The sequence below is a fragment of the Capricornis sumatraensis genome, chromosome 8, assembly GCF_032405125.1.
Source record: "Capricornis sumatraensis isolate serow.1 chromosome 8, serow.2, whole genome shotgun sequence".
Taxonomy (NCBI): domain Eukaryota; kingdom Metazoa; phylum Chordata; class Mammalia; order Artiodactyla; family Bovidae; genus Capricornis; species Capricornis sumatraensis.
The window spans coordinates 91,496,475-91,615,694 of record NC_091076.1 but is presented as its reverse complement, the minus strand read 5'-3'; the positions used below and the strand labels follow the sequence as shown (position 1 = coordinate 91,615,694).

The window sequence follows — 119,220 nt, the reverse complement described above, 5'->3', positions numbered from 1 at the left end:
AAATGGGCTTCCCTGGTGGCTCAGATGGTAAAGAATCTGCCTGCAATGTGGAGACCCAGGTTCTGTCCCTGGGAATGAAAGATCCCCTGGAGAAGAGAATGGCTACCCGCTTGCTGAGAGATAGAGATTGTTTAAAGTCTTCATAGACATTGTAGGATATTAAGGGTCAGCAAGCAAAAACAGCTCATATAATGCAAATCCTGGTACATTGTAAACTCTGGGACATTCACTACTTTCTGAGAGAGTCTGTTCCTTGTTTTAGTTAACTCAGAAGCAGATATCCATCTAGTCTTTTTTTTTGCCTTACATTATCCACGAGTTTTCAAAATTTCGACAACAAGCGTTCTAACTGAGAATGTATCTTAGTATTTGAGGAGTAATTTATCTAAGGATAGCAAACTAGAACTCATTTAGAGAAACCAAATTTTATCCAAACTGTTTATACCCACTTGGAGCTATGGATTCCTCTAATTTTCTTTCTACACTCATGTTCAAATATTATCTTGTATATATTAATATATAAGCAATATTGAGAAGTCCTCTTTTCCTAAGTTATAATCATAATTTTACTAGTGGATCTTAAATGAAAATGTATCCCTTCTTAAAATCACCTATTTGTGTGGCGAAAAACTCTTTACTGGGGAAGGGGTCTTAGTTGTTTGTTTTATATGTTAAGTACATTTATGTTTTGCTATATTCGCTACTGTTGGCAGGTAAAAGGGAAAACTGGGTTAACTTTGCTATTAATAGATCCCAATCTTAAGAAGTAGAAGATCATTTGAAATGTGTCCCTTTCTATCTTAATCATTGTTTCAAGCAAGAATCTGAATGAGGCTCAAGAGCTTGGTTTTTCATTATACCCTTATCTTAGGTAAGGAATTCTTTTGTTTAGAAGGATGGTCAATGGCTTTCTGGCCAGAGAGAGTTATGAACACAACCATCATAAAAGAGAGGTGAAGCAGTCATACTTTCCTTATCAAGTTTACACAAACCAGACTTCTGATTTATGATTTGGGCATGGAGGAAGAGTCTGGTAATGGTCCGTGTTGGTGTTGTAAATCAAGAATCTTCAAACAAGGCCTGGGAAGAGATAACACAGGATTCTACTCCTCCTATGAAGGCCTCTAACTGAGATGTTTTTGTGGTGTCAGGGGAGCCTGGGAAGTTTGTTGTGTCAATTTTGAGATTGGGCAGGATGTGTCAGGGCCCGGCTTCCATTATCAGTTGTAAATAGACATTTAAAAATATGCTCTTTAGATCTTTCCATTTATGCAAGGTAATGGAGTAGCTGGAGGAAAAAAGATGAGAGTGACCTGAATTGTGGGTTTGACTTATGAGTCTGGCAGAACTGGCAGAAGTTAAAGAGCACTGAAGCCTTGGGCAGCTCAGACAAGAGGTTGGGGATCCAAGGTACTAAATGTCCAAGAAAAGAGAGAGGAGTGAACTGATGGCACAAATACCAAATGTTCAAGGGATGTGAAGATCAAAGGCAAAAGACTTTTGTTTAAACCATGATATGCGTTATAAAACATGCCCATGTTTGCAACTGTGTCTGAGTAATAAATTGAGTCTTTTAAATGACACTTAATGTAATCCCTTCTTATAAATGAATTACTGGGTGCTCAGCTTCATGACAGAAAGAACCAAAAACCTTCTTACCTTAAGCCCCCCAATATTGCCCAGATCTAATGGAGTGTGTGGGTGGAGAGCTACTAAATAGGAATGAAAGAAGAGTTCTGATTAAAATCTGCAATTGATCAGAGACATGAACGCATAAAACCTGGCTCAGCTATTTTCTCCTATGTTGGTCTGTTCCATCCTTAGAGTTTCTCCATCTTTCAGGTTACACTCACCAGGGCACATGAACATTTTCTCTATCAGAAACATCTGTGACTGTACAATCAGAATGGCATATCTGAGCATTTCCCTACCCTTATTAGCTGTGCCCTTTATTTCTGCACTCTTTGCCAGGAAATCACATTCCTTTTCCTACTAACGTGGCAATTATCTTTCTGCTCAGTTCCAGTCAAGCAAGCAATTTTCTTGACTGATTATCAAAAAGTTTAAGATAGTCTGTCTGTAGTAAAATTACCCTCATTAACTTTACTTAGCAAGTCCTCCTCATTGTTAATATCAAGTTTGATGTGGTTTACCTGAATGTTTAGAGATTTCTGTGGTAACCTAAATGGGAAGGAAAGCCAAAGAAAGAGGGGATATATGTGTATATATATACAGCTGATTCACTTTGCTGTACAGTAGAAACTAACACTAGTAGAAATTAATCCCAAAGAAAGGCAATGACAAAGAATGTTCAGACTACTGCACAATTGCACTCGTCTCACATGCTAGCAAAGGAATGCTCAAAGTTCTCCAAGCGAGGCTTCAACAGTACATGAATTAAGAAAGTCCAGATGTTCAAGCTGGATTTAGAAAAGGCAGAGGGACCAGAGATCAAATTGCCAATTTGATAGATCATGGAAAAAGCAAGGGAATTCCAGAAAAAACATCTATTTATGCTTTATTGGCTACGCCAAAGCCTTTGACTGTGTGGATCACAACAAACTGTGGAAAACTCTTAAAGAAATAGGAATACCAGACCACCTGACCTGCCTCCTGAGAAATCTGTATGCAGGTCAAGAAGCAACAGTTAGAAACAGACATGGAACAACAGACTGGTTCCAAATTGGGAAAGGAGTACATCAAAGCTGTATGTTGTCAAGGCCGGGCTGGATGAAGCACAAGCTGGAATCAAGATTGCCAGGAGAAATATCAATAATCTCAGATATGCAGATGACACCACCCTTATGGCAGACAGAGAGGAAGGAACTAAAGAGCCTCTTGATGAAAGTGAAAGGAGAGTGAAAAAGCTGGCTTAAAACTCAACATTCAGAAAACTAAGATCATGGTGTCTGGTCCCATCACTTTATGGCAAATAGATGGGGAAACAATGAAAACAGTGAGAAACTTTATTTTCTTTCTTTCTTTCTTTTTTTTTTTTTTTTTTTACTATTTTTACTGTCATTATTTTTTATTAATTTTTTATTTTTTTTTAATTTTAAAATCTTTAATTCTTACATGTGTTCCCAAACATGAACCCCCCTCCCACCTCCCTCCCCATAACATCTCAGTGGGTCATCCCCATGCACCAACCCCAAGCATGCTGTATCCTGCGTCAGACATGGACTGGCGATTCAATTCTTACATGATAGTATATATGATAGAATGCCATTCTCCAAAATCATCCCACCCTCTCCCTCTCCCTCTGAGTCCAAAAGTCCGTTATACACAGCTGTGTCTTTTTTCCTGTCTTGCATACAGGGTCGTCATTGCCATCTTTCTAGATTCCATATATATGTGTTAGTATACTGTATTGGTGTTTTTCTTTCTGGCTTACTTCACTCTGTATAATCGGCTCCAGTTTTATCCATCTCATCAGAACTGATTCAAATGAATTCTTTTTAATGGCTGAGTAATACTCCATTGTGTATATGTACCACAGCTTTCTTATCCATTCATCTGCTGATGGACACCTAGGTTGTTTCCATGTCCTGGCTATTATAAACAGTGCTGCGATGAACATTGGGGTACATGTGTCTCTTTCAATTCTGGTTTCCTCGGTGTGTATGCCCAGCAGTGGGATTGCTTGGTCATAAGGTAGTTCTATTTGCAATTTTTTAAGGAATCTCCACACTGTTCTCCATAGTGGCTGTACTAGTTTGCATTCCCACCAACAGTGTAGGAGGGGACTCCAAAATCAGTGTGGATGGTGACTGTAGCCACTAAATTAAAAGGCACTTGCTCCTTGGAAGAAAAGCTATGACAAACCTGTTGCTGCTGTTGCTAAGTCGCTTCAGTCATGTCTGACTCTGTGCGACCCCATAGACGGCAGCCCACCAGGCTCCCCCATCCCTGGGATTCCCCAGGCAAGAACACTGGAGTGGGTTGCCATTTCCTTCTCCAATGCATGAAAGTGAAAAGTGAAAGTGAAGTCTCTCCGTCGTATCCGACTCTTAGCGACCCCATGGACTGCAGCCTACCAGGCTCCTCCGTCCATAGGATTTTCCAGGCAAGAGTACTGGAGTGGGGTGCCATTGCCTTCTCTGATGACAAACCTAGACAGTATTAAAAAGCAGAGACATTAGTTTGCCGACAAAGGTCCATCTAGCCAAAGTTATGGCTTTTCCAGTATGTATGGGTGTGAGAGTTGGACCATAAAGAAAGCTGAGTGCCAAGGAATTGATACTTTGAAATTGTGGTGTTGGAAAAGACTCTTGAGAGTCCCTTGGACTGCAAGGAAATAAAACCAATCAATCCTAAAGGAAATTAGCCCTGAATATTCATTGGAAGAACTGATGCTGAAGCTGAAGCTCCAACAATTTGGTCACCTGATGTGAAGAACTGACTCATTGGAAAAGACCCTGATGCTGGGAAAGATTGAAGGCAGGAGGAGAAGTGGGCAACAGATGATGAGATAGCTGGATGGCATCACCGACTCAAGTACATGAGTTTGAGCAAGCTCCGGGTGTTGGTGATGGACAGGGAAGCCTAGCATGCTGCAGTCCATGGGGTTGCAAAGAGTTGGACATGACTGAGCGACTGAACTGAACTGAACTGAGAAACTATCACAACGTTGTGAGACAACTATACTTCAATAAAAATTAATTAAAAAAGAGAACTTTCTACTCTGCTTTAGCCTGAGGTCTTGCATGCAATACCCAGAGATTTGGATGTCCTTTCATCACTTTTCCATTCATACGTGCCCATTTTTGATTTGCATTTTCAATGCATCATCAATAATCTGCATTTGATCAGGAGGGCTATAGAGCATGCCCACTTAATGAGAGGTCATTTATGCATTACTCCTTCTATGCTCATCCATATGTTTTCATTTGCAGAAGAAGATAGGAGAGGTGGGGCCATGGAGGTTGAAATCAGAGAGATGAGTATCTACATCATGCGTGTTCTGTTACCTACTAACTGCAGGCTTTGGAAAGAATTTCTCTATATATTCCAACCAGTCAGTGTTCACTGTTTCTGCATATAAATTGTTGGGGAACTTCTGCACCCATTAAAAAAAAATCTATCACCCTTTAATATTTTTCACATGGTAAGTTGATTTCATGGAATCAATATGAAATTTCCTTCTTTCTTTCTTCCTTCCTCCTCCCTTCTCTCACTCTTTCCCTCCATCCTTCTCTCCTTCTCCTTCCTACCCCTCTTTCTTTCTTTCCCTCTCTGTTTGGGTCAGCCATATACAATCCTGCTTACATATAGCCCTCTCAAACCACTTTTCCCATATCATTAGTGATTTATGCTCATGATTCCTACTTCTGGTGTATAAATTTTACTTCTTTGTATTCCACTAAGTACAGTGAGGATCGGGAACTTGAATTTCTTGTTTATTTCTATAGTGCCAAACACCTGGCATGGTACTTAACACACAGCTAAGTACTCACTGAAGCTTGTTGAGGACTTATGGACACAGCAGGGGAAGGAAAGAGTGGGACAAATCGAGAAAGTAGCATTGAAATACATATATTACCATATGTAAAATAGACAGCTAATGGGAAGTTGCTGTATAACACAGGGAGCTCAACCTGGTACTCTGTGACAACCTAGAGGGGAAGGATGGAGTAGGAGGTAGGAGGAGGTTCAGGAGGGAGGGGACATATGTTTATTTATGGCTGATTTATGTTGATGTATGGCAGAAACCAACAGAACATTGCAAAGCAATTATCCTCCAATTAAAAATATATGAGAAAGTAAAGCTTGGCACATGTAAGAATTAAAGATTTTAAAATTTAATAAAAAAATAAATAAAAAAAATAATAATAAAATAAATAAAAATAAAAATGAGACAACTGAAAAATAAATAAATAAATAGAGTTCCCTGCGCTATAAAAAAAAAAAACAAACACTTTCACTTCCAGATGTAACTCTTAGTTTTTATTCTCTCTTGCAAACTCATAACTACTGATAAGAAAGTGAGATGAACATGTGCGAAAGCACCAAGTAATTTGCTTTCATGTTCAAGGCTTCATAGACCCAAGTTCTCTCCCCAGCCTGCAGGGAGCAGGGAGCACAGGGCACCCAATGAGTGTGATGCAAACAGCCTAGTGCTTGAAGCCAAGTAAACTGTTGGCTAATGGCGCAACTTGAAGCAAGTCCCTTAGCCTATATCTCTCCCTCTGTAAAACGGGGAAAATAAAACCTTTTATTATGTCAAGATTATGAATTACAAACGATGAGAAAATATCAAGCTTAATACTTGTATTAACTCAGTAAATGACAGTCCCTCAGCTTACCCCTCCGCATTATGAAGAAAGCCTGGCAGTCTCTTCACAGAATCCCTGTCCCTGTGAGATCTTCTAGGATCTAACACAAGAAGATAGCTCTGGTCCGCAAAATATTCTTTTCCTCCAGAGCCAATATCAGGTCTTTTTCCTAGTAAATATCTGGAGATCTTTATTGCTCAGTTCTTCTTCAGAAAATATGTCTTGCACCTTGCAGAACTACACCACCATAGCTTTTAGGAGTGCCTGGCTTCTTTTCTTCATTGAATCCTTCCATTTTCAGCTAGCACTTTGATATGGAATCTTTTAAGCTCCATCTTTGCTTTACAAAACCTAGAAGCTGGTTGGATCGAGGGTTTTATATTCATTGCTCAATTACTCCTATCCCTAGGACTCTGGGGTTTCCCAGGTGATGCTAGTGGTCAAGAATATGCCTGCTAGTGCTGGAGATGTAAGAGACTTGAGTTCAGTCCCTCGGTTGGGAAGATCCTCTGGTGGAGGGCATGGCAACCCACTCCAGTATTCTTGCCTGGAAAATCCCATGGACAGAGGAGCCTGGCGGGCTACAGTCCATGGGGTTGCAAAGAGTCGGACATGACTGAAACAATTTAGCAAGTCTCTGGAGAGTAAACAGGACTATACCTACTGCTGTGACCATTTTTGGGGGGGGGGAGGAGGAAGGGGGAAATACAGTGTCTGACACCAGATGAATGAGACCAAGCAAGAGTTCCATTTCCATGCTATGGAGGAAAAAATACTGTAGGTGAGTTTTCTTTCCAATGCCCTCTGATAGTGTCAGGAAACACGGTGGAATGAACTACTCAGTTGCAGACCAGAGCCCTCCGGCAATGAGAGTCTCCTTTCACTTTCTTGAGTCATCAAAACCAGCTGTTATTTTTTGTAGGTATGTGGGCAATGGAGTTGGAAACTGCCATTTTAGGTAGAGAAGTGACCTGCATGTGCAAGGTATTATTATTCCCATTGGCAGACAAGCAACTCAAACTGTAAAACTTCCCCAAACTCAGTCACCAGAATTATTTTCATTTACAGTAAACTCTAAATAAAAATGTCATGGATCAGGAGTCAGACCATCTGGTTTGGGCTATCAGACTCAATTCTATCAGTTATTAACTGTTTCACATGAGGCAAGTGACTTTTTCATTTGTGGAAATGATCATCCTTGCTCTGTTCAATTTGTGGGGTTCCTATGAGACTCACTATGAGACTAGAAGAGATAAGTGAGATGCAATAAATGTGTAAGGACTTTGAAAGGAATAGCCATGCAAAACAAAATCCCAGTGTATGGTCCACTTCTCTTGTGGCTCAGCTGGCAAAGAATCTGCTGCAATGCGGGAGACCTGGGTTCAATCCCTGGGTTGGGAGGATCCCCTGGAGAAGGGAAAGGCTACCCACTCCAGTATTCTGGTCTAGAGAATTCCATGGACTGTCCATGGATTGCAAAGAGTCGGACACAGCTGAGCTAATTTCACTTTCTTCTTCTTTTGGAAGATAATTATAAGTGCTCATAAAAGCAAGGAGCAGAACATGGGCCCCATTGATATATATGGTTGATACCCTTCATTTGCAGATATACTGATCATTTGCAGATATACGGGTCATTTGCAGATCCTTAAGAGAATAAGCCTAAGAATTTGCTTTCTAAGATTCTTCTTTTAACCTGCACATATTCTCTGATATACTTTATTATTTTTTTAAAGGTATAGTTGATTTACAATATTGTGCTAGTTTCAGGTATACAGCAGAGTGATTCAGGATGTTTGCAGATTATACTCCATTGTAGATTATTATAAGATAATGACTGTAATTCCTTGTGGTATATATTCTTATTGTCTATTTTTTAAAAAAACTTTAAAAAAATTTCAGTATAACTGCTTTATAATGTTGTGTTAGTTTCTGCTGAACAATGAAGTAATTCTGCTATATGTATACATATATCCCCTCCCTCTTAAAGAGAAAGGATATGAATGTTTTTCTAAGACTGAGATCATGATTTTGTGTTGAGGACAAATGAAAGAGACCACAAGGAGCTGGCACAATGATCTACAGCAAATCAGGAAGACAAAAATCAAAGCAGGCTCCACTCTACTGAGAAGCCTCACAAATTAACAAGATAATCAGCAGAATGTTTGCTGCTGCTGCTGCTGCTAAGTCGCTTCAGTCGTGTCAGACTCTGTGTGATCCCAGAGATGGCAGCCCACCAGGCTCCCCTGTCCCTGGGATTCTCCAGGCAAGAACACTGGAGTGGTTTGCCATTTTCTACTCCGATGCATGAAAGTGAAAAGTGAAAGTGAAGTCACTTAGTCATGTCTGACTCCTAGCGACCCCGTGGACTGCAGCCCACCAGGTTCCTCCATCCATGGGATTTTCCAGGCAAGAGTACTGGAGTGGGTTGCCATTGCCTTCTCCAAGCAGAATGATTGTCAACAAAGTTGGGGAAGTGGAGTTCACTGGCAAGTTTGATTGACGGGCCTGTCATTTAGTCAGTTTGTTTCCTAAAGTGGCTGTGCAAATTCATGTACCGCCCTCCACCCAACTCCAAGATGTAAGGGATTCTGTGGATTTACATCTTCTCTAATTGTCAAACTTTTAAATGATCTTTCAGATTTCAAAATAGTTTTCCAATACAGTGGTGTAAACTACAATCTAGTTGAGGTTTTATTTTCTCAATAAACTTAGGATTTTGGGTATTTTTTCACATGCTCATTAGCTATATGTGTTTCCTCTAAGGTAGAATTCCTATCCACATCTTTTACCCAATTTTCCATTCAGTGGTTTATGCTCACTCATCTTCAGAAGTTTATATGTTCTTGAGACCAATCTTTTGCCCCTTGTATGTATTGTGAATGTCTTCTCTAAGTCAATATCATGTGGTACAAAAGAAGTGAGCTCAGTCAGCCAAAGAAATCATGAGAAATAGTAAACAGTTGTCCTTTAGTAATAAGAACTAAGTATTAAATAAGTATTATTTATTAAGTAATAACTTGTTACACAACAACAGGTAATTAAAATAATTTTTGCTATTTTAAGTCTCTGTTTAATCTATATTTTAGGTGTAATTTTTCTTTTATAATAATAATTTTGTCTTATTTCTTTTTAGCCACTCAATCTTCCCAGAGTTTTCTTCTATTTTGTTCACTTTTTTAAAAGACCAAATTTTGCCTTTGTCAAGCTTCACTATTTTTCCTTTATTTTCTGTTTTACTAATCTCCACTCTTCTGAGTATTTGTTTTCTTTTAGTTGGTTTGTGGGCAGTGGTGTTGTTTTCCCTTAATTTCTTAAGATGAGACATCTAACACCTTAATTTTGAGGTCTTCTTCTCTTCTAATATGAAGATTGAAACATATAAGTTACCCTTAAAAGATTGCTATTGTAACATCCTATGAGTTTTGATGTCACATTTTATTGTTATCCAATTTTATATATCTATGCGATTTCTCTGTAGATTGCACACTCGTGTTTTTACCATTTATCCACCTTCTCCATCCATCTTAGCTCTGTTTGACACAAGCTAGAATGGGATGCTGTGGCATTTCGTGGGTAGAGGCAGGATGCTGTTAACCTTTCTCCATGTTCACAACATTGCCGCCCACCCACCAATCCAAATATTAACAGTCCCAAGTTGCAGAACACTGATTTAGACTATCTAAATATAATTAACATATTATTACTGCACCTTATCTCCTTCCCCTATTATAAACTAAGCAGTCTTCAGAGAATCCCAGACACATCTGGATTTGATTTATGCTTCAGTTTCATGACATAAACCTCAGGATGTTTTGTAGAGACTGTGGATAGCTCTAAGGTAAAATTTCCATGGTGTGGTTAGCTCATTTCTCAGTTCTGCATACATACATAATCGTCTTGATAATATTTTAATTTGGAGAAAAAATGAACTTAGAGTTTAGAAGTAAAAGAAATATGGCTCAATGTATATGCTTCACCAGATTCCTTTTTAATATTCCATAGTATCTGTGGCCCTAGGAAACCCCAGACTTATCTAACCAGACCATCCCAGAATGACATATTCTGACATAAAAAAGCAGGTGTTTTTAGACAAGCTTCTGGCTTGAATGTGCCAGCAGAGTGCTAGGAATATAAAAGATTCTTAAACCTAGTAGTTGGCTTTTAAAACCAGCCTATTGGCCTTATGTGGGCAAATGGTCACTGAAGTTTGGGAAATAGCTGAGAGAATACATTTGTAAACAAGAAATTTATCTGCATAGGGAAAGGCTTATATTCAATGGTACACAGGCAATCCAAGGCACACATATTCCCAGTGCTCAGATCACTTTGTGCTTCTAGTAAGATCTTATTGTAAGACCCTGGAGCACAAACAAAAGAGACCCTAGCTCTCAACCAAATTCTACCTATGAATAGTCGAGTGGCTTTTATTCATCCATAAGAGGGGGGCAATCACCTTGGTTCTGCCAGTTTAGGGGTCATTGTCAGGCTCAGAAATACAGTATGAGTGAGAGGAATTAACAGAAAATGCTGAATAAAAAGTCAAATCAGAATATAGGCTAGAAGACAGCAAAGACTTTATTCAGAAGAAATCAGAGAAGCTTTCTCACAGTTGAGAATACAACCCAGGGTAATCCTAAGGAGGAGGAAGTAAGATAGGATGAGTCATTTTCTCTAATGAGTCCATTAGGGAAAAAACTTATGAAGCAGTAAACATGAAAGAAACCTAAGAAAACCAACACAGTGATTTGTGCTTTAGGTTACTTAAGAAAAGTGGTGATCATTTTTGCAAGGCTGACACAATGACTGCAAGGCAGGAGACCTAAAACTTGCAGATATCACAGAGTTTAATAGAAAAGGAAGATGGAGAAAGGCAGACTGAAGTCAACTGCATGCTACCATACCCCCTCACAGAGCCTCTTAATCAGGAATATGACTCATAGAAAGATGGTAGCTGCACGCTGGATGCTGATAAAGCCTGGCAGTGGAGCTTGCAGCAGTAACTGGAGAACTCATATGTGAGCTGTCAGAAGACTGATGTGTCTCACATGATTCTATGACAGGAGGATCAGCAGGAGGAAGGGCAGCAGGTGGACGCACAGCTGGGGCGGCAGCAGGTGGTCTGACAGCAGGTGGTCTGACAGCAGACAGGGCGGCTGCAAGGCTGGCAGCAGCTGGACCCACATTCCTGGGCTTGGCACCCAGGCAGGCAGCAGCACGTGGGGTGGTAGCAGATTCTGCGGCAGTACACGGGTGCACAGAAAGCTGGCTGACAGCAAGACTGGCCGCAGCTGGACCCACTGAAGGTTTGTCCACAGCTGCTGGACCCACAGCAGGTGGGCTGACAGCAGGTGGTCACACAAGTAGGCTTGTGGCAGGTGGTCCTACAGCAGGTGGTTTCACTAGTTTGATAGCAAGTTGGAGGGCAAGAGGGCTGGCAGCAGATGGACTCACAGCAGGTGGGCTGACAGCAGGGTTTGCTGCAACAGGTGGGCTGGCAGCAGCTGGTCACACAGGTAGGTCTGCAGCAGGTGGTCCTGCAGCAGGTGGTTGGACAGCACGTGGGGGGGCAGCAGGGCTGGCAGCAGCTGGACTCACAGCAGGTGGTCCTGCAGCAGGTGGGCTGACAGTGCGGGGAGCAGCACGAGTGGGTCATTGTGTCAGTGGTGGAGGGTGGACTCCGGCTCAGAGCTGAGTTTCTCAGATTCTGAGGGCTCCTCCTGTTCTGGGTTTTATATCCTGGACCCCCAATGTTGGGACCAATAAGCAGGACTTTCCTGGTTGTTACTTATGTTATTGTTGTAGTTTTGGATAATTGTCATGGAGGAAGTTGCTTTCTTAGTGTTTTATAGAGAGGCCTCTGTAAATCAGTGTTTGATCTTTTCCTTAATTGGGTCTCGTACTTAAGAATCTTTCCTAGAAATGAAAAGATCAGGAATCATCACCAGCAGCATTTCTGGTCATGTGACATCATCTGGTCATGGGGCAGTTCCTGCTGGCTCTGTGAAGGGCAGAACTGTTCTCCTTTCACAGCTTTGCTCCTTTGGCTCTACTTAGATTGAGACGTGCCTCGAAAGGGTCAGGCTGCTGATGCATTCTGTGATGAATGAAGCCTGCTTGAGTTCAAGCCTGATCTCTGACAAAGTCAGAAGAAAGACTTCCACATGTATCTATATATATCTATACTTGGCAACTAGTTTGAAATGTTTCCCAGTTTTATCAGGGTCATCTGAGTGCAGGATGGTTGCCACATCGTTTTTCAAATGAAAATCAGCACCAAAACTGGAACAGAGGCAAAGCTGAATCCTGTTTTCAAACAGCATCCCTTCCTTACTGCTTCATTGCTATTTTCTAGTTAGGCTAATGACCTCTGGTGAGACATCCCAACTTGCATATACTTTCTTCTATAATTTGTGACAAGCGTGTTAGATAGGAGAATAACTAAGGTATGTTTGAATCTGTAAATTTACATATTCTGACAAATGTGGAATCTCAGCCACAATTTCTTAAAGCTTTTAGGCCTCATTTTCTCTCTTTTAGATAGATATGTTAGAGTATGATTGCCATGTAATGGGAAAACATACAGTCAATAGAAATGATAAAATGATAGTGTAGAAAGGATAAAATGATAATGTAGTTCCAATGGCAGAAAGAAGGAAAACAATTAAAATGTGTATAGAACCACAAAATAGCCAATGCAATAGTGATAAAGAAGAACAAAGCTGGAAGCATCATTTCCTTGATTCCAAACAGTATTACAAAGCTATACTAAACAAACAGTATGGATTGGAAAAAACCAGCACCTAGATCAGTGGAATAGAATAAAGAGGCCAGAAATAAGTCCACAGATTGTATGGCCTACTAATTTATTACACAGGAGCCAAATATATATTAATACAATAAGGAAATTGCAATCTTTTAAATAAATTGTGGCGGGAAAAGTGGGCAGCCATGTGCAACAGAATGAAGCTGGACTCCTCAGATTCAAATGGACTCTTCCCATTTATAACCATGCGGATGGGCCTTGAGGACATTAAGCCAAATGAAATGAGTTAGAGAGAGACAAATACCATGTGATCTCACTTATACATGGAATCTTAAAAAAAGTTTTTGTAAAACTGAGCTCATAGATAGAACATATCAACGGTAGCCAGAGGTGGGAGGTGGAGTGGATGAAATAGGTAAATGGGATCACAAGGTACACTTATAAAATAAATGCATGGGGAATGTAATGTACAGTTAATGACCATAGTTAATAATACTGAAATGTTTGAAAGTTGCTAGAAAAGTAGATTTTAAAAGCTCTCATGCAAGAAAAAAGACTTTGTAACTATCAATTGTGACAGATGTTAATGTTAACTAGACTTACTACAGTGATAACTCTGCAACATCTACAAATATCAAATTATTATGTGGAACACCTACAAACAATACAAGCCATGTCAATTACAGCTCAATTTAAAACAAACAAACAAGGATAGATACATACCAGGAGAATTCAGGAGTCTCATAGCAGGAGAGTACATGACACTGCTGTAGTGAAATATTGAAACACTTATATTGTTTCTAGCACTGTGGATTATATACTATCCCTATGGCGTGGCAGTTACACTCTTACATGTGTACCTGAAAGAGAGGGCGGGAAAAACTTTAAGATATTATGGCTGACACATTTCACATTTACTGAAATATATAAATCTATCAATTTATCATCCTATCTACCTATTTGTCACAAATTATAAAAGAAAGCATGTGCAAGTTGTGATGTCTCACCAGAGGTGACTGATCCAGCTAAAAATAGTTATGGGACATTAAAGCATTGATATTGTCTGAAAACAGGGTACAGCTTTTGCCTGCATTCCAGCTTTGGTGCTGAAAAGTTAGTGAAGAACAACCTGTGAACACCTTCTACGTAAATGTACCTAATGAAGCTGGGAAACATTTTAGGTCAGTCACTACTGATTTGAAAGACATGTATATACATGTTTCAATGTATGATTCTCCCAAATCATCCCACCCTCTCTCTCCCACAGAGTCCAAAAGACTGTTCTATACATCTGTGTCTCTTTTGCTATCTTGCATACAGGGTTATCATTACCATCTTTCTAAATTCCATATATATGCATTAGCATACTGTATTGGTGTTTTTCTTTCTGGCTTAGTTCATGCTGCATAATAGGCTCCAGTTTCATCCACCTCATTAGAACTGAATCAAATGTATTCTTTTAATGGCTGCGTAATATTCCACTGTGTATTTGTACCACAGCTTTCTTATCCATTCATCTGCTGATGGACATCTAGGGTGCTTCCAAGTCCTGGCACAGAGACGACCCAGAAGGATGGTATGGGGAGGGAGGTGGGAGGGGGATTCAGGATGGGGAACACGTGTATACCTGTGGCAGATTTATGTTGAAGTATGGCAAAACCAATACAATATTGTAAGGTAATTAACCTCCAATTAAAGTAAATAAATTTATATTTCAAAAAAATTAAAAAAACAGAAAGTCATGTATATAGATACACGTGATTATCTTGAATCTCAGACTTTGTCTGAGATCAGACTTGGACTTTAGCAGGCTTCATTCATCACAGAATGCATCAGCATCCAGCAAGTCTCAACCTAAGCATAGTGAAAGGAACAAAGAAAAGGTGACTGTTCTGACCCTGGCCAAGGCAGGAAGAACTATCCCATGACCTGATGATGTCACATGCCAGAGATGCTGCTGCGATGATTCCTTATTCTTTTTCACTTCTGGAAATGGTTCTTAAGTACTAGTAATAATTAAAAAGAAGATCAAACACTAATTTAAATAGGCCTCAAAACACTGAAGAAATAATTTCCTCTTGGATAATTTCCCACTGACTACAAAAATGACATACACAAGGAAAGTCTTGCTTATTGGTCCCAACATTGGGGGTCCAGTGTATAAAAAGCCTCAGAACAGAAGTAGTCATCAGAATCTGAGAAACTCACTTCTGAACAGGAGTCCACACTCCACCACTGACAAAATGGCTCACTCCTGCTGCTCCCCGTGCTGCCAGCCCACCTGCTGTGAGTCCAGCTGCTGTCGGCCTTGCTGCCCCCCAACTTGCTATCAGACTAGTGAAAACACCTGCTGTAGGACCACCTGTTGCAAACCTACCTGTGTGACCACCTGCTGTCAGCCCGCCTGCGGTGGGTCCAGCTGCTGCCAGCCTTGCTGTCGCCCTATCAGCTGTCAGACCACCTGCTGCAGGACCACCTGCCTCAAGCCTATTTGTACCACCACCTGCTGCCAGCCCACCTGCTGTGAGTCCAGCTGCTGTCAGCCCTCCTGCCCCCAAACTTGCTGTCAAATCACTGAAACCAGCTGCTGCAAACCTACTTGTGTGACCAGCTGCTGTCAGCCCACCTGCTGTGGATCCAGCAGCTGTGGACAAACCTGCGGTGGTTCTAACTGCTGTCAGCCAGCTTCCTGTGCACCCGTGTACTGCCATAGAACCTGCTACCACCCCACATGCTGCTGCCTGCCTGGGTGCCAAGCCCAGAGCTGTGGATCCAGCTGCTGCCAGCCTTGCAGCCGCCCTGTCTGCTGTCAGACCACCTGCTGTCGGACCACCTGCTGCCGCCCTAGCTGTGTGTCCAGCTGCTGCCAGCCTTCCTGCTGCTGATCACCTTGCCAAGCATCCACTGTCCCTATACAGCACCTTCTATTAATTGACTTGCTACCTGGGGACAAAACAAAATCACTGCCTAGACTTTGCTGACAACTGACATGTTCGACCAGAATTTCAGTTACTCATCTCCTTGCTTAAGAGCTTGTGAAGTAGCTTGACGGAGTGCAGGGGGCTTCCTCCAATTGTCTTCCTCTGGTGAGGAAGGACCATGTGCCAACTTCCTGCATCTGTGATAAGGGAGTATGTCTTGGTTTTGACTCTGAAAATAGGATTGACCATCTAGTTCTTCTGAGTAACTTAAGAAAACCAGATCTCAGAATGTTCCTATAGGTTTGTACAACCTATCATAAACTTTATAATCATATTTTCTCTTTTGCTACCCTCATAGTTCTTGTATCATGCTTTCTCCTTTACAATCACTTTGGGTTTTACCTGTATGTTTCTCAATAAATGGTGCACCACAATTCTTCTGTATGTGTTTGATTTATTGCACCACATTCCTCATTTAGAAATTTCTATATGTCTTATCCAATATGAGCATCCTATTAGCCCCCTTCCTAATTATTATCTCATTATTAAAAACCCATTTCATTGTGTAGTGTGATTTACCTAATAATAAACAGACTCATCCAGGATGAAGTCTTCTGTTCCTGCTCAAGGGCACTTGCATTTACATCCCGGGGAAGGATGAATAGATGTCTGAACCTCGTGACTATGTCCTTGGCGAGCTAGAGTTGCTGTCATTGTTCATGTGGTTATCTATTGCTGGGCCTGGACACACCATGAGATACTCCAAGGAAATGATGTGCAGACTATTTCTCCCTGCCCTCTATCTTTTCACGGTAATGACCCCTCAGCAATTAGTAACTCCTCTCTCTGCCCACTGGTCTATCTAGATGAGGAGTCCAAAATGACCAGATGACAGTTTAAACAGACTTTATTCCCTAAAACATGTGACTTTCATAGTATAAGACCTTCAATCCAGGAGAGTGTAGATCCATGGGGAGGGGAAGAACAGATTCCCATGTATGTTACCCCGAGTTAAAGTGAGAGGGTTCACTGCTACTTCACTTTCTCAAACCACGTATACTACCTTTGTGGATATACATGGTACTACTGTGACGAAGGCTGAGCGCCGAAGAATTGATGGTTTGGAACTGTGGTGTTGGAGAAGACTCTTGAGAGTCCCTGGGACTGCAAGGAGATCCAACCAGTCCATTCTGAAGGAGATCAGCCCTGGGTGTTCTTTGGAAGGAATGATGCTAAAGCTGAAACTCCAGTACTTTGGCCACCTCATGCAAACAATTGACTCATTGGAAAAGACTCTGATGCTGGGAGGGATTGGGGGCAGGAGGAGAAGGGGACGACCGAGGATGAGATGGCTGGATGGCATCACGGACTCGATGGACATGAGTCTGAGTGAACTCCGGGAGTTGGTGATGGACAGGGAGGCCTGGCGTGCTGTGATTCATGGGGTCGCAAAGAGTCGGACACGACTGAGCGACTGAACTGAGCTGAACAAGACGATTCTAATTTTCCATGGGCCGGCCATCTCTGTCATGTGATGTATGGTAGAACAAGTAGATCCCAAGTTCGTTTGCCTCTTGTTGATCTTGTTCATCAAAAAGTGGGTCAGTGGGTCCAAAGTTGGACTATTCAGAATCCTATGACAATGTTACTATAAGCTGGTTGACAGTACTGCTGATAAGGACAACAAATCCATGTTTACAACATGGAATCTTGGTAAAGAAGGACTGCTGTCTTTTCCATGCCCATGTAACCTAAGAGGAAAACTAGCCTGCCTTCCAGTTCGATGGCTAGGAATCCTGAGGGATGTTATTCTCCGCTTCTGACTAACAGCATGTACAGCAGGGCCAGCCACGGTCAGAGCGAGCTTGTGCTGTTGGTCCACACACATCTTCCACGCCCGCCACCATGGATACTCCGTGTATGCTCTCTCGTGTAAGTATCGATGCACCTAAAGACAGAGATGGGATAAGAGATCCCAAACCTGTAGCTGTCCAGTGTCTCCTTCGTGGTAAACACTCTGGAGGTCATTGATATGGGACACAAAGGGGAAACACTTTCTGCCCTCACACCTCCCTCCATCTAAATAATTCTTCAGATCCCTTTACTTTCCACTCTTGCTCCTCCCTTGGCTCAATCCAAACAGACAGTCCTTTTACCACATGCAAATAGGCAAAGAACATCATTTCCTCAGGGCACATTTTCTCCAAAAAAAAAAAAAAATATATATATATATATATATATATACATATATATAATGGACATGTGTACTGACTCACTGTTCACTATGAGTATTTTCTCTTTCCACTACCCTTGCACAGCAGAAGTGTTATCTGTCATAATCAAAATTCTCCATTTGGCTTAAAAGCTTCTACTGAAGTTAACAGTTGATGAAATTTAAGATACTGAATGCTCATATATTATGATCAATTTGATTTTGTAGGAATCAAATGGAATTGGGTTGGTAATTATTTTAAATATTATTTTTAATTAGAGGATAATTACAATATTGCAATGGTTTCTACCATATATCAACATGAATCAACCATAGGTATATATATGAAGGAGGAAACAGACAGAACAGGCTCCATCTTGAAAGCAGGACTCCATCTTGGGCCGGACTGTGGACTTTGAGCTATATGCCCAGTATCTATAGAAATGACATACCAACTGGAAAACCAGAGCCCCTGGATGGAAGGGCCCCAGGGCTCGTGCCTAGACTCTCCATCACCTAAAATACCCTAATTATCTGTGTAACTGAATATGCCAGCCTTCCTGCTGCTGAAAATCTCACCAAAGAACCACCATCTCACAAATCAACCTTGCTGTTCCTCGGACAAATTCATTTCCAAACGATGCTGAAAGCCAGAAGTCTATTACCAATTTCTTTTCTTATTCACCTGCTTATATAAAAGCTCATGAATCAGCTTGATGGAATGTAGAGGACTTCACCCTGATTCTCCCCTTCCTATCCGTGTGGGTGATGCACCAGCTTCCTGCATCATTATAATGGAGCATCTTGGCTTTGACTTTGAAATCTAGATCTTCACCTCCTCTCTACATGTATTTTAGGGGAAAAATCCTCATGACTTTTTCTTTAGTTTCTGATACTTATCTTCATAATAGTCTTCATAATCATGTATCTTTTCAATATACTGATTATTTTTGTATCTAACTTTCTTCTTTTTCATAATCACTTTGAGTTGTCTCTCTAGATGCACGGAATTTTACCTGGGTTTCTAAATAAATCTTGTGCCACTATTCATCCCATACTGTGTTTTTGGTTATTATACAGCATCTGAAGAAAGAAACAGCAACTTACTCCAGTAGTCTTGCCTGGGAAATCCCATAGACAGAGGAGCCTGGAGGGTTATAGTCCAAGGAGTCGCAAAAGGGTCATACATGACTTGGCTACTAAACAACAACAGAATTTATGATGCAAGGCTGAGCTCATACAATCCCCCACAAATTATTTTTTCCATTCCTCATGTGAGAAAACCTCCAACTTGATAAACTATCTCAAAGTGAATGCATGTCACTATTATCAGGTTAAGAAATAGAACTTAACCCCCTTTCAAATGTAACTCTCAATAGTACAGAATTGGTCACTTTCCTTTTATATTACGATTGTCACACTCATCCATGTCATTTTCGGGTGGTTCATTCATTCTCCTTGCTGTATAGTCATCCAGTGATTGAATATGACACATTTTATTTATTTACTATTGATATATATGTGGATTGGTTGCAGTTTGGGGATAATAAAAGTAATGTCATGAACTGGTCCTCTGGTGCACATAGATTAACATTTCTGTTCGATAAATATCTACAAGCAGAACTGCTTGGTCAAAGTGTTTATACTGTTCTCTGTAGAGGTCTTTCCCACTTTTACCATATTTCTTCTTTTAGTTACTCGATAGTTTATGCTATTATAGAGTACAACTTAAAATTTTAATTTCTCAATATTTCTGACATATATAAAAGTAATTAATTTATGTATGTTGATATTATAACCAAACTTCCTAATTATTTCTAAATGTTTACCAATCGATGGGCTTAAAACAAATTCTTGCTTACATAGTCATAACAACTGCAGTTGACAGGATTTCCCCTCTAAAGTTGAACTTACAGACATAAATAGGACTAGAACCAATTTATACAAAGACACTTTAGAGAGAAAATGTGATATCAAGACTAGCAGAATTTCCTCAAGCTTGCAGGGGATTTGAAAATTGAATGTGTGTTTCTTCAGGGGGATGAGACAGTTGGCCATGGAAGGTCAGAGTCAGGAGAGGCACACATACAAGGTTTGGCAGTGCACAGGCACCAGGGGCCCTGCTCCTGAGTCTTCCAGCCCCTCAGGAGAGACCTCGTGTTTGACAGGAGTGCATGGGCTACTATTCAGCATTCTGCTGTCCCTAATGCTTATTTTGATTCTTCGCTCTCACAAAGTGAACTTCTAGTTGCTGTGCGACTTTCCCTTTAGATGCTCCTGCACAGAGAAATGACGGGTCTAATAGACTGTGCAAACTGTAGTCATTACAGTTATGATTGTGGCTGATGCGTGTGTGTGTGCACGTCTGCTCAGTTGTGTCCAGCTCTCTGCAGCCCCATGGACTACAGCCTTCTAGCTCCTCTGCCCATGGCATTTTCCAGGCAAGAACCCTGGAGTAGATTGCCATTTTCTTCTCCACGGGATCTTCCTGACTCAGGGACTGAACCCAGGTCTCTTGTGTCTCCTGCATTGACAAGTGGGTTTTTTACTAGTTGAGCCACCAGGGAAGCTGAATTGTGATTAATAAATTGGCATTAGTCTATGGAATGGATAAAATTATTATGCCTCAAGAGGGGTACATGATTCAGAGCAGATTTCTGAGTCTGCAAGAATCAGTTCAGAGACTTCTTTAGAGCATAATATATTTTGCAGGAAGTTACTTAATTCTTTCTACTCTGTCATCACATTCTTAGGCCAAAGAACAATTTTCTTTAGATGATATTCTTTCTCACACTGGATGCTTACAAACGTTTGATGAAAATGAATGCATTAGTGGCTGGACAACACCTAAGGCCAAAAATAAAAAAAACAAAACCCTCTCTGCATTCTAAATTGCAGCTATAAAATGCTTCTGCCCCCAAAACCATTATATATATATAGTTTGCAGTTTGAGACAATTGAAAAAGTAAAGATGTTAAACTAGTTTAACTAAAAATATTTTTGTATGTCTTTTGGTAAATATATAAATAAATATATATTTACTTCCATGATTTTTATATATTTGTATTTTTGTTGGAAAACACTAATTATAGAATTGCTTATAGAATGTTGTTGTCAAATGTTTATGCTATTGGATAACCTAAATATATTAATGTAATGCAAATATTTACAGACCTAATGAAGAAGTAGACAAGTATATGGTAATAGTTGAGGACATTAATAGTCCACTCGAGGACATTAATTTCACCACTGGACAGATAATCCAGACCAAAAAATAAATGGGAATATTGGCCTTAAATGACACCATATATAAATCCATCTTGACAGACATATATAGAATACTGCTTTCAAGAGCAACATAATACATATTCTTCTCAAACACACATTTTACATTCTTCAGGATAGATTATATGTTGGCTCACTAAACAAACTTGTAGTAAGTTAAAAAAGATTGAAAATATATAAAGTATACTTTGAAACCACCATAGTATCCAACATTAGAAAGAAAACTGGAAAATTCACAATGTGGAGATTCAATAAAATGCAACTGAACAACCAATGAATCAAAGAAGAAACCAAAAGAGAAATTTTAAAATACCTTGAGACAAATGATAATGGAATTACAGCATACCAAAACGTATGGGGTGCAGAAACAGAAGTTCTAAAAGATAAGCTCACAGCAATGAATGCTTGAGAAACAAAAAAATTTCAAATCAACTGCCTAAGCTTACACTCAAGGAACTAGATAAAGAAGAGCAAAGGAAGTCCCAAGTGAGTAGAAGCAAGGAAATAAAGATCATAGTGGAAATAAATGAAACAGAGACTAAAAAGGGGGAAAAAATAGGAGAGAAGATCAACAAAACTAAAAGCTGTTTTTATTTTGGAAAGGGAAGGAACTTAAAAACTTTAGCTAGATTCACTAAGAAAAAGAGAAGCCTCAAATTTAATATCAGAAATGAAAGAACATTGCAAATTACAGTGTAAACACCATAAACTATAATACATTGGTGAAAGAAATTGAAGAAAATACAAACAAATTTTTTGCTCAGGAATTAGAATAAGTAATATTGTTGAAATATCCTTACTACCTAAAGTAATTTACAGATTCAGTGCAATCCCTATTAAAAGTCTAATGGCATTTTTACCAAAATAAGAAAAAAAATTGTAATATGTGTATGGAAGCATAGAAAACTCAGATAACCAAAGCAATGTTTTTTTTCTTTTTAAATTTTTAATATAAATTTATTTTTAATATAAATTTATTTATTTTAATTGGAGGTTAATTACTTTACAATATTGTATTGGTTTTGCCATACATCAACATGAATCCACCACAGGTATACACGCTTTCCCAATCCTAACCCCCCCCTCCCTCTTCCCTCCCCGTACCATCCCTCTGGGTCAAACAAAGCTGGAGACATAATGCTTGCTGACAGCAAAGTGTGTTACAAAACTATAGTAAATAACACTGTATGGTTTGGCATAAAAACATACATACATCATGGAACAAGATAGAGAGCCCAGACATAAATCCATACATTCTACAGCCAATTAATCTATAGCAAAGGAGCCAGGAATATACAATGGTGAAAATACAGTCTTTTCAATACATGGTGTTGAAAAAACTGACAGCCACTTACAAAAGAATAAAACTGAACTACTCTCTTACACCATACACAAAAATTAACCCAAAATGGACTTCCCTGGTGGTCTGGTGGTTAAGAATCCACCTGCCAGTGCAGGGGACATGGGTTTGATCCCTGGTCTGGGAAGATTGCACATGCCTCAGAGCAAATATGCTCACCTGCCACATCTACTAAAGCCCCCGCACTCTCGAGTCTGTTCTCTGCAGAAAGATGCTGCCACAGCGAGAAGCCTGCACACCTCAACTAGAGAGTAGCTCCCACTTACCACAACTAGAGAAGGCCTGCACACAGCAATGAAGACAAGCACAGGCAAAAAGACAAGAAAACTCAAAATGGATTAAACCTGAATCTGAAACCATAAAATTTCTGGAGGAAACATAGACCTTAACATTGGTCTTGGTGCTTTTAAAAAAAAAAAGACACTAAAAGCAAAGGCAAAAAGTAAAGTGGGACTACATCAAACCAAAAAGCAGGAATTCCCTGGTGGTGCACTGAGTGTGACTGTGCTTTCACAGCTGGGGACCTGGGTTGAATCCCTGGTCCAGGAATTAAGATCCCACAAGCCACATGGTATGGCAAAAAGAAAAAAGCTTCCACATAGTAAAGTAAACAGTGAGCAAAATGAAAAGGCAGCCTACTGATCGGGGGAAAATACTTGCAAATCATATACATGATAAGGATTGATATTAAAATATATAAAGAACTCACTTGACCCAATAGCAAAAAACAAAACAAAAACAATCTGATTGAAAAAATGGGCAGACGTTCAGAATAGACATTTTTTTTTTTCTTATAAGACATACAGATGGCCAACAGGTACTAGACAGGTGCTCAACATTACTAAGCATCAGGGAAATGCAAATCAAAACAATGATGAGTGACCACCTCATAGTTTTGCATGACTATAATGAGAAGGATGAGCTTCATCAAGTCTTGGTGAGAATGTGGAGAATATAAGAACATTTGTGGGCTGTTTATGGGAGCATTAATTGGTGCAGTCACTATGAGAAATACTATGCCTGTTCCTCAAAAATGGAAAGAAGAACTACCATCCAATCCAGCAATTCCACTTCTGGGTATTTATCTGAAGAAAACAAAACACTAACTGGGAACAATATAAGCACCCACATGTTCATTGCAGCATTATTTACGATAGGCAAGATATGGAAACAACCAAAGAGTCCATCAATGGATGAATGAAGAAAATATGTTATGTATTATGCAATGGAATACAATTCAGCAGTAAAATATAAGCTGCTTTCCCATTTGTGACAATATAAATGGACCTGGAAAACTTTATGCTAAGTGAAACAAGTCAGACAGAAAGACAAATACTATATACTCTCACTTATATTTGGAATGCAAAAGAAACCCAAAAATCTAAACCCTGAGCTCATAGATAGAGAGAACACATTAATGGTAGCCAGAGTTGGAGTGGAGTGGTGGAGGGTGGGCAAAATGGGTAAAGGGAGTCAAAAGCACAAGCTTCCAGGTATAAATAAAGTCATGAGGAAGGTAATGCACAGCATCGTGACTATAGTTAATAATACTCTCTTACATATTTGAAAGTTGCTAAGAGAGTAAATATTAAAAGTTCTCATCACTCCAAAAAATTTATAACTGTAGTTGGTGATGGAGTCTAACTAGACTTGTTGTGATCATTGTGCAATATATACAAATATCAAATCATTATGTTTTACACTTGGAACTAATATAATGTATTATGACAATTATACCTCAATTTATAAAAACAAGAGAGACACATACCAGTAGAATTCAGAAAGCTCACAAAGACAGGAGAGCATATGACACTGCTGGTAGTGAAATGCTGAAATACTGTTTTATTCTTTTTTAATATTGTTGACTATATTCTTTCCCTCTGTGTGAAAGCAGCTTAGGCATGTCCGACTCTTTGCCAACCCATAGACTCTACAGTCCGTGGAATTCTCTAGGCCAGAATACTGGAGTGGGTAGCCTATCCCTTCTTCAGTGGATCTTCCTGGCCCAGAAATCGAACTAGGGTCTCCTGCATTGCAGGTGGATTCTTTACCAACTGAGCTATCAGGGAAGCCCATATTCTTTCCCTATGACATGACAATTACACTCCTACATTTGTAACTAGGGGAGAGAGAGGGAGAGAATTGCACAGGAAAAAAATTAAGAAATTATGTCTCACACATTCAACATCTGTTAAAATATGTAAATTGCCAAATTCAAATATACCTTGGCTATCATTGTATTTGACTCAATTTTTAAAAATCTATGTATAAGTGGGAGGTCTCACCTCAGATCACTGACCCAGCTACAAAATGCTGCTGCTAAGTCGCTTCAGTCGTGTCTGACTCTGTGCGACCCCATAGACGGCAGCCCACCAGGCTCCCCCATCCCTAGGATTCTCCAGGCAAGAACACTGGAGTGGGTTGCCATTTCCTTCTCCAATGCATGGAAGTGAAAAGTGAAAGTGAAGTTGCTCAGTCATGTCCGAATTAGCGACCCCATGGACTGCAGCCCACCAGGCTCCTCCGTCCATGGGATTTTCCAGGCAAGAGTACTGGAGTGGGGTGCCATTGCCTTCTCCAAGCTACAAAATAGGGATGCTACAAAATAGGGATGGAATATTAATTGGTTGATGGTGTCTGAAACCCAGTGTACTGCTTCTATGCCTGCTTCTAGTCTCCTGCTTTGGTGCTGATTTTCGCATAAAAAGCATTGTGCAAACTATCCTCTACCTGAATGTCTCTGATAAAACTGGGAAATGTATTGAGTAAGTTGTCCAGATATGGACTGATGTGGTGAAACCACCTGCTGCAGGACCACTTGCCACAAGCCTACTTGTGTGATGACCTGCTGTCAGCCCACCTGCTGTGGGTCCAGCAGCTGTGGACAAACCTTCAGTGGGTCCAGCTGCAGCCAGCCTTGCTGTCAGCCAGCTTCCTGTGCCCCTGTGTACTGCCACAGAATCTGCTACCACCCCACGTGCTGCTGCCTGCCTGGGTGCCAAGCCCAGGAATGTGGGTCCAGCTGCTGCCAGCCTTGCAGCTGCCCTGTCTGCTGTCAGACCACCTGCTGTAGGACCACCTCCTGCCACCCCAGCTTTGTGTCCAGCTGCTGCCAGCCTTCCTGCTGCTGATCACTTTGCTAAAGAATCACTGTCTCTCAAACCAACCTTCTCATCACCTGATTTGGCATTCCAGAACAAATTTTACTTCCAAATGTTGCTACAGCCAATGTTCTATCACCAAATTTTTGTTATTAATCTCCCTGGCTAAAAGGTTGAGAATCAGCTTGGTAGACTGTGGAGGACTTCCCCTTGATTCTCTTCCTCCTGTGTATATGAGTCATGTTCCACATTCCTGCGTCCTTGATATGGAGTGATGGTCTCCACTTTGACTCGGAAATCAGGATCTGCATCTTCTCTCTACATGTAACTATGAAGACACATACTCATGACTTTCTTCAGTTTCTGCTGCTATCTTCATAATCATGTTTCTTTTCAGTGTACTCATGATTCTTCTATCCTGCTTTCTTCTTTTTATAATCACTTCTAGTGTCTCACAGAAGCAGGGAATCTTTCCTGAATTTCTAAATAAATCTTGTGCCACTATTCATTTCATATTGTGTTTTGTGTTCTTATGCAACATTCATGATGTGAGGATTTATACACATATGCATATGCTATGAATTATTCATTCTGAGCTCATACAGTGCCCCACATTTACTATTTCTATTTTGCATGAGAAAATGACCAACTTGGTAGATTGCCTCCAAGTGAACACTCCTGTCACTCTTACCAGCTTAAGAAATAGAACTTGCTGTCTTCAAATTCTCTCACTCATTCCCAAATGTAGGCAAGTTCACAATTTTTCTAAACTTGATATAAATGAGATACTATATAATTGGCCACTTGTTCTTTATATTAGGATTGTGACACTGATCCATGTAATTATCTGAAGTTCATTTAATCTCCTTACTGTATCATCTTCCACTGAATGCATATGACACCTTTCATTTGTTTACTACTGATATATGTGTGGATTGTTTGCAGCCTGGGGCTAATAAAATCATGCTGCTTTAAAAGTTTTAGAACTTTGGTACACGTATATAAATATTTTTATTGGATAAATATCTACAAGTCGAATTGCTTGGTGAAAGTATTTATACTGATCTCTGTAGAGGTCTTCCGCATTTTTATTTCTAGGTGTTTCATAATTTATGCTATTTTAGAGTAGAACTTAAAATGCTAATTTTTCAGTGTTTCTAACATGTGTGTGCGTATGTGTGTTTTCTACATATGTGAAATGTGTGTGCATATATGTGTTTTCATATGTATGTGTAGGTGTGTTTTCTTATGTAAGGGTATGTGTGTCTCACTCTTTGTGACCCCATAGACTGTAGCCCACCAGGGTCTTCTATCCATGGAATTCTCCAGGCACAAACACTGGGGTGGATTGCCATCTTCTTCTCCAGGGGATCTTCCTGACCCAGGGATTGATCCTGGGTCTCCTGCATTGCAGGTAGATTCTTTACCATCTGGGAGACTGGGAAAGTCCTGTTTCTGACATATAAAATAGCAATTAGTTCATATATTATAACCAAACTTCCCCATTACTTCTAATAGTTTATCAATAGATGGGTTTTCTTTTTAATTTTGCATGCATAGTCATTGTCAACTACAGTTGATGGCTTGACCCTTCTAAAGTCTAACTTATAAGACACAAGTAGTACTAGAACCAATTTATACAAAAGAACTTATAGAGAAATTGTGATATCAAGACTAGCAGAATTTCCTCTTGCCTGAAAAGGATTTGAAAAATGAACGTGTGTTTTTGAAATGGGGTTGGAGTAGTCAGTCATGGGATTTCAGTCGGCAGAGGCACACAATCAAGGGTGGCAGTGCAACCAAGACTGCACAGGGGAGGGGGCACTGCACCTGAGTCTTCCAGCCCTTATGAAAGACTACATAATCGACCTGAGTGCATTAGATGGCACTCAGCATTCTGTTATTCCATATACTTCTTCTGATTGCTCACAAAATGACCTTCTGATTATTGTTTAACTTTACTTGTAGGTATTCATGCACAGAGAAATAACTGATCAAATGAACTATGAAAACTATAGTTCCTGCAATTATAATTGTGATCAATAAATGTGCATATTAATAATAGGATAGATAAATTGTTATGCCTCAGGAGAGGAGTTCAACCTTTGCATGTAAATGAGAACAGATTTCTGAGTCTACAAGAATAATTTTGGACCCTGCTTATTTGTCAAAATAACAGCAGTCGACTTGAAAACACTTGGGGAGAGAGCTACATTTTGCCCAGGTGAACAAATGGCATAGTTTCATGGCACCATGTAATATTTTAATGTTATGCCTTTGAGTGCTTGTGGATTTCAGAGAAGGATGGCAATGCCAGCAATCCATGTCAGTTACAGTGTTTGAGCAAGACAGAGAATGTAGGGACTTCGCAGAGACTCAGTAATGGAAGAAACCCTTATAGTCTCCTGCTAGAATTAACTCACAGAAGCTGCAAATCAGAGACACAATACTCCTACTGCCAACTGGTTGTTTAGTTGAGATATCTTGTCTCCATAGTAGCCCATTCCTTTTTCAGACATCTCCTCTCAACAGTGATTATGTTAACATCTATCTCCCATTCCACTCCCAGCCTGGTCTCCTGAATCTTTCGCTCATTGGGATCACTTGTTAGACAGCCAGAATGGCATTACTGAGCAGTTACTGAGCAGTACTCTCCCCGGTAGAAGATACGCACACTGAAAAATCACATTTGTTTCACACTAACCGCTGGCATGTACTTTCCCACCTCCCAGGGTGCATTTTGGACAATGCCCAGCATTTCCCTACTGACTGCAGATGTTCATTTTTCCCTGAGGGCCCAGTCACTAAACTTTCCAACTAGATCTATAATGTTAAGATTAAGTCTAAATATTTTCTCTAAATATTCTAAATGTACTGGATTATGGTTTAGTGGAATGAAATACCATTGAAATGCATGAACATATGTTATCATTCTTATGATTGTGTCTGTGCCTTTTTAAGATGTTTCTAATTTACATTATTCACTTTCTGTACTGGACTTCCCAGGTGGCACTAGTGATAAAGAACCTGCCTGCCTGCCAATGCAGGAGACATAAGAGATCCCTGGGGAGGGAAAATCCCCTTGAAAAAGGCATAAAAACCCACTCCAGTATTCCTGCCTGGAGAATCCCATGAACAGAGGCACCTGCCAGCCTACAGTACATGGGATGGCAAAGAGTCAGACACGACTGAAGCGACTTAACATGCCTGCACGCACTTTCTTTACTAAACTCACTCTTAGATTGTGCTTTGATTTACTTCTGATTTTATCTTCAACCATAAAATCTCTATAAAGGAAGGAAAGACCACAGCTCTTAGTCTTCTTGCCTGGAGAATTCCATGGACAGAGTAGCCTGACAGGCTACAGTCCATGGGGTTGCAAAGAGTCGGACACAACTGAGCAACTCTCACTCACTTAGTTACGGGAAGAGTATGGAATCATATGGAAGAGTACTCAAATTCTTGTTCAGCCACTCACTAGTTTTACTGGGAGAATGTAAGGAACATACTTTTCATATATATTATGTTATCATTTTTATTTTTAACTTATTTCTATTTAATTATAGTTGATTTACAATGTTGTGTTAATTTTCCACTACTTTCTTTCATATTATGTCCACTTGTGTATTTTTATCATTATTATTATTATTATCTTACTTTACAATATTGTATTGGTTCTGCCACACGTCAACATGGATCCGCCATGGGCATACGTGTGTTCCCCATCCTGAACCACCTATGGATTAATCTACAAATGTTTTCTTTCTCTTCCCCCTGCTTTTACGGGTCAACCAGTCTATAAGCAGATGCCTTTGAAAAAACACAATTGTTATATTTTCAAGAATATCACAGAAAAACAAATCCATTCATCACTAGAGAACTGGTTTTTCCCTTACTTGTTCCATGATAATCTAAGGTTTTGTCTCTTGTTTAACACTGTATGCCTACATGGGTGCATGCTAAGTTGCTTCAGTCATGTCCAACTCTTTGCAAACTTATGGACTAAATAGGCCAACAGGTTCCTGTGTAAATAGGATTCTCCAGACAAGAATACTGGAGAGGGTTGCCATGCCCTCCTCCAGGGGATTTTCCCAATTCAGGGATGAAACCTCTGTCTCTTAAGTCTCCTGCATTGGCAGGCAGATTCTTTACCACTAGCACCCCTGGGAAGCACCTGTATGGCTCACTATTTTTTTTTTTTTTTGCTGTAACTACTGAATTCATTTTTTAAAATATAAATTTATTTATTTTAATTGGAGGCTAATTATAATATTGTACTGGTTTTGCCTGACTTAACACAAATTAGCAATAAACTTCCAAGTTTTCAAGAGATAGGAATACCAAACCACCATATCCGTCTCCTGAGCAACCTGTATGCAGGTCAAGAGACAACAATTAGAATCGAACATGGAATAACAGACTGGTTCAAAATTGGTAAAGGAGTGCCTCAAGGCTGTATATTTTAACCATGTTTATTTAACTTATATGCAGAGTACATCATGTGAAATGCCAGGCTGGATGAAGCACAAGCTGGAATCAAGATTGTCAGGAGACATTTCAATAACCTGAGATATGTAGATGACACCACCCTTATGGCAGAAAGCGAAGAGGAACTGAAGAGCTTCTTGATGAAGGTGGAAGAGGACAGTGAAAATATGACTTAAAACTCAACATTCGAAAAACTAAGATCATTGCATCCAATTCCACCACTAATGGCATACAAATGGGGAAACAATGAAAACAGTGACCAATTTTATTTTCTTGGGCTCCAAAATCACTGCACATGGTGACTGCAGCCATAAAATTAAAAGACGCTTGCTCCTTGGAAGAAAAGCTATGACCAACCTAGACAGCATATTAAGAAGCAAATGCTGACAAAGTTCCCTATAGTCAAAGCTATGGTTTTTCCCATAGTCATGTATCAATGTGAGAGTTGGACCATAAAGAAGGCTGAGTGGCAAAGAATTGATGTTTTTGAACTGTGGTGTTGAGAATCCCTTGGACTGCAAAGAGATAAAGCCAGTCAATCCTAAAGGAAATTAACCCTGAATTTGCACTGGATGAACTGATGCTGAAGCTGAAGCTCCAAAATTTTTGCTATCTGATTCAAAGACCTGACTCACTGGAAAATACCCTGATGCTGGGAGAGATAGAAGGCAGGAGGAGGAAGGGATGACAGAGGATGAGATGGTTGGGTGGCATCACCAGCTCAATGGACATGAGCTTCAGGAAGCTCCAGGATATGGTGAAGGACAGGGAAGCCTCATGTGCTGCAGTCCATGGGGTGCAAAGAATTGGATACAGCAGAGAGACTGAAGAGCAACAAAGTCAAGGTATTGGAAGGTATGAGAACTTGTACCACATCCAAGGAGAACAGTAGAGTTTTGTGCTGCCCTCAATGACTCAAGAATACACAGGTAATAATTGCATTTGAGTCTTGCAAAATCTAATTGATCATAATATATTAACATGCAATATCTTAAGTTTCACCAGTCCTTAGCCCCACAGAAGGTTTTATACCAGGTGGAGAATTTTGAGTACTACAGATAACACTTTTGCTCTTCAAAGGCAGTGGAAAGAGAAAATATTTACAGTGAACAATCAACAGTACACATGGGCATGACATGTTTATTTTGAGGAAAAGTGACCTCACAATGATGTTCGTTGGCTGTTTACAAGTGGTGAAAGCCCTGACTGGATTGAACTTGGGAGAAGCAAGACTGGAATATAAGGAGACTTGGAGAATAATTATTATATAGAGATGGGTTGAGGACAGGAAGTATTTCCGACTTGTGTCCCACATCAATGATCTTCAGAGTGTTCATAATAGAGAAGTCACTAGACAACTACAAATTTGAAACAACTCATCCCATCTCTGTCTTCGGGCGCATCAGTATTTGCACAAGGGAGCATGAACAAAGCATCCACTGGCAGTGATAGAGGACTTGTGTGAACCCAATAGCATAGGCTCCCTCTCACCATGGCTGCCCCTGCTCTGTGTGCTGCCAGTCAGAAGCAGAGGATGTTGCTCAGCACTGACGGGCTAGCGTCATAACTCATTAACCACGCCACACAAAGGCAAGTGATCCTCTCAGACTAGTAGGAAAAGAGACAGGTTCTCCTTTCTAGGACTGCATGTTCTAAACATGGATTTCTCATCCCTATCAGCTGTACTGTTGGCTAGAGTAGTATTGTCATAGGATTCTGAATAGCATCAATTTGGACCAAGAGACCCACTTTTTGAAGAACAAGACCAACAACAGGCACACAATCATGAGAGCTACCTGTTCTACCATACCTCACATGACAGAGATGACTGGCCCCATGGACAACTGGAGTGGTCTTGCAAATGTGGGGCAAAGAACCAACTTAGAGGTGACAACACATGGTTTTGATATCGTGTCTTCTGGATGTAGTGTATATCTTGACCCAAAGACCATTACCTGATTCCTCTTAGGTAGTACCAAATATATCCACAGAGGTAGTACACATGGTTTCAGAAAGTGATGTAGGAGTGAATCTTCTCAACTGAACTCAAGGTAACATTCTTGGGAATCTGTGCTTCCCATCCAGGATTGAAGGCTTTAACATTGTGAAAGTCACATCTCTTTGAAGGAATATCAGTTCAGTTCAGTTCAGGCACTCAGTCGTGTTCATCATCAGTTTGCATTCCTCATGTAGGTAGACCAATGGGAAGCTCTTTGAACTCCATCAAGTTGATTCACAAGTTTTTTTAAGAGAGATTTGTAACAGATTCTGGTGGAGCATACTAGTTGTGAGCAAAGTCTAAGGAGTTATTTTTTGTCCTCAGTAGCAAGTCAGTTAACATAAGGTGTTGTGTGGGGACAGGGGTTCTTTTCCAGTTGCTAATTGCTGAGGGATGGTTATCAAAAGAGGTAGAGAGTAGGGAGAAATAGTCTGAACGTAATTTCCTTGGCATATCTTAGGGTGTGTCCATGCCCAGCAACTGTACATAAACAAAGACAACAATTACAGCTTAGTCACTGAGGTGCAAGCATCGGTTTCCTTGGGATGTAAAGGTAAATACCTGTGAGCAGGAACAGAAGACTCTATCCTTGATGATCGTGTTCATTATTAGCTAAAGCATACGACACAATTTACTTAATGAGCTAATAATTGATTTTGAGAGCTAACATGATACTCATAATGGATAATGCCTATAGTATGTACTTAAATCTCTATATCAGGAATGCCATGTAAAAATCAAACACAATGTAGGAAGATTATGGCAAAGAATTTATTGAGAACCACACAGGCAAGACTACTGCCTCTAGGAAGACAATTCAAAGGTACCATAAAAGGAAAACGCAGGTCACAAGAGCCATGGGAATATTGATAAAGAAATGTATGATTATGTTAATTATGATAAGCTGCAGAAACCTATAGAAACATTATGAGGATTTGTTTTCCTAAGTTACTTAGAAGTACAACATGGTCAGTCCTATTTTCAGAGTCAAAACTGAGACATAATTCCTTATCAAAGATGCCTGGCACATGATCCTCTTACACCAGAGAAAGACAACTGGGAGAAACCCTCTGCACTCTATCAAGCTGATTTATAAGCTTTTAAAGAGGCAGATGGGTTAACAAATTCTGGTAGAGCATACCAGTTGTCAGCAAAGTCTAAGAAATCATTTTTTGTCCCCAAGTAGCAACTCAGTTGCTATAAACTGTTGCTAGGAGACAGGGGTTCTTTGGTGAGGTGATCAGCAACAGGAAGGCTGACAGCAGGTGGACGCACAGCTGGGGCGGCAGCAGGTGGTCTGACAGCAGGTGGTCTGACAGCAGACAGGGCGGCTGCAAGGCTGGCAGCAGCTGGACCCACATTCCTGGGCTTGGCACCCAGGCAGGCAGCAGCACGTGGGGTGGTAGCAGATTCTGCGGCAGTACACAGGGGCACAGTAAACTGACTGGCAGCAAGGCTGGCCGCAGCTGGACCCACTGAAGGTTTGTCCACAGCTGCTGGACCTACAGCAGGTGGGCTGACAGCAGGTGGTCACACAAGTAGGCTTGTGGCAGGTGGTCCTACAGCAGGTGGTTTCACTAGTTTGATAGCAAGTTGGAGGGCAAGAGGGCTGGCAGCAGATGGACTCACAGCAGGTGGGCTGACAGCAGGGTTTGCTGCAACAAGTGGGCTGGCAACAGCTGGTCACACAGGTAGGTCTGCAGCAGGTGGTCCTGCAGCAGGTGGTTGGACAGCACGTTGGGGGGCAGCAGGGCTGGCAGCAGCTGGACTCACAGCAGGTGGTCCTGCAGCAGGTGGGCTGACACGGCGGGGAGCAGCAGGAGGGGGTCATTGCGTCAGTGGTGGAGGGTGGACTCCGGCTCAGAGCTGAGTTTCTCAGATTCTGAGGGCTCCTCCTGTTCTGGGTTTTATATCCTGGACCCCCAATGTTGGGACCAATAAGCAGGACTTTCCTGGTTGTTACTTATGTTATTGTTGTAGTTTTGGATAATTGTCATGGAGGAAGTTGCTTTCTTAGTGTTTTATAGAGAGGCCTCTGTAAATCAGTGTTTGATCTTTTCCTTAATTGGGTCTAGTATTTAAGAATCCTTCCTAGAAATGAAAAGATCAGGAATCATCACCAGCAGCATTTCTGGTCATGTGACATCATCTGGTCATGGGGTAGTTCCTGCTGGCTCTGTGAAGGGCAGAACTGTTCTCCTTTCACAGCTTTGTTCCTTTGGCTCTATTTAGATTGAGACGGGCCTCGAAAGGGGCGGGATGCTGATGCATTCTGTGATGAATGAAGCCTGCTTGAGTTCAAGACTGATCTCTGACAAAGTCAGAAGAAAGACTTCCACATGTATCTATCTATATATATATATCTACATTTGGCAACTGGTTTGAAATGTTTCCCAGTTTTATCAGGGTCATCTGAGTGGAGGATGGCTGCCACATTGTTTTTCAAATGAAAATCAGCACCAAAACTGGAACAGAGGCAAAGCTGAATCCTATTTTCAAACAGCATCCCTTCCTTACTGCTTCATTGCTATTTTCTAGTTAGGCTAATGACCTCTGGTGAGACATCCCAACTTGCATATACTTTCTTCTATAATTTGTGACAAGCGTGTTAGATAGGAGAATAACTAAGGTATGTTTGAATCTGTAAATTTACATATTCTGACAAATGTGGAATCTCAGCCACAACTTCTTAAAGCTTTTAGGCTTCATTTTCTCTCTTTTAGATAGATATGTTAGAGTATGATTGCCATGTAATGGGAAAACATATAGTCAGTAGAAATGATAAAATGATAGTGTAGAAAGGATAAAATGGTAATGTAGTTCCAATGGAAGAAAGAAGGAAAACAATTAAAATGTGTATGGAACCACAAAATAGCCAATGCAGTAGTGATAAAGAAGAACAAAGCTAGAAGCATCACTTTCCTTGATTCCAAACAGTATTACAAAGCTATAATAACAAAACAGTATGGATTGGAAAAAACTGGCACCTAGATCAGTGGAATAGAATAAAGAGGCCAGAAATAAGTCCACACATTATATGGCCTACTAATTTATTACAAAGGAGCCAAGAATATATTAATGCAATAAAGAAATTGCAATCTTTTAAATAAATCATGGTGGGAAAACTGGGCAGCCATGTGCAAAAGAATGAAACTGGACTCCTCAGACTCAAATGGACTCTTCCTGAGGGATATCTTCCGATTTATGACCATGTGGATGGACCTTGAGGACATTAACCTAAATGAAATGAGTTAGAGAGAGACAATTACCATGTGATCTCACTTATATATGGAGTCTTAAAAATTTAGACCTAATTGATATCTATAGGACATTTCACCCCCAAACAATGAATTTCACCCTTTTTTCAAGTGCTCATGGAACCTTCTCCAGGATAGATCACATCCTGGGCCATAAATCTAAACTTGATAAATTCAAAAAAATCGAAATCATTCCAAGCATCTTTTCTGACCATAATGCATTAAGATTAGATCTCAATTACAGGAGAAAAACTACTAAAAATTCCAACATATGGAGGTCGAGCAACACACTTCTGAATAACCAACAAATCACAGAAGAAATCAAAAAAGAAATCAAAATATGCATAGAAACTAATGAAAATGAAAACACAACAACCCAAAACCTGTGGGACACTATAAAAGCCGTGCTAAGAGGAAAGTTCATAGCAATACAGGCATACCTCAAGAAACAAGAAAAAAGTCAAATAAATAACCTAACTCTACAACTAAAGCAACTAGAAAAGGAAGAACTGGAGAACCCCAGGGTTAGTAGAAGGAAAGAAATCTTAAAAATTAGGGCAGAAATAACTGCAAAAGAAACAAAAGAGACCATAGCAAAAATCAACAAAGCCAAAAGCTGGTTCTTTGAAAGGATAAATAAAATTGACAAACCATTAGCCAGACTCATCAAGAAGCAAAGAGAGAAAAATCAAATCAATAAAATTAGAAATGAAAATGGAGAGATCACAACAGACAACACAGAAATACAAAGGATCATAGGAGACTACTATCAGCAGTTGTATGCCAATAAAATGGACAACGTGGAAGAAATGGACAAATTCTTAGAAAAGTACAATTTTCCAAAACTGAACCAGGAAGAAATAGAAAATCTTAACAGACCCATCACAAGCACGGAAATTGAAACTGTAATCAGAAATCTTCCAGCAAACAAAAGCCCAGTTCCAGATGGCTTCACAGCTGAATTCTACCAAAAATTTCGAGAAGAGCTAACACCTATACTACTCAAACTCTTCCAGAAAATTGCAGAGGAAGGTAAACTTCCAAACTCATTCTATGAGGCCATCATCACCCTAATACCAAAACCTGACAAAGATGTCACAAAAAAAGAAAACTACAGGCCAATATCACTGATGAACATAGATGCAAAAATCCTCAACAAAATTCTATCAATCAGAATCCAACAACACATTAAAAAGATCATACACCATGACCTAGTGGGCTTTATCCCAGGGATGCAAGGATTCTTCAATATCTGCAAATCAATGTAATTCACCACATTAACAAATTGACAAATAAAAACCATATGATTATCTCAATAGATGCAGAGAAGGCCTTTGACAAAATTCAACAGCCATTTATGATAAAAACTCTCCAGAAAGCAGGAATAGAAGGAACATACCTCAACATAATAAAAGCTATATATGACAAGCCCACAGCAAACATTATCCTCAATGGTGAAAAATTGAAAGCATTTCCCCTAAAGTCAGGAACAAGACAAGGGTGTCCACTTTCACCGCTACTATTCAACATAGTTCTGGAAGTTTTGGCCACAGCAATCAGAGCAGAAAAAGAAATAAAAGGAATCCAAATTGGAAAAGAAGAAGTAAAACTCTCACTGTTTGCAGATGATATGATCCTCTACATGGAAAACCCTAAAGACTCCACCAGAAAATTACTAGAGCTCATCAATGAATATAGTAAAGTTGCAGGATATAAAATCAACACACAGAAATCCCTTGCATTCCTATACACTAATAATGAGAAAGTAGAAAAAGAAATTAAGGAAACAATTCCATTCACCATTGCAACGAAAAGAATAAAATACTTTGGAATATATCTACCTAAAGAAACTAAAGACCTATATATAGAAAACTATAAAACACTGATGAAAGAAATCAAAGAGGACACTAATAGATGGAGAAATATACCATGTTCATGGATCAGAAGAATCAATATAGTGAAAACGAGTATACTACCCAAAGCAATTTACAAATTCAATGCAATCCCTATCAAGCTACCAGCCATATTTTTCACAGAACTAGAACAAATAATTTCAAGATTTGTATGGATATAAAAAAACCTCGAATTGCCAAAGCAATCTTGAGAAATAAGAATGGAACTGGAGGAATCAACTTGCCTGACTTCAGGCTCTACTACAAAGCCACAGTCATCAAAACAGTATGGTACTGGCACAAAGACAGACATATAGATCAATGGAACAAAATAGAAAACCCAGAGATAAATCCACACACATATGGTCACCTTATCTTTGACAAAGGAGGCAAGAATATACAATGGAGTAAAGACAATCTCTTTAACAAGTGGCGCTGGGAAAACTGGTCAACCACTTGTAAAAGAATGAAACTAGATCACTTTCTAACACCGCACACAAAAATAAACTCAAAATGGATTAAAGATCTAAATGTAAGACCAGAAACTATAAAACTCCTAGAGGAGAACATAGGCAAAACACTCTCAGAGATAAATCACAGCAGGATCCTCTATGATCCACCTCCCAGAATTCTGGAAATAAAAGCAAAAATAAACAAATGGGATCTAATTAAAATTAAAAGCTTCTGCACAACAAAGGAAAATATAAGCAAGGTGAAAAAACAGCCTTCTGAATGGGAGAAAATAATAGCAAATGAAGCAACTGACAAAGAACTAATCTCAAAAATATACAAGGAACTTATGCAGCTCAATTCCAGAAAAATAAACGACCCAATCAAAAAATGGGCCAAAGACTAAATAGACATTTCTCCAAAGAAGACATACGGATGGCTAACAAACACATGAAAAGATGCTCAACATCACTCATTCTCAGAGAAATGCAAATCAAAACCACAATGAGGTACCACTTCACACCAGTCAGAAAAGCTGTGATCCAAAAATCTACAAGCAATAAATGCTGGAGAGGGTGTGGAGAAAAGGGAACCCTCCTACACTGTTGGTGGGAATGCAAACTAGTACAGCCACTATGGAGAACAGTGTGGAGATTCCTTAAAAAATTGCAAATATAACTACCTTATGACCCAGCAATTCCACTGCTGGGCATACACACCGAGGAAACCAGAATTGAAAGAGACAAATGTACCCCAATGTTCATCGCAGCACTGTTTATAATAGCCAGGACATGGAAGCAATCTAGATGTCCATCAGCAGATGAATGGATAAGAAATCAGTGGTACATATACACAATGGAGTATTACTCAGCCATTAAAAAGAATTCATTTGAATCAGTTCTGATGAGATGGACGAAACTGGAGCGATTATACAGAGTGAAGTAAGCCAGAAAGAAACACACCAATACAGTATACTAACACATATATATGGAATTTAGAAAGATGGCAATGATGACCCTGTATGCAAGACAGGAAAAAAGACACAGATGTGTATAACGGACTTTTGGACTCAGAGGGAGAGGGAGAGGGTGGGATGATTTGGGAGAATGGCATTCTAAAATGTATACTATCATGTAAGAATTGAATTGCCAGTGTATGTCTGATGCAGGATACAGCATGCTTGGGGCTGGTGCATGGGGATGACCCACAGAGATGTTATGGGGAGGGAGGTGGGAGGGGGGTTCATGTTTGGGAACACATGTAAGAATTAAAGATTTTAAAATTAAAAAAAAAACTAAAAAATAAAATAAAATAAAATAAAATAAAACCAGCTTGAACAGCTGGAAGTTCAAAAAAAAAAAAAAAAAACCCATGCAGGTTAAATAAAAATGGCAAATGTGTTAAAAAAAAAAAAAAACACAATTAACTGGCTATCAAAAAAAAAAACTTTTTTTTTCTAAAACTGAGCTCATAGATAGAAGAGATCAGTGGTAGCCAGAGGTGGGAGGTGGGGTGGGTGAAATAGATAACTCAAAATGGATTAAAAACTTGAACTTAAGACCTGAGCTAATAAAACTCCTGGAAGAGAAAATAGATAGTGAGCTCCTTGACATTGGTCCCAGGGTAGACTTTGGATTTGACACCAAAAGTAAAGGCAACAGATCTAAAAGTGGGACTAATTAAAGAGTTTATGCCTGGAAAGGAAACTATCAACCAAATGAAAGGGAAACCTATTGAATTCAGAGAAAATATTTTCAAATATTTCATAAATGGTTGATATTCAAATGTGTAACTCAATAACTCACATGACTCATAACTCACATGAGTCCATAGCAAAAATGAAACAATCTCATTTAAAATGGGCAGAGGTTCTAAAGAGATACTTTTCCAAAGAAGACATGCAAATGGCCATCGGATACATGAGAAGGTGTTTAATATCACTAATCAACAGGAATGCAAGTCAAAACCACAATGAGATATCAGTTCATACTGGTTTTAGCATGGCTATCATCAAAAAGGTGACATACAAAGTTTTAATGAGAATATGGAAAAAGGGAACCCCTTGCCCTGTTAGTTGAAATGTGAATTGGTGCAGCCACTATGAAAAACAGTATGGGGTATGGAGATTCCTCAAAAGTGAAAAATGGGAAATGGGGAGACTAAAATATAATATAAATATTCTACTTTTTGGCATTTATCTAAAGAAAACAAAAACACTGACTCAAAAAGATTGATGCAGCCACATGTTCATGATAGCACTGTTTACACAAGCCAAGACATGGAAACAACCAAAGTGTCTGTCAATGGATGAATGGATAAAGAAAACATGGAACGTCTTATATAATGGAATGTTATTCAATGATGAATAGAGGGATATCTTCCCGTTTACGACAATGTGAATGGACCTTGAGGACATTACGCTAAATGAAATAAGTTAGAGAGAGACAATTACCATGTGATCTCACTTATAGATGGAATCTTAAAAAAATTTTTTTCTAAAACTGAGCTCACAGATAGAACATATCAATGGTAGCCAGAGGTAGGAGGTGGGGTGGGTGAAATAGGTAAATGGGATGACAAGGCACAGGCTTCCACTTATAAAATAAATGCATGGGGAATGTAATGTACAGCATAATGACCAGAGTTAATAATACTGAAATGTTTGAAAGTTGTTAGAAAAGTAGATTTTAAAAGCTCTCATGCAAGAAAAAAGACTTTGTAACTATCAATTGTGACAGATGTTAACGTTAACTAGACTTCCTACAGTGATAACTTTGCACCATCTACAAATATCAAATTATTATGCGGAACACCTATAAACAACATAAGGCCATGTCAATTACAGCTCAACTTAAAACAAACAACCAAGGATAGATACATACCAGTAGAGTTCAGAAGTCTCATAGCAGGAGAGTACATGACACTGCTGTAGAGAAATATTGAAACACTTTTATTGTTTCCACCGCTGTTGATTGTATGCTTTCCCTATGGCATGGCAGTTACACTCTTACATGTGTACCTGAAAGAGAGGGCAGGAAAAACTCTAAGAAATTATGGCTGACACATTACACATCTATTGAAATATATAAATCTATCAGTTAACCACCCTATCTACCTATTTGTCACAAATTATAAAAGCAAGTATGTGCAAGTTGTGATGTCTCACCAGAGGTGATTGATCCAGCTAAAAATAGTTATGGGACATTAATGCATTGATGTTGCCTGAAAACAGGGCACAGCTTTTGCCTGCATTCCAGCTTTGGTGCTGAAAAGTTAGTGAAGAACAACCTGTCAACACCTTCTACAAAATGTACCTAATGAAGCTGGGAAACATTTTAGGTCAGTCACTACTGATTTGAAAGACATGTATATACATGTTTCAATGCCATTCTCCCAAATCATCCCACCCTCTCCCTCTCCCACAGAGTCCAAAAGACTGTTCTATACATCTGTGTCTCTTTTGCTGTCTCACATACAGGGTTATCGTTACCATCTCTCTAAATTCCAAATATATGCGTTAGCATACTGTATTGGTGTTTTTCTTTCTGGCTTACTTCACTCTGTATAATAGGCTCCAGTTTCATCCACCTCATTAGAACTGATTCAAATGTATTCTTTTTAATGGCTGCGTAATATTCCATTGTGTATTTGTACCACAGCTTTCTTATCCATTCATCTGCTGATGGACATCTAGGTTGCTTCCAAGTCCTGGCACTGAGACAACCCAGAAGGATGGTACGGGGAGGGAGGTAGGAGGGGCATTCAGGATGGGGAACACGGGTATACCTGTGGCAGATTCATGCTGAAGTATGGCAAAACCAATACAATATTGTAAGGTAATTAACCTCCAATTAAAATAAATAAATTTATATATTAAAAAGTTTTTTAAAAAGAAAGTCATGTATATAGATACACGTGATTATCTTGAATCTCAGACTTTGTCTGAGATCAGACTTGGACTTTAGCAGGCTTCATTCATCACAGAATGCATCAGCATCCAGCGAGTCTCAACCTAAGCACAGTCAAAGGAACAAAGAAAAGGTGACTGTTCTGACCCTGGCCAAGGCAAGAAGAACTATCCCATGACCTGATGATGTCACATGACCAGAGATGCTGCTGCGATGATTCCTTACTCTTTTTCACTTCTGGAAATGGTTCTTAAGTGCTACTCCTAATTAAAAAGAAGATCAAACACTAATTTAAATAGGCCTCAAAACACTGAAGAAATCATTTCCTCTTGGATAATTTCCCACTGACTACAAAAATGACATACACAAGGAAAGTCTTGCTTATTGGTCCCAACACTGGGGGTCCAGTGTATAAAAAGCCTCAGAACAGAAGTAGTCATCAGAATCTGAGAAACTCACTTCTGAACAGGAGTCCACACTCCACCACTGACAAAATGACTCACTCCTGCTGCTCCCCGTGCTGCCAGCCCACCTGCTGTGAGTCCAGCTGCTGTCGGCCTTGCTGCCCCCCAACTTGCTATCAGACTAGTGAAAACACCTGCTGTAGGACCACCTGCTGCAAACCTACCTGTGTGACCACCTGCTGTCAGCCCGCCTGCGGTGGGTCCAGCTGCTGCCAGCCTTGCTGTCGCCCTATCAGCTGTCAGACCACCTGCTGCAGGACCACCTGCCTCAAGCCTATTTGTGCGACCACCTGCTGCCAGCCCACCTGCTGTGAGTCCAGCTGCTGTCAGCCCTCCTGCCCCCAAACTTGCTGTCAAATCACTGAAACCAGCTGCTGCAAACCTACTTGTGTGACCAGCTGCTGTCAGCCCGCCTGCTGTGGATCCAGCAGCTGTGGACAAACCTGCGGTGGTTCTAACTGCTGTCAGCCAGCTTCCTGTGCACCCGTGTACTGCCATAGAACCTGCTACCACCCCACATGCTGCTGCCTGCCTGGGTGCCAAGACCAGAGCTGTGGATCCAGCTGCTGCCAGCCTTGCAGCCGCCCTGTCTGCTGTCAGACCACCTGCTGTCGGACCACCTGCTGCCGCCCTAGCTGTGTGTCCAGCTGCTGCCAGCCTTCCTGCTGCTGATCACCTTGCCAAGCATCCACTGTCCCTATACAGCACCTTCTATTAATTGACTTGCTACCTGGGGACAAAACAAAATCACTGCCTAGACTTTGCTGACAACTGACATGCTCGACCAGAATTTCAGTTACTCATCTCCTTGCTTAAGAGCTTGTGAAGTAGCTTGACGGAGTGCAGGGGGCTTCCTCCAGTTGTCTTCTCTGGTGTAGGAGAACCATGTGCCAACTTCCTGCATCTGTGATAAGGAAGTATGTCTTGGTTTTGACTCTGAAAATAGGATTGACCATCTAGTTCTTCTGAGTAACTTAAGAAAACCAGATCTCAGAATGTTCCTATAGGTTTGTACAACCTATCATAAACTTTATAATCATATTTTCTCTTTTGCTACCCTCATAGTTCTTGTATCATGCTTTCTCCTTTTACAGTCACTTTGGGTTTTACCTGTATGTTTCTCAATAAATGGTGCACCACAATTCTTCTGTATGTGTTTGATTTATTGCACCACATTCCTCATATAGAGATTTATATATTATATGTCTTATCCAATATGAGCACCCTATTAGCCCCCTTCCTAATTATTATCTCATTATTAAAAACCCATTTCATTGTGTAGTGTGATTTACCTAATAATAAACAGACTCGTCCAGGATGAAGTGTTCTGTTCCTGCTCAAGGGCACTTGCATTTACATCACGAGGAAGGATGAATAGATGTCTGAACCTCGTGACTATGTCCTTGGCGAGCTAGAGTTGCTGTCATTGTTCATGTGGTTATCTATTGCTGGGCCTCGACACACCATGAGATACTCCAAGGAAATGATGTGCAGACTATTTCTCCCTGCCCTCTATCTTTTCACGGTAATGACCCCTCAGCAATTAGTAACTCCTCTCTCTGCCCACTGGTCTATCTAGATGAGGAGTCCAAAATGACCAGAGGACAGTTTAAACAGACTTTATTCCCTAAAACATGTGACTTTCATAGTATAAGACCTTCAATCCAGGAGAGTGTAGATCCATGGGGAGGGGAAGAACAGATTCCCATGTATGTTACCCCGAGTTAAAGTGAGAGGGTTCACTGTTACTTCACTTTCTCAAACCACATATACTACCTTTGTGGATATACATGGTACTACTGTGACGAAGGCTGAGCACCGAAGAATTGATGGTTTGGAACTGTGGTGTTGGAGAAGACTCTTGAGAGTCCCTGGGACTGCAAGGAGATCCAACCAGTCCATTCTGAAGGAGATCAGCCCTGGGTGTTCTTTGGAAGGAATGATGCTAAAGCTGAAACTCCAGTACTTTGGCCACCTCATGCAAACAATTGACTCATTGGAAAAGACTCTGATGCTGGGAGGGATTGGGGGCAGTAGGAGAAGGGGATGACCGAGGATGAGATGGCTGGATGGCATCACGGACTCGATGGACGTGAGTCTGAGTGAACTTCGGGAGTTGGTGTTGGACAGGGAGGCCTGGCGTACTGCAATTCATGGGGTCGCAAAGAGTCGGACACGACTGAGCGACTGAACTGAGCTGAACGAGACGATTCTAATTTTCCATAGGTCGGCCGTCTCTGTCATGTGATGTATGGTAGAACAAGTAGATCCCATGTTCATTTGCCTCTTGTTGATCTTGTTCATCAAAAAGTGGGTCAGTGGGTCCAAAGTTGGACTATTCAGAATCCTATGACAATGTTACTATAAGCTGGTTGACAGTACTGCTGATAAGGACAACAAATCCATGTTTACAACATGGAATCTTGGTAAAGAAGAATTGCTGTCTTTTCCATGCCCATGTAACCTAAGAGGAAAACTAGCCTGCCTTCCAGTTAGGTGGCTAGGCTTCCTGAGGGATGTTATTCTCCGCTTCTGACTAACAGCATGTACAGCAGGGCCAGCCATGGTCAGAGCGAGCTTGTGCTGTTGGTCCACACACATCTTCCACGCCAGCCACCATGGATACTCCGTGTATGCTCTCTTGTGTAAGTATCGATGCACCTAAAGACAGAGACGGGATAAGAGATCCCAAACCTGTAGCTGTCCAGTGTCTCCTTCGTGGTAAACACTCTGGAGGTCATTGATGTGGGACACAAAGGGGAAACACTTTCTGCCCTCACACCTACCTCCATCTAAATAATTCTCCAGATCCCTTTACTTTCCACTCTTGCTCCTCCCTTGGGTCAATCCAAACAGACAGTCCTTTTACCACATGCAAATAGGCAAAGAACATCATTTCCTCAGGGCACATTTTCTCCAAAAAAAAAAAAAAAATACATATATATATATATATGTGTGTGTGTGTGTGTGTGTGTGTGTATATAATAGACATGTGTACTGACTTCATTGTTCACTGTGAGTATTTTCTCTTTCCACTACCCTTGCACAGCAGAAGTGTTATCTGTCATAATCAAAGTTCTCCATTTGGCTTAAAAGCTTCTACTGACGTTAACAGTTGATGAAATTTAAGATATTGAATGCTCATATATTATGATCAATTTGATTTTGTAGGAATCAAATGGAATTGGGTTGGTAATTATTTTAAATATTATTTTTAATTAGAGGATAATTACAATATAGCAATGGTTTCCACCATACATCAACATGAATTCAGCCATAAGTATATATATATATGAAGGAGGAAACAGACAGAACAGGCTCCATCTTGAAAGCAGGACTCCATCTTGGGCCGGACTGTGGACTTTGAGCTATATGGCCAGTATCTATCGAAGCGACATACGAACCGGAAAACCAGACCCCCTGGATGGAAGAGACCTAGGGCTCGTACTTTGACTCTCCATCACCTGAAAGAATACCCTAGTTATCTGTGTAACCCAATAGAATCATAAATTCTATTATGCTTATTGGGGTATGACCACAGGTCTATTGATAATTGTCCGCTGCTAACTACCTAGGCTTAACACATAAGAATCACAAGTTAAGTTTGATTGTGTCTTTCTTTTCTTTGTTCAAACTAGTTTCAGAGAATTTGGGGAGGCTGGATTGGGCAAGTACACTTAAGGTATGTATGGTTTTCACAAAAACTGGTCGGGGTCTTTGGCTAAGGGGAGACTCTACTTGGGCCCTCTGGTGTAATAAACTGCACTCCACTCTCTGCATTGTCCTTCTGAGGGAGTTTGTTTCCCGGAACGTGTGGCTACAACACATACATCCCTTCCTCCTACACCACCTTCCCACCTCCTTCTCCATCTCACCCCTCCTCTAGGTCATCACAGAGCACCAGCTTTAGGTTCTGCATCATATTGCAAATCTCCACTGGCTATCCACCTTATGGGCTTCCCTGGTGGCTCAGATGGTGAAGAATCTGCCTGCAAGGCAGGAGACCTGGGTTCAAACCCTGGGTAGGAAGAGCCCCCTGAAAGGGAATGACTCCAGTGTTCTTGCCTGGAGAATTCCATCAACAGAAGAGCCTGGCAGGCCACAGTTCATGGGGTCTCAAAGAGTCAGACATGGCCGAGTGATGAACACACACATGCACGCACATATACACACGTTCACTGCATTTATGGTAATGTATATGTGTTGATGCTACTTTCTCAAGTCATGCCACCCTCTCCCTCCTGCACTGTGACCATACATCTGTTCATTATGTCTGTATCTCCTTTTCTGCCCTGCAAATAGGATCATCAGTACCACCTTTCTAGATTCTATATATTTGTGTTAATTTGCGATATTTGTCTTTTTCTTTCTGACTTACTTCATTCCTATAATAGGCTCTAAGTTCATCCACTGCATTAGAATTGATTCAAATGTATTCCTTTCTATAGCTGAGTAATATTTCATTGTGTATGGAATGTACACAATTATGTACCATAATTTTTTTATCCATTCATCTGTTGACAGAAAGCTGGGTTGCTTCCATGTCCTTGCAATTGTAAATTAGTGCTGCAATGAACATTGGGGCAGATGTGTTTTTTCTTTTTTTAATATAAATTTATTTATTTTAATTGGCAGTTAATTACTTTACAATATTGTATTGGTTTTGCCATACATCAACATGAATCCACCACAGGTATCAATTAAAGTTTCCTGAGGGCATATCCCAAGCAGCTCAATACCAGAAAAACAAACAACCCAATCAAAAAGTGGCCAGATGAACTAAACAAGTGAAAGGTTGTTGCTAAACCACGAAAGACGACAGGATTCTTGGCCTCCAGAGGAGAATTCAATCCAGGCCCAAAGCTTTGCTTGCTCAGAGCTTTTGTGTAATAAAGTTTTGTTAAAGTATAAACAAGTAGAGAAAGCTTCTGACATAGACATCAGAAAGGGGCGGAGAGAATGCCCCGCTGCTAGTCTTTAGCCAGATGTTATATAGCTACTAGCAGTCTGCTAATCAGAGAAAGGAAATTTCTCAAAACTCAGAGAATGGCACCAGGCCCCTCACCCACAACATGCATTTTGAGATAACATTGGCACCAGCTGAGTCATCCTGGTCCGTAAAACGATTGACATGAATCTTGAAGAAAGGCAGTTTACCAAGCAAACATACAATTTCATTAACATAGATTAGGAGAACAATGTATAAGTAAAACATACTGGTTTGTCAAGTTGGTTCTGAGTCTTAGGTGGAACCGACTTGAAGACAGTGTCTAGGGTAAATACATAGTACATTAACATAGTTTAAGACAAACATTTCCATAAGAAAAATGCATTGATTAGCTCAAGGTTTGAGAAGTTAAGTTCAGGTGGAATCAGGTGCCATCATGGCAACACAGAATTTTAAGAGAAACCTCTTTTTAAATTTGTATAGAGAAGGGGGAAAAAATCTTAACACTTATCGTTTGTTTCCTCCTGCCACTTAAGAGAGAGATAAAAAATGTCTGACACTTGCAGCTTACTTCCTCCATTTGGAGACCCCTGGCCTTCCTGCCTGTTACCCTCTCACAAGCATTTCCCCAAAGAAGACATAAAGATGGCAAATAAACACATGCAAAGATGCTCACTATCATTCTTTATTAGAGAAATGCAAATTAAAACTACAATGAGGTATCATCTCACACCAACCAAAATGGCCATCATCAAAAAGTCTACAAACCACAAATGGGCTGGCAGTTATTACTCATGTATTCTTTAATCATTGAGGGCAGCACTAAACTCTGCTGTGCTGTATAGATGTGCTATAGATTCTTATTAATACTATGACTTGGAAGTTAAATAATTTATAAATTTGAGAATGGTTGATGTTAAGTCAGGCATACAGAAAAATAAAGCAGATAAAATCTTACATCACCATGGAACAAGTAAGAGAAAAAATGATGCTCTACTAATGATGGTGACGAATCAATTTGTTTTGAGATATCCCTGAAAATATAAGACTTGTGGTTTTTTCAAAAGGTGTCTACTTGCAGACTGACTGACCCAGTGAAAGAGATAGAAAGAGAAAGAAAATACTTCTAATCCATGGGTAGATAAAATATATAGAAAGAGAGTAGTAGGAAAATAGATATAAACAATTCTTGAGGTGACTTATGTATATATTCCCCTAATCAAGTGTTAGTGATTAGCAGAACAGAAATGTGAACTCTCTTCCTTATGATACTAATTCCCATAACTGAGAGCTAATGTCTTTTTCCACCATGGAGAACTTATGGTTGAAGATAAGATACATAGAAGCACAAATCTATGAGGGAACTTAGTACAGAAAGTAGACAGTGTACACTAGAAGCATTTTACAAAGGCACAAAATAAAAGTCAAAAGAATGATCATGTATGTCTATTTGTTTCAATGATATTTCATTCTACTAAACTAGAATCTGGTAACATCTAGAATATTTATGGAAACTACTCTGACTTAACCTTAACACTACATATCTGATTGAAAAGGTCAGTGATAGAGGTCTTGGGGGAAAATGAGAATCTTAAGGTTCTGTAGTCAGTAGGCAAATACTGGGCATAATGAAAAGCACATCCCAAGAGGTGGGAGGGCGAGCACATGCCAGGGATAAGGGAGAAATCAATGTGATTTTGCACTACAAGTATCTTCTCCTGAGAAGGGTAACAGCTCAGCAATGCCATTCTGACTGTCTAACAAGTGATTCCAGTGAGCAAAAGATTCAGGAGACTGGATTGGGGGAAGTAGAAATGCTAAAGTAATCATTTCCTATTTATGAGAGAGGCTTGAAAATGGAATGGGTTACCAAGGGAGTAGGATGTCACAGCACCAGAAGTATGGAATCATCAACTAAACAACCAAGCAGTTGGAATATTCTCTTTGATTTGTAGCTTCTGTGAGTGAATTCTATCAGGGGACTGTAAGATCAGTTCAGTTCAGTTGCTCAGTCGTATCCGACTCTTTGCGACCCCATGAATCGCAGCACTCCAGACCTCCCTGTCCATCACCAACTCCCGAGTTCACTCAAGCTCACGTCCACTGAGTCAGTGATGCCATCCAGCCATCTCATCCTCGGTCGTCCCCTTCTCCTCCTGCCCCCAATTCCTCCCAGCATCAGAGTCTTTCCAATGAGTCAACCCTTCACATGAGGTGGCCAAAGTACTGGTGCTTCAGCTTCTGCATCAGTCTTTCCAAAGAACACCCAGGGCTGATCTCCTTCAGAATGGACTGGTTGGATCTCCTTGCAGTCCAAGGGACTCTCAAGAGTCTTCTCCAACACCACAGTACAAAAGCATCAATTCGTCAGCACTCAGCTTTCTTCACAGTCCAACTCTCACATGTATACATGACCACTGGAAAAACCATAGCCTTGACTAGACGGACCTTTGTTGGCAGAGTAATGTCTCTGCTTTTCAATATGCTATCTGGGTTGGTCATAACTTTTCTTCCAAGGAGTAGTGTCTTTTAATTTCATGGCTGCAGTCACCATCTGCAGTGATTTTGGAGCCCAAAAAAATAAAGTCTGACACTGTTTCCACTGTTTCCCCATCTATTTCCCATGAAGTGATGGGACCAGATGCCATGATCTTCGTTTTCTGAATGTTGAGCCTGAAGCCAACTTTTTCACTCTCCACTTTCATTTTCATCAAGAGGCTCTTTAGTTCCTCTTCACTTTCTGCCATAAGGGTGGTGTCATTTGCATATTTGAGGTTATTGATATTTCTCCCGGCAATCTTGATTCCAGCTTGTGCTTCTTCCAGCCCAGCATTTCTCATGATGTACTCTGCATGTAACTTAAATAAGCAGAGTGACAATATACAGCCTTGACGTACTCCTTTTCCTATTTGGAACCAGTCTGTTGTTCCATGTCCAGTTCTAACTGTTGCTTCCTGACTTGCATATAGGTTTCTCAAGAGGCAGGTCAGGTGGTCTGGTATTCCCATCTCTTGAAGAATTTTCCACAGTTTATTGTGATCCACACAGTCAAAGGCTTTGGCATAGTCAATAAAGCAGAAATAGATGTTTTTCTGGAACTCTCTTGCTTTTTCCATGATCCAGCGGATGTTGGTAATTTGATCTCTGGTTCCTCTGCCTTTTCTAAAACCAGCTTGAACATCTGGAAGTTCACAGTTCACATATTGCTGAAGCCTGGCTTGGAGAATTTTGAGCATTACTTTACTAGCATGTGAGATGAGTGCAATTGTGAGGTAGTTTGAGCATTCTTTGGCATTGCCTTTCTTTGCAGTTGGAATGAAAACTGACCTTTTCCAGTCCTATGGCCACTACTGAGTTTTCCAAATTTGATGGCATATTGAGTGCAGCATTTTCACACCATCATCTTTCAGGATTTGGAATTGGTCAACTGGAATTCCATCACCTCCACTAGCTTTGTTCGTAGTGATACTTTCTAAGGCCCACTTGGCTTCACATTCCAGGATGTCTGGGTCTAGGTGAGTGATCACACCATCATGATTATCTTGGTCATGAAGATCTTTTTTGTATGGTTCTTCTGTGTATTCTTGCCACCTCTTCTTAATATCTTCTGCTTCTGTTAGGTCCATACCATTTCTGTCCTTTATCGAGCCCATCTTTGCATGAAATGTTCCCTTGGTTTTTCTAATTTTCTTGAAGAGATCTCTAGTCTTTCCCATTCTGTTGTTTTCCTCTATTTCTTTGCCTTGATCACTCAGGAAAGCTTTCTTATCTCTTCTTGCTATTCGTTGGAACTCTGCATTCAGATGCTTATATCTTTGCTTTTCTCCTTTGCTTTTCATTTCTCTTCTTGTCACAGCTATTTGAAAGGCCTCCTCAGACAGCCATTTTGCTTTTTTGTGTTTGTTTTCCATGGGGATGGTCTTGATCCCTGTCTCCTGTACAATGTCATGAACCTCCATCCATAGTTCATCAGGCACTCTGTCTATCAGATCTAGTCCCTTAAATCTATTTCTCACTTCCAATGTATAATCATAAGGGATTTGATTTAGGTCATACCTGAATGGTCTAGTGGATTTCCCTAATAGACCTGTGGTCATACCCCAATACGCATAATAGAATTTATGATTCTATTGGGTTACACAGATAATTAGGGTATTCTTTCAGGTGATGGAGAGTCAAAGTACGAGCCCTAGGTCTCTTCCATCCAGGGGGTCTGGTTTTCCGGTTCGTATGTCGCTTCTATAGATACTGGCCATATAGCTCAAAGTCCACAGTCCGGCCCAAGATGGAGTCCTGCTTTCAAGATGGAGCCTGTTCTGTCTGTTTCCTCCTTCATATATATATATATATATACTTATGGCTGATTCATGTTGATGTATGGTGGAAACCATTGCAATATTGTAATTATCCTCTAATTAAAAATAATATTTAAAATAATTACCAACCCAATTCCATTTGATTCCTACAAAATCAAATTGATCATAATATATGAGCATTCAATATCTTAAATTTCATCAACTGTTAACGTCAGTAGAAGCTTTTAAGCCAAATGGAGAACTTTGATTATGACAGATAACACTTCTGCTGTGCAAGGGTAGTGGAAAGAGAAAATACTCACAGTGAACAATGAAGTCAGTACACATGTCTATTATATATACACACACACACACACATATATATATATATATGTTTTTTTTTTTTTTTTTTTGGAGAAAATGTGCCCTGAGGAAATGATGTTCTTTGCCTATTTGCATGTGGTAAAAGGACTGTCTGTTGGGATTGAGCCAAGGGAGGAGCAAGAGTGGAAAGTAAAGGGATCTGGAGAATTATTTAGATGGAGGGAGGTGTGAGGGCAGAAAGTGTTTCCCCTTTCTGTCCCACATCAATGACCTCCAGAGTGTTTACCACGAAGGAGACACTGGACAGCTACAGGTTTGGGATCTCTTATCCCATCTCTGTCTTTAGGTGCATCGATACTTACACGAGACAGCATACACGGAGTATCCATGGTGGCGGGCGTGGAAGATGTGTGTGGACCAACAGCACAAGCTCGCTCTGACCATGGCTGGCCCTGCTGTACATGCTGTTAGTCAGAAGCGGAGAATAACATCCCTCAGGAAGCCTAGCCACCTAACTGGAAGGCAGGCTAGTTTTCCTCTTAGGTTACAAGTGCATGGAAAAGACAGCAATTCTTCTTTACCAAGATTCCATGTTGTAAACATGGATTTGTTGTCCTTATGAGCAGTACTGTCAACCAGCTTATAGTAACATTGTCATAGGATTCTGAATAGTCCAACTTTGGACCCACTGACCCACTTTTTGATGAACAAGATCAACAAGAGGCAAGTGAACATGGGATCTACTTGTTCTGCCATACATCACATGACAGAGATGGCCGACCCATGGAAAATTAGAATCATCCTGTGGAGCTCAGTTCAGTCGCTCAGTCGTGTCCGACTCTTTGCGACCCCATGAATTGCAGTACACCAGGCCTCCCTGTCCATCACCAACTCCCGGAGTTCACTCAGACTCACTCCATAGAGTCCGTGATGCCATCCAGCCATCTCATCCTCGGTCGTCCCCTTCTCCTCCTGCCCCCAATCCCTCCCAGCATCAGAGTCTTTTCCAATGAGTCAATTGTTTGCATGAGGTGGCCAAAGTACTGGAGTTTCAGCTTTAGCATCATTCCTTCCAAAGAACACCCAGGGCTGATCTCCTTCAGAATGGACTGGTTGGATCTCCTTGCAGTCCCAGGGACTCTCAAGAGTCTTCTCCAACACCACAGTTCCAAACCATCAATTCTTAGGTGCTCAGCCTTCGTCACAGTAGTACCATGTATATCCACAAAGGTAGTATACGTGGTTTGAGAAAGTGAAGTAACAGTGAACCCTCTCACTTTAACTCGGGGTAACATACATGGGAATCTGTTCTTCCCCTCCCCATGGATCTACACTCTCCTGGATTGAAGGTTTTATACTAGGAAAGTCACATGTTTTAGGGAATAAAGTCTGTTTAAACTGTCCTCTGGTCATTTTGGACTCCTCATCTAGATAGACCAGTGGGCAGAGAGAGGAGTTACTAATTGCTGAGGGGTCATTACCGTGAAAAGATAGAGGGCAGGGAGAAATAGTCTGCACATCATTTCCTTGGAGTATCTCATGGTGTGTCCAGGCCCAGCAATAGATAACCACATGAACAACGACAGCAACTCTAGCTCGCCAAGGACATAGTCACGAGGTTCAGACATCTATTCATCCTTCCCCGGGATGTAAATGCAAGTGCCCTTGAGCAGGAACAGAAGACTTCATCCTGGATGAGTCTGTTTATTATTAGGTAAATCACACTACACAATGAAATGGGCTTTTAATAATGAGATAATAATTAGGAAGGGGGCTAATAGGATGCTCATATTGGATAAGGCATATAATATATAAATCTCTATATGAGGAATGTGGTGCAATAAATCAAACACATACAGAAGAATTGTGGTGCACCATTTATTGAGAAACATACAGGTAAAACCCAAAGTGACTGTAAAAGGAGAAAGCATGATACAAGAACTATGAGGGTAGCAAAAGAGAAAATATGATTATAAAGTTTATGATAGGTTGTAGAAACCTATAGGAACATTCTGAGATCTGGTTTTCTTAAGTTACTCAGAAGAACTAGATGGTCAATCCTATTTTCAGAGTCAAAACCAAGACATACTTCCTTATCACAGATGCAGGAAGTTGGCACATGGTCCTTCCTCACCAGAGGAAGACAACTGGAGGAAGCCCCCCTGCACTCCGTCAAGCTACTTCACAAGCTCTTAAGCAAGGAGATGAGTAACTGAAATTCTGGTCGAGCATGTCAGTTGTCAGCAAAGTCTAGGCAGTGATTTTGTTTTGTCCCCAGGTAGCAAGTCAATTAATAGAAGGTGCTGTATAGGGACAGTGGATGCTTGGCAAGGTGATCAGCAGCAGGAAGGCTGGCAGCAGCTGGACACACAGCTAGGGCGGCAGCAGGTGGTCCGACAGCAGGTGGTCTGACAGCAGACAGGGCGGCTGCAAGGCTGGCAGCAGCTGGACCCACAGCTCTGGTCTTGGCACCCAGGCAGGCAGCAGCATGTGGGGTGGTAGCAGGTTCTATGGCAGTACACGGGTGCACAGGAAGCTGGCTGACAGCAGTTAGAACCACCGCAGGTTTGTCCACAGCTGCTGGATCCACAGCAGGCGGGCTGACAGCAGCTGGTCACACAAGTAGGTTTGCAGCAGCTGGTTTCAGTGATTTGACAGCAAGTTTGGGGGCAGGAGGGCTGACAGCAGCTGGACTCACAGCAGGTGGGCTGGCAGCAGGTGGTCGCACAAATAGGCTTGAGGCAGGTGGTCCTGCAGCAGGTGGTCTGACAGCTGATAGGGCGACAGCAAGGCTGGCAGCAGCTGGACCCACCGCAGGCGGGCTGACAGCAGGTGGTCACACAGGTTGGTTTGCAGCAGGTGGTCCTACAGCAGGTGTTTTCACTAGTCTGATAGCAAGTTGGGGGGCAGCAAGGCCGACAGCAGCTGGACTCACAGCAGGTGGGCTGGCAGCACGGGGAGCAGCAGGAGTGAGTCATTTTGTCAGTGGTGGAGTGTGGACTCCTGTTCAGAAGTGAGTTTCTCAGATTCTGATGACTACTTCTGTTCTGAGGCTTTTTATACACTGGACCCCCAGTGTTGGGACCAATAAGCAAGACTTTCCTTGTGTATGTCTTTTTTGTAGTCAGTGGGAAATTATCCAAGAGGAAATGATTTCTTTAGTGTTTTGAGGCCTATTTAAATTAGTGTTTGATCTTCTTTTTAATTAGGAGTAGCACTTAAGAACCATTTCCAGAAGTGAAAAAGAGTAAGGAATCATCGCAGCAGCATCTCTGGTCATGTGACATCATCAGGTCATGGGATAGTTCTTCCTGCCTTGGCCAGGGTCAGAACAGTCACCTTTTCTTTGTTCCTTTGACTGTGCTTAGGTTGAGACTCGCTGGATGCTGATGCATTCTGTGATGAATGAAGCCTGCTAAAGTCCAAGTCTGATCTCAGACAAAGTCTGAGATTCAAGATAATCACGTGTATCTATATACATGACTTTCTTTTTAAAAAACTTTTTAATATATAAATTTATTTATTTTAATTGGAGGTTAATTACCTTACAATATTGTATTGGTTTTGCCATACTTCAGCATGAATCTGCCACAGGTATACCCGTGTTCCCCATCCTGAATGCCCCTCCTACCTCCCTCCCCGTACCATCCTTCTGGGTTGTCTCAGTGCCAGGACTTGGAAGCAACCTAGATGTCCATCAGCAGATGAATGGATAAGAAAGCTGTGGTACAAATACACAATGGAATATTACGCAGCCATTAAAAAGAATACATTTGAATCAGTTCTAATGAGGTGGATGAAACTGGAGCCTATTATACAGAGTGAAGTAAGCCAGAAAGAAAAACACCAATACAGTATGCTAACGCATATATTTGGAATTTAGAGAGATGGTAACGATAACCCTGTATGTGAGACAGCAAAAGAGACACAGATGTATAGAACAGTCTTTTGGACTCTGTGGGAGAGGGAGAGGGTGGGATGATTTGGGAGAATGGCATTGAAACATGTATATACATGTCTTTCAAATCAGTAGTGACTGACCTAAAATGTTTCCCAGCTTCATTAGGTACATTTAGGTAGAAGGTGTTGACAGGTTGTTCTTCACTAACTTTTCAGCACCAAAGCTGGAATGCAGGCAAAAGCTGTACCCTGTTTTCAGGCAACATCAATGCATTAATGTCCCATAACTATTTTTAGCTGGATCAATCACCTCTGGTGAGACATCACAACTTGCACATACTTGCTTTTATAATTTGTGACAAATAGGTAGATAGGATGATAAATTGATAGATTTATATATTTCAATAGATGTGAAATGTGTCAGCCATAATTTCTTAGGGTTTTTCCTGCCCTCTCTTTCAGGTACACATGTAAGAGTGTAACTGCCATGCCATAGGGAAAGCATACAATCAACAGCGGTGGAAACAATAAAAGTGTTTCAATATTTCTCTACAGCAGTGTCATGTACTCTCCTGCTATGAGACTTCTGAACTCTACTGGTATGTATCTATCCTTGGTTGTTTGTTTTAAGTTGAGCTGTAATTGACATGGCCTTATGTTGTTTATAGGTGTTCCGCATAATAATTTGATATTTGTAGATGGTGCAAAGTTATCACTGTAGGAAGTCTAGTTAACGTTAACATCTGTCACAATTGATAGTTACAAAGTCTTTTTTCTTGCATGAGAGCTTTTAAAATCTACTTTTCTAGCAACTTTCAAACATTTCAGTATTATTAACTCTGGTCATTATGCTGTACATTACATTCCCCATGCGTTTATTTTATAAGTGGAAGCCTGTGCCTTGTCATCCCATTTACCTATTTCACCCACCCCACCTCCTACCTCTGGCTACCATTGATATGTTCTATCTGTGAGCTCAGTTTTAGAAAAAATTTTTTTAAGATTCCATCTATAAGTGAGATCACATGGTAATTGTCTCTCTCTAGCTTATTTCATTTAGCGTAATGTCCTCAAGGTCCATTCACATTGTCGTAAACGGGAACATATCCCTCTATTCATCATTGAATAACATTCCATTATATAAGACGTTCCATGTTTTCTTTATCCATTCATCCATTGACAGACACTTTGGTTGTTTCCATGTCTTGGCTTGTGTAAACAGTGCTATCATGAACATGTGGCTGCATCAATCTTTTTGAGTCAGTGTTTTTGTTTTCTTTCGATAAATGCCAAAAAGTAGAATATTTATATTATATTTTAGTCTCCCCATTTCCCATTTTTCACTTTTGAGGAATCTCCATACCCCATACTGTTTTTCATAGTGGCTGCACCAATTCACATTTCAACTAACAGGGCAAGGGGTTCCCTTTTTTCATATTCTCATTAAAACTTTGTATGTCACCTTTTTGATGATAGCCATGCTAAAACCAGTATGAACTGATATCTCATTGTGGTTTTGACTTGCATTCCTGTTGATTAGTGATATTAAACACCTTTTCATGTATCTGATGGCCATTTGCATGTCTTCTTTGGAAAAGTATCTTTTTAGAACCTCTGCCCATTTTAAATGAGATTGTTTCATTTTTGCTATGGACTCATGTGAGTTATGAGTCATGTGAGTTATTGAGTTACACATTTGAATGTCAACCATTTATGAAATATGATTTGAAAATATTTTCTCTGAATTCAGTAGGTTTCCCTTTCATTTGGTTGATAGTTTCCTTTCCAGGCATAAACTATTCAATTAGTCCCACTTTTAGATCTGTTGCCTTTACTTTTGGTGTCAAATCCAAAAAGTTTACCCTGAGACCAATGTCAAGCATCTCACGCTCTAGTTTCTCTTCCAGGAGTTTTATTAGCTCAGGTCTTAAGTTCAAGTTTTTAATCCATTTTGAGTTACCTATTTTTCCCACCCCACCTCCCACTTCTGGCTACCACTGATCTCTTCTATCTATGAGCTCAGTTTTAGAAAAAAATTTTAAGATTCCATGTATAAGTGAGATTGCATGGTATTTGTCTGTCTCTAACTCATTTCATTTGGCCTACTGTCGTCAAGGCCCATCCGCATGGTCATAAATGGGAAGATATCCCTCAGGAAGAGTCCATTTGAGTCTGAGGAGTCCAGTTTCATTCTTTCACACATGGCTGCCCAGTTTTCCCACCACAATTTATTTAAAAGATTGCAATTTCCTTATTGCATTAATATATTCTTGGCTCCTTTGTAATAAATTAGTAGGTCATATAATCTGTGGACTTATTTCTGGCCTCTTTATTCTATTCCACTGATCTAGGTGCCAGTTTTTTCCAATCCATACTGTTTTGTTATTATAGCTTTGTAATACTGTTTGGAATCAAGGAAAGTCATGCTTCCAGCTTTGTTCTTCTTTATCACTATTGCATTGGCTATTTTGTGGTTCCATACACATTTTAATTGTTTTCCTTCTTTCTGCCACTGGAACTACATTATCATTTTATCCTTTCTACACTATCATTTTATCGTTTCTACACTATCATTTTATCATTTCTACTGCTATTGACTGTATGTTTTCCCATTACATGGCAATCATACTCTAACATATCTATCTAAAAGAGAGAAAATGAGGCCTAAAAGCTTTAAGAAATTGTGGCTGAGATTCCACATTTGTCAGAATATGTAAATTTACAGATTCAAACATACCTTAGTTATTCTCCTATCTAACCCGCTTGTCACAAATTATAGAAGAAAGTATATGCAAGTTGGGATGTCTCACCAGAGGTCATTAGCCTAACTAGAAAATAGCAATGAAGCAGTAAGGAAGGGATGCTGTTTGAAAATAGGATTCAGCTTTGCCTCTGTTCCAGTTTTGGTGCTGATTTTCATTTGAAAAACAATGTGGCAACCATCCTCCACTCAGATGACCCTGATAAAACTGGGAAACATTTCAAACAAGTTGCCAAATGTAGATATATATATAGATAGATACATGTGGAAGTCTTTCTTCTGACTTTGTCAGAGATCAGGCTTGAACTCAAGCAGGCTTCATTCATCACAGAATGCATCAGCAGCCTGACCCTTTCGAGGCACGTCTCAATCTAAGTAGAGCCAAAGGAGCAAAGCTGAGAAAGGAGAACAGTTCTGCCCTTCACAGAGCCAGCAGGAACTACCCCATGACCAGATGATGTCACATGACCAGAAATGCTGCTGGTGATGATTCCTGATCTTTTCATTTCTAGGAAAGATTCTTAAGTACGAGACCCAATTAAGGAAAAGATCAAACACTGATTTACAGAGGCCTCTCTATAAAACACTAAGAAAGCAACTTCCTCCATGACAATTATCCAAAACTACAACAATAACATAAGTAACAACCAGGAAAGTCCTGCTTATTGGTCCCAACATTGGGGGTCCAGGATATAAAACCCAGAACAGGAGGAGCCCTCAGAATCTGAGAAACTCAGCTCTGAGCCGGAGTCCACCCTCCACCACTGACGCAATGACCCCCTCCTGCTGCTCCCCGCCGTGTCAGCCCACCTGCTGCAGGACCACCTGCTGTGAGTCCAGCTGCTGCCAGCCCTGCTGCCCCCCAACGTGCTGTCAAACCACCTGCTGCAGGACCACCTGCTGCAGACCTACCTGTGTGACCAGCTGTTGCCCGCCCACCTGTTGCAGCAAACCCTGCTGTCAGCCCACCTGCTGTGAGTCCATCTGCTGCCAGCCCTCTTGCCCTCCAACTTGCTATCAAACTAGTGAAACCACCTGCTGTAGGACCACCTGCCACAAGCCTACTTGTGTGACCACCTGCTGTCAGCCCACCTGCTGTGGGTCCAGCAGCTGTGGACAAACCTTCAGTGGGTCCAGCTGCGGCCAGCCTTGCTGCCAGTCAGTTTACTGTGCCCCTGTGTACTGCCACAGGATCTGCTACCACCCCACGTGCTGCTGCCTGCCTGGGTGCCAAGCCCAGGAATGTGGGTCCAGCTGCTGCCAGCCTTGCAGCCGCCCTGTCTGCTGTCAGACCACCTGCTGTCAGACCACCTGCTGCCGCCCCAGCTGTGCGTCCACCTGCTGTCAGCCTTCCTGTTGCTGATCACCTCACCAAAGAACCCCTGTCTCCTAGCAACAGTTTATAGCAACTGAGTTGCTACTTGGGGACAAAAAATGATTTCTTAGACTTTGCTGACAACTGGTATGCTCTACCAGAATTTGTTAACCCATCTGCCTCTTTAAAAGCTTATTAATCAGCTTGATAGAGTGCAGAGGGTTTCTCCCAGTTGTCTTTCTCTGGTGTAAGAGGATCATGTGCCAGGCATCTTTGATAAGGAATTATGTCTCGGTTTTGACTCTGAAAATAGGACTGACCATGTTGTACTTCTAAGTAACTTAGGAAAACAAATCCTCATAATGTTTCTATAGGTTTCTGCAGCTTATCATAATTAACATAATCATACGTTTCTTTATCAATATTCCCATGGCTCTTGTGACCTGTGTTTTCCTTTTATGGTACCTTTGAATTGTCTTCCTAGAGGCAGTAGTCTTGCCTGTGTGGTTCTCAATAAATTCTTTGCCATAATCTTCCTACATTGTGTTTGATTTTTACATGGCATTCTTGATATAGAGATTTAAGTACATACTATAGGCATTATCCATTATGAGTATCATGTTAGCTCTCAAAATCAATTATTAGCTCATTAAGTAAATTGTGTCGTATGCTTTAGCTAATAATGAACACGATCATCAAGGATAGAGTCTTCTGTTCCTGCTCACAGGTATTTACCTTTACATCCCAAGGAAACCGATGCTTGCATCTCAGTGACTAAGCTGTAGTTGTTGTCTTTGTTTATGTACAGTTGCTGGGCATGGACACACCCTAAGATATACGAAGGAAATTATGTTCAGTGTCAGGGTCCAGCCCCGGTGGATCCAGGGAATTCGATGGGTGGACGGCGTTGGTGTGAGAAAAACTTATTTATTGATTGATATAAGAAATATAAGATTAGATTAGGAAGAAATAATATAGTAGGAAGATTAAGTGGAGAAAGAGGGTTGAATAACTTGGATTACTTGGAAGACCAATAAAATTCCAGACAAGGAATTTGAACCATCTGCGTTGGGCCACTGGTGCTTGCTTGAATATCTAAGGGTGCCTTGCCTTAGGCTCCCTTTCGCGCGGGTCTTAACAGCCAGGGCAAGTAAGCAGACCTGGGGATCTTCCGCGCCCCAGATGGAAATTCAGCCTGAAATTAAAGTAAAGAGCAGAGGGAGGGAAAGGAAAAAAAGAAAGAGAGAGACACGGGGGAAACCAGTCCAGCGACTGGCTCCATCCTCTATTGTTCAGAAGGCCTTTTATACTTTTGATAAAACATGGAGATCAATGGTAACACAAAGTTATGCAGCGTTAGCAGTCCAGACTCTTATCAAAACCAGGCTTTTCTCTCTGCATACCTCATTGTATACACAAGTCTTAGGTAATTTACATCATCTTCCAGCCAAAAGGGCCAATTAACATTTTACAGCCTTTTTTCTGATAAGGGTTTGTCAACCAGAAGACTTATTTGTGTTGATCTTCCCAAGGTCTGGTGCCATTCTCAGAAAGCACTAAATAAAGTTACATTCTTACACAGCAAAGATACAGCAACTTATAACAAGTAGAGGGAGTACAGTGATTTACAGCAAAAGAGAAGCAATTAACTCAAAAGTCTAGTGTTGCTAACATCAAAACTGCTATGTATCTTTTTCTACATCCTGCTTACATTGAGTAACATCCTTCCAGGTGCCTAGAAGATAAAGAATATGGAGGTCTGGCAGCAGTCCTGGAGTCAACAGTGAAAACCCTCTACCAATATAAATTTTAACTCTTTAGAAAAGGCTCTGTATCTTTAAGATGCTTTTAAGCTTTGTGCCTCTCGAGGTTGGGGGGCTGTAAACAATTCACAAGCTGTAAAAGGTCTGGGGAACCTGTTAGGCAAGCTAGAGAGCTATCAGAGGGGTTTTAACTGAAACATCCCTTTAAATGCAGAAGACTAAAGCCCTGGTTTGACTTTTTCCAGAGAATATCAGAAGAGTGGAAAAGCAGGCAGATTCTTCTATTTGAGGGGGTGGATGCTCAGGAAATTCCAGGGGGAAAACCTGAGGTCTGATTAGCCTTGACATCAGAGCTCTTGCCACATGAATTTGTCACAGGTGGAATTTCTCACACTGGCTCCTGGCATTCAGACTATTTCTCCCTACTCTCTACCTCTTCTTGATAACCATCCCTCAGCAATTAGTAACTGGAAAAGAACCCCTGTCCCCACACAACACCTTATGTTAACTGACTTGCTACTGAGGACAAAAAATAACTCCTTAGACTTTGCTCACAACTAGTATGCTCCACCAGAATTTGTTACAAATCTCTCTTAAAAAAAAAAAACTTGTGAATCAACTTGATGGAGTTCAAAGAGCTTCCCATTGGTCTACCTACATGAGGAATGCAAACTGATGATGAACACGACTGAGTGACTGAACTGAACTGAACTGATATTCCTTCAAAGAGATGTGACTTTCACAGTGTTAAAGCCTTCAATCTTGGATGGGAAGCACAGATTCCCAAGAATGTTACCTTGAGTTCAGTTGAGAAGATTCACTCCTACATCACTTTCTGAAACCATGTGTACTACCTCTGTGGATATATTTGGTACTACCTAAGAGGAACCAGGTAATGGTCTTTGGGTCAAGATATACACTACATCCAGAAGACCCGATATCAAAACCATGTGTTGTCACCTCTAAGTTGGTTCTTTGCCCCACATTTGCAAGACCACTCCAGTTGTCCATGGGGCCAGTCATCTCTGTCATGTGAGGTATGGTAGAACAGGTAGCTCTCATGATTGTGTGCCTGTTGTTGGTCTTGTTCTTCAAAAAGTGGGTCTCTTGGTCCAAATTGATGCTATTCAGAATCCTATGACAATACTACTCTAGCCAACAGTACAGCTGATAGGGATGAGAAATCCATGTTTACAACATGCAGTCCTAGAAAGGAGAACCTGTCTCTTTTCCTACTAGTCTGAGAGGATCACTTGCCTTTGTGTGGCGTGGTTAATGAGTTATGACGCTAGCCCGTCGGTGCTGAGCAACATTCTCTGCTTCTGACTGGCAGCACACAGAGCAGGGGCAGCCATGGTGAGAGGGAGCCTGTGCTATTGGGTTCACACAAGTCCTCTATCACTGCCAGTGGATGCTTTGTTCATGCTCCCTTGTGCAAATACTGATGCGCCCGAAGACAGAGATGGGATGAGTTGTTCCAAATTTGTAGTTGTCTAGTGACTTCTCTATTATGAACACTCTGAAGATCATTGATGTGGGAAACAGGTGGGAAATACTTTCTGTCCTCAACCCATCTTTATATAAATAATTATTCTCCAAGTCTCCTTATGTTCCAGTCTTGCTTCTCCCAAGCTCAATCCAGTCAGGGCTTTCACCACTTGTAAACAGCCAACGAACATCATTGTGAGGTCACTTTTCCTCAAAATAAACATGTCATGCCCACGTGTACTGTTGATTGTTCACTGTAAATATTTTCTCTTTCCACTGCCTTTGAAGAGCAAAAGTGTTATCTGTGGTACTCAAAATTCTCCACCTGGTATAAAACCTTCTGTGGGGCTAAGGACTGGTGAAACTTGAGGTATTGCATGTTTATATATTATGATCAATTAGATTTTGCAAGACTCAAATGCAATTATTACCTGTGTATTCTTGAGTCATTGAGGGCAGCACAAAACTCTACTGTTCTCCTTGGATGTGGTACAAGTTCTCATACCTTCCAATACCTTGACTTTGTTGCTCTTCAGTCTCTCTGCTGTATCCAGTTCTTTGCAACCCCATGGACTGCAGCACATGAGGCTTCCCTGTCCTTCACCATATCCTGGAGCTTCCTCAAGCTCATGTCCATTGAGCCGGTGATGCACCCAATCATCTCATCCTCTGTCATCCCTTCCTCCTCCTGCCTTCTATCTCTCCCAGCATCAGGGTATTTTCCAATGAGTCAGGTCTTTGAATCAGATAGCAAAAATATTGGAGCTTCAGCTTCAGCATCAGTTCATCCAATGAAAATTCAGGGTTAATTTCCTTTAGGATTGACTGGCTTTATCTCTTTGCAGTCCAAGGGATTCTCAACACCACAGTTCAAAAACATCAATTCTTTGCCACTCAGCCTTCTTTATGGTCCAACTCTCACATTGATACATGACTATGGGAAAAACCATAGCTTTGACTATAGGGAACTTTGTCAGCATTTGCTTCTTAATATGCTATCTAGGTTGGTCATAGCTTCTCTTCCAAGGAGCAAGCGTCTTTTAATTTTATGGCTGCAGTCACCATGTGCAGTGATTTTGGAGCCCAAGAAAATAAAATTGGTCACTGTTTTCATTGTTTCCCCATTTGTATGCCATTAGTGGTGGAACTGGATGCAATGATCTTAGTTTTTCGAATGTTGAGTTTTAAGCCATATTTTCACTGTCCTCTTCCACCTTCATCAAGAAGCTCTTCAGTTCCTCTTCGCTTTCTGCCATAAGGGTGGTGTCATCTACATATCTCAGGTTATTGAAATGTCTCCTGGCAATCTTGCATCCAGCCTGGCATTTCACATGATGTACTCTGCATATAAGTTAAATAAACATGGTGAAAATATACAGCCTTGAGGCACTCCTTTACCAGTTTTGAACCAGTCTGTTATTCCATGTTCGATTCTAATTGTTGTCTCTTCACCTGCATACAGGTTGCTCAGGAGACGGATATGGTGGTCTGGTATTCACATCTCTTGAAGACTTGGAAGTTTATTGTTAATTTGTGTTAAGTCAGGAAAAACCAATACAATATTGTAATTATATTAAAAAAAATGGGGAATGTAAGGCACAGCATAATGACCAGAGTTAGTAATACTGAAATCTTTGAAAGTTGCTAGAAAAGTAGATTTTAAAAGCTCTCATGCAAGAAAAAAGACTTTGTAACTATCAATTGTGACAGATGTTAATGTTAACTAGACTTACTACAGTGATAACTCTGCAACATCTACAAATATCAAATTATTATGTGGAACACCTATAAACAATATAAGGCCATGTCAATTACAGCTCAATTTAAAACAAACAAACAAGGATAGATACATACCAGGAGAATTCAGGAGTCTCATAGCAGGAGAGTACATGACACTGCTGTAGTGAAATATTGAAACACTTATATTGTTTCTAGCACTGCGGATTATATACTTTCCCTATGGCGTGGGAGTTACACTCTTACATGTGTATCTAAAAGAGAGGGCAGAAAAAACTTTAAGATATTATGGCTGACACATTTCACATTTACTGAAATATATAAATCTATCAATTTATCATCCTATCTACCTATTTGTCACAAATTATAAAAGAAAGCATGTGCAAGTTGTGATGTCTCACCAGAGGTGACTGATCCAGCTAAAAATAGTTATGGGACATTAATGCATTGATATTGTCTGAATACAGGGTACAGCTTTTGCCTGCATTCCAGCTTTGGTGCTGAAAAGTTAGTGAAGAACAACCTGTGAACACCTTCTACCTAAATGTACCTAATGAAGCTGGGAAACATTTTAGGTCAGTCACTACTGATTTGAAAGACATGTATATACAGGTTTCAATGTATGATTCTCCCAAATCATCCCACCCTCTCCCTCTCCCACAGAGTCCAAAAGACTGTTTTATACATCTGTGTCTCTTTTGCTATCTTGCATACAGGGTTATCATTACCATCTTTCTAAATTCCATATATATGCATTAGCATTCTGTATTGGTGTTTTTCTTTCTGGCTTAGTTCACGCTGCATAATAGGCTCCAGTTTCATCCACCTCATTAGAACTGATTCAAATGTATTCTTTTAATGGCTGCATAATATTCCATTGTGTATTTGTACCACAGCTTTCTTATCCATTCATCTGCTGATGGACATCTAGGGTGCTTCCAAGTCCTGGCACAGAGATGACCCAGAAGGATGGTATGGGGAGGGAGGTGGGAGGGGGATTCAGGATGGGGAACACGTGTATACCTGTGGCAGATTCATGCTGAAGTATGGCAAAACCAATACAATATTGTAAGGTAATTAACCTCCAATTAAAGTAAATAAATTTATATTTCAAAAAAATTAAAAAAAAAGAAAGTCATGTATATAGATACACGTGATTATCTTGAATCTCAGACTTTGTCTGAGATCAGACTTGGACTTTAGCAGGCTTCATTCATCACAGAATGCATCAGCATCCAGCAAGTCTCAACCTAAGCATAGTTAAAGGAACAAAGAAAAGGTGACTGTTCTGACGCTGGCCAAGGCAGGAAGAACTATCCCATGACCTGATGATGTCACATGCCAGAGATGCTGCTGCGATGATTCCTTATTCTTTTTCACTTCTGGAAATGGTTCTTAAGTACTAGTAATAATTAAAAAGAAGATCAAACACTAATTTAAATAGGCCTCAAAACACTAAAGAAATCATTTCCTCTTGGATAATTTCCCACTGACTACAAAAATGACATACACAAGGAAAGTCTTGCTTATTGGTCCCAACATTGGGGGTCCAGTGTATAAAAAGCCTCAGAACAGAAGTAGTCATCAAAATCTGAGAAACTCACTTCTGAACAGGAGTCCACACTCCACCACTGACAAAATGACTCACTCCTGCTGCTCCCCGTGCTGCCAGCCCACCTGCTGTGAGTCCAGCTGCTGTCGGCCTTGCTGCCCCCCAACTTGCTATCAGACTAGTGAAAACACCTGCTGTAGGACCACCTGCTGCAAACCTACCTGTGTGACCACCTGCTGTCAGCCCGCCTGCGGTGGGTCCAGCTGCTGCCAGCCTTGCTGTCGCCCTATCAGCTGTCAGACCACCTGCTGCAGGACCACCTGCCTCAAGCCTATTTGTACCACCACCTGCTGCCAGCCCACCTGCTGTGAGTCCAGCTGCTGTCAGCCCTCCTGCCCCCAAACTTGCTGTCAAATCACTGAAACCACCTGCTGCAAACCTACTTGTGTGACCAGCTGCTGTCAGCCCGCCTGCTGTGGATCCAGCAGCTGTGGACAAACCTGCGGTGGTTCTAACTGCTGTCAGCCAGCTTCCTGTGCACCCGTGTACTGCCATAGAACCTGCTACCACCCCACATGCTGCTGCCTGCCTGGGTGCCAAGCCCAGAGCTGTGGATCCAGCTGCTGCCAGCCTTGCAGCCGCCCTGTCTGCTGTCAGACCACCTGCTGTCGGACCACCTGCTGCCGCCCTAGCTGTGTGTCCAGCTGCTGCCAGCCTTCCTGCTGCTGATCACCTTGCCAAGCATCCACTGTCCCTATACAGCACCTTCTATTAATTGACTTGCTACCTGGGGACAAAACAAAATCACTGCCTAGACTTTGCTGACAACTGACATGCTCGACCAGAATTTCAGTTACTCATCTCCTTGCTTAAGAGCTTGTGAAGTAGCTTGACGGAGTGCAGGGGGCTTCCTCCAGTTGTCTTCCTCCGGTGTAAGAGGACCATGTGCCAACTTCCTGCATCTGTGATAAGGAAGTATGTCTTGGTTTTGACTCTGAAAATAGGATTGACCATCTAGTTCTTCTGAGTAACTTAAGAAAACCAGATCTCAGAATGTTCCTATAGGTTTCTACAACCTATCATAAACTTTATAATCATATTTTCTCTTTTGCTACCCTCATAGTTCTTGTATCATGCTTTCTCCTTTTACAGTCACTTTGGGTTTTACCTGTATGTTTCTCAATAAATGGTGCACCACAATTCTTCTGTATGTGTTTGATTTATTGCACCACATTTCTCATATAGAGATTTATATATTATATGTCTTATCCAATATGAGCATCCTATTAGCCCCCTTCCTAATTATTATCTCATTATTAAAAACCCATTTCATTGTGTAGTGTGATTTACCTAATAATAAACAGACTCGTCCAGGATGAAGTCTTCTGTTCCTGCTCAAGGGCACTTGCATTTACATCCCGGGGAAGGATGAATAGATGTCTGAACCTCGTGACTATGTCCTTGGCGAGCTAGAGTTGCTGTCATTGTTCATGTGGTTATCTATTGCTGGGCCTGGACACACCATGAGATACTCCAAGGAAATGATGTGCAGACTATTTCTCCCTGCCCTCTATGTTTTCATGGTAATGACCCCTCAGCAATTAGTAACTCCTCTCTCTGCCCACTGGTCTATCTAGATGAGGAGTCGAAAATGACCAGAGGACAGTTTAAACAGACTTTATTCCCTAAAACATGTGACTTTCCTAGTATAAAACCTTCAATCCAGGAGAGTGTAGATCCATGGGGAGGGGAAGAACAGATTCCCATGTATGTTACCCCGAGTTAAAGTGAGAGGGTTCACTGCTACTTCACTTTCTCAAACCACGTATACTACCTTTGTGGATATACATGGTACTACTGTGACGAAGGCTGAGCACTGAAGAATTGATGGTTTGGAACTGTGGTGTTGGAGAAGACTCTTGAGAGTCCCTTGGACTGCAAGGAGATCCAACCAGTCCATTCTGAAGGAGATCAGCCCTGGGTGTTCTTTGGAAGGAATGATGCTAAAGCTGAAACTCCAGTACTTTGGCCACCTCATGCAAACAATTGACTCATTGGAAAAGAGTCTGATGCTGGGAGGGATTGGGGGCAGTAGGAGAAGGGGACGACCGAGGATGAGATGGCTGGATGGCATCACGGACTCTATGGACATGAGTCTGAGTGAACTCCGGGAGTTGGTGATGGACAGGGAGGCCTGGCGTGCTGTGATTCATGGGGGCGCAAAGAGTCAGACACGACAGAGCGACTGAACTGAGCTCAACAAGACGATTCTAATTTTCCATGGGTCGGTCGTCTCTGTCATGTGATGTATGGTAGAACAAGTAGATCCCATGTTCATTTGCCTCTTGTTGATCTTGTTCATCAAAAAGTGGGTCAGTGGGTCCAAAGTTGGACTATTCAGAATCCTATGACAATGTTACTATAAGCTGGTTGACAGTACTGCTGATAAGGACAACAAATCCATGTTTACAACATGGAATCTTGGTAAAGAAGAATTGCTGTCTTTTCCATGCCCATGTAACCTAAGAGGAAAACTAGCCTGCCTTCCAGTTAGGTGGCTAGGCTTCCTGAGGGATGTTATTCTCCGCTTCTGACTAACAGCATGTACAGCAGGGCCAGCCATGGTCAGAGCGAGCTTGTGCTGTTGGTCCACACACATCTTCCACGCCCGCCACCATGGATACTCCGTGTATGCTCTCTTGTATAAGTATCGATGCACCTAAAGACAGAGATGGGATAAGAGATCCCAAACCTGTAGCTGTCCAGTGTCTCCTTCGTGGTAAACACTCTGGAGGTCATTGATGTGGGACACAAAGGGGAAACACTTTCTGCCCTCACACCTCCCTCCATCTAAATAATTCTCCAGATCCCTTTACTTTCCACTCTTGCTCCTCCCTTGGGTCAATCCAAACAGACAGTCCTTTTACCACATGCAAATAGGCAAAGAACATCATTTCCTCAGGGCACATTTTCTCAAAAAAAAAAAAAAATATATATATATATATACATATATATAATGGACATGTGTACTGACTCACTGTTCACTATGAGTATTTTCTCTTTCCACTACCCTTGCACAGCAGAAGTGTTATCTGTCATAATCAAAGTTCTCCATTTGGCTTAAAAGCTTCTACTGAAGTTAACAGTTGATGAAATTTAAGATACTGAATGCTCATATATTATGATCAATTTGATTTTGTAAGAATAAAATGGAATTGGGTTGGTAATTATTTTAAATATTATTTTTAATTAGAGGATAATTACAATATTGCAATGGTTACTACCATATATCAACATGAATCAACCATAGGTATATATATATGAAGGAGGAAACAGACAGAACAGGCTCCATCTTGAAAGCAGGACTTCATCTTGGGCTGGACTGTGGACTTTGAGCTATATGCCCAGTATCGATAGAAATGACATACCAACTGGAAAACCAGAGCCCCTGGATGGAAGGGCCCCAGGGCTGGTACCTAGACTCTCCATCACCTAAAATACCCTAATTATCTGTATAACTGAATATGCCAGCCTTCCTGCTGCTGAAAATCTCACCAAAGAACCACCATCTCACAAATCAACCTTGCTGTTCCTCGGACAAATTCATTTCCAAACGATGCTGAAAGCCAGAAGTCTATTGCCAATTTCTTTTCTTATTCACCTGCCTATATAAAAGCTCATGAATCAGCTTGATGGAATGTAGAGGACTTCACCCTGATTCTCCCCTTCCTATCCGTGTGGGTGATGCACCAGCTTCCTGCATCACTATAATGGAGCATCTTGGCTTTGACTTTGAAATCTAGATCTTCACCTCCTCTCTACATGTATTTTAGGGGAAAAATCCTCATGACTTTTTCTTTAGTTTCTGATACTTATCTTCATAATAGTCTTCATAATCATGTATCTTTTCAATATACTGATTATTTTTGTATCTAACTTTCTTCTTTTTCATAATCACTTTGAGTTGTCTCTCTAGATGCACGGAATTTTACCTGGGTTTCTAAATAAATCTTGTGCCACTATTCATCCCATACTGTGTTTTTGGTTATTATACAGCATCTGAAGAAAGAAACAGCAACTTACTCCAGTAGTCTTGCCTGGGAAATCCCATAGACAGAGGAGCCTGGAGGGTTATAGTCCAAGGAGTCGCAAAAGGGTCAGACATGACTTGGCTACTAAACAACAACAGAATTTCTGATGTAAGGCTGAGCTCATACAATCCCCCACAAATTATTTTTTCCATTCCTCATGTGAGAAAACCTCCAACTTGATAAACTATCTCAAAGTGAACGCATGTCACTATTATCAGGTTAAGAAATAGAACTTAAGCCCAACCCTTTCAAATGTAACTCTCAATAGTACAGAATTGGTCACTTTCCTTTTATATTATGATTGTCACACTCATCCATGTCATTTTCGGGTGGTTCATTCATTCTCCTTGCTGTATAGTCATCCAGTGATTGAATATGACACATTTTATTTATTTACTATTGATTTATATGTGGATTGGTTGCAGTTTGGGGATAATAAAAGTAATATTGTCATGAACTGGTCCTCTGGTGCACATAGATAAACATTTCTGTTGGATAAATATCTACAAGCAGAACTGCTTGGTCAAAGTGTTTATACTGTTCTCTGTAGAGGTCTTTCCCACTTTTACCATAGTTCTTCTTTTAGTTACTCGATAGTTTATGCTATTATAGAGTACCACTTAAAATTTTAATTTCTCAATATTTCTGACATATATAAAAGTAATTAATTTATGTATGCTGATATTATAACCAAACTTCCTAATTATTTCTAAATGTTTACCAATCGATGGGCTTAAAAAAATTCTTGCATACATAGTCATAACAACTGCAGTTGACAGGATTTCCCCTCTAAAGTTGAACTTACAGACATAAATAGGACTAGAACCAATTTATACAAAGACACTTTAGAGAGAAAATGTGATATCAAGACTAGCAGAATTTCCTCAAGCTTGCAGGGGATTTGAAAAATGAATGTGTGCTTCTTCAGTGGGGATGGGACAGTTGGCTATGGAAGGTCAGAGTCAGGAGAGGCACACATACAAGGTTTGGCAGTGCACAGGCACAAGGGGCCCTGCTCCTGAGTCTTCCAGCCCCTCAGGAGAGACCTCGTGTTTGACAGGAGTGCATGGGCTACTATTCAGCATTCTGCTGTCCCTAATGCTTATTCTGATTCTTCGCTCTCACAAAGTGAACTTCTAGTTGCTGTGTGACTTTCCCTTTAGATGCTCCTGCACAGAGAAATGACGGGTCTAATAGACTGTGCAAACTGTAGTCATTAAAGTTATGATTGTGGCTGATGCATGTGTGTGTGTGCACGTCTGCACAGTTGTGTCCAGCTCTCTGCAGCCCCATGGACTACAGCCTTCTAGCTCCTCTGCCCATGGCATTTTCCAGGCAAGAACCCTGGAGTAGATTGCCATTTTCTTCTCCAGGGGATCTTCCTGACTCAGGGACTGAACCCAGGTCTCTTGTGTCTCCTGCATTGACAAGTGGGTTTTTTACTAGTTGAGCCACAAGGGAAGCCCAACTGTGATTAATAAATTGGCATTAGTCTATGGAATGGATAAAATTATTATGCCTCAAGAGGGGTACATGAATCAGAGCAGATTTCTGAGTCTGCAAGAATCAGTTCAGAGACTTCTTTAGAGCATAATATATTTTGCAGGAAGTTACTTAATTCTTTCTACTCTGTCATCACATTCTTAGGCCAAAGAACAATTTTCTTTAGATGATATTCTTTCTCACACTGGATGCTTACAAACGTTTGATGAAGATGAATGCATGAGTGGCTGGACAACACTGAAGGCTAAAAATAAAAACAAAACCCTCTCTGCATTCTAAATTGCAGCTATAAAATGCTTCTGCCCCAAAAACCATTATATATATATATATATATATATATATAATATATCTATAGTTTGCAGTTTGAGACAATTGAAAAAATAAAGATGTTAAACTAGTTTAACTAAAAATATTTTTGTATGTCTTTTGGTAAATATATAAATAAATATATATTTACTTCCATGATTTTTATATATTTGTATTTTTGTTGGAAAACACTAATTGTAGAATTGCTTATAGAATGTTGTGGTCAAAATGTTTATGCTATTGGATAACCTAAATATATTAATGTAATGCAAATATTTACAGACCTAATGAAGAAATAGACAAGTATATGGTAATAGTTGAGGACATTAATAGTCCGCTCGAGGACATTAATTTCACTACTGGACAGATCATCCAGACCAAAAAATAAATGGGAATATTGCCCTTAAATGACACCATATATAAATCCATCTTGACAGACATATATAGAATACTGCTTTCAAGAACAACATAATACATATTCTTCTCAAACACACATTTTACATTCTTCAGGATAGATTATATGTTGGCTGACTAAACAAACTCACAGTAAGTTAAAAAAGATTGAAAGTATATAAAGTATACTTTGAAACCACAGTAGTAACCAACATTAGAAAGAAAACTGGAAAATTCACAATGTGGAGATTCAATAAAATGCAACTGAACAACCAATGAATCAAAGAAGAAACCAAAAGAGAAATTTTAAAATACCTTGAGACAAATGATAATGGAATTACAGCATACCAAAACGTATGGGGTGCAGAAACAGAAGTTCTAAAAGATAAGCTCACAGCAATGAATGCTTGAGAAACAAAAAATTTCAAATAAACTGCCTAAGTTTACACTCAAGGAACTAGATAAAGAAGAACAAAGGAAGTCCCAAGTGAGTAGAAGCAAGGAAATAAAGACCATAGTGGAAATAAATGAAACAGAGACTAAAAAGGGGGAAAAAATAGGAGAGAAGATCAACAAGACTAAAAGCTGTTTTTATTTTAAAAAGGTAAGCAACTTAAAAACTTTAGCTAGATTCACTAAGAAAAAGAGAAGCCCCAAATTTAATATCAGAAATAAAAGAACACTGCAAACTACAGTGTAAACACCGTAAGCTATAATACATTGGTGAAAGAAATTGAAGAAAATACAAACAAATTTTTTGCTCAGGGATTAGAATAAGTAATATTGTTGAAATAGCCTTACTACCTAAAGTAATTTACAGATTCAGTGCAATCCCTATTAAAAGTCTAATGGCATTTTTACCAAAATAAGAAAAAAAATTGTAATATGTGTATGGAAGCATAGAAAACTCAGATAACCAAAGCAATCTTTTTTTTTTTAATTTTTAATATAAATTTGTTTTTAATATAAATTTATTTATTTTAATTGGAGGTTAATTACTTTACAATATTGTATTGGTTTTGCCATACATCAACATGAATACACCACAGGTATGCACGCTTTCCCAATCCTGAACCCCCACTCCCTCTTCCCTCCCCATACCATCCCTCTGGGTCAAACAAAGCTGGAGACATAATGCTTGCTGATAGCAAAGTGTGTTACAAAACTATAGTAAATAACACTGTATGGTTTGGCATAAAAACATACATACATCATGGAACAAGATAGAGAGCCCAGACATAAATCCATACATTCTACAGCCAATTAATCTATAGCAAAGGAGCCAGGAATATACAATGGTGAAAATACAGTCTTTTCAATACATGGTGTTGAAAAAACTGACAGCCACTTACAAAAGAATAAAACTGAACTACTCTCTTACACCATACACAAAAATTAACCCAAAATGGACTTCCCTGGTGGTCTGGTGGTTAAGAATCCACCTGCCAGTGCAGGGGACATGGGTTTGGTCCCTGGTCTGGGAAGATTGCACATGCCTCAGAGCAAATATGCTCACCTGCCACATCTACTGAAGCCCCCGCACTCTCGAGTCTGCGCTCTGCAAAAAGATGCTGCCACAGCGAGAAGCCTGCCCACCTCAACTAGAGAGTAGCTCCCACTTACCCCAACTAGAGAAGGTCTGCACACAGCAATGAAGACCAACACAAGCAAAAAGACAAGAAAACTCAAAATGGATTAAACCTGAATCTGAAACCATAAAATTTCTGGAGGAAACATAGACCTTAACATTGGTCTTGGTGCTTTAAAAAAAAAAAAGACACTAAAAATAAAGGTAAAATGTAAAGAGGGACTACATCAAGCCAAAAAGCAGGAATTCCCTGGTGGTGCACTGAGTGTGACTCTGTGCTTTCACAGCTGGGGACCTGGGTTGAATCCCTGGTCCAGGAATTAAGATCCCACAAGCCACATGGTATGGCAAAAAGAAAAACGCTTCCACACAGTAAAGTGAACAGTAAACAAAATGAAAAGGCAGCCTACTGACTGGGGGAAAATACTTGCAAATCATATACATGATAAGATTAATATTAAAATATATAAAGAACTCACTTGACCCAATAGCAAAAAACAAAACAAAAACAATCTGATTGAAAAAATGGGCAGATGTTCAGAATAGACATTTTTTTTTTTCTTATAAGACATACAGATGGCCAACAGGTACTAGAAAGGTGCTCAACATTACTAAGCATCAGGGATATGCGAATCAAAACCATGATGAGTGACCACCTCATAGTTTTGCATGACTATAATGAGAAGGATGAGCTTCATCAAGTCTTGGTAAGAATGTGGAGAAAATAAGAATATTTGTGGGCTGTTTATGGGAGCATAAATTGGTGCAGTCACTATGAGAAATACTATGCCTGTTCCTCAAAAATGGAAAGAAGAACTACCATCCAATCCAGCAATTCCACTTCTGGGTATTTATCTGAAGAAAACAAAACACTAACTGGGAACAATATAAGCACCCACATGTTCATTGCAGCATTATTTACGATAGGCAAGATATGGAAACAACCAAAGTGTCCATCAATGGATGAATGAAGAAAATATGTTATGTATTATGCAATGGAATACAATTCAGCAGTAAAATATAAGCGGCTTTCCCATTTGTGACAATATAAATGGACCTGGAAGACTTTATGCTAAGTGAAACAAGTCAGACAGAAAGACAAATACTATATAATCTCACTTATATTTGGAATGCAAAAGAAACCCAAAAATCGAAACCCTGAGTTCATAGATAGAGAGAATCCATCTGCCAATGCAGGAGACTTAAGAGACTGAGGTTTCATCCCTGAATTGGGAAAATCCCCTGGAGGAGGGCATGGCAACCCTCTCCAGTATTCTTGTCTGGAGAATCCTATTTACACAGGAACCTGTTGGCCTATTTAGTCCATAAGTTTGCAAAGAGTTGGACATGACTGAAGCAACTTAGCATGCACCCATGCAGGCATACAGTGTTAAACAAGAGACAAAACCTTAGATTATCATGGAACAAGTAAGGGAAAAACCAGTTCTCTAGTGATGAATGGATTTGTTTTTCTGTGATATTCTTGAAAATATAACAATTGTGTTTTTTCAAAGGCATCTGCTTATAGACTGGTTGACCCGTAAAAGCAGGGGGAAGAGAAAGAAAACACTTGTAGATTAATCCATAGGTGGTTCAGGATGGGGAACACGTGTACGCCTGTGGCAGATTCATGTTGACGTGTGGCAGAACCAATACAATATTGTAAAGTAAGATAATAATAATAATGATAAAAATACACAAGTGGACATAATATGAAAGAAAGTAGTGGAAAATTAACACAACATTGTAAATCAACTATAATTAAATAGAAATAAGTTAAAAATAAAAATGATAACATAATATATATGAAAAGTATGTTCCTTACATTCTCCCAGTAAAACTAGTGAGTGGCTGAACAAGAATTTGAGTACTCTTCCATATGATTCCATACTCTTTCCATAACTAAGTGAGTGAGAGTTACTCAGTTGTGTCCGACTCTTTGCAACCCCATGGACTGTAGCCTGTCAGGCTACTCTGTCCATGGAATTCTCCAGGCAAGAAGACTAAGAGCTGTGGTCTTTCCTTCCTTTATAGAGATTTTATGGTTGAAGATAAAATCAGAAGTAAATCAAAGCACAATCTAAGAGTGAGTTTAGTAAAGAAAGTGCGTGCAGGCATGTTAAGTCCCTTCAGTCGTGTCTGACTCTTTGCCATCCCATGTACTGTAGGCTGGCAGGTGCCTCTGTTCATGGGATTCTCCAGGCAGGAATACTGGAGTGGGTTTGTATGCCTTTTTCAAGGGGATTTTCCCTCCCCAGGGATCTCTTATGTCTCCTGCATTGGCAGGCAGGCAGGTTCTTTATCACTAGTGCCACCTGGGAAGTCCAGTACAGAAAGTGAATAATGTAAATTAGAAACATCTTAAAAAGGCACAGACACAATCATAAGAATGATAACATATGTTCATGCATTTCAATGGTATTTCATTCCACTAAACCATAATCCAGTACATTTAGAATATTTAGAGAAAATATTTAGACTTAATCTTAACACTATAGATCTAGTTGGAAAGGTTAGTGACTGGGCCCTCAGGGAAAAATGAACATCTGCAGTCAGTAGGGAAATGCTGGGCATTGTCCAAAATGCACCCTGGGAGGTGGGAAAGTACATGCCAGCGGTTAGTGTGAAACAAATGTGATTTTTCAGTGTGCGTATCTTCTACCGGGGAGAGTACTGCTCAGTAACTGCTCAGTAATGCCATTCTGGCTGTCTAACAAGTGATCCCAATGAGCGAAAGATTCAGGAGGCCAGGCTGGGAGGGGAATGGGGGACAGATGTTAACATAATCACTGTTGAGAGGAGATGTCTGAAAAAGGAATGGGCTACTATGGAGACAAGATATCTCAACTAAACAACCAGTTGGCAGTAGGAGTATTGTGTCTTTGATTTGCAGCTTCTGTGAGTTAATTCCAGCAGGAGACTATAAGTGTTTCTTCTATTACTGAGTCTCTGCGAAGTCCCTACATTCTCTGTCTTGCTCAAACGCTGTAACTGACATGGATTGCTGGCATTGCCATCCTTCTCTGAAATCCACAAGCACTCAAAGGCGTAACATTAAAATATTACATGGTGCCATGAAATTATGACATTCGTTCACCTGGGCAAAATGTAGCTCTCTCCCCAAGTGCTTTCAAGTTGATAGCTATTATTTTGAAAAATGCACAGGGTCCAAAATTATTCTTGTAGACTCACAAATCTGTTCTTATTTATATACAAAGGTTGAACTCCTCTCCTGAGGCATAACAATTTATCTATCCTATTATTAATATGCACATTTATTGATCACAATTATAATGAAGGAACTATAGTTTTCATAGTTCATTTGATCAGTTGTTTCTCTGTGCATGAATACCTACAAGTAAAGTTAAATACTAATCAGAAGGTCATTTTGTGAGCAATCAGAAGTATATGGAATAACAGAATGCTGAGTGGCATCTAATGCACTCAGGTCAATTATGTAGTCTTTTATAAGGGCTGGAAGACTCAGGTGCAACGCCCCCTCCCCTGTGCAGTCTTGGTTGCACTGCCACCCTTGATTGTGTGCCTCTGCCGACTGAAGAAATCCCATGGCTGACTACTCCAACCCCATTTCAAAAACACACGTTCATTTTTCAAATCCTTTTCAGGCAAGAGGAAATTCTGCTAGTCTTGATATCACAATTTCTATATAAGTTCTTATGTATAAATTGGTTCTAGTCCTACTTATGTCTTATAAGTTAGACTTTAGAAGGGTCAAGCCATCAGCTGTAGTTGACAATGACTATGCATGCAAAATTAAAAAGAAAACCCATCTATTGATAAACTCTTAGAAGTAATGAGGAAGTTTGGTTATAATATATGAACTAATTGCTATTTTACATGTCAGAACAGGACTTTCCCAGTAGCTCAGAGGGTAAAGAATCTGCCTGCAATGCAGGAGACCCAGGATTGATCCCTGGGTCAGGAAGATCCCCTAGAGAAGAAGATGGCAATCCACCCCAGTGTTTGTGCCTGGAGAATTCCATGGATAGAAGACCCTGGTGGGCTACAGTCTATGGGGTCACAAAGAGTGAGATACACATACCCTTACATATGAAAACACACATACACTTACTTATGAAAACACATATATGCACACACATTTCACACATATGCAGAAAACACACATATGCACACACATGTCAGAAACGCTGAAAAATTAGCATTTTAAGTTGTACCCTAAAATATCATAAATTATGAAACACCTAGAAATAAAAATGGGAAAGACCTCTACAGAGATTAGTATAAATACTTTCACCAAGCAATTCGACTTGTAGATATTTATCCAATAAAAATGTTTATATACGTGTACCAAAGTTCTAAAACTTTTAAAGCAGCATGATATTATTAGCCCCAGGCTGCAAACAATCCACACATATATCAGTAGTAAACAAATGAAAGGTGTCATATGCATTCAGTGGAAGATGACACAGTAAGGAGAATAAATGAATTTCAGATAATTACATGGATCAGTGTCACAATCCTAATATAAAGAACAAGTGGCCAATTATATAGTATCTCATTTATATCAAGTTTAGAAAAATTGTGAACTTGCCTACATTTGGGAATGAGTAAGAGAATTTGAAGATAGCAAGTTCTATTTCTTAAGCTGGTAAGAGTGACAGGAGTGTTCACTTGGAGGCAATCTACCAAGTTGGTCATTTTCTCCTGTGAAATAGAAATAGTAAATGTGGGGCATTGTATGAGCTCAGAATGAATAATTCATAGTATATGCATATGTGTATAAATCCTCACATCATGAATGTTGCATAAGAACACAAAATACAATATGAAATGAATAGTGGCACAAGATTTATTTAGAAATTCAGGTAAGATTCCCTGCTTCTGTGAGACACTAGAAGTGATTATAAAAAGAAGAAAGCAGGATATGAGAATCATGAGTACATTGAAAAGAAACATGATTATGAAGATTATTATGAAGATAGCAGCAGAAACTGAAGAAAGTCATGAGTATGTGTCTTCACAGTTACATGTAGAGAGAAGATGCAGATCCTGATTTCCAAGTCAAAGTGGAGACCATCACTCCATATCAAGGACGCAGGAATGTGGAACATGACTCATACACAGGAGGAAGAGAATCAAGGGGAAGTCCTCCACAGTCTACCAAGCTGATCCTCAACCTTTTAAACACGGAGATTAATAACAAAAATTTGGTGATAGAACATTGGCTGTAGCAACATTTGGAAGTAAAATTTGTTCTGGAATGCCAAATCAGCTGATGAGAAGGTTGGTTAGAGAGACAGTGATTCTTTAGCAAAGTGATCAGCACCAGGAAGGCTGGCAGCAGCTGGACACAAAGCTGGGGTGGCAGGAGGTGGTCCTACAGCAGGTGGTCTGACAGCAGACAGGGTGGCTGCAAGGCTGGCAGCAGCTGGACCCACATTCCTGGGCTTGGCACCCAGGCAGGCAGCAGCACGTGGGGTGGTAGCAGATTCTGCGGCAGTACACAGGTGCACAGGAAGCTGGCTGACAGCAAGACTGGCCGCAGCTGGACCCACTGAAGGTTTGTCCACAGCTGCTGGACCCACAGCAGGTGGGCTGACAGCAGGTCGTCACACAAGTAGGCTTGTGGCAAGTGGTCCTACAGCAGGTGGTTTCACTAGTTTGATAGCAAGTTGGAGTGCAAGAGGGCTGGCAGCAGATGGACTCACAGCAGGTGGGCTGACAGCAGGGTTTGCTGCAACAGGTGGGCGGGCAACAGCTGGTCACACAGGTAGGTCTGCAGCAGGTGGTCCTGCAGCAGGTGGTTGGACAGCACGTTGGGGGGCAGCAGGGCTGGCAGCAGCTGGACTCACAGCAGGTGGTCCTGCAGCAGGTGGGCTGACAGCGCGGGGAGCAGCAGGAGGGGGTCATTGTGTCAGTGGTGGAGGGTGGACTCCGGCTCAGAGCTGAGTTTCGCAGATTCTGAGGGCTCCTCCTGTTCTGGGTTTTATATCCTGGACCCCCAATGTTGGGACCAGTAAGCAGGACTTTCCTGGTTGTTACTTATGTTATTGTTGTAGTTTTGGATAATTGTCATGGAGGAAGTTGCTTTCTTAGTGTTTTATAGAGAGGCCTCTGTAAATTAGTGTTTGATCTTTTCCTTAGTTGGGTCTAGTACTTAAGAATCTTTCCTAGAAATGGAAAGATCAGGAATCATCACCAGCAGCATTTCTGGTCATGTGACATCATCTGGTCATGGGGTAGCTTCTGCTGGCTCTGTGAAGGGCAGAACTGTTCTCCTTTCTCAGCTTTGCTCCTTTGGCTCTACTTAGATTGGGACGTGTCTCTAAAGGGTCAGTGTGCTGGTGCATTCTGTGATGAATGAAGCCTGCTTGAGTCCAACTCTGATCCTAGAAACTCAGGTTCAAGGCTTCCACATCAGTCCATATCTGGACAACTTACTCAATACATTTCCCAGTTTTATCAGAGACATTCAGGTAGAGGATCGTTTGCACAATGTTTTTTATGTGAAAATCAACACCAAAGCAGGAGACTAGAAGCAGGCATAGAAGCAGTACACTGGGTTTCAGACAGCATCAACCAATTAATATTCCATCCCTATTTCGTACCATTCCTATTTTGTAGCTCGGAAAAGGCAATGGCACTCCGCTCTAGTACTCTTGCCTGGAAAATCCCATGGACGGAGGAGCCTGGTGGGCTGCACTCCATGGGGTCGCTAAGTCGGACATGACTGAGCAACTTCACTTTCATTTTTCACTGCCATGCATTGGAGAAGGAAATGGCAACCCACTCCAGTGTTCTTGCCTGGAGATTCCCAGGGACGGGGGATCCTGGTGGGCTGCCGTCTATGGGGTCGCACAGAGTCGGGAACGACTGAAGCGACAGCTGCAGCGGCATTTTGTAGTTGGGTCAGTGATCTGAGGTGAGACCTCCCACTTATACATAGATTTTTAAAAATTGAGTCAAATACAATGATAGCCAAGGTATATTTGAATTTGGCAATTTACATATTTTAACAGGTGTTGAATGTGTGAGACATAATTTCTTAATTTTTTTCCTGTGCAGTTCTCACCTTCTCTCTCCTCCAGTTACAAATGTAGGAGTGTAATTGTCATGTCATAGGGAAAGAATATGGACTTCCCTGATAGCTCAGTTGGTAAAGAATCCACCTGCAATGCCGGAGACCCTAGTTCGATTTCTGGGCCAGGAAGATCCACTGAAGAAGGGATAGGCTACCCACTCCAGTATTCTGGCCTAGAGAATTCCACGGACTGTAGAGTCTATGGGCTGGCAAAGAGTCGGACATGCCTAAGCTACTTTCACACAGAGGGAAAGAATATAGTCAACAATATTAAAAAAGAATAAAACAGTATTTCAGCATTTCACTACCAGCAATGTCATATGCTCTCCTGTCTTTGTGAGCTTTCTGAATTCTACTGGTATGTGTCTCTCTTGTTTTTATAAATTGAGGTATAATTGTCATAATACATTATATTAATTTCAAGTGTAAAACATAATGATTTGATATTTGTATATATTGCACAATGATCACAGTAAGTCTAGTTCAACTCCATCACCAACTACAGTTCCAAATTTTTTGGAGTGATGAGAACTTTTAATATTTATTCTCTTAGCAACTTTCAAATATGTAAGAGAGTATTATTAACTATAGTCACGATGCTGTGCATTACCTTCCTCATGAGTTTATTTATACCTGGAAGCTTGTGCTTTTGACTCCCTTTACCCATTTTGCCCACCCTCCACCACCCCACTCCAACTCTGGCTACCATTAATGTGTTCTCTCCATCTATGAGCTCAGGGTTTAGATTTTTGGGTTTCTTTTGCATTCCAAATATAAGTGAGATTATATAGTATTTGTCTTTCTGTCTGACTTGTTTCACTTAGCATAAAGTCTTCTAGGTCCATTTATATTGTCACAAATGGGAAAGCAGCTTATGTTTTACTGCTGAATTGTATTCCATTGCATAATACATAACATATTTTCTTCATTCATCCATTGATGGACACTTTGGTTGTTTCCATATCTTGCCTATCGTAAATAATGCTGCAATGAACATGTGGGTGCTTATATTGTTCCCAGTTAGTGTTTTGTTTTCTTCAGATAAATACCCAGAAGTGGAATTGCTGGATTGGATGGTAGTTCTTTCCATTTTTGAGGAACAGGCATAGTATTTCTCACAGGACTGCACCAATTTATGCTCCCACAAACAGCCCACAAATGTCCTTATATTCTCCACATTCTCACCAAGACTTGATGTAGTTCATCCTTCTCATTATAGTCATGCAAAACTATGAGGTGGTAACTCATCATGGTTTTGATTTGCATATCCCTGATGCTTAGTAATGTTGAGCTCCTTTCTAGTACCTGTTGCCCATCTGTATGTCTTTTTCTTTCTTTTTTTAATATAAATTTATTTATTTAAATTGGAGGTTAATTACTTTACAATATTGTGTTGGTTTTGCCGTACATCAACATGAATCCGCCACAGGTATACACGTGTTCCCCATCCTGAACACCCCTTCCTCCTCCCTCCCCGTACCATCCCTCTGGGTCATCCCAGTGCACCAGCCCTAAGCATCCAGTATCATGCATCAAACCTGGACTGGCGATTCGTTTCACATATATATCGCAACACTTTATAATAGGCAGGACATGGAAGCAACCTAGATGTCCATCAGCAGATGAATGGATAAGAAAGCTGTGGTACATATACACAATGGAGTATTACTCAGCCATTAAAAAGAATACATTTGAATCAGTTCTAATGAGGTGGATGAAACTGAAGCCTATTATACAGAGTGAAAGAAGCCAGAAAGAAAAACACCTGTATGTCTTATAGGAAAATAAAATGTCTATGCTGAACGTCTGCCCATTTTTTCAATCAGATTGTCTTTGTTTTGTTTTGTTGTTTGCTATTGGGTCAAGTGAGTTCTTTATATATTTTAATATCAATCCTTATCATGTATATGATTTGCAAGTATTTTCCCCCGATCAGTAGGCTGCCTTTTCATTTTGCTCACTGTTTACTTTACTATGTGGAAGCTTTTTTCTTTTTGCCATACCATGTGGCTTGTGGGATCTTAATTCCTAGACCAGGGATTCAACCCAGGTCCCCAGCTGTGAAAGCACAGAGTCACACTCAGTGCACCACCAGGGGATTCCCGCTTTTTGGTTTGATGTAGTCCCACTTTACTTTTTGCCTTTGCTTTTAGTGTCTTTTTTTTTTTTTAAAGCACCAAGACCAATGTTAAGGTCTATGTTTCCTCCAGAAATTTTATGGTTTCAGATTCAGGTTTAATCCATTTTGAGTTTTCTTGTCTTTTTGCCTGTGCTTGTCTTCATTGCTGTGTGCAGACCTTCTCTAGTTGGGGTAAGTGGGAGCTACTCTCTAGTTGAGGTGGGCAGGCTTCTTGCTGTGGTGCCATCTTTCTGCAGAGCACAGACTCAAGAGTGCGGGGGCTCCAGTAGATGTGGCAGGTGAGCATATTTGCTCTGAGGCATGTGCAATCTTCCCAGACCAGGGATCAAACCCATGTCCCCTGCACTGGCAGGTGGATTCTTAACCACCAGACCACCAGGGAAGTCCATTTTGAGTTAATTTTTGTGTGTGGTGTAAGATAGTAGTTCACTTTTATTCTTTTGTAAGTGGCTGTCAGTTTTTTTAACACCATGCATTGAAAAGACTGTATTTTTACCATTGTATATTCCTGGCTCCTTTGCTATAGATTAATTGGCTGTAGAATGTATGGGTTTATGTCTGGGCTCTCTATCTTGTTCCATGATGTATGTGTGTTTTTATGCCAAACCATACAGTGTTATTTACTATAGTTTTGTAACACACTTTGCTATCAGCAAGCATTATGTCTCCAGCTTTGTTCGACCTAGAGGGATGGTACAGGGAGGGAAGAGGGACGTGGGTTCAGGATGGGGAACACGTGTATACCTGTGGTGTATTCATGTTGATGTATGGCAAAACCAATACAATATTGTAATTAACCTCCAATTAAAATAAATAAATTTATATTAAAAAATAAAATAAAAAAAAGGAAAAAAAAGATTGCTTTGGTTATCTGAGTTTTCTATGCTTCCATACACATATTACAATTTTTTTTCTTATTTTGGTGAAAATGCCATTGGATTTTTAATAGGGATTGCACTGAATCTGTAAATTACTTTATGTAGTAAGGATATTTCAACAATATTATTATTCTAATCCCTGAGCAAAAAATTTGTATTTTCTTCAGTTTCTTAATGTATTACATTTTACAGTGTTTACACAGTAGTTTGCAATGTTCTTTCATTTCTGATATTAAATTTGAGGCTTCTCTTTTTCTTAGTGAATCTAGCTAAAATTTTTAAGTTGCTTACCTTTTTAAAATAAAAACAGCTTTTAGTTTTGATCTTCTCTCCTATTTTTTTCCCTTTTTTAGTCTCTGTTTCATTTATTTCCACTATGGTCTTTATTTCCTTGCTTCTACTCACTTGCGACTTCCTTTGCTCTTCTTTATCTAGTTCCTTGAGTGTAAACTTAGGCAGTTTATTTGAAATTTTTTTGTTTCTCAAGCATTCATTGCTGTGAGCTTATCTTTTAGAACTTCTGTTTCTGCACCCCATACGTTTTGGTATGCTGTAATTCCATTATCATTTGTCTCAAGGTATTTTAAAATTTCTCTTTTGGTTTCTTCTTTGATTCATTGGTTGTCCAGTTGCATTTTATTGAATCTCCACATTGTGAATTTTCCAGTTTTCTTTCTAATGTTGGATACTATGGTGGTTTCAAAGTATACTTTATATATTTTCAATCTTTTTTAACTTACTACAAGTTTGTTTAGTGAGCCAACATATAATCTATCCTGAAGAATGTAAAATGTGTGTTTGAGAAAAATATGTATTATGTTGCCCTTGAAAGCTGTATTTTATATATGTCTGTCAAGATGGATTTATATATGGTGTGATTTAAGCCAATAGTCCCCTGTGTATTTTTTGGTCTGGATGATCTGTCCAGTGGTGAAATTAATGTCCTCGAGCGGACTATTAATGTCCTCAACTATTACCATATACTTGTCTATTTCTTCATTAGGTCTGTAAATATTTGCATTACATTAATATATTTAGGTTATCCAATAGCATAAACATTTTGACCACAAAATTCCATAAGCAATTCTATAATTAGTGTTTTGCAACAAAAATACAAATATATAAAATTATGTAAGTAAATATATATTTATATGTAATATTTATTTATATATTTATCAAAAGACATACATAAATATTTTTAGTTAAACTAGTTTAACATCTTTACTTTTTCAATAGTCTCAAATTGCAAACTATAGATATATAATATATATATATAATATTTGGGGGGTGGAAGCATTTTATAGCTGCAATTTAGAATGCAAAGAGGGTTTTTTTCTTTTTGGCCTTAGGTGTTGCCCAGCCACTCATGGATTCGTCTTCATCAAATATTTGTAAGCATCTAGTGTGAGAAAGACTATTATCTAAAGAAAATTGTTCTTTGGCCTAAGAATGTGATGACAGAGTAGAAAGAATTAAGTAACTTCCTGCAAAATATATTATGCTCCAAAGAAGTCTCTGAACTGATTCTTGCAGACTCAGAAATCTGCTCTGATTCACGTACCCCTCTTGAGGCATAATAATTTTATCCATTCCATAGACTAATGCCAATTTATTAATCACAATTCAACTTCCCTGGTGGCTCACCTAGTAAAGAACCCACTTGCCAATGCAGGAGACACAAGAGACCTGGGTTCAGTCCCTGAGTCAGGAAGATCCCGTGGAGAAGAAAATGGCAATCTACTCCAGGGTTCTTGCCTGGAAAATGCCATGGGCAGAGGAGCTAGAAGGCTGTAGTCCATGGGGCTGCAGAGAGCTGGACACAACTGAGCAGACGTGCACCCACACACGCATCAGCCACAATCATAACTGTAATGACTACAGTTTGCACAGTCGATTAGACCCGTCATTTCTCTGTGCAGGAGTATCTAAAGGGAAAGTCAAACAGCAACTAGAAGTTCATTTTGTGAGAGCAAAGAATCAAAATAAGTATTAGGAAGAGCAAAATGTTGAATAGTATCCCATGCACTCCTGTCAAACACGTGGTCTTTCCTGAGGGACTGGAAGACTCAGGAGCAGGGCCCCTTGTGCCTGTGCACTGCCAAACCTTGTATGTGTGCCTCTCCTGACTCTGACCTTCCATAGCCAACTGTCCCATCCCCACTGAAGAAGCACACATTCATTTTTCAAATCCCCTGCAAGCTTGAGGAAATTCTGCTAGTCTTGATATCACATTTTCTCTCTAAAGTGTCTTTGTATAAATTGGTTCTAGTCCTATTTATGTCTGTAAGTTCAACTTTAGAGGGGAAATCCTGTCAACTGCAGTTGATATGACTATGTACGTAAAAAAGATTTTTTTAAAGCCCATCGATTCATAAACATTTAGAAGTAATAAGGAAGTTTGGTTATAATATCAGCATACATAAATTAATTACTTTTATATATGTCAGAAATATTGAGAAATTAAAATTTTAAGTTGTACTCTATAATAGCATAAACTATCGAGTAACTAAAAGAAGAACTATGGTAAAAGTGGGAAAGACCTCTACAGAGAACAGTATAAACACTTTGACCAAGCAGTTCTGCTTGTAGATATTTATCCAACAGAAATGTTAATCTATGTGCACCAGAGGACCAGTTCATGACAACATTACTTTCATTATCCCCAAACTGCAACCAATCCACATATAAATCAATAGTAAATAAATAAAATGTGTCATATTCAATCACTGGAAGATTATACAGCAAGGAGAATGAATGAACTACCCAAAATTGACATGGATGAGTGTGACAATTGTAATATAAAAGGAAAGTGACCAATTCTGTACTATTGAGAGTTATATTTGAAAGAGTTGGGGTTAAGTTCTATTTCTTAACCTGATAATAGTGACATGCGTTCACTTTGAGATAGTTTATCAAGTTGGAGGTTTTCTCACATGAGAGATGGAAAAAATAATTTGTGGGGGATTGTATGAGCTCAGCCTTACATCAGAAATTCTGTTGTTGTTTAGCAGCCAAGTCATGTATGACCCTTTCGCGACTCCTTGGCCTATAACCCTCCCGGCTCCTCTGTCTATGGGATTTCCCAGGCAAGACTACTGGAGTAAGTTGCTGTTTCTTTCTTCAGATGCTGTATAATAACCAAAAACACAGTATGGGATGAATAGTGGCACAAGATTTATTTAGAAACCCAGGTAAAATTCCCTGCATCTAGAGAGACAACTCAAAGTGATTATGAAAAGAAGAAAGTAAGATAAAAAATAATCAGTATATTGAAAAGATACATGGTTATGAAGACTATCATGAAGATAAGTATCAGAAACTAAAGAAAAAGTCATGAGGATTTTTCCCCTAAAATACATGTAGAGAGGAGGTGAAGATCTAGATTTCAAAGTCAAAGCCAAGATGCTCCATTATAGTGATGCAGGAAGCTGGTGCATCACCCACACAGATAGGAAGGGGAGAATCAGGGTGAGGTCCTCTACATTCCATCAAGCTGATTCATGAGCTTTTATATAGGCAGATGAATAAGAAAAAAAAATTGATAATAGACTTCTGGCTTTCAGCATCATTTGGAAGTGAATTTGTCCAAGGAACAGCCAGGTTGATATGTGAGATGGTGGTTCTTCAGTGAGATTTTCAGCAGCAGGAAGGCTGGCAGCAGGTGGACACACAGCTGGGGTGGCAGCAGGTGGTCCTACAGCAGACAGGGTGGCAGCAAGGCTGGCAGCAGCTGGATCTGCTGCATATTTGTCCACCACTGCTGGACCCACAGCACGAGGGCTGGCAGCAGATGGTCACACAGCTAGGGCGGCAGCAGGTGGTCTGACAGCAGACAGGGTGGCTGCAAGGCTGGCAGCAGCTGGATCCACAGCTCTGGGCTTGGCACCCAGGCAGGCAGCAGCATGTGGGGTGGTAGCAGGTTCTATGGCAGTACACGGGTGCACAGGAAGCTGGCTGACAGCAGTTAGAACCACCGCAGGTTTGTCCACAGCTGCTGGATCCACAGCAGGTGGGCTGACAGCAGCTGGTCACACAAGTAGGTTTGCAGCAGGTGGTTTCAGTGATTTGACAGCAAGTTTGGGGGCAGGAGGGCTGACAGCAGCTGGACTCACAGCAGGTGGGCTGGCAGCAGGTGGTCGCACAGATAGGCTTGAGGCAGGTGGTCCTGCAGCTCGTGGTCTGACAGACAGGATGGCAGCAAGGCTGGCAGCAGCTGGACCCACCGCAGGTGGGCTGGCAGCAAGTGGTCACACAGGTAGGTTTGTAGCAGGTGGTCCTACAGCAGGTGTTTTCACTAGTCTGATAGCAAGTTGGGGGGCAACAAGGCCGACAGCAGCTGGACTCACAGCAGGTGGGCTGGCAGCAGGTGGTCACACAAATAGGCTTGAGGCAGGTGGTCCTGCAGCAGGTGGTCTGACAGCAGGCAGGGAGACAGCAAGGCTGGCAGCAGCTGGACCCACCACAGGTGGGCTGACAGCAGGTGGTCACACAGGTAGGTTTGCAGCAAGTGGTCCTGCAACAGGTGGTTTGACAGCATGTTGGGGGGCAGCAGGGCTGACAGCAGCTGGACTCACAGCAGGTGGGCCGGCAGCAGGTGGGTTGACAGCAAGGGGAGCAGCAGGAATGGGTCATGGTGTCAGGTGTGGAGGGGTGGCTTCTGAGCAGAGACAAATTTCTCAGAATCTGAATACCTCTTCTCTACTAGACCTTTTATACTCTGGTTCCCAAATTTAGGACCAATGAACAGAATTTTCCTTGTTATTATTTATAACTTTTTTCATGATCCATGGAAAATTGCCTAAGGAGGAAGTGTTCCCTAACTGTTCTGAAAATAGGATTATTCTCCTAGTTAATATTAAACCATAGGAACTTATTTCCAGAAACGGGAGAAACCATCAACATCCATACCCTTATTTAAGTATGAATCATCATTTCTCAAGGCAGAATTCATCCTTTTGTCACCAGTCAGTTCAGGATAATTTGTAGAAAATTTCAGAGCCGTTGTCCCCACCTACGTTTTCCTCTTGGAGCTGCTTATATTGGGATTCACCCCTCAAGATAGGTGAAACAAAAGTGATGAATTCAACTCATATTTTAATACCTTCTGAATTAAAGTTACTTTTTAACAAGGCTTTCATCTATGCCACACAAAATTCAATGACTGATAAATCTATGAGTAGGAAGCTTTTCCACTTGGTATCTCATTTTCTAAAAACAAGAGACTGAGCACAGAAGAATTGATGCTTTTGAACTGTGGTGTTGGAGAAGACTCTTGAGAGTCCCTTGGGCTGCAAGCAGATCCAACTAGTCCATCCTAAAGGAGATCAGTCCTGGATGTTCATTAGAAGGACTGATGTTGAAGCTGAAACTCCAATATTTTGGCCACCTGATGCAAAGAGCTGACTCACGTGAAAAGACCCTGATGCTGGGAAAGATCAAGGGCAGGAGGAAAAGGGGATGACAGAGGATGAGACGGTTGGATGACATCACTGACTCAATGGACATGAGTTTGAGAAAACTCCGGGAGTTGATGATGGACAGGGAAGCCTGGCGTGCTGCAGTTCATGAGATCGCAAAGAGTGGGACATGACTGAGCAACCGAACTGAATTGAACTGAACTCACTATATTAAACATTATCTTTCCTTGCTTAACTCCAAATCTGTTGACAGACCTGATAACAAACTTGATCTGGGGACGCTATCTTTATTAATATATTTAACGGCAAAGGGAATTGTTTCAAAGCTGTTAATTTGACAACTAAAATATTTTTCTTTGAATTGTAGTTTCCAAGAAAGGCTATGGAGGATGGCAAAGTGGGTAAAGGTGGACAAATGTATGGTGGAGAAAACCATACCTTTGATGATGATCATTCCGTGGTGTATACAGAAATCTAAATATAATATGTTGCAAGCAAAACTCAATGTTATAAGCCAATAAAATATACAAATGTCAATAAATTATACATGCAGGAACAAAAGGGACAACAATGACCCAGTGGAGCAAAGCATAATATTTTGGATATTTAGCAATTTCCATATTCGTAACATTTTGAAAGAAAGAGCACATTTATTTCACTGATTAACACTGTGGCTCCTGATACTTCACTGGCTCTGACTTGACTGCAATTATGGATTTCTGATGCCTCTGCTGCTGGGCATCCTGGTCTTGGTGGCAAAGTTGTATAAACCCCCGGTTAGTAGATCCAGTATCTGGGTAATAGCACTACCAGTTCATCCAGTCAAATAATCTGCTGCTGTCCATTCAGTCAGAATGGAATCATAGCAGAAGTGGGATGGGTTGAATATTATCTTTCCCTTCTGTGCCTCTGCCCTGAGAATGGCTCTTAAACGATGGGAATCAACATGGACTCACTTGAATAAAGGAGAACTCCACGTTTACTAGCTTGGAACTTGAACTAGCAGTAATTTGTAATAGGGCTGAGTAATTGGGATGTTGGGATGTTGGTTTGAAACAGTGACCACTTGTATTTTGAACAATCTGAAGCCATGTGCCTTAAATCCAGTTATATTGCTTAGCTTCTTCATAAGTTATGAGTGTGTTAGATGCTGATTTTGCCACCAGCCACTTTGCTAAAGTATATTGAGGTCTGAATTTTGGTGCATTACCGTATCCATATTTGGATCTAAGTATTGTCCAAATAGCAAGAATTGTTATTGTGTGTCGGTTTTGGGTACAAGAAGTTACATGTCATTAAGGCTAAAGAATGATAATGTTCAGAGTATCAAATAACACATTTTGGAAAGTATAAGAGGGAGCAGATGGGATGAAGATAAAATAAGAAAAGAAAGGCAAATGCTCCTTTTCAGGCATAAATGATTAAATAAAGATAAGTAAGCATACTCTTTAAATACCAAAGCTAACCAGATGCCGCGTCAAAATGTCTGATAATTTCCCATTAAACATGATAAACAGCAGCTAGAAAATAATCTTGGGCATGATGATGACATCTCCTCGTCAGGGTATACAGCAGGATTTGGGAGAACCTCACTCTCCTGGAAACCCAGAACCCACACCCTCTGACACCATGGTCAGCTCCTGTTGTGGCTCCGTCTGCTCTGACCAGGGCTGTGGCCGAAGTCTCTGCCAGGAGACCTGCTGCCACCCCAGCTGCTGCCAGACCACATGCTGTCACCCCAGCTGCCATGCATCCAGCAGCTGCATCTCAAGTTGCTGCTACCCCCTGTTGCTACAGTTCCAGTTGCTGTGTCCCCAGCTGTGGAGTGTCTGGCTGCTGCTGCCCAGCCTGCTGCCAGACTGCCTGGTGTCTCCCAACATGAAGGATTTTCTTGTTGTTGAACTTCATTCCTCACCCCAGCCCCGAGTCAACCACCAGTATTCCAGTGTAGTCATCTTTTTTTTTTTTACATTTCTTTTGACCGCAGCATCTGGACTGGCTCTGATCTGTCACTGTGTTTGTCCATCCCATTGATCATGCCACCAAAAAACTGTTTTAAAAGAAGCAGTTTAAACTGAGTACCACAGAGACTCTCCAGATTCTGTGCCTATTACCTTGACATTCAGGCAGATGATCAAATGTCTACTCTAGTTCATGGGGACAGGCTCCTAATCCCATGACTGCTGTGCATGACCTGGCCTTTGCAGTGAGTTCTGTGTGATGGAACAACTATGTGACCATAAACATTTGGTATCAGAAACATTTTTGGCCCTTTATTTTGTTAGTGTTGATCATGAACTGGAGATAAACTTGTATTTCTGTCATGTGAACAAAGAAAACTGACTTTACATAGCAATCAAACCCTGTATTAGAGAAAATGCTAAATAATGACTCCGCCCCCCACCACCAAAAGTAGATTCCCCTCCTTGCCTGCAAGTTTATTGAGAGAAAACAAGAGCTTCCTTTCTACTACAGGACCACTCTGCAAGGTCCTTTTGGGAAGAATTAAGTCAAATGTGACCCAATTCCCATTACAATGTAACTCACAATGAAATCTTGGATTCAAAAGGAAGACACATGTCAGGCAGAGTGTATTGGTGATATTGACGAGAAAGAGAAATCATTCTGTTGAAGACAGGTAAAGTATAGAGATTGATTCTTAGAAATAAAACGTGTCATGTATGAAAATTCACGGGATAGTGTATAATTTACAACCGCATAAGACAAAGTGATGGAGTGAATCAGAAAGAAGTAGAGTGTGAGTAATCTTATAATGTAATTACGATTTTAAAACTACTCCCTCAAAACACATTACGATCATTCTAAGGAGGAGGGGTATTTCCTAGCTGTCTTCCTGCCTTCAGGCAAAACACCAACCATCTCCAAACAAACAAATGGCTGTAGAACTGTGGCCCAATTAGATCAAAATCTCTAACACCTGTTCTTGTCTTCACTTTGTGACTTCTTACTGTATATGAATTTATGTCTATATAAATTGTAACTTTCTTTTTATCATAAATGCTTTCGAGCTATGTTGAAACTAAGTGCAAAAAACCTTTTATACATAGTTAAAATTTATAAAATCACAATTATAGCAGAGACTTTAACACCCTATTTTATTTAATTTATTTATTTTAGAATGGTCATTTTAAGGAGAAAAATAAGGAAATAGAGAATGTGAGTAGAACCATTATCAACTTAGATGTAATTGATATTTATATGCACTCTGAGGTGACTCAGTGGTAAAGAATCTGCCTGTGATACAGGAACCACAGGAGATGCAGCTTCAATCCCTGGGTCCAAAAGATCCCCTGAAGCATCTTTTCATGTGTTTGTTAGCCATCCGTATGTCTTTGGAGAACATCACTCATTATTAGAGAAATGCAAATCAAAACCACAATGAGGTACCACTTCACACCAGTCAGAATGGCTGCGATCCAAAAATCTGCAAGCAATAAATGCTGGAGAGGGTGTGGAGAAAAGGGAACCCTCCTACACTGTTGGTGGGAATACAAACTAGTACAGCCACTATGGAGAACAGTGTGGAGATTCCTTAAAAAATTGCAAATAGGACTGCCATATGACCCAGCAATCCCACTGCTGGGCATACACACCGAGGAAACCAGAATTGAAAGAGACACATGTACCCCAATGTTCATCGCAGCACTGTTTATAATAGCCAGGACATGGAAACAACCTAGATGTCCATCAGCAGATGAATGGATAAGAAATCAGTGGTACATATACACAATGGAGTATTACTCAGCCGTTAAAAAGAATACATTTGAATCAGTTCTGATGAGATGGATGAAACTGGAGCCGATTATACAGAGTGAAGTAAGTCAGAAAGAAAAACACCAATACAGTATACTAACACATATATATGGAATTTAGAAAGATGGCAATGATGACCCTGTATGCAAGACAGCAAAAAAGACACAGATGTGTATAGCGGACTTTTGGACTCAGAGGGAGAGGGAGAGGGTGGGATGATTTGGGAGAATGGCATTGAAACATGTATACTATCATGTAAGAATCGAATCACCAGTCTATGTCTGATGCAGGATACAGCATGCTTGGGGCTGGTGCATGGGGATGACCCGGAGGGTTGTTGTGGGGAGGGAGGTGGGAGGGGGGTTCATGTTTGGGATCGCATGTGCACCCGTGGTGTATTCATGTCAATGTATGGCAAAACCAATACAGTATTATAAAGTAAAATACAGTAAAAATAAAAAGTTTAAAAAAAGAAAAAAAGAAAGATCCCCTGGAGAAGGAAATGGCAACCCACTGCAGTATTCTTGCCTGGGAAATCATATGGACAGAGGAGCCTTCCAGGCTATAGTCCATGGGATTGAAAGAGTTAGACATGACTGAGCAGGCATGCCTGACAAACTTTTCATAATTTTCATATATATATCTATATATCTCCAGGATGTTCACAAACATATAGATTACAAAGAAAACTCTTATAGTGGAATAATATAAACTTCTCTCTTACCCGAATGCAATGAAATTAGACTTAAATAACTGAAAAAGAGCACGACCAAACATGTTCTTATAGCTTTGCTTTCTTTTTTACCTTCTTCCCTCCTTGCTGAAATTTTGTCTAAGAAACAAGGTGTGTCTATATGCAATAGGGATGGTCTGTTTTGCCATAAAAGTGTACTTCATTTTCCTTATTAAAATAATTTAAAAATTATAGAAAAGTTGCAAGAATAGCTCAAGAAGTGTTCTTCATGACAAAATGATGCTCTGTAACATAAGCCCTGGTGCATATATTCTACCTCAGAGACATTCTCCTCCATAGTCACAATACAGTTCAATTTCAGACTTTTGTTCTTACCAACAATGCTGTAAAGGACATTTTGAGTTTATATCCTGAAGCTCCTGCTTGTGTGTATCTGTTGAATATTTTTCTAGAAGTGAAATTGCTCAATCAAATCTTATAGTTACTGCTGAATTACTTATAAAGAATCTACTCCAGCTTAGACACCTACCATTCTGTGTATGAAAACATCTGTTTCCTTCCAAGCTCTCCAAATTATTAGAGTTTTAAAAATTAGATATTTTATATTTGTCATTTCAAACTATTCACTGTTGTTTTCCCCAGAGCCTAGGGCAAGACCTGGGACATAGTAAGTGTTCAGTATTTGGTTTGCAAATAGATAAATTGTTCAATTAAAATTTTCAAAATTATAAATGAGACTGAACATCTTTTAAGACCTTAAAAGGCATTCATATTTCTTTTTCAGTGAAATGACTGTTAATATCCTTCCCTTAATTTTCTATTTTGTTGTTGGCCTTTTTTTCTTACTATGCATGCATTAAGAAAATTAGGTCTTTCTCATGGAGGATTCATGTCAATGTATGGCAAAAACAATATAATATTGTAAAGTTAAAAAAAATCATATATGAAATGAATAGCCAGTCCAGGTTCAATGCATGATACTGGTTGCAGCTTGGGGCTGGTGCACTGAGATGACCCAGAGGGATGGTACGGGGAGGGAGGGAGGGGGGTTCAGGATGGGGAACATGTGTATACCTGTGGCGGATTCATGTTGATGTATGGCAAAACCAATACAATATTGTAAAGTAATTAACTCCAATTAAAATAAATAAATTTATTTAAAAAATAATAAAAATCTCAAAAAAATAAAACAGGAAAAACAGGAAAAAAAGAAAATTAAGTCTTTTTGGTTATATTGGTTAACCCATTTGTTATTACAGTTTGCTCTTTTGTAGTCTTTTGGTTTTGTTTAAAACTTTTAAAAGACTAGTTAGACATTAATTGTTTTAAATCTTTTCCTTTATTGTTAGTAAGTTTTCTGTCTTAGAATAGCCTCCCCACTTTTTTAAGAAAAATGCCTTCAAGTACTCCAGTATGTTCAGTTTATTTTTCTCAAACTGTCTTTAGAGAACAAAATCTACTATCCAACTTGAGGGCTGGTATGAGACACAGCTTTAAGGATGATGCAGAGTGTTGACATTTAAATGATGTATTATATGACAACCAATTAGATGAAGACGCTGAAGAGTCTTTGAAATCAGATGATACAGATAAGAAAGATGAAATATGAGTCAAGAGGAAAAACTAGACTGGATGAACAACAATACAGAGAAAGGAAAAATGCATTCTATTCAACAAATAACTAATTTGATAATTGCCTGTCTATTCAGGTAAACAATAACAAGGAAATAGCCCTTAACATAGTGACTGCAGTCGCTCAGGTGGGTATAAAAGGGGACATGTTCCAATGAGACTTCCAAACTCAAGAATCTCACTCTCTAACCCACCTAGAACCTCCACCCTCTGACATGGTCAGCTCCTGTTGTGGCTCCGTCTGCTCTGACCAGAGCTGTGGCCAAAGTCTCTGCCAGGAGACCTGCTGCTCCCCCAGCTGCTGCCAGACCATCCGCTGCAGGACCACCTGCTGCCGCCCCAGCTGCGGCGTGTCCAGCTGCTGCCGCCCCGTCTGCTGCCAGGCCACCTGCCGCCCCAGCTGCGGCGTGTCCAGCTGCTGCCGCCCCGTCTGCTGCCAGACCACCTGCCGCCCCAGCTGCGGCGTGTCCAGCTGCTGCCGCCCCGTCTGCTGCCAGACCACCTGCCGCCCCAGCTGCGGCGTGTCCAGCTGCTGCCGCCCCGTCTGCTGCCAGACCACCTGCCGCCCCAGCTGCGGCGTGTCTAGCTGCTGCCGCCCCGTCTGCTGCCAGACCACCTGCCGCCCCAGCTGCGGTGTGTCCAGCTGCTGCCGCCCCGTCTGCTGCCAGACCACCTGCCGCCCCAGCTGCGGCGTGTCCAGCTGCTGCCGCCCCGTCTGCTGCCAGACCACCTGCCGCCCCAGCTGCGGCGTGTCCAGCTGCTGCCGCCCCGTCTGCTGCCAGACCACCTGCCGCCCCAGCTGCGGCGTGTCCAGCTGCTGCCGCCCCGTCTGCTGCCAGACCACCTGCCGCCCCAGCTGCGGCGTGTCCAGCTGCTGCCGCCCCGTCTGCTGCCAGACCACCTGCCGCCCCAGCTGCGGTGTGTCCAGCTGCTGCCGCCCTGTCTGCTGCCAGACCACCTGCTGCCGTACAACTTGCTGTCGCCCCAGCTGTGGTGGATCCTCTTGCTGAAATCAACTATGAACCAGTCGCTATCACATCAGTGTGGACATGTCATTCATTTTAAATTTTCCTTGTTTTAAATGACCACCAGCTTTAGTACCCCGTGGTACCACTAAGCCACAAGCAAAAGGGCTCCCATTCTGCATTCAAGACCATTCTTGTTCCCCACCGATCTCTTCCCTGCATCTAACCTCATGTGCATGATGTACTTGAACTAAACCCCCAGATATCTGACTGTTATACTTGCCTTGACCTTCACAATTATGTTAACTATTTCTAAATAACAGTATCTTGATATGATAAATCCGTGTATTCTTCTTTAGTTATTTCTGAGAGTTGATTTTCAGTTTATTGTCTAGCATTCTTTTTCTCAAGATGAAAAAAAGTGTGGGTTTCTATGGCCAGGAAAGAAAACTTATTTTTCAAATATTGCATAATGCTTGTGTTATAGAAAAGACTTTATGTATTTTTCAAAATAAGATAAGCCATCCTACCTAACAAGCAATAATTTTCTTACCCAGTCGGTAAAATGATCCATCCCTGGGCATGTTCTCGCACTGCTGGGCTCTGGAGATCATTCCAACACGTGTGAGGCATGATTGCTTCCTATCAGGAGGTCACAATCCAATACTGGAGTTAAGAGAACCCTCCTAGGTAGGTAGAATATGTTGGGTAATATTCATGAGAAGGGTGAATTTCTGTCTGCATGTGTACATGCTAAGTTGCTTCAGTTGTGTCTGACTCTGTGAGACCCCATGGGTTGCAGCCCACCAAGCTCCTCTGTCCAATGGGTGAGTTGCCATTTCCTACTCCAGGGGATCTTCTCAATCCCTCAGTGTTATTATCATGTTTCTAAGGTAATTATTAAGTACATCAAGGTTAGAGAATCTCTGTTAAAACTCTAGCTCTCCAAAATTACTTCAGTTCAGTTCAGTTCAGTCGCTCAGTCATGTCTGACTCTCTGCAACCCCATGAATCACAGCACGCCAGGCCTCCCTGTCCATCACTATCTCCCGGAGTTCACTCAAACTCACATCCATTGAGTCGGTGATGCCATCCAGCCTTCTCATCCTCGGTCGTCCCCTTCTCCTCCTGCCCCCAATCCCTCCCAGCATCAGAGTCTTTTCCAGTGAGTCAACTCTTAGCATGAGGTGGCCAAAATCACTTACCACTCCTTAAACCTGTCTCTGCCTTTGTACATGTCAGCATTTCTGGCTCAAGTTCACTCTCAAACTGTCTCCTTCTTATTATTCAAGGTCCATGTCTAACATCACTTTTTTGCATCAGTTCTAGACAATTAGTTACTTCTCCTACCATATGGAAATTCATAACACTTGATTCTCTATATAGAATTATTCTTTATACTGTAACTATTTATCTCTTTCTGTATACACACTGAGTTTCTCAAAGGCAAGGATTCCACGATTTATTCAACAGACATGTATATAGAGCCAGCTCTTGGCCATGCTGTGAACAAAGCATGGGGATTATAATAAAGACCTATTAGTATCATCCAGCACTCTTGCCTGGAAAATCGCATGGACGGAGGAGCCTGGTGGGCCGCAGTCCATGGGGTCGCTAAGAGTTGGACACGACTGAGCGACTTCACTTTCACTTTTCACTTTCATGCATTGGAGAAGGAAATGGCAACCCACTCCAGTGTTCTTGCCTGGAGAATCCCAGGGACGGGGGAGCCTCATGGGCTGCTGTCTATGGGGTTGCACAGAGTCGGACACGACTGAAGCGACTTAGCAGCAGCAGCAGCAGCAGTATCTTCATAGGAAGCTCTGGAAAAGTGATAATAAAACAATGTGAAACACATGAGAGCATGCTCCTTGAATATTAGAAGAGGACTAGGGAGTGGTGATTTGGGTGGAGAGTATCTGGGAGGGTTTATTGGAGGAGATAATGACAACTAAGTCTTAAAGAAGAAATAGGATGTTTCAATGCCATTCTCCCAAATCATCCCACCCACACCCTCTCCCACAGAGTCCAAAAGACTGTTCTAGACATCTGTGTCTCTTTTGCTGTCTCGCATACAGGGTTATCATTACCATCTTTCTAAATTCCATATATATGCATTAATATACTGTATTGGTGTTTTCTTTCTGGCTTACTTCACTCTGTATCATAGGAAACGAATCACCAGTTCAGGTTCGGGGCTGGTGCACTGGGATTGACCCAGAAGGATGGTATGGGGAGGGAGATGGGAGGGGGGTTCAGGATGGGGAACACACGTGCACCCGTGGCAAATTCATGTTGATGTATGCCAAAAACCAATACAATATTGCAAAGTAAAAAAAAGAAGAAGAAGAAATAGGGTGGTGGTTCATGCATAATGCCTAGAACAGAACAGGAGGCTCTCAACCACTGTTTGCTGAATAGATGAGTGACAATCTACAGCAATATGGGACTCCAGGTTTATAATTCTATCAAGTCCAATAGAGACCTTTCAAGGAGTACATTTATAACCAAGATCTTGCGAACATGGGCCTGATGTTGTAATTCCAACTATGAGTCACTTGGGGCTTTTTTAGGCCTCAACCTAATCCTTACATGACCCTGTGTACATTCTGAACACTGAAAACTGTGGGGTCAGTGACTCACTTTCACTCTCAGGAAAGTAATTCCTACTAAGGGTTTTATACATTTCTGAGAATGTTATATGTCAGTGCAATAATCCATCACTTGACTGACATAGTACCTGAATCATTAAGAAAGGATTAGGACAATGTCCTGAATGTCTCTGACATTCTTTAAGTCTCTTCCTTTGATATTCGCACAATAAAATCTAGTTAATTTGGACACATCCCACTTTGGATGTGTGTAGCTTATTTTTCCTGACCTGCATTTCTATAAAATTTGGCTTCTTCCATAAAATGATTGTTTGTAAGGCAAATTAAAGTAAATATAATTACAGAAGATATATTTAACTCAATGTGGACCTACTTAGCACTAATTATAAATGAATCATATCATTCTCTACCCAAGCCTTGACTTATCACTTAGAAGCCTTCTTTAGCTATGATTCTCAAATATGCTTTAAATGTACTGGAAATAAGGTAAAAGTTATTATTTTTTTAAGTTATAGCTAATCAAATTAGACAAGTTTGCCTTTTTAAAAATATAAATTTATTTATTTTAATTGGAAGCTAATTACTTTATAATATTGTATTGGTTTTGCCAAACATCAACATGAATCCACTACGGGTGTACACGTGTTCCCCATCCTGAACCCCCCTCCCACCTCCCTCCCCATACCATCCCTTTGGGTCATCCCAGTGCACCAGCCCTGAGCATCCTGTATCATGCATCGAACCTGGACTGGTGATTTGTTTGCTTTTTTGAAAAATTGAAGCATAGTTGACTTACAATATTATATTAGTTTTAATGTACAACATAGTGATTTGATATTTCTGTAACTATACAATATACAAAGTTATAACATTATTGATTATATTCTCAGTGCTATACATTGCATCTCAGTGACATTTATTTTATAACTCATAGTTTGTACCTCTTAATTTCCTTCACCTATTTTACTCTCCCCAAATCTCCTTTCTTTCTGGCAACCATTCATTTGTTTTCTGCATCTATGAGTCTGTTTCTATTTTGTTACATTTGTTTGTTTTGGTTTTTAGATTCCACATATATGTGAAAACATACAGTATTTGTCTTTCTCTGTCTGGCTTATTTCACTTAGATAATACTCTGTATGTCCATTCATGCTATTGCACATGGTAAGATTTCCTCATTTTTTATAGTTGAGTAATATTCCACTTATACATTCTTTATCCATTTACATGTCAGTGGACACATAAATTATTTCCCATCTTATGACTACTGGAAATAATGCTGCAATGAACACTGAAGTGTATATATCTCTTTGAGTTAGTGTTTTCCTTTTCTTAGGGGCAAATACCAAGAGTGGAATTCCTAAATTGTATGATAGTCCTATTTTTAATTTTTTGAGGAAACTCCATACTGTTTTCCTTAATGTAAATGTTACCAATTTTCAATGGACCAACAGTGCACAACAGTTACCTTTTCTGTATATCTTTGCCAAGAATTATTTTGTGTCTTTTTAATGATAGCCATTCTGACAGGTATCAGGTGATATCTCAATGTGGTTTTGATTGCATTAGTGATATTGAATATCTTTTCATGTGCCCACAGACCATATATGTGTGTGTGTGTATGTGGAAAAATGTCTATTTAGGACCTCTGCCTAGTCTAAAATTATATTTTCTTGTTCTTTTGATATTGAGCTGTATGAGTTCTTTGGCTTCCCTGGTGGTTCAGACAGTAAAGAATCTGTCTGTAGTGTGGGAGATCCGGATTTGATCCCTGGGTCAGAAAGACCCCTGGAAAAGGGAATGACAACCCACTCCAGCCTGGGAAAAACTATGGACAGAGGAGCCTGGTGGGCTACAATCCATGGGGTTGCAAAGAGTCAAACACAATCGAGTGACTAACACTTTGACTTTCACTTGTATAAGTTCTTTACATAGTTTGGATATTAATCCTTTATTGGCCATATCATTTGCAAATATTTTCTTTCATTCACTAGGTTACCTTCTCATTTTGTTAAGGTTTCCTTCACTGTACAAAGACTTTTTAGTTTAACATCATCTCACATTTAATTTTTTTTTTTGCTTTTGTTTCCCTTGCTTAGAGAGAAAGATCCAAATATATATATATACATATTGCAATATATATATTGCTAAGACCAAAGTCAAGGAGAGTACTGTCTCTATTTCTTCTAGGAGTTTTATACCTTCTGGTCTTAAGTTTAAGTCTTTAATCTATTTTGAGTCTATTTTTGTATATGGTGTGGGAAAAAAAATCTAGTTTTATGTTCTTCCATGTAGCTGTCCAGTTTTCCCATCACCAATTATTGAAGAGACTGTCTCTCCCTACTTTTCCTCAGTGTAAATTTTTGTCCCCTTTGTCACAGTTTAATTGAATATATGTGTATGGATTTTTTGGGGGGGCTCTCTATTCTGTTCCATTTATCTATGTATCTGTTTTTGTACCAGTATCATACTGATTTGATTACTATACCTTTGTAGAATAATTCAAAGTCATGGAGAGTGATAACTCCAACTTTGTTCTTCTTTCTCAAGATTGCTTTGGCTAATCAAAATTTTTGTGATCCTATACAAATTTCAGGATTATATGATGGGGTTATATCCTGATAAGCCAGTTGTAACTTGAAATATCATAAGTCAAAAATGCATTTAATACACTTAACCTACTGAATATGATGGCACAGTGGTAAAGAATCTGCTTGCCAATGCAGGAGACACAAGAGATGTAGGTTTGATCCTTGGGTTGGAAAGATCCCCTGGAGTAAGAAGTGGCAGTCCACTCCACTTGCTTGGAAAATTCTGTGGATAGAGGAGACTGGCAGGCTACAATCCACGGGATCACAAAGAGTCAGACACAACAGAGTGCCTGAGCACACACTCACACTGAATGTCATAGCTTACCCTAGACTACTTTAAACATGCTTGGAACACTTACTCTTGCCTACAGTTGGGCAAAATCATTCAACACAAAACCTATTTTATGATAAAGTGCTGAATATCTCATGCAATTTATTGAATACTGTATTGAAATGAAAAACAGAATGAGTATGGGTACAACATGAGTACAGAGTGGTTGTAAGTGTATTGGTTGTTTACCCTTATGACTAGGAGCTATGGCCCATTGCTGCTGTCTGGAGCATCATACAGTACATCACTAACCTGAGAAAATATCAAAATTCAAATTTTAATTCAAATATAATTTCTACTGAATGAATATCACATGCACCACTGTAGAGTCAAAAAATCTTAAGTTGAACCACTGTAAGACAGGGACCATCTATAGTGCCATTTACTGATATGAAGACTGAGAGAAAAATAAACTTGGAGGAAGAAATGGACCAAGAGTTCTGTTTTGACCATGTCAAATTGGAGATTAATATTATCCACCCAAATGAAGCTATTAACTAGGGAGTCTTCATCTCAGTGGAAAAGTCAGGGATTGCGTTAAAAATGTGGATTCATGTTGATGTGTGGCAAAACCAATACAATATTGTAAAGTAATTAACCTCCAATTAAAATAAATAAATTTATATAAAAAACTTTCCAAAAAATGTGGTGTTCTTGGTGTTCTATGGAGCTGGGTGAAATCAAACAAGGAAGATGTGTAGGCAAACAAGATAAATAAAAGTAGCTAAAATCACAGCTATAAAATCTATACTAGGAAGAAAAAGGTGATTCTAAATTTCTAGAAACTTTTATTACTTCAGTCCAGTTCAGTCGCTCAGTTGTGTCCAGCTCTTTGCGACCCCATGAATTGCAGCACGCCAGGCCTCCCTGTCCATCACCATCTCCCGGAGTGCACTCAGACTCACATCCATCGAGTCCGTGATGCCATCCAGCCATCTCATCCTCGGTCGTCCCCTTCTCCTCCTGCCCCCAGTCCCTCCCAGCATCAGAGTCTTTTCCAATGAGTCAACTCTTTGCATTAAGGATCATCTTGATTCAAATGCAGGAGAGTATGTTCAGCAACAGTTACTTATGTTAGGAATCCTCCTCAACCTACCTCAAGTCCTTTTTTCTCCCTCTCCTTTCCTTTCCTTTCTTCCTTTCCTCCCTCTTTCCTTTCCTCCTTCCTTCCTTCTTTCTCTCCTGTCTTCCTCTCTAAACATAAGACTTTTTCAGAATACTAAGTATACCTTCTAAATCCAGATTTCTGAAATCAATAAAGATCATGACATTTTTTCCATAAAAATTCAAAACTTGCTAGTAAGAGATGCTCAGAACTTAAGTGTTTCCAGACTGAAACCCCTTCATAATTTTAGTTTCTCATATTTCTGAGATTTCTCCATCTTGTTGGTTTTATTCTTCCATTTTAGGCTGTCATCACCTTACTTGGTCGTAAGAGTGTACGGGCACTTAAGAGTGCATGAGTCTTTGAGACTCAATTTTCTCATCACCAAAACTCAAGTAAGCATGATCCTTCTTAGCTGTGAAAATGTGTCAGAATATATGCAATAGTACTATTTCTATACAACTATAAGAGTCTATAAGTTTTGTTCCATAATCAGGAGTATATTAAAAACATTTTAAACTCAAAATTTGTTTGTATTAGCTGTGCTATATTTCTAAATAGTGAACATAACAAAGAGTTTATTATTAATTCTAGAAAACATTTAGATGTTATTAGTTCTAGAAAACATTTAGATGTTAACAGACAAAATGGATAGAAGCTGACAGACATCATGTCATGTGGGTTTCACCCTAGTGCGGATAGAAGGTGACAGACATCATGTGGGTTTCATCCTAGCGTATATTTGGAGCTATATTCTTAGTCTACCATAGAAATGGCTTATACATTTTCAGATTCACCTTTTTCAACTTATTCTGAAATGTTTTGCAGAGTACAGCCCTCTCTTTTCATACACTAGAATTGACAAATGTTTTATCATCCTATGTGTTTTTCTTTGATAACTGCTAATTAAAGGATACAGACTATGGCTTTAACATTATGCTTTATTAGTGCTAAATCAAAGAATGGAGGTGTACACTGTCTTTTTCAGTATTAAAATATCTGAGGCTTACAATTTCCTGTTTTCACAACAAAACTGGGTCACAATGGGAATAAGATGGCCCCTGTATCTGGATAATAAAAGGACTATTTACAAAGGCACAGATAGAGCTTAGGGAAAGCAGCACAGAATAGCTCGGTACCCAGGGCTCATAATAGCAAGGAACAGCTACCCCTCATCCTATGCAATGACTTGGGTGAAGCAGTCCAAGAGTGGCATGTGAGACTTCTTAGGGTTGCTCTATACAGGCACTTAATGTACAATAATTGCCACCAGGGAGAGTTATAGTGCTTTAAAGGGTCCAAAAGTGACACAGAAGATATTCTGGAAGTAAAAACCATGAGATAAAATTATGAATCAGAAAGTGTGGCTGGAGTGATTATTCTGTGGTCCAATCAACTTTATCTTAGGATGGATTTCAGGTGAATAGAGCGTCCACTAACTGTCCCCTTCACTCAGTTTCATCTGGCCATGCTAATACTCTATGTTTGGAGCTGTTCAAGCCCTTCTAGAGGGAAAGTAGTAAGCAATAAATAATTTCAGGAAAGTAACACAATTCCTGCAACAAGCTCTGCTTCAGGAATAGCTAAAGCAAAAGCATAATTCCCACAAGCTCCTTTTAATAGTCCTGTCTGGTTAGTATGTGGGAAGACAGTTCTCAGAAATTAACAGTAGACTTTCAAGGCTAAAACAAGATGGTTCCTCTGAACTGTTCAGATGTAACTTATATACAAGAATTCACAGGAAGCACAAGTCTAACAAGACTAATACATCATCACAGACTTGGATAGTGTCTTCTTTAAAATGCCAGCCTGAGAGTCCAGCCAGGTGCAATTTATTTTCTCATGGCAGGGAACCCAGCGTATATTTACTGTTTTGCCACATACAGATATTTGAGTTAACTAGCATATGACCACAATTTTAGACTTGAACTTGTAGCCATTAAGATCAAATTAATATACATATTAATATTCTAGTGCATGGAAAATCATTAATGAATTTTAAAAAACAAGTCTAAAACTAGACACAAACACATAAGAGAATTTAATGTATAAAAGTGATATTTTCAATACATGGGGGGAAATATACTACTTAATGGTGTTGGGCTATGTTCATATCAAATTCCAAAATGCTTAAACTGCATATTCTATCTCTGTATAAATACCTAATAGACCAGTTGAAGTATTTCAAATTCTAAAAGATGATGCTGTGAAAGTACTATACGCAATATGTCAGCAAATTTGGAAAACTCAGCAGTGGCCACAGGACTGGAAAAGGTCAGTTTTCATTCCAATCCCAAAGAAAGGCCATGCCAAAGAATGCTCAAACTACTGCACAATTCCACTCCCCTCACACACTAGCAAAGTAATGCTCAAAATTCTCCAAGCCAGACTTCAACAGAACGTGAACCAAGAATGTCCAGATGTTCAAGATGGATTTAGAGAAGGCAGAGGAACAAGAGATCAAATTGCCAACATCTGCTGGATCATAGGAAAAAGCAACAGAGTTCCAGAAAAACACCTACTTCTGCTTTATTGACTATGCCAAAGCCTCTGACTATGTGGATCACAACCAACTGTGGGAAATTCTTAAAGAGATGGGAATACCAGACAACCTGACCTGCCTCCTGAGAAATCTGTATGCAGGTCAAGAAGCAACAGTTAGAACTGGACATGAAACAATGGACTGGCTCCAAATTGGGAAAGGAGTTATGTCAAGGCTGTATATTGTCACCCTGTTTATTTAATTTATAAGCAGAATACATCATATAAGGTGGGATCTTAAGCAATCTTAAGCATCATATAAGCACAAGCTGGAATCAAGATTTCTGGGAGAAATATCAATAACCTCAGATATGCAGATGAAACCATCCTTATGGCAGAAAGCAAAGAGGAACTAAACAGCCTCTTGATGAAAGTGAAAGAGGAGAGTGTAAAAGCTGGCTTAAGATTCAACATTCAAAAAACAAAAATCATGGCATCTGGTCCCAGCACTTCATGACAAATAGACTGGGAAACAATGGAAACCATGAAAGACTTCATTTTCTTGGGGTCCAAAATTACTGCAGATGGTGATTGCAGCCATGAAATTAAGACGCTTGCTCCTTGGGCGAAAAGCTATGACCAACTCAGATAGCATATTAAAAAGCAGAGACATTACTTTGCCAACAAAGGTCCATCTAGTCAAAGCTATAGTTTCTCCAGTAGTCATGTATGGATGTGAGAATTGGACCATAAAGAAAGCTGAGCACCGAAGAATTGATGCTTTTTGATTTGTGGTGCTGGAGAAGACTCTTGAGAGTACCTTGGACTGCAAGGAGATCAAACCAGTCCATCCTAAAGGAAATCAGTCCTGAATATTCATTGGAAAGACGGATGCTAAAGCTGAAACTCCAATAATTGGGCCACCTGATGTGAAGAACTGACTCATTGAAAAAGACCCTGATGCTGGGAAAGATTGAAGGCAGCGGGAGAAGGGGACGACAGAGGATGAGATGGTTGGATGGCATCACCGACTCGATGTACATGAGTTTGAGCATGCTCCAGGAGTTGGTGATGGACAGGGAAGCCTGGCGTGCTGCAGTCCATGGGGTCACAAAGAGTGGGACATGACTGAGCAACTGAACTGGACTGAGAACAATATTTGAAAATATAAAACATGAAACTTTGAACTTCACAAAAGAAACTATGGGACAATGTTTATGCAAATTTACAACTGGATAGATTTTTCAAAGTATGACACTTGCCCTGGGAGCCATAAAAGAAAAGCTTAATAAATTTGAGTATAAATTCAATGCATGAAGCAGGGCACCCAGAGCTAGCTAGACAACCCAGAGGGATAGAGTTGGGAGGGAGGTGGAAGGCAGTTTCAGGATGGTGAGACACATATACACCCATGGGTGATTCATGTCTAAGTATGGCAAAAAGCAACACAATATTATAAAGTAATTAGCCTCCAATTAAAATAAATTAATTAATTAAAAATGTAAACATCTATGTGGTTAAAACACAGAAGCAAAGTTAAAGAAGAAAGACAAGCTAGGAAAAATATTTGAAATTCACATTATGTAAAAAGGCTAACTTTGATAATATATACAAAGGGCTTCTGCAAAAATCACTGTATGAAGGCTAAACACAGTGAAGAAACAAAAACAAAAGGAAAAATACCAATAGCTCTTAAATATATGAACTCTTTAACATATGAAGAATTGTCTAATCTCCTTTATGATACAGTAGGCTGCTGTCTATGGGGTCGCACAGAGTTGGACACAACTGATGTGACTTAGCAGCAGCAGCAGCCTTTACTATAAGAGAAATGCAGATTAAAATCGCATGAAGAAACCTTATCCCCTACCATCATGTTGACCAAAATACATACATAAATAGATGCCTATATATAGAAATATATGTTTATATGTGTATCTATAGATCTGCCTGCATGCCAGAGACCTGGGTTTGATTCCTGGCCCAGTAAGATCCCCTGGAGATGGAAATGGGAACCCACTCCAGTGTTCTTGCCTGGAGAATCCCATGGACAGAGGAGCCTGGCAGCCTACAGTCCATGAGGTCACAAAGAGTGGACATAACTGGAGTAACTTAGCATGCAGCATGTAGGCATATTACGTGCATAACTGTGCCAAATATTCCATTTTAATTTTTTGATGCATACAGCTTTTCCATATCTCCAAGTGATTTCAGTTCCTCTTCTTCTTTGTTTTTTAACACAACTTAGCATTTCTGTTAGTCTATCCTTTAAAATTTTAGACTAATATCCCCTACAAGGTAGGATGGAGAAGGAAATGGCAACCCACTCCGGTATTCTTGCCTGGAGAATCCCGTGGACAGGGGAGCCTGGTGGGCTGCCATCTATGGGGTCACACAGAGTTGGGCAAGACTGAAGCGACTTAGAAGCAGCAGCAGCAGGAGGTAGGAAGCTTAAGATATATATGTTACACACACATACATATGTGTGTGTGTGTGTGTGTGTTCAGTGCCTGACTCTTTGCAGCCCCGTGGACTGTAGCCCACCAGGTTCCTCTGTCCATGGAATTTCCCTGGCAAGAATACTGGAGTGGGTTGCCATTTCCTCCTCTAGGAGATCAAACCCACATCTCTATGTCTGCTGCATTGGCAGGTGAATTCTTTACCACTAGTGCCATCTGGGACATTTGTGTGAATATATGTGATATAAAGTGTAAAAATGGTTAAACTGAGATATCTTTTATAACTCTTATGAAGATCCCTCCTTATAGTTCTATTTTCAGTTTGGTCAAAGTATCTGCTGATACTTTCTTTGCAATAACTCTGTGATGTTTATTGCCATCAGCTGATTCTGTGAGCTCACCTCTCACCCTGCCCCAATTCAACCTTTTAAGTAATGTCTCCTTCATTTTAGCATTTCTAAAGGCAGATCAAAAATTTAAATAATTCATATATAGTGTATATATTTTATTACCTCCCCACCTAAGACTTAACAGATCTACTACTTTTTTTTTTTCTAGAATTTAAGGCTACACAAGACCTCTCCCACATTCCAGGAATTGCAACTTCTCTCTCATTACTTCTTAAAATAAGACTTTCCAGACATACCCCTTGCACCATCACAAACCAGGGTTATGCCCAGTCTCAAATATAGCTCCTTCTTTTATTTTTTTAATATAAATTTATTTATTTTAATTGTAGGTTAATTACTTTATAATATTGTATTGGTTTTGCCATACATCAACATGAATCTGCCACAGGTATACATGTAAGGCTCCTTCTTTTAAATCCCCCTTCTGTCCATCTATATGAATAACACATGTTTTCAAGGTCAGTGTGTCTTCTTTGATGGTCTAGACAAAATCTTCAGTCATTACACAGACATCTCCTTTATCAAAAACTCAACTCATTTCAGTCCCTGAAGATATGAAGATGAGTAAATCGGAGTCTTCGTACAAATGGAGTTTATATTCTAGAGTGAGCCAGATACATAAGTGCCTCTCTGGTGGAGAATTATATGATAGAGCCCACGAATACACAAAGCACAGCAGAAGTGCAGCAGAGAAGGACTTGACTTTTCATGGCATCAAGGAAGATTTTGGAGGAAGATGGCAGCTGAACTCACTGGTAAAAGGTCACTAGAAGAATGCTGAACTCACAAGATTTTGCAGGAAGAGGGAATATCAAGAAGATTACCTTCTCTTTCCTAGAATGATGTTTTTCTTTAAATGTCTGTGGCACTAAAGAGACCTCTAATTTAGCAGCCTAATCATATCTGGTTTTGGTTATAAAGCTTTTTATGGATGCAAGTTCTACATAAGTACAGTAAGATAATGAATGTTGTTTATATTCCTCTTAATGCATCTAAGAATATCTTAAGCATAAGTAATACTACAAAAACTGCTAGGCATTTTAGCTCAGAATATTTGAAAAAGATTTTAATAAAATGTCCACAAAGCATAACTATGACATATTTTGATTCAAAACTATTGTGTCAATTACTGTACCCTAGCCTAGAAGACACATCTGAAGATCAAAGACATTTCTGATTAATCTCCGATGACTGTTTGCTACTTAAAAACACTGAGTCACAGCTAACTGTTTCCAAGTCCATCAGGGTGATGAGAAATAACACAGTTTGGAATGTCATTAGCTCAGTGACTATCCAGAATACACACAATGAATCATAAGTTTTGTCACATTCAAAAAGTAGAGCTTGCTTCCATTTTCTCGACAAATATGCCATCTGATTGAAACGTGAAATTTCCACTAGAGATCCTAATATCCTCAGAAACTCCCCCAAAATCATATCAAGGTGAGAAATAAACAAGGAACAGAGGCCCACCAATGTCACATGATACCCAGGGACTGAAGTCTTGTAACCTTACAAACTAAAGAAGAAAGAGAAGAGGTGATTCATGTGAGAACACTGGGGAACTTGAGAAAAGGGAAATGATTATTTTCTATATATTGCCAGATTTTACCAGAAAAACACATATGACTTACTAATTGCATTTCAGCCATATAAGCCAAAAGAAGGAACTAGTCTCTTCATAATCACAGAAATCCCTCAGCTGGGTATAAAAGAGGAGATGTGTAAGAGAAACTTCCAAATTTGAGAAACTCACTCTCCTAGAAACTCACCCAGAACCTCCACCCTCTGACGCCATGGTCAGCTCCTGTTGTGGCTCCGTCTGCTCTGACCAGAGCTGTGGCCAAAGTCTCTGCCAGGAGACCTGCTGTCGCCCCAGTTGCTGCCAGACCACCTGCTGCAGGACCACCTGCTGCCGCCCCAGCTGTGGTGTGTCCAGCTGCTGCCGCCCCGTCTGCTGCCAGCCCACCTGCCCTCGCCCCACCTGCTGCATCTCTAGCTGCTACCGCCCCTCCTGCTGTGGGTCCAGCTGTGGCTCCAGCTGCTGCAGGCCTACCTGCTGCATCTCCAGCTGCAGGCCCTGGTGTTGCCAGTCTGTGTGCTGCCAGCCCAGCTGCCCCCGCATCTCCAGCTGCTGCCGCCCCTCTTGCTGTGGCTCCAGCTGCTGCCGCCCAAGCTGCTGCCTGCGCCCAGTGTGTGGCCGGGTCTCCTGCCACACCACTTGCTATCGCCCCACCTGTGTCATCTCCACCTGCCCCCGCCCCGTGTGCTGTCCCTCCTCTTGCTGCTGAGCCACCTCTCTGAACCCACTCTCTCCTCTTTATCCATCTTATCACAGAAGCAGACTCCATGCATCACACAGACACCAGAGAAGAGGCCATTCCCATAGTTTGTGTGTCCACATCCTGGCCTCAGGCCAGACTCTCTCCTTTGTTGGCCTTTTCCTTACTAGCAAATGAAACTAGGTGGTATTTATAGAAATAAATTAGCAGAGTTGCCCCAGTTCTATACTTACCTTTTGATTTGGGGGTACTGGGTCTTCCAGTCTCAAACATGAAAATTCCCACAGGGCCTATAGGGGCCCTGGTGTCACAGCCTCAGATTTGAAAGTCTGGGGGCTACATCCTGTAATGCTTTTACAGTGATATTTTTGTATCTTGTTTCTTCTTTTGAATAAAGATCCACTTTCCTGGCCCATACAATGTTCTTGTGTTTGCTGCTTTATAATGATTGTCCTCTTTTCCTGGGAAATGGTATTCAACATATTAATACAGCTTTATCAGGCTTACCAATTTCTGCTCTCACCTTTAGGACAAATCCAACATGCAGTGACATAGAAGAAAACAAACAAACCCAGAAATAACACAATATGTAACACAATGTCTCCAAGAGAATTGAAAAATAATAATTTCTTTAAAAAATTTAAGGTTATGAAGGAGATGGATTATACTCCACAGCAAACTTTTCTTAAATATTTTTAAAGCATGTGCTGTATGCCCAGTTGTGTCCAACTCTTTTCGATCCCGTGGATTGTAGCCCACCAGGCTCCTCTGTCCATGGGATTCTCCAGGCAAGAATACTGGAGTGGGTTTCCATTTCCTTCTCCATTTTAAAGCATATATTTCCCTAAAATTCCACTCCTCTCTTAGTTGCCTCATCCCTCCATTTTCCTTGCTTCTTTCCTTTTTTTTCCTTCCTTCTCTCTAAATACACTGCTCTGCCCTTGCTCTTCTCCTTGGAAAACCAGAGTCCTCCCTTGGGTTTATCTATCCCACATGTAACCCAGTTTATTACACTCTTAGACTTCTTATTTCCTCTCCATCCACTGACAACAAAATAATTGTTTTGGGCAAATCAAGCTTCCTGAGAAGCTGAAGGCTAACAGAATACTGAAAATATTCAAATTTTAGTATTTTCTTATCTTAATGACTTTTCTAGGATGTGTATTTGACAGCATGGGTCTGAGGTAACTTGTCAACATATCCTATGAGAAATGTGGAAACTAGTAGGAAACCCAATTAAAGGACCAATTTTGGTCTTAGGTTAACTCAGAACCCTCCCAAATTCCTATGAAGTCTATCCTAGGAAAAAAAAGATAAAAACAAATTCCTGACGAATTTATGCTAGTGAAAGTAGGAGAGATATATAGAAAGCTTTGTATATGCATATTCTAAGAGTTATAGGGTAAATAAGTAATTCAATGGTAATGACTCATGAATGTGTTTGACTTCCATAAATTCTACACATAAATAATAATGAGGCAATACTTTAAGTTGTATGGGGCATTATTGCTCACTCTTTCTCAAAGCACAGAATTCCGAATGGATCTGAGATGGTAGATGAGAATTGGTTGCACCTTCTCATGGTCTCAGCATAGGAAAAATTTTTTGTTTTATTTTTCTCTGGAGTGAGGGGCTCTTTCAGTACTTGTCTTCACAATAAAGAAAGATTTACTTAATTATTTTTGTTAATTTATTTTTAATTAGAGGACAATTGCTTTATAATATTGTGTTGGTTTCTGCCATATGCTGTCACTTCAGTCGTGTCCGACTCTGTGCAACCCCATAGACGCCAGCCCACCAGGCTCCCCCATCCCTGGGATTCTCCAGGCGAGAGCACTGGAGTGGGTTGCCATTTCCTTCTCCAATACATGAGAGTGAAAAGTGAAAGTGAAGTCGCTCAGTCGTGCCCAACTCCTAGCGACCCCATGGACTGCAGCCTGCCAGGCTCCTCCATCCATGGGATTTTCCAGGCAAGAGTACTGGAGTGGGGTGCCATTGCCTTCTCCTACATCAACATAAACCAGCCATAGGTATACAAATGTCTCATCCCTGTTGAATTTTCCTCCCAGAAACAGAATATGTGAAAAATTGGAAAGAAAATAAACAAATAAATCTATCATTATTTGCAAATAATGTGATTATCTTCATGGAAAATGCAGTAGACTTTCACAGACCAGGAATTGGCATGTGTATTAGTTACCTAATGTTGGTTAACAAGTTATCCCCCCAAAACACATTTATTAGCTCCTTGACTTTCTGAGGGTTAGAAATCTGGAAGTGGCATGTCAAGATCTCTCATGAGGTTGCAGGCAATTGGTTGGCCAGGACTGCACTCTTATGAAGAGAGGGAAATCCACTTCCAAGCTCACTCACATGGCTGTTGGCAGGAGGACTCAGTTCTTCACCACATGGACTGATCACTCAAGGTAGCTGTCTTCCTTCAGAGTGGGCAACCTGAGAAGGATCAAGAAACAGAAAGAAAACCCAAATCTTACAATAGCCTAGTCTGGAAAGCCCTATGTCCTCATTGCTGCTGTATTCCATTCATTTGAAGTGAATCACTATGTCCAGATTACACTCAATAGGAAGGAATTACACAGGACATGAGTCAGAGAAGGTGGGGTCCTTGAGAGTCATCTCAGTGTCCTTCTACCACAGTCTGCAAGGGAGGCACTTACAAATCTAAAATGCAAACCCTGTATGCAAGACAGCAAAAGAAACACAGATGGATAGAACAGTCTTTTGGACTCTGCGGGAGAGGGAGAAGGTGGGATGATTTGGGAGAATGGCATTGAAACATGTATAATATCATATAAGAAATGAATCGCCAGTCTAGGTTCGATGCAGGATACAGGATGCTTGGGGCTGGTGCACTGGGATGACCCAGAGGGATGGTACGGGGAGGGTGGTGGGAGGGGGGTTCAGGATGGGGAACATGTGTACACCCGTGGTGGATTCACGTTGATGTATGGCGAAACCAATACAATATTGTAAAGTAGCCTCCAATTAAAATAAATAAATTTAAATTAAAAAATAATCTAAAATGATTTCTAATGCCATGGGCCATTAGGTGTTTTCTTGGGTCATAGGAAGTTAGATGTCTAAAGAGAGGATACATATGGCCCAAGCTAATGGAAAACATCAACATTTGTAACTTGAAAGAGGAGCAACAGCAACCACAAGAGAATGGAAAGGGATAAACAGAGAGGTAAAAAGACAACTAGTAGACTGCAGGGTCCAAAAGAGAGGCTTCTTGCAAAATTAAAAGACAGAATACAACTTCCAGCTATGACAAAGCAGATATAAGACCAAACCTCTTGATGAGAATGGCTGTGAGAAATGAATAAAGTTAAGAAAATAGTCATGTACAGTTGTGAGAGCTGGATCATAAAGAAGGCTGAGGGCCGAAGAATTGATACTTTTGAATTCTGGTGCTGGAGAAGACTCTTGAAAGTCCCTTGGGCTGCAAGGAGATCAAACCAGTCAATCCTAAAGGAAATCAGTCCTGAATATTCATTGGAAGGACTGATGCTGAAGCTGAAGCTCCAATACTTTGGCCACCTGATGCAAAGAGCTGACTCACTGGAAAAGAGCCTGGTGTTGGGAAACACTGAAGGCAAAAGGAGAAGAGGGCAGCAAAGGATGAGACAGTTAGATAGCATCACCGAGTCAATGGACATGAATTTGAGCAAGTTCTAGGTGATGGTGGGGGATAGAGGAGCCTGGCATGCTGCAGTCCATGGGGTCACAAAGAGAGGGGTGGGGTATGACTTAGTAACTGAACAACAACAATCTTTGGGAGTTGACTTATGCAGGTAGTATTGAGAACCCACAGTCCAAAGAAGAAAATTAAATCTGTTCCAGGTAGAAGATAAAAAAATCACCTCAAGCCTCTGCATCTTTTTATACATGTTTGGTATTCAGTAAAAATAATTACCAGGTATATAAGAATCAAAGGACCAAATTATTAAAAACAAGGAAAAGACAACAGAAATGGACTCAAGGATTTTTTGTGGGGAATATTTTGTAACATTTTCCCTTTTGGGTAACTCATGAAGTCTATGTGTAGTCTTAGAAGCTTATTTCTATTCACAGATAATGTTATTCTGTTTTTTTTAAGGGATTATTTCTCTGTGCTATAATTTCTGCTTTTGTCTCTTTTGTCCTTTTTCTCTCTTTTGTCCTTTTTCCAAGGATATTCACTATTTTGTTAGAGTTTCTCAACTTGAGATTCCTCCCCTATTCATTTAGTGTGACTTGGAAAGCTTGGTGATACTGCTGTGGTTTAGATGTCCACAGGCACTTTGATTGCCACTTACAATTCCTAGTGGGGAGATAAGGTTTTCTTGTCCCCATCTTACTAGGTTCCACTTTAAGAATGCAAACTATGGATAGAACTCTCCCTTTCCAGACCTTGTCTTGTGAAAGTTTAAAGTCATTTCTTACACCTATCTGGGTTTCAACTACCAGCCTCCCATTTTGAAAGCTTATAACTAGATACCAAACGTTCACAATCCTGGACATCAGCTATCATATGTAGTTGACATTCTCTGTTTCTTTCTGGAAAATGAGAATTTTTACTTCCCTTTAAGTTTGGCTATGCAATGGAAATATTTAAAAAATATTTCTCAAGCATTTCCATTTGCTTGATCTAGAAGGTGGGTCTGTTAGCATCAACTTGATCTGCCATGTTGTTAAAAGTCCTATATTTTCAGGGACCCAAGAAGATTAAAAAGATTATGACATTCGTTAGAAATACAAGAAAGGCTTCTTATAGTAGAAGCTCCTATTAAGTAAGATTTATCATATACTTTAATATTTCCTTCCAAAGACACAAACTACTTCCTCTTAATATACTAACACTGCAGGAAAAGACTTTTAATCTTAATTCGTTTAAATATTTTTTTATTTTTTATTTTTTTTCACATACCTCTGTTTATTTGCTATCATTTAAATAGGCACTTGCTTATTTACCAGGGATATTGGATTATTTTGTCATATTTTCTTTTTCTTTTAATTAATTTATTTATTTTAGTTGGATGCTAATTACTTTCCAATATTGTGGTGATTTTTGCCATACATTGACATGATTCAGTCATGCGTGTATATGTGTCCCCCATCCCAAACCCCTTAACAAATTGGTTTCCCCAAAACGCAAATTGAAACCACAATGAGGTACCATCTCACGCCAGCTGGAATGGCTGTTATCAAAAAAATCTACTTTTTATTTTTAAAAGTATTTCAAATTTACAGAATAGTTCAAAGAGTAATACAAAGAACTTCTTTATACCGTACAGTTTTTACCTATATTCAAAATCATGCCACATTTTTCTCCTCTCAGAGATGGATGTAGGTAGGTAGATAGATAGATGACAGGTAGATATAGATAGATAGATAGATTATGATATGATTTAGATAAAGATAGACCTAGAGTTAGGATCAGGGCTACATGAACCATTTACTATGAGGATGGTAGACGGTGATTGTTAACTCCCTTTTTATTTCTGTATTTATTAGCTGACATTCTACTGTCATGGATAACTTTCTCTTATGTTTCTACACAATGGGCCTCAGTATCGACTCATGGATCTCTATTTAATGGGTTAAAATTCTTTACTGCCATTTATTCATTGTGTTGTTCAAGTTGCTCCTTATTGGGTCAGTGAGAGTCCCTTCAAGGTGGCTCCAAATACTTTTTAATACTTAAGAAACATGAGTCATTGGTAACAGTTTCAAATTGGATACAGGAAGTAGTACCTGACACATCCTTTGAAGCACCAGAGGCAGTCCAGTATCTAGTCAGCATTCATGACTCACGGATTGGATCTGTCTTCCTCATGGCATACAGGTAACTCACAAGGATGACCATTTTTCTCTCTATTTGCCTACAATAATTCTGCTTCTCTTTTGACATCAAAAGAGATCTTGGCATCATGAGGACAATCCATCCAAACAACATCGTGGAGTCATACACAGATCACAGGTAAATTCCAGTGATGGAGTCCATGACAAACAGGGAAATAGTAAAAGCAATTCTGTAAGAAAAGCTGGACTGGAAAATTTTAACACACTGGGAAAAGGAAATCTTATTTTCCTTCATTTTAAAATAGTTAACCAGAAAAACATGATGATCTAACATAATGACTAATGTTTCTTTAGGAAAATGAACTAGGAAACAGTCTAGGACATGAACACAGCAGTCTCAGTAGGGTATAAAAGAGGACAGGCAGCAGAGATACTTCAGATCGCTAAGTTCACTCTCCTGTTAACATCAGAACCTCCACCCTCTGACACCATGGTCAGCTCCTGTTGTGGCTCCGTCTGCTCTGACCAGAGCTGCGGCCAAAGTCTCTGCCAGGAGACCTGCTGCCGCCCCAGCTGCTGCCAGACCACCTGCTGCAGGACCACCTGCTATCGCCCCAGCTGTGGTGTGTCCAGCTGCTGCAGGCACCAGTGCTGCCAGCCTGTGTGCTGCCAGCCCACCTGCCCTCGCCCCACCTGCTGCATCTCTAGCTGCTACCGCCCCTCCTGCTGTGTTTCCAGCTGTGGTTCCAGCTGCTGCAGGCCTACCTGCTGCATCTCCAGCTGCTGCAGGCCCCAGTGCTGCCAGCCTGTGTGCTGCCAGCCCACCTGCTCTCGCCCCACCTGCTGCATCTCCAGCTGCAGGCCCCAGTGCTGCCAGTCTGTGTGCTGCCAGCCCAGCTGTCCCCGCATCTCCAGCTGCTGCCGCCCCTCTTGCTGTGGCTCCAGCTGCTGCCGCCCAAGCTGCTGCCTGCGCCCAGTGTGTGGCCGGGTCTCCTGCCACACCACTTGCTATCGCCCCACCTGTGTCATCTCCACCTGCCCCCGCCCTGTGTGCTGTCCCTCCTCTTGCTGCTGAGCCCACTGCCCTGTGACCACTGTCTCCGTTTACCCCTGTCCCCATAGATGCAGACCCTCCTTTGGGGTTGATGTTGCTCAGCTAAACAGGGCTTCATAATTCCAATGAGGAACCAGACCTGCTGTTGAAGGAGATGGATATGGCATGGAGCATTTCTCCAGTAACAGATTTTCCCCTTTCACCTGACAATTGGTAAACTCATTCTTCTAACTTCTTTTCCTAAGACTTTTCTGTAACCTGATCTATTTGTGTACCAAAATAAAGTGATGCTTTCTGTATTAAAAATTCATTGTGATTTTTTCTCTTTGGTTGCTAGACAAGTGTATTTGAACTGCACCTGCAGGACACCTAGCAGGGCCTTGCCACTTCTCAGTGAGAAGTTCCATTATTCACTGTCTAATTCTTTCCTAGGTGCCTGCTAATTTCATGAGCATATCAGCTAACACTATAAATCCTAGTCCTAGGAAAAGAACAAAAAAGTAAAAAGTAGTTTGGAGAACTTCTTGTATGTAAAACCAAAAAGAACACAGTATATGGTTCAGGCATCACATCAGCTATGATAGCTACACAATGCGCTATTGAACACAGTCTGCAAGTTTATATTCAGACTTGCACTCAATGCGATAGGTGCCATCCACGCAGCAAACCAAGTATGCACTGATTCTCCCCTATTTACAATAGGACCTCAGTTGTGATTCTTTTTGTTTTTTTGAAGAAAGTTTCAAATCCACACGCACTCAAAGGACAGATAGGTGACCTAGACAAGTGAAGCAGGTCTTTGATAAGACAGCATGTTTGGTGGAAACTGGCAAATCGCCATCTACAGGACTACATCTGAGAGTAGCATTGAGCTTCTGTCAACTGTTTCTGTAGGAAAATGGGAGCCAATATTTTCACTGAAAAGTCTGTCTGCTTTCAGTGGTTCCTTCCAAATGTCATTCTCTTCTTTCGTTCGTTATTGAATGTTTATTAAATGTGAGACACTGTTAAAGGCACTGAAGTATCTGGGGAAAACAACACAGAACAAACTCTCTGCACTAATGGAGTGACATTGAAGTGGACTTTCTCAGCAAAAATCACTGTTTGATGTGTTTACTTGTAAATATTTTTTCTATACATTTATCCACTCAAATTTATGCATAGTTTTTTTCTTTATGTTTTTAC

At 40.4% G+C, this 119,220-nt stretch overlaps 8 protein-coding genes across 37 annotated transcripts; 4 read left to right on the top strand and 4 right to left on the bottom strand.

Annotated features, from left to right (window-relative positions):
- Positions 1–11,343: 11,343 nt before the first annotated feature.
- On the bottom strand, positions 11,344–34,238 carry LOC138084200 (keratin-associated protein 9-7-like). 4 transcript variants are annotated; one of them, XM_068978359.1, is made up of 4 exons: positions 33,914–34,238; positions 33,656–33,775; positions 28,638–28,645; positions 11,344–11,868 (listed from the first exon to the last, which is right to left on the bottom strand). In XM_068978359.1, the coding sequence occupies exons 1-4, from the start codon at positions 34,236–34,238 to the stop codon at positions 11,344–11,346; spliced, it is 978 nt and encodes a 325-aa protein (XP_068834460.1). The 4 variants fall into 4 exon arrangements, with proteins under 4 accessions (XP_068834460.1, XP_068834464.1, XP_068834462.1 ...); XM_068978363.1 differs by lacking the exons at positions 28,638–28,645; positions 33,656–33,775; positions 33,914–34,238 and having other exon boundaries at positions 11,344–11,631; positions 11,755–11,931; XM_068978361.1 differs by lacking the exons at positions 28,638–28,645; positions 33,656–33,775; positions 33,914–34,238 and adding an exon at positions 11,870–11,931 and having other exon boundaries at positions 11,344–11,797.
- On the top strand, positions 15,285–15,926 carry LOC138084201 (keratin-associated protein 9-2-like). Of its 5 annotated transcripts, none has more exons than XM_068978368.1 (3): positions 15,285–15,331; positions 15,398–15,568; positions 15,653–15,926. In XM_068978368.1, exons 1-3 carry the CDS (start codon positions 15,285–15,287, stop codon positions 15,924–15,926), a joined length of 492 nt encoding a protein of 163 aa, XP_068834469.1. The 5 variants fall into 5 exon arrangements, with proteins under 5 accessions (XP_068834469.1, XP_068834466.1, XP_068834468.1 ...); XM_068978365.1 differs by having other exon boundaries at positions 15,626–15,926; XM_068978367.1 differs by having other exon boundaries at positions 15,285–15,346; positions 15,398–15,443; positions 15,528–15,926.
- Positions 34,239–42,408: 8,170 nt separating the features above from the next.
- LOC138084077 (keratin-associated protein 9-3-like) lies at positions 42,409–59,969 on the top strand. 8 transcript variants are annotated; one of them, XM_068978169.1, is made up of 4 exons: positions 42,409–42,768; positions 42,979–43,042; positions 48,976–48,983; positions 59,442–59,969. In XM_068978169.1, exons 1-4 carry the CDS (start codon positions 42,409–42,411, stop codon positions 59,967–59,969), a joined length of 960 nt encoding a protein of 319 aa, XP_068834270.1. The 8 variants fall into 8 exon arrangements, with proteins under 8 accessions (XP_068834270.1, XP_068834276.1, XP_068834272.1 ...); XM_068978175.1 differs by lacking the exons at positions 48,976–48,983; positions 59,442–59,969 and having other exon boundaries at positions 42,409–42,455; positions 42,522–42,692; positions 42,777–43,050; XM_068978171.1 differs by lacking the exons at positions 48,976–48,983; positions 59,442–59,969 and having other exon boundaries at positions 42,409–42,455; positions 42,522–42,692; positions 42,750–43,050.
- On the bottom strand, positions 54,282–54,923 carry LOC138083375 (keratin-associated protein 9-3-like). 7 transcript variants are annotated; one of them, XM_068977227.1, is made up of 3 exons: positions 54,862–54,923; positions 54,640–54,810; positions 54,282–54,582 (listed from the first exon to the last, which is right to left on the bottom strand). In XM_068977227.1, the coding sequence occupies exons 1-3, from the start codon at positions 54,921–54,923 to the stop codon at positions 54,282–54,284; spliced, it is 534 nt and encodes a 177-aa protein (XP_068833328.1). The 7 variants fall into 7 exon arrangements, with proteins under 7 accessions (XP_068833328.1, XP_068833330.1, XP_068833331.1 ...); XM_068977229.1 differs by having other exon boundaries at positions 54,282–54,555; XM_068977230.1 differs by having other exon boundaries at positions 54,282–54,680; positions 54,765–54,810.
- Positions 59,970–66,548: 6,579 nt separating the features above from the next.
- LOC138084079 (keratin-associated protein 9-3-like) lies at positions 66,549–67,190 on the top strand. 5 transcript variants are annotated; one of them, XM_068978182.1, is made up of 3 exons: positions 66,549–66,595; positions 66,662–66,832; positions 66,917–67,190. In XM_068978182.1, the coding sequence occupies exons 1-3, from the start codon at positions 66,549–66,551 to the stop codon at positions 67,188–67,190; spliced, it is 492 nt and encodes a 163-aa protein (XP_068834283.1). The 5 variants fall into 5 exon arrangements, with proteins under 5 accessions (XP_068834283.1, XP_068834284.1, XP_068834282.1 ...); XM_068978183.1 differs by having other exon boundaries at positions 66,662–66,850; positions 66,959–67,190; XM_068978181.1 differs by having other exon boundaries at positions 66,549–66,610; positions 66,662–66,707; positions 66,792–67,190.
- A 12,453-nt stretch (positions 67,191–79,643) lies between these two features.
- On the bottom strand, positions 79,644–80,234 carry LOC138082965 (keratin-associated protein 9-7-like). 2 transcript variants are annotated; one of them, XM_068976483.1, is made up of 2 exons: positions 80,058–80,234; positions 79,644–79,934 (listed from the first exon to the last, which is right to left on the bottom strand). In XM_068976483.1, the coding sequence occupies exons 1-2, from the start codon at positions 80,232–80,234 to the stop codon at positions 79,644–79,646; spliced, it is 468 nt and encodes a 155-aa protein (XP_068832584.1). The 2 variants fall into 2 exon arrangements, with proteins under 2 accessions (XP_068832584.1, XP_068832583.1); XM_068976482.1 differs by having other exon boundaries at positions 79,644–80,234.
- A 7,825-nt stretch (positions 80,235–88,059) lies between these two features.
- Positions 88,060–89,055, bottom strand: LOC138082964 (keratin-associated protein 9-7-like). 2 transcript variants are annotated; one of them, XM_068976480.1, is made up of 2 exons: positions 88,199–89,055; positions 88,060–88,096 (listed from the first exon to the last, which is right to left on the bottom strand). In XM_068976480.1, the coding sequence occupies exons 1-2, from the start codon at positions 89,053–89,055 to the stop codon at positions 88,060–88,062; spliced, it is 894 nt and encodes a 297-aa protein (XP_068832581.1). The 2 variants fall into 2 exon arrangements, with proteins under 2 accessions (XP_068832581.1, XP_068832582.1); XM_068976481.1 differs by having other exon boundaries at positions 88,060–88,143; positions 88,258–89,055.
- Positions 89,056–96,155: 7,100 nt separating this feature from the next.
- LOC138083761 (keratin-associated protein 4-7-like) lies at positions 96,156–118,056 on the top strand. Of its 4 annotated transcripts, XM_068977632.1 has the most exons (3): positions 110,691–111,160; positions 117,480–117,789; positions 117,859–118,056. In XM_068977632.1, the coding sequence occupies exons 1-3, from the start codon at positions 110,691–110,693 to the stop codon at positions 118,054–118,056; spliced, it is 978 nt and encodes a 325-aa protein (XP_068833733.1). The 4 variants fall into 4 exon arrangements, with proteins under 4 accessions (XP_068833731.1, XP_068833734.1, XP_068833733.1 ...); XM_068977630.1 differs by lacking the exons at positions 117,480–117,789; positions 117,859–118,056 and adding an exon at positions 96,156–96,949 and having other exon boundaries at positions 110,723–111,185; XM_068977633.1 differs by lacking the exons at positions 110,691–111,160; positions 117,480–117,789; positions 117,859–118,056 and adding exons at positions 96,156–96,368; positions 96,666–96,950.
- Positions 118,057–119,220: the final 1,164 nt, after the last annotated feature.

Coding starts and splice junctions, on each gene's coding strand:
- LOC138084201 (XM_068978364.1), top strand. CDS start 15,285: ATGGCTCACTCCTGCTGCTCCCCGTGCTGCCAGCCCACCTGCTGTGAG. Junction 15,347..15,397: donor TGTGAGTCCAGCTGCTGTCG/GCCTTGCTGCCC, acceptor CACCTGCTGTAG/GACCACCTGTTGCAAACCTA. Junction 15,569..15,625: donor TGCCAGCCCACCTGCTGTGA/GTCCAGCTGCTG, acceptor CACTGAAACCAG/CTGCTGCAAACCTACTTGTG.
- LOC138084200 (XM_068978359.1), bottom strand. CDS start 34,238: ATGACCCCCTCCTGCTGCTCCCCGCCGTGTCAGCCCACCTGCTGCAGG. Junction 33,776..33,913: donor CTGCTGTCAGCCCACCTGCT/GTAGGTCCAGCA, acceptor CTGGGTGCCAAG/CCCAGGAATGTGGGTCCAGC.
- LOC138084077 (XM_068978169.1), top strand. CDS start 42,409: ATGACTCACTCCTGCTGCTCCCCGTGCTGCCAGCCCACCTGCTGTGAG. Junction 42,769..42,978: donor GCTGCTGCAAACCTACTTGT/GTGACCAGCTGC, acceptor GTCTGCTGTCAG/ACCACCTGCTGTCGGACCAC.
- LOC138083375 (XM_068977225.1), bottom strand. CDS start 54,923: ATGACTCACTCCTGCTGCTCCCCGTGCTGCCAGCCCACCTGCTGTGAG.
- LOC138084079 (XM_068978179.1), top strand. CDS start 66,549: ATGACTCACTCCTGCTGCTCCCCGTGCTGCCAGCCCACCTGCTGTGAG.
- LOC138082965 (XM_068976482.1), bottom strand. CDS start 80,234: ATGACCCCCTCCTGCTGCTCCCCGCGCTGTCAGCCCACCTGCTGCAGG.
- LOC138082964 (XM_068976480.1), bottom strand. CDS start 89,055: ATGACCCATTCCTGCTGCTCCCCTTGCTGTCAACCCACCTGCTGCCGG. Junction 88,097..88,198: donor ACCATCTGCTGCCAGCCCTC/GTGCTGTGGGTC, acceptor CTGCCACCCCAG/CTGTGTGTCCACCTGCTGCC.
- LOC138083761 (XM_068977630.1), top strand. CDS start 96,156: ATGGTCAGCTCCTGTTGTGGCTCCGTCTGCTCTGACCAGAGCTGTGGC. Junction 96,950..110,722: donor TGTGGTGGATCCTCTTGCTG/AAATCAACTATG, acceptor CTCCGTCTGCTC/TGACCAGAGCTGTGGCCAAA.